The 137,913-nt window shown below is 47.5% G+C and overlaps 4 protein-coding genes and 1 non-coding gene across 19 annotated transcripts; 2 read left to right on the forward strand and 3 right to left on the reverse strand.

The window, feature by feature from the left end:
- Window positions 1-10,313: 10,313 nt before the first annotated feature.
- Window positions 10,314-30,779, reverse strand: Rhcg (Rh family C glycoprotein). 3 transcript variants are annotated; one of them, XM_004852763.3, is made up of 11 exons: window positions 30,584-30,779; window positions 22,210-22,402; window positions 18,598-18,748; window positions 17,294-17,441; window positions 16,314-16,480; window positions 15,494-15,631; window positions 15,225-15,361; window positions 14,884-14,984; window positions 14,688-14,761; window positions 11,313-11,435; window positions 10,314-10,720 (listed from the first exon to the last, which is right to left on the reverse strand). In XM_004852763.3, exons 1-10 carry the CDS (start codon window positions 30,768-30,770, stop codon window positions 11,325-11,327), a joined length of 1,407 nt encoding a protein of 468 aa, XP_004852820.1. In that variant the 5' UTR covers window positions 30,771-30,779; the 3' UTR covers window positions 10,314-10,720; window positions 11,313-11,324. The 3 variants fall into 3 exon arrangements, with proteins under 3 accessions (XP_004852820.1, XP_021120473.1, XP_021120474.1); XM_021264814.2 differs by lacking the exon at window positions 17,294-17,441 and having other exon boundaries at window positions 16,314-16,505; window positions 30,584-30,775; XM_021264815.2 differs by lacking the exon at window positions 15,494-15,631 and having other exon boundaries at window positions 30,584-30,775.
- A 25,719-nt stretch (window positions 30,780-56,498) lies between these two features.
- On the forward strand, window positions 56,499-103,195 carry Ticrr (TOPBP1 interacting checkpoint and replication regulator). Its single transcript, XM_004852766.3, has 22 exons — window positions 56,499-57,736; window positions 60,955-61,234; window positions 62,591-62,829; window positions 63,820-64,054; window positions 68,355-68,484; window positions 73,766-73,905; window positions 74,754-74,972; window positions 77,977-78,128; window positions 79,072-79,172; window positions 79,459-79,552; window positions 79,647-79,726; window positions 79,886-80,125; window positions 80,907-81,003; window positions 87,242-87,299; window positions 89,754-89,915; window positions 93,800-93,890; window positions 95,443-95,501; window positions 96,878-97,012; window positions 97,581-97,738; window positions 99,439-101,545; window positions 101,681-101,806; window positions 102,445-103,195. The coding sequence occupies exons 1-22, from the start codon at window positions 57,074-57,076 to the stop codon at window positions 102,555-102,557; spliced, it is 5,679 nt and encodes a 1,892-aa protein (XP_004852823.1). The 5' UTR covers window positions 56,499-57,073; the 3' UTR covers window positions 102,558-103,195.
- Window positions 73,222-73,406, forward strand: LOC147824882 (small nucleolar RNA SNORA23). Its single transcript, XR_015441866.1, has one exon. It is a non-coding gene; the product is annotated as a small nucleolar RNA SNORA23 (small nucleolar RNA).
- Window positions 95,153-119,557, reverse strand: Kif7 (kinesin family member 7). Of its 4 annotated transcripts, none has more exons than XM_004852765.3 (20): window positions 119,402-119,553; window positions 118,301-118,338; window positions 117,240-117,591; window positions 116,614-116,814; window positions 115,868-116,261; window positions 114,964-115,471; window positions 114,430-114,546; window positions 113,753-113,980; window positions 113,411-113,538; window positions 113,000-113,115; window positions 112,727-112,879; window positions 111,320-111,522; window positions 110,416-110,613; window positions 109,905-110,030; window positions 109,586-109,762; window positions 108,195-108,410; window positions 107,470-107,676; window positions 106,624-106,822; window positions 106,395-106,541; window positions 105,340-106,208 (listed from the first exon to the last, which is right to left on the reverse strand). In XM_004852765.3, exons 3-20 carry the CDS (start codon window positions 117,565-117,567, stop codon window positions 105,838-105,840), a joined length of 4,017 nt encoding a protein of 1,338 aa, XP_004852822.1. In that variant the 5' UTR covers window positions 117,568-117,591; window positions 118,301-118,338; window positions 119,402-119,553; the 3' UTR covers window positions 105,340-105,837. The 4 variants fall into 4 exon arrangements, with proteins under 4 accessions (XP_087044507.1, XP_004852822.1, XP_021120476.1 ...); XM_021264817.2 differs by lacking the exon at window positions 119,402-119,553 and adding an exon at window positions 119,050-119,383; XM_087188380.1 differs by lacking the exon at window positions 119,402-119,553 and having other exon boundaries at window positions 118,301-118,682.
- A 4,860-nt stretch (window positions 119,558-124,417) lies between these two features.
- On the reverse strand, window positions 124,418-136,227 carry Plin1 (perilipin 1). Of its 10 annotated transcripts, none has more exons than XM_087188385.1 (9): window positions 136,053-136,227; window positions 135,338-135,396; window positions 132,047-132,251; window positions 130,752-130,834; window positions 129,339-129,588; window positions 128,880-129,052; window positions 127,428-127,619; window positions 126,912-127,157; window positions 124,418-126,018 (listed from the first exon to the last, which is right to left on the reverse strand). In XM_087188385.1, exons 2-9 carry the CDS (start codon window positions 135,380-135,382, stop codon window positions 125,677-125,679), a joined length of 1,536 nt encoding a protein of 511 aa, XP_087044511.1. In that variant the 5' UTR covers window positions 135,383-135,396; window positions 136,053-136,227; the 3' UTR covers window positions 124,418-125,676. The 10 variants fall into 10 exon arrangements, with proteins under 10 accessions (XP_087044511.1, XP_004852828.3, XP_087044515.1 ...); XM_004852771.4 differs by having other exon boundaries at window positions 129,324-129,588; XM_087188389.1 differs by having other exon boundaries at window positions 136,045-136,226.
- Between the last annotated feature and the right edge of the window lie 1,686 nt (window positions 136,228-137,913).

A 137,913-nucleotide genomic window follows, 5' to 3' on the forward strand; every position in this document is an offset into this window, starting at 1 on the left:
AAAGGCACAATGTCTTGGAGGAGCCCAGGAGGAAGAAGGAGATTCTCCTTTCTCCAATCCCCCTGGCATAAAGAAAACTTCTCTCAAAGAAATAAAAGGAATAAAGATAGGAAAGGAAGAAGTGAAACTGTCATTATTTGCTGACGATATGATACTCTACATAGAAGACCCAAAAAACTCTGCCGAAAGACTTCTAGACCTAATTGACAGATTCAGTAGAGTAGCTGGATACAAGGTCAACACTCAAAAAACAATAGCCTTCTTATACACAAATAACAGGCTCACTGAGAGAGAAATTAGGGAAACAATTCCTTTCACAATAGCATCCAAAAAAATGAAATATCTAGGAATCAATCTAACAAAGGAAGCAAAAGACCTCTACACTGAAAACTACAGCACTTTGAAAAAGGAGATCGAGGAAGATATAAGAAAATGGAAAGAAATCCTTTGTTCCTGGGTAGGAAGACTCAATATAGTGAAAATGGCCATACTTCCAAAACTACTATATCGATTCGATTCAATGCCGATTGAAATTCCAACAATATACTTCACAGAACTAGAGAAAACAATCCAAAAATTCATTTGGAACCAGAAGAGACCTAGAATAGCAAAAGCAATTCTAGGCAACAGAGACATGGCTGGGGGTATCACAATCCCCAACTTGAAACTATACTACAAAGCTACTGTGATAAAAACAGATGATACTGGCAAAGAAACAGACCTGAGGATCCGTGGAATTGATTAGAAGATGCAGAAACAAATCAGGACATACTCAGCCACCTCATCTTTGACAAAGGAGCCAACCACCCTCATTGGAGGAAAGATAGCCTATTTAATAAATGGTGTTGGAAAAACTGGATTTCAACCTGCCAAAGATTAAAACTAGACCCATACCTATCACCATGCACTAAACTAAGATCAAAGTGGATTAAAGATATAAATATTAAGACAGAAACACTAAACTTGCTGGAAGATAAGTTAGGTAGAACTCTTGAAGACATTGGCATAGGAAAAGACTTTATGAACAAAACCTCAGTAGCACAAGAACTAGCACAAAGAATCAACAACTGGGATCTCATCTTATTAAAAAGCTTCTGCACTGCAAGAGAAACCACCAACAGAGCTAAGGAGGCAATCCACAATGTGGGAAAAATTTTTTAGCAGCTATACCTCAGACAAAGGACTACTATTTAGAATATATAAAGAATTGAAAAAAAATCAGACCCCTCAAATTCAAATACCCAACTCAAAAATGGGCATCTGAAATGAACAGACATTTCTCAGACAAAGAAGTAAAAGCAGCAAATAAATATATGAAAAAATGTTCAACATCACTGGTTATTCAAGAGATGCAGATGAAAACAACACTGAGATTCCAGCTCACCCCAGAAAGAATGGCTGCTATCAAGAAATCAACCAATAACAAATGCTGGTGGGGGTGTGGAGAGAAAGGAATCCTTCTCCATTATTGGTGGGAGTGCAGACTGGTGCAACCACTGTGGAAATCAGTATGGAGACACTTCAAAGAACTAGGGCTAGGGGAAAGGAAAGAAGGGAAAGGAAAAGTTATGAGAAATGGAAAAAACGGAAACAAAGTCTTTGTAAATAGGGAAGGGTGGAGGGGGTGAAGGGAGGGCAGGGAATGGGGAAAAAATAAGAACCAAGATACATCATGTAAAGGTACAAGTTCCCAATGATAAAGGTAAATGTATTGTATACCTAAAATGTACCTATAAAAGAATTTAAGGGGGGAAAAAAAAAGAACTAGGGCTAGAGGTCCCATTTGACCCAGATATTTCCCTGCTGGGTACCTTCCCCAAATAATTAAAAGAATCATACCACATCAATATGTGTGCACCCATGTTTATAGTGGCAAGTTGTGATAGCTAAAACTTGGAAACAGCCCAAGTACCCATCAGCTGGAAACTGGATAAAGATGTGGGTTTTTTAATAAAATGGAGTACTACTCAGCCATTAAGAATGAGAAACTAGGGGCTGGGGATTTAGCTCAATGGTTTCACCGCCTGCTGCGCAAGCGCAAGGACACAAGTTCGATCCCCGGTACCAAAAAAAAAAAAAAGGAATGAGAAACTAGAGACATTTATAGCTAAATGGATGCATATTGAGGCCATACTCTTCAGTGAAATAAATAGGACACACATGTGTAAATACCGAATAGTTTCTCTAGTGTGAGAAACTGAAAGTGTAAATAAGGATTAAAATTATTAAAATGAATAACTGATAATTTGAAATAGTAAAAGGTCCAAAGGTGTAGGGGTGGTGAGAGGGGAAGGGGAAAGGAAAGAAGGGAAAGGAAAAATTACCAGAAAAGAAAAAGAATGGAAACAAAATCTATGTAAATAAGGAAGAGTGGAGGGGGTGAAGGGTGCACAGGTAATGGGGGAAAAAATAAGAACCAAGATTCATCATGTACAGGAACAAGCACCCAATGATAAATGTAAACGTATTGTACACTTAAAATGTATCAATAAAAGAATTAAAAAAAAAAAAGAAAACTTCTCTCAGGCTAGGCGAGAAGGAAGAGACAGGACTACTTGCTAGTGTTTCTCATGCACCTGAATTTGTGGACCAAGATTCACAAATGCTCACAACTTTGAGGTGTGATTCCAATTACAACCCCCTTCTCTGAGCCTTTCCTATGCCTCCCACCAGGGATTGATATATTTTTCAGGATATCAGTTTGATTGTTGTATCAAAAGGACCCAAAGAATAGGGCTTAAACAATTAAAAGCTTATTTTTCTTACACAGAAATTTGGGTAAATTGCCTAGTGGGGAATGGTGGCCCCACCACCCCATAATTATCAGGGACCTACACTCTGTCTTGTTGCTCTGCCATTGTTAACATGCAGCTTTATTTTCATTTGCACCTGGTAGGAAGAAGAAAGGGGTTTCCTTTCTGAAGCCTGTCTTAGAAGTTATGCATACCGCTCCCACTCATTGGCTAGGACTTGGTGATGTGATCATAAGCTAGGTGCAAGGGAGTCTGAGAAATGTAGTTTTATAATAGGAGGCCACATGCCTTTTTGGTGGGACAATTAACCATCTCTGCCACTTGGCCATGGCAACAATGCATTTCCTATGTGGTCCATCTCTGTGGTCTTAGTTCTGTATCACTGTTTAGGAGATTTTGAGGGTCTCTGCTACATCCAGATCTAAAAGTGTTGCTTCAAAAGGAAGCAACACTTCTGTTGGCACCTTCAGAAAACAGGTAAGAATTGTACGGGGCCAAAAATCCCTGCCCATGTGCATGAGCAAATGAGGCAAGGAGGTCACCACAGGAGGTCCCATCAGCTGTTCTGCACTCAAAGCAAATCCTAAGGGTTACAGCATTGTCCACCCTTATCTATGGTCTGTCTCCTTGACTGGTGGTGCTGTCCCCATATCCCTCATTCTGGTTATTTCCTCCCCCAGTGTGAGGTACAACTTTCAATTCTTTCAAGATGGCAAGGGTTTATAAGTGGAAGAAAATATTCTTCCAGGTTGCATCCAGGGCTTCAACTCTTTTTTAGTCCATGCTCAAATCAAGGAGAAAGGCTGTGGGTGGTGGGCTCAAGCCCCATAGGTCCTGCCTCAGAAACCCCAAGCTACTCACTGTGTCCATGGACAGCATTCACCTGTGTCACTGACCTGGGTTGGTCCTGGCAGAGGACTCACATGCATTCACATTTGGTTTCTCTGCTTGCTATACTCTCCCTCATTCTCTCAAGGTAGCCAAAATTCATTCATTCATTCAAAAAGTATTGAGCAAGTTCTTCAATATGCCAAGTAGACAAGATCTCTGTCCTCACAGAATTCATGTCTACTGGGGAGACTAGCAATTAGCTAACCACACAAATACACCAGCACAGAGTTGATAAATGGTATGAAAGAAAAGTACAGAGTACAGCAAAGGCATGAATAAGAATAAACAAGGTCAGTGGATCAGGACAGGGTATGTGGAACACTCTAGGCAAATGGTATAGCATTTGCAAAGGCCTGGAGGCAGAATTGAATGTGCCTAATTCCTAGAAGAGAAAGAATTCCCGAGGCTGGCATCCCCAACAGAAGGGGGAGAGGAGAACACTGTTTCTCATCATGTCTCCCCTGCTGTTTAAAACTCTTCAATGACTTAGTTCCACTGGCCTTAGTATAAAATCCAGAGTTATCCTTGGTTAAGACCCTGTCTTCCCTCTGATCTCATGCTTCACTGCTCCTGAGCTAGATTTTGTGTCATCTCTCAGAAGCTGATCCCCTCACTCCTAATCCTTCACTGAATAATTCCTGCTAGCCCTCCAGGACTCATCTTATACATCATTCTCCATCTGGAGAATGAGGCTGGATGGTCTCTTGTTTGCTCCTTCAAATTTATGGACTCTGTTATGGTTTACATCAAGAATGTCCTGCAGGGCCGGGGATTTAGCTCAGTGGTTCCGCCACTTGCCTCACAAGTGCAAGGTCCCGAGTTTGATCCCAGTACAAAAATAAAGAAAGAAATAAAGAATGTCCTGCAAAGGTCTCATGTGGTTATAGATGAGGTTTTTGGAAGGTGACTGGATCATGTGGTTGATATAGCTGACTTGTTGGGAGGTGGGCTCTGGTCAGAGCTATGAGTCACTAGGTATGTGACCTGGAAGGGTGTATTTACCTCTCTGACTCCTGGCTGCCTTGACTTAAGTAGCTTTCCTCCACCCAGGCCCTTCCACTATGCTGTTCTGCCTTGGAATCAGCTGACCATGGACTGTAACCCTGAGCCAAAATAAATCTTTCCTCTTTTAAATTATGAGTGTCAGGTATTTGTCTCAGTACAAAAATAAGACATATTTTGGTACCAAGGAAGTAGAGCTGTTGCTGTGCCTGGTGGCCAGAAAGGAAGCTCTTGTAAAGTTAGAATCTGTAAAGTTTTGGCCAAGGAGAGCTTGGTTGCTGAAAAGATTAGCATTAAAAAGAGGCCAAGTGGGCCCAGGGATTTAGCTCACTGGTTTTGCCACCTGCTGCAGAAGCACAAGAACCCACGTTTGATCCCTAGTACCAAAAAAAAAAAAAAAAAAAAAAAGAAGTCAAGTACAGAACAATATATCAGAACAATAGGAAGGATGCTTTGAGAGCATCCCAGGAATCACTAAGATCCCACTCTTTAAAGGCTCAAGGCTCCAGAAGTAAAAGACTTTTCTTTGAGAAGAGAGCCCCAAAGAACCTAGGTCATTCAGGGCTCATCCATCCAGACACTCAGAGGCCTCTGCAGCAATGATCTAAGGGAGCCTAGCTACTGCTTGAGCTGGTAGCAGATCTTGGTGTCATCCATGTGGTGCTGGTGGGGTTTTTTTGGGGTTTTTTTGGTACCAGGGATTGAACTCAGGACCTTGTGTTTGTGAGGCAGGTGACAGAACCACTAAGCTAAATCCCTGGCTCTTGCTGTTTTTATAGGTATACAAAATTCAAGGGTTGTAGGGTCAGGGAAGCTTCCAGCCAGATTTCAAAAGATAGCCTGGGAGGCCAAGCAGTGTGCCCCTGAATGTGAAGCTGTGACAGTGAAACTGAAAGTGGAGAGGAGATTCCATGAAGGTGGAGAATAAAAGAATGTGGAACTCCTGTGGAAGGCCAAAGACAGTAAGCAAAGCCACCCCAAGAGAGAGGCTCTGAGGACTGCAACTGGCAACATTGTAGGGGTTGAGTCACCTAAGCCCTTTGCAGTTCACATCTCATCTGTTGCCACAACTTGCCCTTGGTGCTGGACACAGAACTAAGGATTTAAATGTTTGCCTGCTGGATTTTTTTTTTTTTTTTTTTTTTTTTTTTTTTTGTACCAGGGATGGAACTCAGGACCCTGTGCTTGCAAGACAGGTGCAGTGCTGCTGAGCTAAATCCCTGGCCCCTGGCCCTGTTGGATTTTGAACTTGGTTTGGTCTCATTCCTTTCTGCCCCCCACTTCTCTTTTGGAATGGAAATGTTCACTCTGTGGCATTATACATCAGCAGTGTTTAACTTTCTTCTAGATTTTTACAGGGGTTCACACCTAAGAGTTTGCCTTGAGTCTCAGAGGAGACTTTGGGTTTGAATTTTCAGACATTTGGGAACTGTTAAGACTTTGGCAACTCTTAGAGATAAACTAAGTGTATTTTGCATAAAGAGATTCAAGTGAGTCTTTTAGAGTCCAGGGGCAGAATGTTGTGTTTAGGTTGAGAATACTCCTTAAAGGATTTGAGGATTTTGACAGGAGGGAGGGATGTGACATCAGGAGTCTGCTATTCAGCTTTGTGGCCTTGGTCAAGTGACACAACCTCTCTGTGCTCCCAGTTTCTTCATGAAGTAAAATAGGGATAGTGACTGCACCCATCTCACCCCACAGGGTTTCATGATTATCACAATGATGTATGCAAAGTGCCTAAAACTGTGCCTGCCTCATAGTTGGCACTTTGTATTTGGTGTGATTAGTCATTAATCCTCTCTTGTCCAGACTGGTTTCTGGGTCCTCTGTTTTAGTTTTACCCTTCTCCCATGGGGCTGAGGAGACTGGTGGCCAGAATCCCTGGCTCAAGAGAGGACCTATGGCAACTGCCTCATGAATTGGATCTACTCTAAGAAGGAAGACCTTCTGGCCACCATCTCAACTAGTAATGGACATAGACTCTGGGTTAAGAGTACTAGACTATGGCTGCCAACCCTCCCAAGATCCCTGTCCCCACCCAAACCCCCATCCTGCACTCCAGCCTCCCACCAGTGATGAGGGGCTGGCCAGGGAGTAAAGGGCCGATACCTGAGAAACTGAGGGCTGAAGGTGCTACATCTGGGGCAGAAAGGAAGGGTTCTCATGCCCAAGGGAACCTAGGGAACTGAAGACTTCCTGGGTAGCCAGGTAGGGGGAGCAGCTGGGCAGGTTCTCTCTCTGCACTAATGACAACCACTCATCCCTGAGTGTCAGGGGGCCCACAGCTGTACATGAGAGTGACCACAGCCCACGCCCATGCCTGCTCAGGGTCAGCTTAGTCCTCACATCCTCCATACCTCCACAGGACTAGGGAGACAGGAGTCAATTCTTGTTTGATGGAAGAAACAACTCAAGGGTGGGAAGAGAAGAAGGAGCCAGAAAAAGCAGGGTTCAAATCTCTGCTGCTTCCTCCAAGCTATGTAGCCTTGGGGAAGGCACTGATCTTCTTTGAGCCTCCACTTGCTTGCTAGTGAAATGGGTTGCCCAGAGCATGCCTTTTTGGGGTAATGTTGGGTGCAGAGAGCGACTGCATTCAAAGGGTGGCATGGTGGCACCTACCCAAAGCCTCAAGAACCTGGGAAGAGCTTTCTCCAAGTCTCTCACAGACTCCATCTCTCTGGCACCTCCCAAACTACTCAAGCCTCAGCTTATCCCACCAGGGGTAGGACTAGACAGAGCACCCCCAGCCTCACCGGAGGGGTCCAGCCCCCACCCCCTAGGGCTCTTGCCTCCCTCCCTCATCTCTTCCTTCCTTTCCACCCAACTACTATAGGGAAGATTCTGGAATGCATAGAATACAGGCCACAACCAGTGAGAGGGACCCTGGGCCTGGCACCCCACACCTGCAGGGCCGCCTGCTGGGAAGAAGTGTCCCAGTACCTCCTGTTTCCCAGCCCGATCTGAGCCTGCTGCTGGTCCCCGAATTACCACATGAATGGGCACAAGCCCATCCACTCGAGCCAACCATTTGGCCAGCAAATTGACATAATTAGGAGGGAGCAGAGAGAGAAGAAAGTGCCCCCAACCCCACAGCCCCCCAGCAGGCGGCTCCCGCAGAGTCCCACTGGGGCTTTGTGGGCCGGTGCTCAGGGCTGATTAAAACCTTGGGCCCTTTCAAGAGCCCTAAGTGACTGGTCCCCTTAATCTGATTACGATGTGCAGAACCCCTCCAGCCGCCTCTGAAGGACAGCCTCAAGTACCCTGCTCACTGCAATACACACACACACACACACACACACACACACACACAGAGACATGTGCACGCATGCACACATGCACGGCACCCACTTGGGTCTGCCCAGTGGGGGCAGGGAGAGGATATCTGCCACCTCTCCTTTAGTCAGGGACCTCATCCAGTCATCTGGTCATCTGGTCGTCTTAAAGCCCAATCCCAGACCCCAAACTTCAGACACTTGAGGGGCTGCCCCTGCCCCAACTCTGGGCATCTTCCACAGGCCCAGTACCCAGGCCAGGGGCATCTGTGCCTGGGCACTCTTATGGGCACACCTGCCCAACACTCAGCCTTCTCAGGTGGCCGCTTGGGTGGCCAGGAGCAGGCTGCCCAACCCCATCCAGGGCGGCCCTCTCTTCACAGCAGCTGTGCTTCTAGGGTTCCCGGGGGATTAGGCCCAGCAGGCAGCCTGGACACAGGCTCCGTGCCCTGCCTGGGAACCAGCTCAGCCCTCACGTCCAATTTGGACCTCTTAATCCCCACTGCCCGGCCACAATGGCTCCTTCCCCCTCCTTGCTCCTGGCTCTCAGCACCCCAGCATGGCCCCCACCCCAGTGGAGCTGCCCCCAGGCAGCAGCTCAGGGTGGGCGGAGCAGCTGAGGACAGGCAGGAGGGGACAGAGAGGGGGCTCTGTCCCAGTAGCTAAGCATCTCCTCCCCAGAGCATGCGTAAGGGAGTGGGGGACTTGTGTGGAGCCCTAGAGAGTGACCCCCAGCCTGCGGTGCCCCTCACCTGGGCGGTACCCCAGCCTGGGGCCATGGAGAGGAAAAGCCCACCCTCATCCCCGGCCACCCCAGAGAGCTCCCTCTCCAGCCTGAGGCTGGGGCCAGGGCCCGGGGAGCAGAGAACAGAGAGCCAGGTCCAGTGCCCTGGGCCCAGTTCTCACCCCTGTTCCACCTTCCATGGCAGCCGAGACCTTGGATAGGGGGTTAGCTTCTTTGGGCCTCAGTTTCCCCACCTTACAACTAAGATGCTACATCCTCTTTCTGTCACTCAGAGTTGCCAGAAGGTTCAATGACAGAGGTCAAGCGAGGCCCCCAACACACAGCCAGGGCTCAGGACCAAGCTGTCACCAGTCCCGTGTCAGGGCAAGGAGGAGCCTGGTGCATAGTCAGATACACAGATGGCTCAGGCTCTGGGACGACTGCCTATGCTCACAGGCCTGGTGGGGAGACACCCTCCCAATGTGCAGGTTCCCAGTGAGGGGCTCCAGGACAAGCCCCCTGATGCCAGCTCTGAGGCCTCTTGCCTGCCCACATGACTGGGACTGGGCTGGGGGGGCATGGGCCTCTTTCCAGGACCCTGATCCTCAGTGCCCTCCAGAGCACCTGCCCCAACCCAGGAGGGCCACCCCTGGGGCCCTCAGAGCCTGTCCTCAGTGGGGTCCTTGCGCCCTCCCTGGTCACAGGAGGTGCTAGGGGCGGCGCCTGCATCAGCTGGCATCAAAGCACTGCACCTTCCCGGCCACACCACCCCCCACTGTGTCACATACACCTCCCCCTTTGTCACAATGTTTTTCACTCCCATAAAGCAAACTGTCCAATTAGAGTTGGGGCCTCGGGCTTCCATCTTCGGGCCTTAATTACCATGCTCCCCTTGGCAGCTGCTGACAAGTCCCAGAAACAGGGAGGAGAGGGGTTTTGTCTTTCCCCAGCATGGAAAACGAGGGGTGGGACAGTGCGGGGACATGAATAGGTTGCATTTCACCCCCTCCTTCTGCCTTCCCTCCACTGGCTCTGGGGAGAGGAATGAGCCTGGCATGTGTGTGTGTGAATTGCAAGGGGGCGGGGAGGGCGGAGATGCAGGCAGGAGAGGAGAGACCTCCCCTCCCTCTCCCCTGTCCCTGCTTCCCAGGAGCCTTTGCTCGGAAGATCTGGATTCTCCTGTTTCTTCTCCAGCCACACATGGCAGAGTTCAGGGTGGAACTGTGTGTCGGGTCCATCCCCCTCTAGAAGTTCGTCCCTGAGGGCAGGAACTGGCTGTGACTCGGCCCAGGCTGCTTCTGGGTCCAGGGATTCCAGACTCCTGAAAGCGTCCCTTGCTATGCAGGGACAGCAGGGGTGGCTTGGTGGAGGAAAAGCAGCGAAAGGGCCCTCTCTCGCTCCAGACTACCCTGCAGGAGTGCCCAGAGCAGCCCTGCTGGACAGGGTGGCAGGGTGGCAACTGGCTCAAGGGCATTTTTGGAATAGCTGCTGTGCTGAAGAAGGGTCCTCGAGGGAATACCCCAGCCTGAAGCTGAGTGCTCTGGTGCCCTTTAGTATGGGACAAATCCCCAGTGTGGTAGCCCCTTGGTTGAGGGTCAGGGCTGGGGCAGGAGGCTGGGTCTCTTGGGTTCATTTCTCCCTCAAACTGGCCCTGTGGAGTATCCACACCCATTCTACAAAGAACAAGAATGTTTATTCAGGGAGGCTACCTACCTGGTGGCACAGAGAAGTCTTGGGGACCCAGGAGCTCTGAGGGGCTGATTTTGATGGGGGGGGGCGCTGCCCAGCGGGTGGCAGCTGGCTGCTGAGTTGCCTCCTGGAAGGGTCAGGCCCAGCCCAGGTCCAAACTGCTTCCCTAGCCTGCTTGGCACCAATGTGGCCACCAAGACCCAAGATGGGAGCAGACTTTCTGCAGCAGGACCCCCACTTTGAGGGGACTCCCCCTCCTCTGTCCTCAGGGCTGAAGAGGGATGGGGTGGGAGAGGCCCCCTGGGTCTGGGCCAGCAATCAGCAATCGGGTACTGCTAGTTTGCTCCTGAGTCCCCAGGTCCTTCCAGAACCCCAACAGTCTGTGGAGCCTGCAGGGAGAGAGCCAAGAATGGGGTCCCTGCCAGGCCTGCATGGCCCTTTGTGTACCTTCTTGTTTTGTGGATGGGGCAGCCACTAGATGCAGTGGGTTACAGGCTCCCTTTTGTCATTCCAGCTTTGGGGGTCTTATTTGTTTGTTTTTTGCTTTTGTTTCTAAGGAAGGGTCTGGCCACGCTGCCCAAGCTGGTCTCAAACTCTTGGGCTCAAGAGACCCTCCTGCCTCAGCCTCCTCAGTGGTGGAACTACAAGCATGTGCCACTGTGCATAGCTGCAAGCTTTCCCGTTCCTAGAGCCCCAGCATCCTCTCTTGTCATGTCACTTAGCTGTTGGTCCCCACCCAGCTCTCTCCACGCCCTGTCCTCCAAGGAGCAAAGACCACAGAGCCAAGTGCACCCGAGGCCCCTTTGGCACATTCAGCCCGCCCAGCCTGCCCCCCCCATCCCACACAGGACGTGGAAGTGCACATCCTCATCTCTTCCTGCTTGCTTTCTGTCTTTTGCACTGATTCAGAGGGCAGAGTCCTCACTGGGAGGACCGGCTATTGTCCTGAGGGACAAGCCAGGCCCAGGCTGAGCTTCTCACCTGCCGGGGGGATTAGGGTACCAAGACTGCTGAGAGGGCAGGTGCTCCCGAGGGTATCAGGAGGGCCGGGGGCTTGAGGGTGGGGTCCTCAGTGACGTGGCCAGCGCTGTTCTCTTCAGGCACCTGTGGAAAGAGGGGGCAATTCCAAGGACCCGGTCCTGGGCTGTATTCCAGGCCCCGCAATGTCTCTGGTAGAGCCAGAACCACCCGACCAAGCCCGGAGCCACAAATGGTGGGAAGCGAGCGCCACCTTGTGGTCTACATGCAGATCGCAGCCACGAGCAGCACTGCTCTGATTCCTGCCCCTACTTCCCCAGGGGCAAAGCAAGGACCAGACAGAGTCCTTGCCCAACAAGGTCAGGGGCGAGACGTTCAAGCGAAACAATGACTTGTGATTGCACACGCCTTATCAGCAAGCCTGAAGGATTCTGGAAGGTTGTGCTGAACCCATTTTTGAAAGATAAGTAGGGCAGGTGAGAAGCAGTTGCCGGGCAGCTACAGACAGATCCTAAAGTAGGGTGAGGGTGGGGCTGGAGCTGGGGTGCAGAGGTGCCTGGAAGTGGACTGGGAGGTGGAGTGAGGTGCGGTAGATTCGCCCTGCCACGGCCTCCTCACAGACCACCTCTTTCTTGCCCTGGGGATCCCCTGGCTCACTCCATCTTCTGGGGAGCCACCTCAGCCTCCAGGTATGACAGCCTCAGGGACTGTCCAGTGGCTTTCTCTTCTACCGATGCAGAATTTCTGTATTCCCTGCCAAGTACTGCTGAAGGTGTGCAGCTGAGAGAAGGTGTGAACTTGGAACAAATTAGCGAGATCAAAACAAACAGGAGGGAACGTCTACATAGACACTGGTAACATCTCTGGTTCATTTCATGAGCATCAAACCCATGTGGTTTCTAATTGTGGTGTCTCAAACAGTTTACCGTCTGACGTTAAAGATAGGATGGAAAGAATTTGTGCTGAGGAAAAAAAGCAAGTTTATTAAGAATGTAATAACAGAGCTGGGGGTTTAGCCCAGTGGTTCTGGTGCCTACCTCACAAGCGCCAGATCCCGAAAGTTCGATCCCTGGTACCCCTCCCCGCCAAAAAAAGAATTGGGGCTGGGGATTTAGCTCAGTGGTTACGCCACTTGCTGTGCAAGCTCAAGGACCCGAGTTCGATCCCCAGCACACACACACAAAAAAGAATGTAATAACAGAACAGTTCTTACACTAGAGAGATAAAGAAAGAAAGAGCAGGATACTAAATTGGGCAGATAATATGATCTCAACTGTGTAAGAAAAATCTATGCAGAGGTTAAAAAAAAAAACAATGACAGGAAATATACCAAAAAAAAAAAAAAAAAAGATTAACAGTGCTTAAATTAGGGTAATGGGGGCCAGGGATTTAGCTCAGTGGTTCCAGCACCTGTGTCGCAAGTGCAAGGTCCCAAGTTCCATCTCTGGTACAAGAAAAACAAACCAAGATACTCATGTAATGGTACAAGATCCCAATGGTGAATGTAACTGTATTTTATACTGAAAATGTACCAATAAACTTAATGGGAAAAAAAAGAATTAATAGCAAAAAAAAAATTAGGGTAATGGGTTTTTTTCAGTGCTTGGGACTGAACCCAAGACTTCACACTTTGTGCTCTACCACTGAGCCCCCAGCCCCTAGTGATGGGATTTCTTTATATTTTTCTCTAGATCCAGATTTTCTATAATAAGCTTCTTGTCATTTTTAATTAAAAAAACAGAAACTAGGGGGGTGTAGCTTAGTAGTAGGGTGGTTGCCTACCATTCAGGAGGGACGGAGCTCCATCCCCAGCATGGCCAAAACAAAACAAAACAACAACAGAGCAGCAACAAAAAAACCCCAAAACAAAAACCCCAAAAACAAATTTGAAGTTAATGTAAGACTTAGCATATACATGAAATTATATGAATTATATAAGCTATATTTAAGTTAGGTGTGAATTATAGTGGATATTAGTTTGAAGGACCCTGAAAACTTTTGATATGCTTGTGAAAATACAGAGGCAGGGGGCCAGGGATTTAGCTCAGTGGTTCCAGCACCTGCCTTGAAAGCAAGTGCAAGGTCCCAAGTTCTATCCCTAGTACCAAAAAAAGAAAAAGAAAGAAAGAAAGAAAAATACAGATGCAGAGCCAAGTGTGGTGGCACATGCATGTAATCCCAGCACTTGGGAGGCTGAGGCAGGAGGATTGCTGTGAGTTCAAAGCCAGCCTGGGCCACATAGTGAATTCAAAACCATCCTGAACTACAGTGAGACTCTGTCTCAAAAAACTAAACAACAAACAAACAAAAACAGGCAAATGCAGTGATGTCCTTCCTTCTGGGGGCCACAGAGACAGGCTGGTCCTCATCCCCATCTTGAGGGACCAGGGAGGAGGCAGGGGGCTCCACCTCACCCCTCCTGCCCCCAGTACAGCCGGGCCGAGCATCCACAGGAGTGGCTTCTGGAAGAGATGCCTGCCTGTGGCCACAAACACCTGAGGGAGGTGCACTTTTAAAGAAACTAAGTCAAAAATAGTCCACCATTTTCAGTTTCTAGGTGCTTTAGCAGTGGAATGTTGAAGAATTCAGTTTCTTACCCAAATCACCATGGAGTGCATTCACACGCAAAATCCCAGGCCCTACAGAGTTCAGTAGATTTCTGGGGCTGGTGCCCGGGAGGTGGCATTTCTGCAGGTCTCCAGGGGGCCCTTAGGGGGACTGAGGTCAAGCACTGAACTGTGCACACCCTGAACATCAGTATCGCCTAGCAAGCTTTTAAAAAGTCCCAAAGTCTGGGCCCCAACCAGACCAGTTCAAGCCAAGTCTCTGAGGCTTTGGAAGCTGCCAGGCAGGTATGATGTGCACATGAGGGCTGAGACCCCTGCTCTGGTGTGGATCTTCTTGGGTTTCCCACTGGTCACCCGTTCTGGGCTGGGACATGAGTATTTGCATTTCTAACAAGTTCTGGGTGCTACATAGATTTCAGGGGATACTCCAGTCACAGCCCTGACCGTAGGCTTCTTCTGGGACCCTGAAGGGTGTGTAGAAAGAGAGGTCCTCCTGGGTGTGAGGGTGCACCCCATAATCCCAGCATTCTGGGAGGGCTAAGGCAGGAGGATTGCCAAGTTCAAGGCCAGCCCAGGAAACCTGATGACTTAGAGAAACCCATTCTCAAAATAAAAATTTCCAAAAATAGAGAAAAAGAAAAGAAAAGAAAAGAAAAGCACACGCAAACCCCTCCAATCCTGAGGTGGGAAGGGAGAGAGAAGGGAATCTTCAACCTGCAGGAGCCGCTGCCCCCCCCCCCCGCCGAGGAATAGGGTGACAGGCAGATTCAGCCTCGGGGTGCAGCTGCTCTTGGGGGTCCATAAAACTCACCTCCCAGTAGACCTCATCCTCAAAGCAGTTCTCATCAGCTGCCTGTCCCCAGAATGGTAGTCTCAAAATGAGCCCTGAAGAGAGTTGGAAGCCCCAGGAGCTCAGGAGATGCCTCCTCTCCATCTGCTCCAGCCCTTTCCCTCAGCTGGGACCCACCAGGCTCCCCTTGGACAGCTCAGGGTGCCCCCTCGCTCACCCACGATGATGCCGCCCATCAGGGCCATGGCCAAGCTCAGGAGGAGGCCAAACACCTGGAACTTGCCCTGAGTTCTCGAGGTCTGGACATCCTTTGAAAACCTGGGGTAGAGGCAGGACAGGGCCCCACAGAGAGGATGAGTCACCCCTGCCTGCCACCCTGCAAATGCTCATGGGCACGTTGGCCTGGGGAAGACTGGGGCACTTGACAGCTGGTGTCCACGTCTTGCGGAGGGAATGAGATTGGGAGAGAGACAGCATGAGATCCCAGCAGGCCAGCAAGAAGGAGGGATGGGGAAAGAAGGAGGACACCCCACCTCCCTGCACCTCCACTGCACTTACCCTGGCTGTGCATATATATCAGGGCTGGCGAAGGCCACTGTCACAGCACCCACAATGCCGCCCAGGACGCCAGGGATGCCGTGCAGGTTGTGAATGCCACATGTGTCCTGGATACGCAGCCGGGACTCCAGGAATGGCTGAGGGGGAGGGGCTGCTCAGGCTGGGGCTGCAGCAGGGACCCAGGATCCCCCCATCCCTTAGCATCTCCCGGGGTTACCATGCTCCTGCCAGTCCCTCTCCAGCCCCAGCCCATTGCCTGAGGCCCTCACCGTCAGGAACACGAAACCCAGGGTGGAGATGGAGCCGCAGAAGAAGCCCACAATGAGGGCACCATAGGGCATGAGCATCATTTCGGCTGCAGTGCCCACGCCCACCCCTCCGGCCAGCGTGGCATTCTGGATGTGCACCTGGGTGTGGGCAGAGGGGGTATGCTCGGTCCTCTCCCTAGAGCACCAGCCTATGCCCACATGGTGGCTCAGAGTCTACACCTGCATGTTCCCTTTCTGTATGCCATGGGTACCCGTGTGCCCCACCTGTGCGTCTGGACACACTTGTTCACACCAGGTGCTGGTGAAACCAGAGCTCCTGTCCCAGTTCTGCTCTGCGGGGGGCTGTGGGTGCACAGCCTGTTCCCTCTGGTGCCCAAGTGCCATCTCTGTGTCCAGTGGCAAAAACAGCTGTGCCAAGAGTGTGATGCCAGGACACTATGCAACAATATGCCCCCAATATCACCAGGGAGACAGAAAAGCACAGTGTGTGGACGGGTGAGCAGCCTGAAGGCTGGTAACTGGAGGGGCACTGCAGAGGGGACATGGCCCCAGCGACCCTGTGGGTAGTGGGGAAGAGGAGCATGCGGAACAGGAAGAGAGGGCAGAACAGCCAGCCCATCCTGAGGATCTGGTCTGGGTTCTGCCAGCATCCAGCTATGTGTTCTGCACAAATCATTGTTTCCTGAGCCTCAGTTTCCTCATCTTCAAGATGGGTGCACTACCCAGATGCTGCTGCCTCACAGAGGCTCTGGCAGGCCAAGGCAAAAAGGACCCACCCAGCACAGGTGGCCCAGGGTGCCTCCCCCTGGGCCCCACTTACCATGTCCAGCTTGCCCTTCTTGTGCAGGGCACTGGACAGTGCCACCGAGGTGAGAACGCTGGCTGCCAAGGAGCAGTAGGTATTAATGGCAGCTCGGTGCTGGGCGTCCCCGTGGTAGGACACAGCTGAGTTGAAGCTGGGCCAGTACATCCACAGGAAGAGAGTGCCTGGGTCAGACATACAGGCCAGTGGCTGAAGAGGAAGCATTAGACAACCCCTCCTGGACTCTTCCTGGAAGGCACCTCTGCCTCACCAGCTCCAGGAAGTCTGCCCTGCTCCCATAACGGGGTGAACACCCCTAATATGTCCTACAGCACCATGCCAAGAACCCCTTCCCCACTGCAGGGAGTTATGAGGGTGCAGCCTCCTCCCATGCTGCACTAGGAGGAGACAGCCACAGGGGTGTGGGCAGCAGTGTCTCCGCAGTGAGTGGACCCCCAGAAGTGGGAATGCACGCCAGCCCCAGCCAGGGTGCAGGACAGTTCCTGGTTACCATGGTGTCTGCCTTGAGGAATTCTAGGGAAAATACAGGTGACCAGCTTCTTTCATCCCCATGGAAAAGAGGCAGACAGCTAGGATTCTAGCAGTTTTGGGCCGGGGATTTAGCTCAGTGGTTCCGCCACCTGCCTCGTAAGCAAAAGGTCCTGAGTTTGATCCCCGGTACCAAAAAAAACAAAAATTTAGATCTAGAAGTGTTTACAGACAATATGCCTCTGCCCTGCCCCAACAAAGAACTGGCAGCTGTGTGGGGGCAACTGTGTGGGGATCAGACATGGAGATCATGGCCACCCTCACCCATCACAGTGGTCCCCACTCACCATGGGAGTCCCCATTCACCATGGCAACCCAACCATCATGGTGACCCTCACCCATCATGGTGGCCCTCACTCATCATGGCACCCCTCATCCACGATGGCCCCCATCCATCATGGCGGCCCCCACCCATCACGGCAGCCTTCAGTCATTACGGTGGCCCTCACCAATCATGGCGAAGAGGTCCGAGTGGTACACAGAACTCTGCCTCTGCTTGCTCTGCTCTAGGTTGTGTCGGTAGAGGATATAGGTTACTGTGAGCCCAAAGTAGGCGCCAAATGTGTGGATGGTCATGGAGCCCCCTGCATCCTTCACCTGCAGGGCAAGGAGCCTGTTGGGGTCTGGTGCCTTCTCTCCTCCCTCCTCACCCACACAGCACACAGACTCCTCAGGCTGCAGGGTGGAGCTCAGCCAACTGGGAGGGGCAAGGTGGGGGTCCTAGAAGCCAGGCTGTAAACTGCTGGCAAAATGCCCAGGCACCTCATCCAGCAATTGGAATGTTCCAGATGGGGAAGTCAGGCTCGGAGGGGACCAGCTCAGCCACAGGCTGAGAGAATTAGAACCCAAGGCAGCCCCATCTCGTGCCATCCATTCACTTCCTTTCACACAACTAACCCAAGGCCGCCCTGCCCAGACGGGCAATGCCCACGCAGCCCCCGTCTCCTACTCTCTAGTCTCCCGGGTAACCTGCTGTACCCCCTCCCCATCCCCACTGCCACCTAGGATTTACCCTATGTGAAATTAAAAACCACGGCTGGGTTGTAATCAGGGGAATGGTCCACTCTGGCTGCTGGCAGAGATTGGCCTGATGGGCAAGCGGACAGAGCCAGGGGACAAGTCAGGGAGAAGAGAAATGGTGGCTGGGACTCATCTGGTGGCTGAAAAAGTGGCAAAATGAATGACTGAATTTAGAGTGGCCTGACTCTCCCTATTAGGTGGGCACTGTTCCAGACAGAGCCCCAATATAGAAGAGGAGAGGGCTAAAAACTGCAGGGAGTCCCTCAGTGGCACCTCTTACCTAGAATTCAGAATTGGCCAGCCCCAGAGGGCAGCGTCTCTGCCACAGTCCTTGTGAATGGCGTCTCTGAGGTTGTGTAACGGCATGCCCTGTGCAGCTGTCCCTGGCTATCCCTGGGATCCTTCCTTACAGATTTGCCCCCTCAATACACTAGGTCCTTTGCTTGGCAGAACAATCTTGGGATATGGTGTGCATGCAAGAGTAAGTATAGGAATGTCCCCTCCTTCCATGTGACATGCAAGAAAGAGAAAGGAGAGGGAAAAGCAGCAGTCCAGGGTTGCCTGCTATGTCCAGGCCCGGGGCTGAGGTGCTGTGGCAGCTGCCTAGGAGACATCATGACTCCCACTTAGAGACAAGGAAGCCGAGGGTCAGGAGGATAAGGGACTTGGCAGGCTGGTGTGTCCTCCCCCCCACCGTGTCCCCTCGGCCACCTGCATCCCGAGCCCTGCTCACCTCTAGTATGTTGAGGAGAATGTACTCATTCACTGTGAACAGCGTCACTTGGAACAAGGTCATGATGAGCAGCTGGATTGGGCTGACTTTGCCCAGCACAGCTCCAAAGGCCACACAGACAGAGGCCACGCAAAAGTCAGCATTGATGAGGCTATGGAAGGACAGACAGGCTGGGCAAGGGGCTGGGACAACAGCAGCAAGTGACATGCCAACCCTGGGCTTGAGTCTGGATTTTGGCCGTCTGTGGGGTTTGGGCTTGTGGCTTAACATCTCGGATCCTCAGTTTCACCATCTGGGACAATGGACCCACAGCAGTTAGGGCCACATGGGTGAAGTGCCAGGCACGAGAAGCCACCTCAGAGACAGTTTGTGCTCAGGCTGCAGGGACCGGTTGCTCTATCGTGTGCCTGTCATGGGGCCCCACCCTTCCAGCAGCTCCACTTGCTGCCTTCTCTTCCAGGAAGTCTCCGTTTCCTCCAGCCAGGAGTGCTCTCTGCTCCAGGTGCTCAGCACCGGCCCCATGCACACCTCCCACTGGCTCCAGGGCCTTGCTAGAGTTCAAGCCATGGGGACCGTCCCTTGCCCTTACCCATGACAGAGGATCGGTGTCTAGGGAACAGGAAGAGATGCTTTCCTGCAGGAAGGTGGGATGAGGGGTGGCATAGGTGGAAGGAGGGAACAGGCACACAGGCCTCCCTCCATAGGGACCCCGCAAGCCCAGCCAGCCCAGCAGAGAGCTGGTGGGAGGCAGATGGAAAGATGGGCAGTCAGGCAGACTTTTGGTGGCCAAAGTACACCTTGGTTCCATCCATGTGTCTACTTTCCCCTGTGCAGGCCCCCTCGTCCCCTGCCAGGGGCAAAGCTGTCCTTCTTGATTCCAAAAAACAGACCCTACATGACACCATAAGGGTTGTTCATAGGACAGCTGTTGGGACAGAAGGGGCTGCTTCAGAGAGGTAGCTGCATCTGAGGACACCCCCACCTCGTGCTGGGGTGTGAGGCAGGGACAACAGACTGAGGGGCCAGCTCACTCTAAGGCCAGTGTGGAAGGGGGCAGCAACCCTCCTGGGCCAGAGGACACTCACTGGGACATCTACTCCACCACCTGCCTGTGTCCCCAAGGCCTGGCCAAATGATCAAGCACAGGAGGCACATTAGCCACATCACCTGGATGGAAAGGGGAGGCTCACAGAGGCCGACACAGTGGCCTTGAGTCCCCTGAATGCAGCCATCTGATGTAAGTGACCATTAGGAAGGAGCAAGAGATGAGCAAAAGCCAAGCCTGACACCCTCTGCAGCTTCAAGGTGAAAATGGGGATGCCACACCTCAGGGGCCTCTAGAGTGACACTGGGTCCTGGACCATGCAGCTGGGTCAGACCACTATCCCAGAAGGAGGCCCACATCTCAGGTCCACAGGTCAGCCATGGGGACGGCTTGCTTGCGCCAGCCACAGGCACCAGAGAAGGGTTCCAGGTCAGTGTGGAAAATTGGGTCCACACAAGACATTTTGCCAAAACTCAATTTCTCAAATGACCTGCTTGCTGAATAACTGGTTCTCCAAAAACCTGTTAACTCAAAGTTTGTAGTAATTCCCTTTGAAGGGTTTTAAAAAATTGTATACTTTCCCCCATGTTCTCCCTAATACGTGCAATCTGAAAAGGATAGCATGAAAGTGAAGGGAGACAATTATTAGGCAAGAGGAAGGAAAGAGGGGGCGAGGAGTGTGAGGGAGGGTAATGGAGAAGGATATGACCCAAGTATACTCACCAAAGCCCAATATTCTGTAAGATTAATAGATGCTAATAAAAGGATGGGCAGCCAGAGCTCAAGTGGCACCATAAGGGTTGTTCATGGGATGGCTGTTGGGACAGAATGGGCTGCTTCGCAGAGGCTGTCGCACCTGAGGACACCCCCACCTCATGCTGAGGTGTGAGAGAGGGACAAGCTTGCAGCCACAGTTACGTTGCTGCACTGGCCAGTTAAATATATTAATATTAAAATTATATTTTTCACACTTTGGGTCACTGGTACTGGGAATGAGAATTCCCACTGTAGTTTGGACTTCAGAGTGATATGCATGCCAAGGATTTTTTATGTACAAAAGGACTGATTTGTTGGTTCCAATGCCTATTCTAGATTAGCCAATACTGTATGTTTCCTGTTTCTCTTAACGCATGGATTAGTTAACTGGGTTGAGTGAATCAATTTACAAATGTCTGGCAGGTGTTTTAAATTTCAGACACCCAGGCTATGATACCTATCGGTGCCCTATATATGAGAGCAGGGAATTGCCCTTTATATGGGGTTTCATACAGCTTGCCTCTCAGCCTTTCTGTGGATTTAGTCTGGAGAAGGCTAATGAGTATTGATTTTTCAAGCCAGTGATGATTTTCTCAAGTTAAAATGTTTGGGGGGAGATTGAAGCTAGGGTCTTGGTGCATACGGGGCAAGTGGTCTACCATCGAGCCACATCCTCAGCCCTTTTTATTTTATTTTGAAATAGAATCTGTCTAAGTTGCTCAGGCTGGTCTCAAACTTGTGATCCTCCTTCCTCAGCCTCCAGAGTAGCTGGGATTACAAGTGTACATCACTGCACCTGGCATGAACATTTTTTTCTTTACTCAAACTTGTGATATCTCTGCATAAAAAGGCCAGCTAAACAGAACTCAAAAAACAACCTCCAATAAACTAAATTGTGTCTAAAACTGGGGAACTCTCCTGCAGGCTCTTGACTAGGTCCCAGGCGACATAAACTGCTGTAGGTTTTGTAGTGTGCCATAGCACAGAGAGTCTGGAGAGGACTGCTTTGCCCGCTGGGTCCTGGCATGTTGGCTTGGGGTGAATTTATTTGGAACCTGTGGAGGTAGGTGCCTCAGGAGAGGCCTGGAGGAGGTCGCCTCAGAGCAAAGGAAGGGACTGAGTTACCTGAGGGCAGGGGCTGGCGGTGCTCATCAGACAGAAGAGCTGTCACAGAGGTAGGTCTCTCGGAAGGACGGAGGTGGGAAGAGATGAGGACAAGGTGGCCAACGCTTGGAGGCTGAGGCAGGGGGCTTCAGCTCTCACCCTGCACACCCATCGAGCCTACAACTCTTTCCAATGCCTGCCCCTTTTGGGGAGGGGCAATGCAGGGAGAAGCACCTGGTTTGGCTGGATTCTCCCTACAGGGACCCTCCCACAAGCAGCCTTTGGGGCCCCCGCAAGCTCCTGCCCTCAGGACAGAGGGCCTGGGCCTTTCTCCTTTGGAGAAGTCTGGCCTCAAGTCTCTGCAGACCTGGATGCCATTGGAATCCCTGCCCTGGAAAGAGCTGATGAGAAAGCAGAGTGTGCGTGTGTGTGCGCGCCCGCGCGCGTGTGCTGGTGTCTGTCACAGGTCTCCCGTGTGACCCGGAAAAAGAGCCGCCTCAGGGTCTAAACTCCGGCCCCGCCCCACTCACTGGGCCCCGCCCAATGTCCGCTCGGTCCCGCCCAACAACTGGGCCGGTCCCCACCACGGGTTAGTCCAGTGCCCCGCCCCCTATCCTGCTCCCCCAATGCACAGCCTCACTTTACCCTGGCCCCTCCCAGTTCCTCCCGCCTAGGCTCCGCCCCCACCGAGCCCCGGCCCAGCTCACTTCTCGATGCCCAGGAGGATGTAGCGGCCCTGTAAATCCAGGTGGTGGAACCAGCCCTGCATGAGCAGCGCCCACTGGATGCCGAAGGCCGCCAGCAGGAAGTTGAAGCCCAAGGCCCCAAACCCGTAGCGCTGCAGGAAGGTCATGAGGAAGCCGAAGCCCACGAAGACCATGACGTGCACGTCCTGGAAGCCTGCGGGGAGAGCGCGGCAGGGTTTCGGCGACCGGCCAGGGCCTGCTCATTGCCTTCTGTCTCCCGGCCACTGGCCCGGCCACGCGGACCCCAAGCCCATCTCCCTCTTCCTTCGTCCCGCGTCGAGGCTCAGAGCTGGCCATGGTGACCAGTGGCTCTCCTGCTGGTGGACCGGAGGACTCCGCTTGGACCTGGGCTGGCCCCCCCCCTGGATTAAGTTGGGCCAGGAGATGCCCTTGGGAGATGATGGCTTTCACTCCCACCCTGCAACCCAATGGCTCTGCTGGTGGGCAGCTGGGCATGTGAATTTAGGGACTAGAGCACAGACTATGGGCAAACACCCTATCTGTCCCACCATCCCTCACCTTTGCGGTGGAGAATCAGTCCTCACCTGGCCAGCCGCTCACACCTGTCACCACCACCTACCCTTCCCCCCATCACAAGACTGGAGTTTGGACTCAGCTTCTCCGTCTCCCCAGGGAAGACTTTGGGGACGTTCCCAAACTGGGTGCCGTCTGTTTTGCTGACTTCATGGGTGTTTCGGGGATTCAATGCAGGTGTGTGTGCAAGTCGCCTCACACAGTGTCTACCCATAACGGGATCAAAAGGGGCAGGTGTCATTATTTATTGTCACTCAAGCAGGCCTGGCTCAGAGTTCCGATCCAACTCTTCTGTCAGCTCATGATGTGGCCTGGGCCAGTTACTTCCCCTCAGAGCCGCAGTTCCTCAACAATAAAACTAAAGAGCTAGCTTAGAACGGCCTTAACTGTCCTCCCAGTGCTTGAACTGCACAGCACTAGACACCAAGGAAATGAAAGCAGTCAAAGAGCTTTGTGAAGCGATGAGTCATAGAAGTTTAAAACTCTAAATGGCCTTGCAGGTGTGGTAGGACCCTGGTCAGATTGAAGGGCTCCTACCAGGGATTTAGCTCAGTGGTTCCGCCACCTGCCTTGCAAGTGTAAGGATCCAAGTTCGATCCCTGGTATCAAAAAAACCCCCACAAAAAACAAAAACCTAGTTTGAAGGGCTCCTGCTGGCCACATCTGGTACAAACAGAGCACCAAAACAATTACGTGCTGGGCCGGGGATTTAGCTCAGTGGTTTCACTGCCTGCTGTGCAAGTGCAAGGACCTGAGTTTGATCCTCGGTACAAAAAAAAACCCAACAAAAACACAATCATGTGCTATATTGTATTAAAACCACTTTAAAATTGGAATTCATGAGTCCATACTGATAATAAATGGGTAAGTGAATAGCAGGAGGACTCCTGCTTACAGTAGACTACTGAAATGGAGAAGCCGAGGGTGGTAGCACACACCTGTAATCCAGGAGGCTGAGGCAGGAGGGTCACAGCAAATTCAAGGACAGCCTAGGCTGCATAGTGAGTTCAAGACTAGCCTGAATTACATAGCAAGACCCTGTCTCAAAACAAAAAAACTGGACTAGGGATTTAGCTCAGTGGTTCCGCTGCCTGCCTCACAAGCGCAAGGTCCTAAGTTTGATCCCCAGTACCAAAAAAAAAAAACAAAAAAAAAAACCACACACACAATCTGAAGAAAGTGCTGGGTGTGGTGGTGCCCCCCTATAATCCCAACACTTGTGGGGGGAGGAGGATTGCAAGTTCGAGCCCAGCCTTGGCAACTTAGCAACTTAGAAACCTAGTCTCAAAACAAAATATAAAAATGGCTGGGAATGTAGCTTAGTGTAAAAGCCCTGGGTTCAATTCCCAGTACCACCAAAACAAAAACAACTAAAAACACACACACACAGAGAGAGAGAGAGAGAGAGAGAGAGAAAGAGAGAGAGAGAGGGAAAGAGAGAACACAAAGGGAGAAGAAAACTGTAGAGTTGGAAAATCTGCATGGGGAAATTTTGCTGAGGAGAAGGACACTTGCACTGTCTCAGAAGTTCTCTCAGTAGATTGCTGATTAGTTGCAAGGGAGGAAAAGGAACAATAGTAATCATACAGTGGAGAAATCAGACTGTACCTAACCTGGGTAATCAAGATTGACATGACCAATGAGGACAGGTGAACACTGTGTGCATCCAGATGTGACACCCTGAAAAGGACACTGTCACCTAATATCACCTACATGGTATTCCATCTGCAATGCATAACCCAATCTAATCCTGAGAAAACATCCAACAAACACAAAAGGAGGAACCTACTGATACAGGGGAGCTATAGTCTTGAAAAACATCCATGTCATAAAAGATAAAGGCCTCTGAGATGTTCCATATTAAAAGCTATGATGCCGGGGATGTAGCTCAGTGTCACCGTCCCTGCCTGGCAAGCTCAAGGTCCTGAGTTCAATCCCCAGTACTGGAATAAAGAAAGAAAGAAAGAAAGAAAGAAAGAAAGAAAGAAAGAAAGAAAGAAAGAAAGAAAGCCAGCCATCCCAAGTAAATGCAATGCCTGACTCTACACTGCAGCCTGTATTTAGCCAGAGGGGGTTTGGGGAGAACTATGAAGGGCATTATTCGGTCAACTGAGAACACTGGGTATCACATCATTGTCGTTTGTGAAGGTGGTTACTGTGGAAGAAAGAATCCCTATCCTTAGGAAATATGCTGGAGTATTTCAGGGCAGAGGGCTGTATGTGTAACTGACCTGCAGAGAGTTCGGGCTTGGGGAGTGTGTGCGTGTGTGTGTGTGCATGCACTTGTGTGTGTGTGTGGCTATGTGGAGTGAGGGAAAGTACAAATAGCTAAGTCTGAGTGAGAGAGTATGTCATGTACTATTTCTGTTTTAACAGCTTTTGTAAAGTTGAAATTATTTCCACATAAAGTTTATAAAGAAAAAGAAAAGGGAACTTCAGGGGCCAGCCAGGCCACCTGCTTCCTCCTCCTCATCGCATCCTCTGCCAGCCTCCCTCTGGGCCTCTGGGCCTCAGTCCCACTCTGAGGTCCTTGCCTGTGGCATTTCCTTCACCCCAGATGCTGTCCCTGCAGAATGGCCAATAAGCTCCTCTCTGAACAAGGGTCAGCAAAACGTCACCTGTACACCCAGTTTCAGGCCGTCTCTCTTGTGGCACCTTCTTTCTCTCATAGCTCGTTACAATTTGAAGTTCTATGTTTAGTTCTTTGCCCAGCCTTGTAGACTATGTAACAGCAGGAAGGCAGGGCCATGCCCACATCACTCATTGTGGTGTCCCCAGTGCCGCAGTGGAGTATGGGTGGGTGACTAATGGCTGTTACTGTTGTCCCTGCAGCACTCAGGCATGCCAGCCGGGCTTTCCAGTCAGGAGGGTCTGCAGCCCTCTTATCCAATGCCTCCCATCCACAGGGCTGACAGGCATGGGTGCCCCTGCAGCTGGGCCAGGGTAGTGGGGGTCAGTGTTCCTGCTGCAACTGCCCTGACCATGTCTGTCCTCATCTGGGTCCCCTCCAGGCCATGACCACAGGCCTCTAGGCTGGCAGCCACCTGGAGAAGGCACAGGGGGCCTGGCACACTGAAAGGTAGGAGGGCAGGCCGATGCCAGAGAGCTAGGGGCCCCTGAGATGTCGCCCCAAGCTTCCCTCAGAGTTCATGAGAGCAGGTTTCTCTGTATACACAGCTGAGTTCACGAATAATCGTGTTTCATGGTTTGTCACGTCTCCAACTGTTGTGAGCGAATGTATGTGAAGCACCATAAAAGGTATTATGGTTATTCTGGGAAAAAGTGAGGGCTGACAGACGGGAAGAGGGCTGTGAAGGAAGGGGAGGTGACACATTCACATGACAACTTTAGAAGCAGGGAGAGGAGCTGAATGGCAGGGTGGCAGGGCTGTTGACAGACACAGGACAAAAGGAGAGGAGGTGGTGTGGTGGCAGGAAGGTGCCAAGTCCCGTCCTGGCCACAGTGAGCCAGAGATGACGTAGGGAGCACCCCTAACCCCACCCAGGTGAAGGGGAGTGTGGGGTCAGAGACCTGGTGAGCCTGGAGTAGGGCTGTGCATTGGCAGCTTGGGAGGCAGAGGGGGCCCCAGGCCAGGGGCTGGCTGTGCCTTGAAGCCAGCAGATAGGCAAGGTGCTGGCAAGGGGTATGAGGAACCTGTGGGGAAAGCCAGCCTCATGGACGGCGGGACCTTTTAAGCAGAGGGCTGCCAGCTGCCTCATGGCATAGAGGAGCCACGTGGGTTGGGGCACAGCTGAAGGTCGCCAAGGGACATCCACAGTATGGGGGTTGCCTTCAGTCTCTGTAGCCGGAAGGGGCTCGGGGGTCGTCGGGGTTCTCACCTTCCTGCCCTTCTTTCCTCTCCCTGTTTCCCAGGGCACCTTGTACCGCTCTGACCCTCTCTGGCGGGGTCTCTTTTTCTCTCTCCTCCCTGGCACAGACACCAGCTTGCCACTCTTCAGCCACCTCTCTTTCTCTTTTTCCCCCAGCCTGGTCCTGATCTGGTGCTAAAACATCTGCTCATTAATCTTTCTGCATAAGATTTGGTGCTACCTAATCCCAGCACTCTGGGAGGCTGAAGTAGAAGGACTGAAGTTCAAGCCTGGGCCACTTAAGAAGACCCTGTCTCAAAATTGAAAAGGGTGGTGTTGTCTGGGGATGTAGCTCAGTGTGAAGGCCTTGCATTCAATCCCCAATGCCAGAAAAATGTTTTTAAAAAATCATTTTAGGGGCCAGGGATTTAGCTCAGTGGTTTTGCTGCCTGCTGCACAAGCACAAGGGCTCGAGTTCGATCCCCGGTACCAAAAAAAAAATCCTTTAGACAGCAATGATGGGAAAGTCCAAAGTGTATGATGTCAGCAAAGGACGCAACCTCTCTGGTCCAGTTTCTTTATTGGTAAATGATGTGGGAACAGTGCTCCACACAACTCTGCCCAGAGGTTTTGGGGCGCACATTTATTGAGAACATCCCATCTGAGCCCGGGCACCGGCCTGGCTCTTTATCAGTTGCTCAATCATGTGAGCTGTTACTTCTCTTTTTCTCTTTCAAGACTGACCAAGTGCAGGGTGCATGCCTATAATCCCAACACTCAGGAAGCTGAGGCAGGAGGATTTTGAGTTCAAGGCCAGCCTGGGGTATATAGCAAGACCTTGCCTCAAAATCAAAAAACAATAAAACAAAAGCCAATCAAATGAAAAGACTGGCCAGGTGCATTGCATTGGGCTGGTGACTTGCTACAGGTGCATGAACTACTCAAGCAGCCCTACCAGAACCCTTCCTCAAACCTGTCCCTGATGCAGTGGTTGGTGGGAAGGCAGGCGCAGGCAATGGCTTCCAGTGCTAGGAGCTGCCACCAGGGGGCACCCGTACACAGGTGTTGTCACACTCCCTCCATTCCCAGCCACTCCTACTCACCACAGGGCAAGATGCCCCTTTTCCCTCCATCCCTGAATCCTCCAGGAACTTGTCTGAGTCTCCCAAGTGAGAGGACAAAGTTTCCCACACGAATAAACCACTGCAGTACCGTCCCCTCTGCTGCCCTGACCAACCCCTGGGGCCAGCCCAGCCTCACCTGTTTGCTGAGAGGCCTCCAAGCCAATCTCCCTATTCCCCCCTCTCCAGATCCACCTCCTCCTGTCCTACACCAGCCCTGCAAAACCTCCTAGGAGCAGGGGATGCTGAGAGGACAGCAAAGTCACAGAAGATTCTGGAAAACAGTTGGCTGTGGGTATGGGGCTTGGCTTAGTCCTACCCTGGGCTACCGACTGACTGAGTGTGCTGGGTCCCTCGTGGAAAGAGTAAATGCCTGGCCAAGCAAGCAAATGGCACTTTGCAAAGGAATTTAAATGCTCTGGTAGTCAAACTATTATCTGGGAGACATTCCCAGCCACATGTCTAGGGGGGTGCTGGGTCTCCATTTAAGCCCTTCTGTCCACAGAGCACACTGGATCCACCTTTACTGTGTGCCACTTTGGGCCATGGATGAGTGCCCTGTGTCTCGAATCCTCTTGCACATCTCATAGCTCACATCACGCTTCTGTTCCACTAAGAGCCAGCGTCGTGGGGTTACCACTCACCCCATCGGGTGGTGGATTCCAAAGTCAACCACTGGGTCTCTGCTCTCTGCTCTGGGAATCAGGTGCTTTATCAGGTGGAACCGAGTCTGAGATGCAGGACCCAGAGCCCCAGGTGACCCCGGCTTCCTGGCCTCCTGAAATAGACCTTCTTTCCTTCAAGTGTTTGAGGCCAGGGCGCCTCTGCCCAGGCTCTCTCCTGAAACATGTCCCACTGTTCCCTTTGTCTTCCCAAAAAACCTCTGAGCCAGCCTCAGGTGGCTGTCCTTGGGCGAACCTCCCTGCAGCTGTAGCCCTTGGCCATTCAGCTTTCTGTTCAGAAGCCAACACACCTCCTTCAGGCCACTGCCAGGGTCCCCAGCTAGCCCTGTGCCTGCTGCCTTGGAACAGTCCTCAGCTGGAGCTGTACTCCCCTGGGAGCTGCAGATGCCCAGCAGGCTCTGAGAATCCCGTGTGACAAATGAGGGGTGTGCAAGTGAGACAGCCCAGACCCATGACCGAGGAAGGTGCCACCAGGGCCTTCCTTCCACCTGCACCCCTGGGAACTACCTATCTGCTCAGGAACCCAGGCTTGGGGACCAGCCAGGCTAGAAAGCCCCATGCCCTCTGTCTCCTAACCACAGCCATGAGGGCTGATGGGGGCGCTGGGGAGAGGGAAGGCTCAGGCTAGAGGTGGGACAGAGACCCAGGAGTGGGCTCGGACCCAGGGCAGCTACCCTGGCTCCTGGCTTCCTTGCTGAGTAGCCTTTGCAAGACTCATCTTCTCTCTAGCTTTACTTTCCTCACCTGTAAAATGGGGGTCCTAATGGTGCCTCCCTTGTGGAGGGAGCACATGCCAGTTGGAGTGGCTGCCATTACAGTATCTCCTGCCTCATCCAAGGAGCCATGAGGCCAGGGTTCCCCTCAACACTCCTCTCCTCGGTCACTTCCTGCTCCCATGGCCTATAGCTCCCCACACTCACAGGGAGGTGGCACAGGAACTCAGGACCTCTTTGATGGTGGGGCTCTCTCCACCTTTTTTGCTGCAGCACTGGGGATTGTACCTACGGCCTTCACACTGTGCTCTATCCCCAGCCATTTATTCATTTATTTGTATTCTGAGACAGAGTCTTGCTAAGTTACCCAGGCTGGGCTTGATCTTCCTGCCTCACCCTCCTGCAGTGCTAGGACTACCGGCATGCACCACTGCACCACCGCACCCAACTTCCCTCATCTAGGGCACATTGAGCATTCATGCTCCCCACCTCCCTACACCCCCCTGTTTTTTTGGTACTGGGGATCGGACTCAGGACCTTGCACTTTCGAGGAAGGAGGTGGAACCACCGAGCTAAATCCCTGACCCTCTACACCCCCTTTTGAGGCCACTCCGCTGCCCTGTGTCTCCCCTCCTCACTGTCCACTACTCCTATGAGACTGTCACAGATCTAGTCTGCCCAGAGCACTGAGCACACCGAGGCCCTGGGTGTTGGGGTGCACCTCTCTGCTCCCAACAAGTCTGGGAGTTTGTGGAGACTCACAATCCAAGATGTTCAACTGTTTGTCCTGGACAGTCACGGTGCCTGCCTGGGTGGACAATCCGCTCCCGGGAAGGGTGGAACCCAGGGTGAGGAGCCCCAGGCAGAGGGTGTGGCCTCCAGCTGACCCCCCCAGTCTCCCTGCTCAGTCCCCCACCAGGACACAAAAGGTTGGCAACATAGAGGACAACCTGGAGCCTGAACCCCAAGGCCACAGCTGTCCAGACTTCTGAAAACGCTGGCCTCAGCGGGCTGGGTCAAGGCTGGGGTCTCACCACCAGGAACACACCTTTCTTCGGTCACCTCCCTTCTGGGCGCCATGTACCTATTAATACGGCCTGTGGCCATCCTGACCTTTGGAAGCCCCTTGCTATGGCTGGCTCCCACTCAGCCGGCACCCCTACCCCAAATTCAGTCTTCATTCTGCAGGCTGCCGAAGTGAATACGGGCAGCTGTTTGGGGACCTAAGTAAAATGTCGTACCTGGGTACCTGGAGGTAGCAGATGCCCTGCTCTTGAGCGCACAGCCCTAGAGTGGACACTGGGTGGTACAGGTGGCCGCTGGAGATGAGTTTCGGGGTCCCTTCCAAAACTAACAGTCAATACCAACAGTCCAGAGCGTTATCATTTATGCTGGTAGACTAGGGGAATCAGAAAGCACAGGGCGGTGGAGAGGGTCCCCAGCCGGGAGTCAGTCCTGAGCGCGCTCGGACTTACTCGGGTAGCGGTAGTAGAACTCGTTCTCCAGGTCGCTGGAGATGTTCCTGCGCTTCTTTTCCTCCCACCAGCTGGCGTCGGCGTCGGGATCGTAGCGCACGAACACGCCGAAGAGGACCACCATGGCCACCTGCAGCAGCAGGCAGGCCAGCGGCAGCCGCCAGCGGAGGTTGGTGTTCCAGGCCATGCTATGAGTGCACCGGCAGCCCGGGCGGGCGGCGAGGCTTATATAGGAGCACGGGGCGGGGCAGCCGCTGGGGCCGCCTTCGCGCACAACCGGGCACCGGGCGCGCCGAGCAGAGGGCCCGCAGCTCCCGCAGGGATGGGGCAACGCGAGCGGGCTGGAAAGGCCAGCAGGCAGCGGGCAGCGAGCCCCAACTCCTGGGGGGTCTCAGGGACACCTGCCCCTTCCCCTTGGGTTCTGGGGAACAGAGAAAGAAAGGGGTGAGGGGTCGTCTGAGGGCATCCATGGGTTCCTGCCGAGATCTGAATAAAGAAATTCGCAGGCATGAATCATGATCACTGTTGCTTTCTTTTTCAGAGTATCAAATTCATACAGGACACAGGGATAGAAGTTGGGAGTTTAGTTCACAGTGACAACTCATGTCCTTTTCTTAGTTGGGACAATACCCTGGGTGGGTAAGATGCCAATTAAAAGGCATACTGGAAGTCTCTGTGCCAACCTTGCAATTTTTCTGTAAGTCTAAAACTATTCCAAAATAAAAAGGATACTAAGAAAAAAAATCGATAAAGGATTGTAAGGACAGTTTCAGAGTTTATCACATGTTCATTGAACTATCATTGGAAATTATCTTTAGGTTAATATGTGTTCTTCACATGAATGAACCATAAATTTAAATCTATGCCTACTTCGTATTTTGTCAAAGTTAATTTGATTTTCTTTTTTTTCTTTTTTTCTTTTTTTTTTTTGGTACTGGGGATTGAACTCAGGCCCTTATGCTTTCGAGGCAGGCAGTGGAACCACTGAGCTAAATCCCCAGCCTTTGATTTTCTAACTTTTCTAATATTATAGAGATTTTGGAAAATACAGAAATGCACAAAGAAGAAAGTAAAAACCAACTGTAACCCCAACACCCAGAAGGAGGAACACTGACATTTTGGGGTCTGTCTAGTCTTTTAGTTTGTTAGGGGCTGGGAAAACTTCAGGCGAGGGCTTTGATCTATAATACCGATTCATAGCCTGCTTCACTCAATATTTTGCAAACATCTCCCCATATTGCTTTTCTACAAAAACATTTGTAACAGCAGGATAGTACCATGCTTTATCTAGCCAATATCCTAGTGTTAGACAATGAGATGGCTTTTTATTTGTTTAACAGTCATAACATGCAGGTACAAAAGCCTTTGCCTGTGTTTCCATGAATTCCTAGAGGCAAGATGGTTTTAGGGTGCAGGGGGCTGCAGCTAGAGGAGGCAGGACCAATGGGATGGTCCTGGGCCCTTTATCCACTTTCTTCTATTTCCATATGGGTGGATTCCCCCAGAAAGGTTTTACCCTACAAAGCACACATCCATGATCAGAGGAAAGGGGCCTCTCCCAGGAACCCTCATCAGTGCTTGGCTTTAAAACATCTTTGCCAATTGAATTCCAGATTTGTAAAAGTCACTAATGCCACATATAACACCTGAGGCAGAGCACCCAGTCTGGGTGGCTCCACTGTGCTGGTATAGTGCACCATCGTGTCCTACCCCCTTGGCAGAGAAACAGCCTGTTTTAAGACAGCGTCAGATGCCACATGAGTATTACCAGCAGTAGGGGCCGTTCAAGAGGTGCTTGCTGTGGACAGACCCTGTCAATGTATTCTTTGTTTCTCAGCTAAACACAGGATGGCGATTGTAGCTACAGCCTGCAGATGAAAAAACGGACTCCTCAGCTGATCCCAGAAACTTGCTAGGTACTCAAACCCTGGGCTGTCTGATTTCAAAGGCTGTCATCTTTCCACCATACCATGCCTGTCCCCTCCAGCCAGGGCCAGAAAGAGGTTTTAATTCAAATGTGTGCCTTCTCTACTGGAGACAGACATCTAAAGTATGACAGTGGGAGTCCATGGAGGGCAGGGACACAAGGGCAGGGGAGGCTGCTGCATGTAGCTCGATGGGCCTCTGGGTCCCATGGCGTCACAGGAGAGTTATAGGGGAGGGAAGCTGCAATGGCACAGTCCCTGAGACCTGGTCTGGGAGGGGAGGCGGCCACCTTAAGGACAAGAAGCAGGGATGTCAAGCTCCTTGGAAGAACATCAGGCCAGCCCATCAGGCCACACCTCAGGGAGGCCCAAGGGAGTCCTGACGGAGTTGGGGACTGCAGCTGGGGGAGGCAGGGCTGGGGGGATGGCCCTGTGCCTTTTCTCCACATTCTCTTGCCCCAGTCTCTACATCCTCCATCCCTCTTCCTTCCCAGCACTATTGCCCTGGCCTTGCCTTCCTTGTTTATCTGCCCAGGATCTGTCTCCCTACAGCAGAATGTCAGCCCTCAAGAGCAAGAGCACCTCGAAGAGAACCTAGATTCAGGTAGTTGCTCATTAATTATTTTTCCAAATGAATGGGGTGAATGCTTTCTATTTCTCTTGCTAATTAAAGCATGCACAGCTCAGTATTAGGAGTAGGTGGCTGTACAAAGACACCCTCCCCCTGCACTGTGGATACTTCAGAAGGGAAGCCAAGGTAGTTATGCAGAACAGGCCTTTTCCTGTGGAGTTGAGGGAAGCTTGTTGAGCCCTGGGGTGATCAGGGTGGGCTTCAGGGAAGAGGTGAATTTTCATCTAGGATTTGCAGGGTGGATAAGAGATTGGCCTTTTCCCTCTCTGCCCTTGGCTTTTCTTGTCCCGTGCACCCCTGGCAGGTGATTCTAGGCCTCTTCCCATATCCCTACCCTGGCTTCCAGCTTAGTACTAGACAAATGGGAATTCTAGGTTGACCTTTGAGACCAGGGTTTAAGAAATCCACTGCTTGAGTCCATCAGGCCCACCCAGGGTTTACCTTAAGAACCAGAAACTTCCTCCTAAAATTCAGATCCCTTGATGAGCAGGAATGACTAGACAGGATGGGTCTTGCCACAGCTGGGGAGAGGCCAGGTGTAGCAGTCATGGTGGCTGTGGGAGGGAGGACATAATCAGGGTGCTTGGGTGGGGGTTCTGACTGAAGCGAGCCTCCCTGCTGCAGGTGTGGCTGTGTGTGAGAGATGCAGCATGGGTCACTACTGTCACTCTTCCCTGCCCTTCCTCGGGGCAGATCAGAGCAGCACTCATGACACTTTCCACCCAGGTCACATCAGAGCCTGAGTGTGTGGCAAGAGCGATGGGCTGGGAATCAGGAGCTCTCGGTGCTGGTCACAGTTCCATGGTTGATTGGAATGCACAACCTCACTGCGTCTTATTTGCTCTTTCTGCAGCCGGCCCCTCCATGACAGCCCTGCACAGCTTCCTGGTTTGTTGTGGCCCTCAAAGGAGGCCACACTGCTTGGTGATGAGCACCTTGATCCAGAGGTTTAATAGGGCTCTGGTGGAAGTCCCAGCCCTGTTACTTCCTGCTGGACAACCTCAGGCAAGTTGCTAAGCTCTGGAGTCTCTTTCCCCATCCATACAATAAGGGTGGCAGTAGTATATGAGATGACTCTGGTGCTTGGGTGCTTTCTTTATTTTGTCTTGTTTTGTTTTGTCCCCACACCCTACACACACACACACACACACACACACACACACACACAGAGGAATTGAACCCTTTTCCCTGAGCTATATTCCCACCCCTTTTTATTTTTTCTGTTTTGAGACAAGGTTTTGTTAAATTACTAAATTTCCCAGGCTGGGCTCAAACTTGGTGATCCTCCTGCTTCAGCCTTCCAGGGTGCTGGGATTATGAGAGTACATCTCCGCACCCAGCTGCATGGGATGCTCTTAACAGAGCCTGGCAGTATGTACCCCATGAGGCAGCCACTCTTACTTACGTGTGATGAGGAGCAGCAGGACTGGGAAGACTCTGACCATCTCTTGTCCCTTGCAGTCCCTCAAAGCCAAGTGTGCCAGCTGCCCACACCCATGGGAGTCTCCAGGGTGGGTGGCCCTGGGAGCAAGCAGAAGCTCTGCGAAGCTCTCTCCTCCAGGACAGCTGGTGGGATCCAGGGTCCCAGCGACAGGAAATTCCACTCAGTCTGTCCTGAAAGACGCAGAGTCTCTCCTGTGCTCTTCCTGCCATGCTCTGGATTGAACCATGCAGAGGGCGCAAGGTGGACCAACTTCAGTTAAAGAACCATCTCCAAAACAACCAGTCTGGATCCCTAGGAAAACAGAGGTATCTGCAGAGACATGACAAGTACATGGAATGCTTGGCTTGATTCTTTTAGGGGGGTTGTTTTTTTGAGGCAGGGTCTCCCTTTGTAGTCCTTGCAGGCCCTGAACTTACTATGTAGCCCGGGCTGCCCTCCAACTTGCAGCAATCCTCCTGCCTCAGCCTCCAGAGTGCTGGGATTACAGATGTGCACCACCATGCCCAGCTCAGCTCTTTTTTTTTTTTTTTTTGGTACTGGGGATTGAACTATTCTTTTACTATTATTTTTAAATGAAATAATAAAACTCATTATAATTAAAAATAAAAACTCTTGTTTTAATTTTTTTTTTTTTTTGGTACCAGGGATCGAACTTGGGTCCTTGAGCTTATGAGGCAGGTGCCAGAACCACTGAGCCAAATCCCCAGTTAAAAATAAAAACTCTTAAAGGAAAAAAACCTATAGGAACATATCCAAAATGTTATTAAGATTAGCATCAGGGCCGGGGATTTAGCTCAGTGGTTTCACCACCTGCTGTGCAAGCGGCAAGGACCCAAGTTCGATCCCCGGTACCAAAAAAAAAAAAAAAAATAAGATTAGCATCTGGGTATAGTGGCACATGTCTGTAATCCCAGCTACTCGGGAGGCTGAGGCAGGAGGATGGCCAGTTTAAGGACAGCCTGGGAAATTTAGTGAGAACTTGTCTCAAAATAAAATGGGCTTGGGGTGTAGCTCAGTGGTGGAACACTTGTGTAGCGTGCATGAGGCCCTGGGTTCAATTCTCAGTTGTGGGGGAAAAGATAGCATCAAGTGCAGTGAGGAGTAGGTGGGTAGATCTTCTTCACGTGACACCTGTAGAGCCCTTGAGATTCTGAGTTGGGGACAATTTTTCCCTTGTCAAAACAAAACACCAGGGTTTGGAGGAGACAAGGCTGCCAGTAGTTGAGTTTTGGATCACCAAGTCGATATTCTCCTACCGGAGCAGAGCAAGCAAGAGCACAACTAGAGGTCAAAAGTTAGGGAAGGCTGGGAAAGGTGGCATTTTGGGAGGCTGAAGTAGGCAGATTGCAAGTTCAAGCCCAGCCTGAGCAACTTAGATTCTTAGTGAGACCCTGTCTCAAAATAAAAATAAAAAGGGTTGGGGATGTAGCTCAGTACAAAGGCTTTGGGTTCAATCCTAGTCACACAACACACATACACACACACACACACACACTCACACCCATTGGGGAAAAAAGTTGAGTGTAACAACATAGTCTTGCTAGGAGAAAGACCCCAGAGTTCTGTGATCATTTTAAGGGAAATAAAGTGTCCATATTGCTTAATCCCACACATGAGTCAAATGGCAGGTGAAACATGTTGTCCATGAGGCAGAACTGAGCGGAGAGAACTCTCCTAGAACCTTCCAGTGGTCGGTGTTAAAAGGAGACTTCTGGAGCCCTCATGTGTGCCTGTCACCACCTCTAGTTCTCAAAGGGCAGTGACACCTTGCTGAGTTCCTGCAGAAGCCAGGCACCTTCACATACAGCATCCCTAATCCTGCAAGACTGGCATCATTGTCCCTTGTGACAGCTGGGAAAACAGTCACAGGTGATTAATGTATTTGGGTCAAATGTCACACAACTAGGAAGTGCAGGCTAAAGAAAGGTCCCCACAGAGCAAGGCATCAGGGGTGGAGGAGAGTTATCATCCTGCTGGCGGAGGGCCCTGAAACTGAGACTCAGGCACAGGCGGGCTGTGGCATAGAGAGGTGTGGGTGGGAGGAGAACCGACAGAATGTGGTGGTCCCTAGGGGCCATCGTGTCAAAGATGCCAGAGAAGGGGCAGTGACCTTGTCACCCTAGGCTGGGACAGAAACTGCGCTGATGACATTTACTTCACATTTACTTCCCAGCTAGAAGGGGCCATCTGATCAACTCCTTGATTCAGTCAGGAGGCCAGTGCTGCCACAGAGAAAAAGGGACACATCCAGCGCTCCCCACGTGGTGGCAGCAGGACAAGACCAGAGCTCCCGTTCCTGATGGGTGATACTCAGTGTCCCCTTCCTGTGCTCTGAGAACACACATGGGTTTTTCCCAGGGTGACCCCTCACATGTCTCATCTGAGCAGGAACAACAAGGGGCATTATTAATAATTACTCCAGGAGAGGAGGCACAAACAGGACAGCCCTGGGCTAGTGGGACATACAGTCGCCCTAGCATGACAGCTGGGTGCCACTCCCTGCCACCAGCAAAGCGTCTTTGCAGCCTTATGAGCAAAGGGACCTGAAAATTTGTCATTACCCTCTAGACTCAATAGGAGCCACTGAGCAGCCCTGAGGCTCTGTTCTTTCCAGGGTCTTCAGGGCGCCCCACAACTAGCTACCCCATAACTGGCCTCTGTACCCCCTAGAGCTGTGCATGCATAAACAGCCCCATGTTTACTGTCCCCACCTATCCCAGGGCAAGGTCCCTGCTAAGCCCAGGCAGAACTCCAGTTTCAGGTGCCTCTCGCCGGTGACACTCACTGAACCAAAGCCATCCTCATTGCAGGGATGTGAACAGGCCCTCCTGTGCACTGCAGAACAGAGAGGGACAGTCTCTCCCAGAAGCCAGGTCATGGTGGAAATGCCCAGGATGTGACAAATTCACCGAGTGGCTTGGGCTGGATGTGCTGTGCCCCCTGCACCCCTGTTGTAAGTCCAGGAGCTATGCTTTCCTACTAGGAAGCTAGGACCTCCTGTTGCACCCTATAAGTTTCTCCAAAGGAGAGGTGGAGTGCTTTGAGGACAGACAGGGCAAGGTAGATGCTGGATGGTTCCAAGGGATTGTTACATATATGTCTCTGATTGATCATGCCTTCCATATCCACACCCTTGTGACATCTTTTGCCATCATGATTCCAGGCCTGGTCGTGTAATTTTCTTGGGCTAAAGGCACATCAGCAAGATGACATAATCACAAGCTTGAAAAGCATATGTGCTTTGAGCTTGGCCTCTGGGGAACACCGTGGGCTGGTGAAGATGCCCAGGCTAGCCTGTGGGAGGCCCTGGTCCAGGCCACAGTGGACACCAACTGCCAGAGGGAGGGCCCTGTAGAGCATCCAGCTCCAACAGCACCACATGTGGACTGTAGCCACATGAATGTGTCCAGAAGAACCACCAGTCCAAACTACCACAGCACACCACGATGGGCACATAAAACAGTCATTTTTTTGTCACTGAGTTTTAGGTGGTTTGTTATACAGCAGTACCTAACTGATACACTGGTTTAATGTCTCTGTTCCAGCTGGGACTAGGTCTGCATTGTTTCATGACTTACATCCAGTGCTTTGAATTCACAAATGAGTCAAATAACCTGATTCTTTGTCTTAAAGTGTCTGAAGGCCCAAGAGTTTCTGCCCTACCGGCCTGACAAGCTGCCCATCCTGGATCAGTGGGGTCAGGGCTGGGACTGTCAGCCAGCCTAGGCTAGCCAGGGCTTCCCAGTCCATGGCGGTGGTTCAAGGAAAGGGTGGGACCTAGCTACGCCAGTCTGATACCCAGGACTTTCACTGAGAATGATAGGCAAGCAAACAGGTTGTAGCCCCCTAGGTCCTTGAAAGGTGCCCAGTGTTGCCTAACCCTCAAAGTCAGCCTAGTGGGACTCACTGAACATCCGTTCACCAGAGGTTGCTGTAAGAGAATAGACTTGTGCTGTTTCAGCCATAAAGTTTGTGGTGACTTTAAAGCAGCCCCAGGAGACCAACAGAGGCCCTGTCCCAGGCCTGTGAGCGGGAAACTCCACAAGTGGGGCCAGCACCCAGCCTTCGGGGGACCCAGGGACACTGGAAGGGTGAGAATCCTGACCCTCAGCTGACATCAGCCTCGGGGGAGTTTCCAGCTCCACTCTTGGAAATGCTGATGTAACCATCCTGGAGTGGAGCTGGGGGACCCAGTAGTGTACCATTCGGAAGACTTGGGGTTCCCTCCCTGCACCGTGCTCTTCTCCTTTTTCCCCTAGAACCTGGGTCCTTCATCTTCTTTTTCCCTCTTGTCTGAGCAGTCAGTGAGCCTGTCCCTGAGATGGCACAGAGGGGTTTGCCAATATTTCTAATTAAAGCAAAAGTTATATATTAGATATTTAAACATACTTGTAGATAAATTATATTAAATACAAAACTTTCTAATTAAAGAAAAATTATATTTACTATATAAAAGGAAAATTTGTATTTAATATATAACGTTTTCTGTGTATACGGTTTCAAACTCGGTGCAGGAAGAGATTTAGTCACACAATCCTAAAGAGAAGGATTTTAGCGACCATCTGGTCCTGCCACACCCTATCCAGGTGAGGAAACAGGCCGAAAAAGAAGCAGTGATAGTCAAAGTGATAGACGTGAAGCCCTGCGGTTCGGACCAAATCCTGGTTTTTTGCTCTAAAATCTGCTGCCCTTCCACCTGTCTGCTTGGTCGGTTCTGCTCCCCGGGGCAGAGGGGGAGGGGCGCTTCTGCAAGGACCCGGCTCTCTAACCCCACCCCCACCCCACCCGATTTTTCAAGCCAGTTGAAGGGGCCTGTGCAGTAAGCAAGGTTGGAACCCGCTGGAGGTGACCTTGAGCTGGGGCCCCAATGGCAGGAGCGATTCTGATGGCCCAAGATAAGGGGAGAGCTGCGGGAGGAGAGGCAGCCAGCCGCGGCTATCGACTCTTGCATCTCCAGAGCAGCCCGCCCGCCTCCTGCCCAGCGCTGGAGGGGTCCAGTGAGCGGACAGGAAGGGAGCCGGGAGGGAAGGGCAGGGAGCGTGGCCGGGCTGAAGGAGGAACTGCATATACAGCCCCCTCCCACTGCAAGGTCCTTGGGCCACAGAGGCGGGGACCCGTGCCCCTCCGGAGGACTTAGCCGGGCTGCAAAGAGACCAATTTGGGGACAGACACTAATATGGGGTCCTGAAAAGCACAAGCAGTGTTTGGTCTCACAGAATCTGTCACTTTCACCTGTGTGACCTGGAGCAAGCCGCTGAGCTTCGCCGGTCTATCTTCCTCTCTGGTAAAACAGGGATAATAATAACAGCTGGGTCCTGTGGGGGTTTGAGAAAGGGCTTGGAACCGGAACTGGAACCATATATGCAAGTGGGGCTCAGGAGAGGGCGGGCAGCACCCCAGCGCCTGCTACCTGCCTGCCCCACCCCGCCCCTCTTCCCCCTCCCCGGGGTACACACCCGCCAGGCAGCAGAGTGAGCAGGTGTCAGGTACTCAGGACAGGGGCCTAGCCCAAGCTATATCACCTTTACTTTGGCTGCTGATGTCCTTGCTGCTCTAATGTGCACTTGCAAGGGGCGTCTGTTGTCCCCCTTGGGGGACCCACTGTGAGGTTTTCATATCCACAGAAGAACTTATAAAACCTGAGAGGGAAAATTATTGGCCTCAAAGAATGAAGTGAAAACTGAAAATTCAAATTGATATTTTGTTAAATGTCCATAAAACACTATTATTTCAACTTTATTACCTATAATCAGAAATATTTAATATTTTATATGCTAGATTTTTCTCATTCTTCTAGAATTTAAACTGGGCAAGGTGGCACATGCCTGGAATCCCAGCGTCTCCAGAGGCTGAAGCAGGAGGATCACAAGTCCAAGCCCAGCCAGGGCAACTTAGTGGGACCCTGCCTCAAAATGAAAACTAGAAAGAACTGGGGATGTAACTCAGTGGTCAAGCATCCTAGGTTCCATCCCAGTACTAAAATATGTAATAATACTACTACTTTAGGGCTGGGGATTTAGCTCAGTGGTTTCACCACCTGCTGTGCAAGTGCAAGGACCCGAGTTCGATCCCCAGTACCAATAAATAAATAAATAAACAATACTACTATAAATGAGTGATGATGACTAAGGAATCACAATTATAATCTAAGTAATTTGTGACCAAATAATGCAAAATTATAAGCATTATTTTAGTAGATCATGGTGGGGGCTGAAAAATGCAAACATTTTAGGTCTGTTTGAGGGTTACACAGAAGTTGAAGGAATAAGCAGGAGCAATGTCCTCCATACCTGCGATGGCAGTTACCTCTGCAATGTCGGAAGAGGATGTCAGAGGTCCCCGGGATGTTTCTAAAACCATCAGTGACATTTCATTTCCTAAACTGTGTGGTGAATCCTACAGGTTTTTATTATATTATTCTTTGTGCCTTTTCTTACATTTAAAAAAAGTTGTAACAAAATTTAAATGTATGTTTTCGTTGTAAGAAGAGGAGAAATGTCCCTCAAATAATTTCAAATTTCCTATCTCATAGCAGATTAATTTTTAATGTGAAATGAGGGTATTTTAATATGTTCTATGCAATGTAAGGTAAAGCTTCCAAAAGTACAAGCCCTCAATGCCTCGACTTTATTCCTCTCCTGGTGTCTTTGTTGAAACAGAAAGCAAGAGGGTGAGGGAGAGGGGTCTGTCAGCTAAATCAGAGTCTACAACAGATTGAATTTTGTGGCTTCTAAATGTTGAAGTTCTAATCTGCAGTGCAGCTGTACTTGGAGTAAGGACATCATTAAGGCTGAGGATATTAGGGTACAGCTCTGAACTTACAGGATTAGTGTCCTTATAAGAGACACCAGAGGGCCGCTGTCTAGGGTATGATCAAAATTACGGTGAATGTTGCTGCCGAGTGCCATCCAACAGAAAGATAGGTTTGTATAAACACAACAATGAGAATGTCTATCCTCATCCTCATTCACCCTATTTTTTTTCTTTCTTTTTTTTGGTACTGGGGATTGAACTCAGGACCTTGCGCCTACAAGGCAGGTGGCAGAACCACTGAGCTAAATCCCTGGGCCATAGATTTTTCTTTTTTGGGGTACCAGGGATCAAACTCGGGACCTTTCTCTTAACAAGGCAGGCGGTGATGCCACTGAGCTAAATCCCCAGCCCCTCATTCATCCTATTAACTGCTCTGGCACTGTGCAACTTCTGGCTCTTCTCCATAGTCAAAATGATTGTGAAAGGTAAATGTTTTGGATCCATTCAGGACATGGAGGCAGCTACAGGAGCACAATTAAAGACACTCATGAAAGAGGACTCCAAGCACTGCTTCAGAAAGTGGCAAGACAGAGGCTGGGGATTTAGCTCAGTGGTTTCACCGCCTGCTGTCCAAGCCCAAGGACCAGAGTTCAATCCCAAGTACCAAAAAAAAAAAAAAAAAAGAAAGAAAGAAAGTGGCAAGATGATGGGATAAATGTGTTGGAAGTGAGGAGGAGTATTTTGAGGGGGATTAATGGCAGTGTCTTTTATTATAACAAGTTTTTAAAAATTTATTTAAGCACACCTCATATTTTTTAAATCATACTTTGTATGTGAGGCCACAGAGAAATAGCAACCATCTGCAAGCCAGGAGGATGCCTTCCATCAAGGAACTGAATTGGCTGCCACCTTGATCTTAGATCCAAGCCCTAAACCTGTAAGAGATAAATTTCTACTGTTTAACCCATCCAGTTCATGGTATTTTATTATGGCACCTGAGCAGACACAGACAGGGACTCAGGAGCTTACTGGTCAGCCAAGAATGCTGATTAAAATACATGGCTCCTTTGTTTATGGAATGTTGTCCTGACCCAATTGATCAGGACTAGAGGACACCCAGAATAATATTAATAACTATTATTATTGTTATTCACACTTGAGCCAAAGCCACTCATAATATTCACAAAATGAAAACACAACAAAGGAAGTTAAGAACAATAGAGACTTCCAGAATCTCAGCCCTCAACCCAACCTGTCTTGGGAGGAGACAGGAGGCAGCTGGACAATGGGGTATTGTCCACTGACCTGCTGCAGTACTGACAGGGCTGAGCCTGCATGCTTGTGGAATGAACAGATTAATCATCATTAGTAAATCAATCAACTAATCCCTAGCCCCTAAAGTTCTATAGCTGGGAGTCATAGGAAAACACAAGTCTGATCATCCTAATAAAAAAACCCTAAGCAATATTAAATAAAGTATCTTTTTAAAAATATCACTGGGCCAAGGGTTTAGCTCAGTTTCAACGCCTGCCTCGAAAGTGCAAGGTCCCGAGTTCCATCCCCGTACCAAAAATATAAAATAAAAAATAAAAAAATCACTGAACTAGCTGGGCATGGTGGTCCACATCTGTAATCCCAGCAGTTGGGAGGCCAAGGCAGGAGGATCACTGCAAGTTGGAGGCCAGCCTGGGCTACACAGTGAGTTCAAGGCCAGCCTGGACTGCACAATGAGACCCCATCTCAAAAAACAAAACAAAACAAAAAAACTAGGGATAAAGGAGCCCCGGATCCAGCTGGTACTCTGAGGGTTTCTGCTGGACACCAGTGACTTGAGCTTGCCCTTTGGTGGCTGAGAGGGGAGAAGATGGGTTTCAGGTCTACCCAGTGACACGGAAGAAAACAGTTCCTGCACACACATACACCTTACCAACAGAAAGGAATTGCAGCATACCATTTACAAATAATAATAAAATATACAGGGCCCAGGGATTTAGCTCGGGGGCATCTCACCTGCCTCACAAGTGCAAAGTCCTGAGTTCGATCCCCGGTACAAAAAAAAGAAAAAAATATATATGTATATATATACACACAATATTCTTTATTTTAAATTTCATACATGTAACTTATTCTCACAAAATACATGTGTTGATTGCTACCAAACTCTCATATCTGTAGCCCACCTGTAGCTTTAATTCATCATAGTTCTGACATCAGTGTGTTGACACTTTTAAGTTAAGGAGGAAGAGGAGATGAAACAATAAAGACATGTTGGAACTTCATGCATTGGGGAATAATGTATGCTACTTCCTAGCTGAGTCAGATGATAATTTTCAAGCACTGGAAGAATATTTCTTTGATTATTTTCATGGTGTTCATAATGTCAGGTTATAAATTATAGGGCCAGGGATTATAGGGCCAGGGATTCAGTGATTCCACCACCTGCCTCACAAGTGCAAGGTCTGATCCCCGGTACCAAAAAAAAAAAATTATTAACCTCCCCTTCTTTCTTTCTTTTCTTTTTTCCTTTTTTTCTTTCTTTCTTTTTTTTTTTTTTTCAGTGCTGGGGATTCACACTGCACTACATCCCCAGCCCTATTTTATTTTTTTATTTTGAGACAGGGCCTTCCTGAGTTGTTAATATACCCAGACTGGGCTTAAACTTGCAATCCTCTAGCCTCAGCTTCTCAAAGTGCCAGGATTACTGGTGTGCACCACCACAGCCAGTTTCCATTTCTCTCTTAAGTCTAGGTAATCAATAAAACAATAAACCAATCCTTAATCTGTAGCATTCACCAATTCCTATGTTGTAAATAATCCTGCCATGACTGATTCCAAGCTCCCAACATGATGTAACTGAACACAGAGCTGAGAAACAACACACATAGCCATTGTTTGGTATTCCCAACACTATACAGATCATAGATTTGAAAAAGAATAAAATCCATTTTCACAATAAAAACTAATTGAAATAAAAAGTTCAGTGAATGACCACAAGGATCCTTTAGCCCCAGCTGAGCTGGTGCCACATGAAGCAGATAGAGACCATTCTTACCAAGCTGAGCCCAAATGGAAGATGTGTGAACAAGATAAATGTTTGGTTTTCTTGAAGCTACTGAATGTTTGGGCAGTTTCTTATGAAGTAATCAGACAACTAGAACATGTCCTGAAATGCTTACTTTTTGAATCCGAGAGAGAGAAATAGATTGCAGTTAGTCTGCTGGGAACAGCAGAGAACTTCCTGCTGGATGATCCAGGCAGCAACTGGTGGTGATCAAGGGCTCTTGATGCCGGAGTTATGGATTAATAAGAATGTGATAGGGCCAGAGATTTAGCTCAGTGGTTTCACCACCTGCTGTGCAAGTGCAAGGACCCAAGTTCGATCTCCGGTACCAAAAAAGGAACGTGCTAGTTCTTTTTAAAAACTTATTCAGGAAAGAGGTCTACTTGACTCACTGTTTTGAGTTTGAGAGACTGAATTTTCAAATTGCACGGTGATGGTTCCAACAAAAGCCTCATCATCGTGGTGGATGCACAGGGAAGAGGGATCACATGACAAAACAGGAAGTCAGAAGAGAATGTGCTAATTCTTAAGGATATGTGTTGGGGAAGCACATTTCCCTTTGGATGGCATATCAAAAACACTGGTGGTGGGTTTGGTTTGAAAAATCATAAACAACATAGTATAAACATAGTATAACATTATAATGGGGGTGATGACTAATTGCCTACCAAGTATCTACTCTCCTTACAATAGAAGCCCAATTGTTTTCTTTAAGTTGACAATTCATCTGGCTTAAATCCCTTCCCAGACTCCCTTGCAACTAGGTGCAGCCATATGACAGTTCTGCCATACAAGGATTAAGCAAAAATGGACTGGAAATTTCTGGGACAGGTTTTGCTTTCCTATACAGTTGCAACCACTACCTCCATCCTTAGATTTTTTTTCTCTACTGATTAAACCCAGGGCCTTTGCACTAAACTACATGCTCAGTCTTTTTTTATTTTTAAATTTTGAGACAGGGTCTTGCTACAAGCCTAACTTCTGTCTTCTGGAGAAGGCAGACATAGACATGAGGTTGAATTAGTTGTTTTGTGACCATACAGGGAGTAAAGCCAAATGTTAGAACTTTGGAGTGAAAAGATGAGCCTACAACATCAGGACATAGTGGATATGTTGCTCCTACCCTGGACCATCTTCCACTGAACTTCTTGCCATATGAAAAAATGAACTCCAAATGGTAACAGCACTGCAGATGTTTAGTTATGTGAAGTTGGGTGTTGTCACAAATGCAGGAAGCCTAGGCAAGATTCTTGGCCAATGTCAGCATGAGCACAGAGGGGCACAAAGGTAGTGGTGATGAGTAAGGCAGGGTGATGGGGACTAGGTTGAAGCCAGGGGCAGAGATAAAGGATAGCACTGAGATAGTCCCACCAGGTCCTGCTTCCTGGTCAGGAGGCTTTGGTTTTGTACCTGAAGGAATTTATCTCCTACCAACCAATCAACCAGTCATCCAATTCTTTCTCTCTCTTTTTTACTTTTTTCTTTTCTTTTCTTCCTCCTTCCTGCCTTCCTTTCTTCCTTTCTCCTCTACTTTTTCTTTTCTTTTTTTTTTTTTATGGTACTGGGATTAAACCTAGGGCTTTTGCATCAAGCTATATTCCCAGCCTTTTTTATTTTTTGAGGATCTTGCTAAATTAGTTGCCTACACTGGGCTAGAAATTAGATCCTCCTGCTTCAGCCTTCCAGAGTGCTGAGATTTTATGCATGTGTCATCACATCACCATGCCTGATTCGTTCATTATCTCTCTCTCTCTCTCTCTCTCTCCCTCCCTCTCTGTCTCTCTCTCAATGGTATAATTTGGAATTGTTTATTAACATGTAATGTTACCCATAATATACTTTTTAAATAAAAAAATCAAATTAAGCTCATTACGGTGACTCATACCTGTAACCCCAGCATTCTGGGAGGCTGAGGAAGAACTGATTGCAAGTTTGAGCCTAGCCTGGGCAACTTAGCAATTTAATAAGATCCTGTCTCAAAATAAAAAATAAAAATGGACTGGGGATGTAGCTTAGTGTGTAGGCCCTGGTTTTGATCTCCAGTAAAACACACAAACACACACACACACACACTATAAAACAGTATACAGTAAGTCCCTGACTTATGAACATTCAAGTTGTGAACTTTCACAGATACAAACAGACCTCACATTTGGTTTTTTATGCTTTACATCATATATTTGTGTCAAAGGATGTGTAAGACTCACTTTGTTTGACTTAGGAATGGATCTGACTTATAAATGGAACTTGTTCTTAAGTCAAGGATTTTCTGTACCTACTATTATTCCATTTTTATATAAAAAAGCTATATATAGATATATATTAATATGTTAATAGCAGTGCATTTATGGATGGTATTTATTCTATTTTATTTGTAAGTACATTATATAGGGCCGGGGATTTAGCTCAGTGGTGCAGCTGCCTGCCTTGAAAGCACAGGTCCCAAGTTCGATCCCTGGTACCAAAAAAAAATCTCTAATGTAAGTATATTATCTGAATTTTTAAATTAATGGTATTTTTTATTTATTGCTTATGATTTTAAATTATTTTCATTTTGAAGACAGACATTAAAATGATTATTTTTCTGTCACAAAACTTCATATGAGCAATGAGAACTGGCATACAAAATTCAGTTAAACAGTATTAGAAACAATTTGGATTTTTGTATTCAAATAAAAACATTGGAGCTGGGCGCAGTGGCGCCCACCTGTAATGCCAGCTACTTGAGAGCCCAAGGCAGGAGGATTGAAAGTTTAAGCCCAGCCTGGGCAACTTAGCGAGACCCTGTCTCAAAAAAAAAAAAGGAAAAAGAGCTGGGGACGTAGCTCAGTGGTAGAATATTGGCCTCTGAGGCTCTGGATGTAGTTTCCAGTACCAAAAAAAAAAAAAAACCCTAAACAACAAACAAACATCAAAATTCAAATGTTGGGATATTCTCATTTTGATGCCATTTCTGGTTAGAGAGGCCTCTAACAAAATGATTATTATGATAGCTTTGTGGTTTTTTGTGTTTTTTTGGGTTTTTTTCTTTTTTGGTACTGGGTATCGAACTCGGGTCCTTGCGCTTGCGAGGCAGGCGGCAGAACCATTGAGCTAAATCCCCGGCCCTTGATAGACCTTCTTAAAGGAGTCTGTCCACACGGTGTACAAGCTGGAGATGGAGAGGGGGCTTGGAGACACAGCCAGGGCCTTGCAGGGGAATAATCAGTCCCCTAAACCCAGGAGTCTTTGTCTGGACCGGGCAGAGCCTCGAGCCTGCTGAGCCTCCCTCTCCCTAACAGCAGCTTCCTTGAATGTCCTCTGCCAGGTTTCAGGGGATCCCCAGGGGCTCAGCATCAGCAGTCCCTATTTTAGCTAGTTTCTCTCACCCTGATCCTGCACATCCTTGGTGCTATTTCTTTTCAGAAACATGTTTTGCAGATATTTTCTCCCAGTCTATAGCTTGCTTATTCATTTTCTGAACAGTGTTTGTATGAACGATTTTTAAAATGTTGACGAAGTCTAATTTAACTCTTTTTGTTACACCCAGCGAGAGAGAACCAACCAGAGACTGATATTAAATCCACACAGGAGTTTATTACTGGCCGGGACCCAAGCCCAGCATCGGACTTGAGCCTTGACTGGGGGGAGATTAACATATTTTATACACCTTTGAGGCCAATAGTTTCTAGGCCCCCCATGGGATAGAACGAGTAAAGCAACCAAAAGGTACAGAAGCGGAACGTCCTGTTGTTAGAACATTTGTAAAACAATAGTTGATTAATTGTTATTTCTAAAGAGACTTTCTAAGGGGAGGAGGTTTTTAAGCTTCCTCCTTCTGAGTTCATCTAAAGGGCAGGCAGGTGGGTCAAGCAGCAATACGGAGTCTGTCTTGCTAACTAGGGTCCTTCACTTTTCACTTAGGGTTATGGCTTCTAAGAAACCTTTTCCTATCTGGGGCCACAAAGACATCCCATCTGTTCTCCAGCTTTGTTGCGTTAGCATCTGTGTTTATGACTTGTCTTGAATGACATTTTGTGTGGTGTGAGGTAGGAGTTGAAGTTCATTTTTTCCTATTTCCAGTTATTCCAGCCTCATTAATTGAAAAGATTTTGGAGGCCGAGGGTGTGGTTCAGTGGTAAAGTTTTTGCCTTGCCAGAGAGGTCTGGGGTCCCACTGGGCCTTAGACATGGTTTTGCCCAGGAAGCTCTGCTGGGTGGGAGAAGAGGAGCACCCCAGACCTCCAGCTAGCAGGGTGTACTCCACTCCAACCTCCACAGCACCTCTAACTGCAGTCCCACCCCTTCCCCCAAAGCAGAGGGACCATTCAATCAGCAACCTCCCTAACCTTTCTGAGCTATAAAAATGGGGATTTAGCTCAGTGGTGCTGCCGCCTGCCTTGAAAGTACAAGGTCCTGAGTTCCATCCCCAGTACAAAAAAAACAGAATTCTCAGAAGAAAATTTGGAAGATTAAATATGAATGCCCCAAAGCACAGTGCCAGGCACTCAGAAAGTGTTCAGTAAGCATTATTTCCCTTTTCATGTTCTTCTCTGTAACAGCTTCAGGCCAGGACAACTGCAGGTCCCCCGAAGGAACCACTGTTGTCTTTTCAAGCCCAGAAATATTGTCCCACTGGGCAGCTTCCCCCAGAGAACCCTGGGTAATACTGGAGTACCAAGATCCTCGGTAGAATGGATGCTTGGGCAAGTAGCTGCTATATGGGGGAAAAACAATGTCCTCCGAAGACCTGTCCCTTTTTGAGACCTGCCAAAGACACATATTGTGTCTTCACCAATTAAACTTTTTAGACCTGAGGCCTCAAGATTCCCTGCCCAACTGGAGCTGAAGTTGTTTGCACATCTCAACTGTTTTTTCAAAGGAGGAGGTGCTGGGTATGGTGATGGACTCCTGTAATCCCAGCACTCAGGAGGCTGATGCAGGAAGATCATGAGTTTGAGGCTAGCCTGGGCTTCAGGGGAAGTTCCAGGCCAGCCTAGACTACAGGGTGAGACCCTATTGGAAAAAAACAAAACAAAAACAAAAATGGGGAAGGAGGAGGAGGAGGAGGAGGAGGAGGAGAAAGAAGAGGAGGAAGAGATTTTCATCCTTGTCACCCTCAGGTAGAAACCAGACTCAGCGTGAGGCAAGTATGTTCACACAGCCAGACTCCACCCTAACCCGGTTCAGAATCTTAGGGGGTGGGGTCACCTGTGGGTATTTATTCTTAAGGCCCCAGGAGCTTCTAATACATAACCAGGGTTAAGAACTACTGATTTAATTCAACCTCCTCATTGTGGAGAAAAAAACACACATGCAGACCACATGCTCAAAGGGCCCTGTGCTTGGTTGAATGTTCTGATGTTGCCACCATGAAATTCTTAATTTTTACACAAGGGGCCCTGGGGTTTTACTTTGCATAAGTCCTTGCAGGTTACACACATCACAACACTCTCAAAGGCAGAGCAGATTCTCACCCCATTAAAGAAAGGCAAGGAGGGCCAGGGATTTAGTTCAGTGGTTTTGCTGCCTGCCTGGAAAGCGCAAGGTCTTGAGTTTGATCCCTGGTACCAAAAAAAAAAAGAAAGAAAGAAAAGGGGGGAATACACTCAGAGCTCAGAAAGGTGCTGGGAGTGAGGAGGGAGAGTGAGGCACTCTCCCAGGCTGCCTGGCTGGCTATGTCCTCTGCCTGGCCTTCCACTGCCCGTGGGGCGGAGATGTCCACTCCGTGGGGTCAGAAAGGGAGGCTGTCCTCAAATCTCTTAGGGGAAGCTGCTAGGATAATGCAGAGACAGTCAGTCAGGCCTCTCCTACCTGTGAGAGGTCCTCTGAGCCTCAGTTTCCTCATCTATAAAAGGGAGGAAGTGATGCCTGCCTTGCAGAATTACTTTGAGGAGTACCAAGCATCAAGATTGTCCTGCTAGGTGCTGGAAATATGTGACTTCTCTTCCTTTTTTTTTTTTTGGCAAAGGGTGAAGTGCTTTTCTCTAAACTAATGGGATCCAGGTGCAGCCCCTCAGTCACCCAGCATCCTTTTTCTCCCTGGGGTCTCAACTTCTGCTAGTTCCCAGGCTTCCCCTTTTCTCATGCAAACTAAGGACGGGTAGTTCCCTTGGAGTGGATGGGAGCCCGTAGTGGAGCCTTGCTGCTGCTGCCCTCTGGTGGTAATCTGTGGTATCTGCATAAATTTCTAACTAAATCAAACATTTTAAATTCAATTTAAAAAGTAATTTCTTGAGTATTTTTCTAGGCAGTAAGTACACAAAGACAAATAAAGCATAGCTCCTACACTCTAAGAACTCACAGTGTAGGAGGTGGGGCAAACTTTTAAGGGGGTTGCTTGAGTATAGTCCAATGTGTTAAGTTATAACAAAAACAATAGCTCTCCTAGCTCTGGTTCCGGAAAAATAGGGTAGACTAATGTATGCCTATTCTTCCCGCTAAGTAAAGCTAAACCCCCAGGATATTACATAGATACAAACAGAAGACGACTCTTGACAGGTTGAGACACAGACTGGCCGGGACCTTGAACTCCAAAGAGTGACAGACCTGCAATGAGCTGCCAGGTTTTGTTTCCGGCTCATATTTCCTGAAATATGAGAACCTGAAAGCCTAACATATTGGTAAACACAGACCCGAAAAAAAACTCTCTCTCTCTCTCTCTCCCTCCCTCCCTCCCTCCCTCCCTCCCTCCCTCCCTCCCTCCCTCCCTCTCTCTCTCTCTCTCTCTCTCTCTCTCTCTCTCTCTCTCTCTCTCTCTCTCTCTCTCTCTCTCCAAGAGACCAGGAAAGGGGGCAGCCTAGCAATACAAAAGACTTTTAGACTATAACCATTTAATCCAGCCAAACTCCATGGGAAAAACAGTGAGAAAGCTGAGTGGAAGCTACAGCTGCCCAGCTGTAGAGGGCAGCCCCGACCCCCGCTGGTGTGGTGCAGGGAAGGCTAAGTGGAGAACAAGACCCTCATTTCCATCCAGGCATGAGGACCCCACCCTAAAATGTCACAGGGGGCCAACAGAGGAGCCTGGACACGCACACCCATCAGAAGGTAAGAAGATCCTCCGCCCTCCTCCCCCTCCCTCCCCCTTTCCCTCCCCCTCCTCGGTGGTGACAGCAAAGCCTGGGGGTTTCTCCACTCCTCATCGGAAGGATGCTCCCCCACTACCCACAGTATCAGTGGAGGCACACAGGACTGGGTGGACATGGCACAATATTCTAAGGGCTGAACGGAAAGAAGTGGCAACCCAGACAACCTTTATCCAGTGGAAATCTCCTTCAGGAAGTAAGGGAAAGCGAAGACCTTCTCAGGTGAGAGAAAACTAAAAGAATTCGCTGCCAGAGAGTCTACACTAAAAGGACAGCTGAAAGTTGTTGAAACAGAAAAATGATTTTTTTAAAAAGGAAAAGAGATGATAAAAAGGAGGAATCCTAGAACATTAGGAAAGAAGAAGCCACAATGGAGAGAGTAAAAATATGGGTAAGTTCATTCAGCTAGCCTTCTAGTGTTTTCTAAATTATGTTTGATGGTTGAAGCAAAAATTATAACATTTTCCAGTGTTTGATATTTGTAAAGGAAATACTTGAGACATGTATATTCTAAGGGGGGGGGCGCAAAGGGACTTATGGGGAGGTAAGCTTTCTATACCACATTACACTTCACAAGTAGACAGATGTTATATGTATGTAATACAAAACATAGAGAAAATACTAAATATTTCATACAGTATATTCCTCTCTTCTGCCACCTCATCTTCATTACAGAGAATTTTGAACATACACAGAAATAGGCAAATAGGCAGTGGTTAGGCCAGGGATTTAGCTCAGTGGTGCCACACCTGGCTTGCAAGCACAAGGTCCTGAGTTTGATCACTGGTACCAAAAAAAAAACAAAAAGAAAAAAAGAAAACGAAATTGGCAGTGGACCCCCATGCACATACCACCAAGGCACACCACCATCAACCCATTGCCAAACATGTCCTGTCCATACTCCCTTCCACATCTTTTTAAATCAACCTCCTTACTCTTGAAATTTGTTTTGCACTGGATTTCCAGTCATAAAATTTTCCTAATTTTCCTTTACCTTAGTCCATTTGTGCTACTATAATAAAGTATCATAAGCTGGGTAGCTTATAAACAACAGAAATATATATTCAACAGAAATATAAATATATATACATATATATGTATATATATATGTATATATGTATGTGTGTGTGTGTGTATATATATATATATATATATATATATATATATATATATATTCCAAGATCAAGGCTCCAACTCCAGCAGATTTGATGTCTGGGGAGGACCTATATATATTCCAAGATCAAGGCTCCAACTCCAGCAGATTTGATGTCTGGGGAGGACCTACTTTCTGGTCACTGTTGGCTCTTTCTAGCTAGGTCTCCACCTGGTGGATGAGCCTGTTTGTACGAGCCCTTCACCTTGCACCTATTTTATAGGGTGACTAATCCCATTCACAAGAGCTCTGTCCTCGTGGTCTAATCATTTCACTGAAGGACCCACTTCCTAAATTATCACAATGGTGATTAGGTTTCAACATAAGTTTGGGGGAGACACTAACATTCGGATCATAGTATCCTCCTATCCAAGTGGACATTTTGCTGTCCCCTCCTTCTCTTTCCAACCTCTCAATGCTGAAACACCTTGATAAGCTCACTCAGGGATTCAATGATAGCTAGCTATAGGTCATTTTCAAATTGAGGCGGGAAATTAGGGCATGGCAAGAAGGCTGGACAATAGGGTGTGTCCTGTCAATCATAGAAAACTGTCAAGTCATGGCCAGGATGGATGCACAGACCAACTTCTGAGGGGGCTCTGACCTCCAGAGAAGATATAAAAGATAGTGACCATTGACTTTGGGGCCACTGCTGTCCTCCTGCTCTTGCATCTCCCATCCTATGTGCAGGACGAATCTTCACCTTTCTTCTTCGTGTACTTTACTTCATTTCTTTATCTTCTTCTTCTACTTTAAATAAATGTTATGTTTTCAAGCTTATTAAGTGTTCCAGCCAACAATTTGGACAGGACAGCAAGAGCTTGAAACCACTGGATACCACATCATCCAGCATCAAAATGACCTTTCTGCCTCAATTTCTCCCCAAAGCTCCAGATTCATTTATCTAGCTGCATACCTGATGTGTGCACTTGGGAGTCCAACAGGCCCCTCAAACCTAACCTTGGTTAACTAGAACCTTTGATATTCTGCACCCTCTTCTTCCCCACAGCCTCCTTGCTGAGTCTTCTCTACATTTTGTTCAACTTTCAGGCCCTAAGCCTAGTGATCATTCTACCCTGAAATACATTTGCAAATTTTGTTAGCTCCACATTCAAAATATATCCAGAATTCAATCATGACTCACTATCACTACCATTTGCCACTAGTCTAAAGCCACAAGTGGTCTCCACATTTATTTGATGTTTATGAATATAGGACTGTTTTTATTTTATTTTTTAGGACTGTATTTTATATAACTCAAAATATATAGAAATTGAGCCTGTACTCCATACATACACACACACACACATATATATATATATATATATATATATGTAAAAAATGGCAAATTATATGCAGACAATTTTCTGTTAATACTTACAGGTATTATAAAACTAAAAACAAATAAAAACAGAAATTTATAAATATAACATAAAAAGGACATAAGCAATTTTGGGGGGGTGGGGTACCGGGGATCAAACTCAGGACCTTGTGCTTTCGAGGCAGGCGCCACAACCACTGAGCTAAATCCCCAGCCCTGATTTTGTTTTTTGTTTGTTTGTTTTTTGAGACAGGGTCTCATTATGTAGTCCAGGTTGGCCTTGAACTCCTGGTTATCCTCCTGCCTCAGCCTCCTGAGTGCTGGGATTACAGGCATGTGCCACCATGCTAGGCCTTGACTTTGGAAAACAGACTTGTATTCTCTGCAGGGTCTCACTGCTTCCATTTTTGCCCCATATGTTCAATTTTCCACTTAGTAGCAGGGCACTCTTCTCACAATACAAATTATATCAAATTCCTCCCTTCCTCAAAACCTTCCATTGGCTTCTTATCCTTATCAACAAACTATCCAAGCCACATTTCAGGAGGCCTCCAGGGTCCCCTCTGTGTCCCTGCCCCTCTGGCCTTTTCTCCTACCCCAGCCTGCTTACCACCACCCAGCTCCATTGCCCCACCAGCTGCCTTCTGTTTTCCTCAAACCTTCTGTGTTCCTTCCCATCTAGGTCTTTCAAAGGTGCCCCAAGCATTTTTCTTAACATGCCCTCCCTGCCACCCTCCGAACTATTAAATTCCTACTTACCCCTAAAATCTCAATTTAAATGTCCCTATTTTATAATGGCTGTTCCTTATCTCTTAATATTAAAACAAAGACCATAACCAGCTTAGCCAGTGTAACCTCTCATCAAATGCTTCAGTTTTTCCTCAAAATTCTTTTCAAAGATTATTATATTATATTAATCTGGATCATGATTTGTCTAATATCCAGGCCCCTGTCAGACTGCAAATTCCATGAGGGTAGGAATAGTGCCTGGTACATAGAAAGTATTGTTGGAAGAGTGAATGGCTAACTGGCACAAGGTATGATGGTGTCTTACTTTCTCGTTGCTGGGACACAATACCCAACACCCACAAATTAAGGAGGAAAGGTTTATTTATTCATTTTTTTGGTACTGGGGATCAAACTTGGAACCTTGCGCTTGTGAGGTAGGCAGCAGAACCACTGAGCTAAATCCCCGGCCCAGGAAAGGTTTATTTTAGCTCATAATATGTAGAGGTTTTAGTTCATAGTCAGCTGGCTCCAAGGCAGGGCAGGGGAGAGGGACATGGCAGAGGTGAAACAGTCCATGGCAGGGCAGAAAGAAAGCAGCAAGCAGCAAGCCTTCTTTTCCTTTTCCTTTCTATTCCATTCAAGCTACAAGCACATTGGTTGGTGCTACTCACACCTAAGGTGGGGCTTCCCTCTTCAGTAATTGTATCACCCACAACTATGCCAAATCAATCAGTGGACTAGAGCTGGGGATTTAGCTCAGTGTTTCCAATGCCTGCCTTCCAAGCAGGAGGTCCCGAGTTCGATCCCCGGTACCAAAAATAAATAAATACAATCAGTGGACTAATTTATTTATCACACACCCTTAATCCACATTCACACACCCTAGATCCAGCCAGCTCCAAAAAGCCCCATCTATGAGCGCATGAGGCTTTGGGCAGACATCTAGATACAAGCCGTAGTAAATAGATTCAATTCTATTGCCCTCCACATACACACAAAAAGGATATGTTGAAGTCCTATTCCCAGATACCTATAAATGTGATCTTACTTGGAAATAGTCTTATAGAAATAGTCAAGTTAAAATGAAATTATTAAGATAGGCCTTAAACTAGTGACTGGTGTCCTTATGAAAAGGGGAAATTTTGACACAGAGATAGACACAGAGGGAGGACAATGTGAAGACACAGGAAGACCACCAAGATGACCATCAAACATCAGAAGCTAGAAGAGGCACGGGAGGAGGGAGGGAGAAAGAATGCTAGTATCTTGTTTTGGACTTCAAGGCTTCAAAACTGTGAGCATAAATTTCTGTTTCTGGTCTTTTGTAATGTCAGGAAGCTCTAGAAAAACTCAAAAGGGAAAATCAATAAGCATGGGCAGTGACTGTTGAGGACTTTGATTGGAAGAGCAATATAACAGAGGTTGTAGAGAGCAAGAGGGACCCAAATTGCTCAATAGGCATCACTCAACTATGTGGAAGATTGGCTCAATTTCCCAAAACACAACTCAGGTAACCAACCCTCCTGCTTACCTCCCATCTTTTTTCCAGATACCATATTCTATTCATCCATTCATAGATTCAGAAGCACATTTTCATATCTCTGATATCAACGTGAGTCTCCGGACAGGAGAAGGGAAGTGGGTGACTTGGCTGATGTTTCCAATTTTCTCAAATTAAATACAACTTTTATTTGTATGTGCATACAAATGTGCATACATCATGCAAAGGATGTGCATACCTCTTTTATCTGGCTCTTTGGTTAGCTTTTTCAGATAAACTACAAGTTACTGCGGCAAAAGGAGTGACATTTTAATTTTTTAATAATTCTTTAAAATTTACAGAAAAATTAAAGCCTTTGCCAGTGGATTCCATTCCAGAGAAGCCCTAGGGTGTTGCTTAAAACCAGTTTGCTTCAAACTATCTCAAAATTCTCTCTCGGCACTAAATTTTCAAAATCTTAGTAAAAACATCCCGGACCCTCCGGCGGTGTACACCCGCGCCTGCGCAGAAGCGCTGAAACACCAGCCTCCAGCTCCGGAGAAACTTCTTGACACGCCCCCAAGCCCACCTCTTTAAATTTTAAAACGAAGGCGCGGACCAATGAATGTTCACTTTTCCCCCCGGAACCCAGCGTCCCGCCCACAGTAACGCTCTCCACCAATCAAGCAAGGATTTCCTCCGCCGCCCTACTAATCAGCGTCAAAAATGAAAGCGCCACGTTATTTTCGTAGGATAAGTAGCCAATGAGAGCTGACATTGGGAACTAGCTCCGCCAATAGCACCAACTCTCGGAGAGCGCGGGAGACTTTTGACCAGGGAAGAAGTCAATGGCGTTGTTTCCCTGAGGCTAGGGTCTCAGGAACTGGGGCGCGCGCCGCAGCTGCAGCCCCTAGGGGCGGCGCGGCCGACATGGCCTGCTGTCACAAAGTGATGCTGCTTCTCGACACGGCGGGTGGTGCCGTTCTCCAGAGCTCGGCCCGGCGGGCCGCCCTGCGCCTCCTCACCTACCTGGGCTGCCGGTTCGGCCTGGCTAGGGTCCACTGGGCCTTCAAGTTCTTTGACTCCCAGGGCGCGCGGGGCCGGCCCTCCCGCACGTCCGACTTCCGCGAGCTGGGGACGCTCTCCTGGGACTACTTCGAGGAGGAGCTGGAGGCCCGGCTTGGGGGTCTCGCGCCCGGAGCCCATCTGCCCGGGCCGGCCGCCCGGGCCAGCCACATGCACAGCGCCCTGATGGAGACGTTGCTAGACTACCAGTGGGACCGGCCCGAGATCACGTCGCCCACGAAGCCGATCCTGAGGAGCAGCGGCCGGAGACTCCTGGATGCCGAGAGCGAGGCCAAGGAGGCCGAGTCCGCGCTCGGGGGCCTGGTGAACGCCGTCTTCCTCCTAGCGCCCTGTCCGCACTCGCAGAGGGAGCTGGTGCAGTTCGTGTCGGGGTGCGAGGCCCAGGCCCAGCGCCTGCCGCCCACCCCCAAGCAGGTGATGGAGAAGTTGCTGCCCAGGAGAGTCCAGGAGGTCATGGTCGCCCGAAAAATCACCTTCTTCTGGGTGGACACCACCGAGTGGTCCAAGGTAAGGCGACAGGCGTCTCGGGTGTAGTGCTTGGGGCTCTCTTCAGGACTGGACACAGTCCTGTCACAGAGCAGCCAGACCCAGAACGTAACAAACGTGGATGGCCACGGGTCCCTTAGGAAAGTCCGCGATCAAAAATTCGGACAGTTTCCAAAGCACATGGGTAGGGCCTGGGTCCCCACTAAGTAAAGCGTAAGGTCCTCTCCAGTTGGGGCCCTTTCTGCCTTCCCAGAATTTATCCTCCCTAGGACGTAGGTTCCAGCATGTGGGAGCCTAGTCTAGCTGGTCACCAGGTCTTGACTGATTGTTCTGTCTTAACTTGTGCTGTTCAATCGCCTGAACCACCAGTGCTCACCCTTCTAAGCCAGTCCAAGCCTCATTCAGCCTTTAAGGGCTCTGAATTTCCAGGCTTTTTTTCTTTCACATAACAGTTCTCTTTTATATTCCAACTGTGCACATCAGTCACTTTCCATCTAGACTAAAAATGGCTCAAAGACTGCACGTTTGTATCCCTCACAGATGTGCACTGAACACTATGGATGTTCCATAAATATTTGCTGACCAAATGAATACATGCTTACAAATTTAAAAGTCTTAAATGGCTAATAGGGTTTTGTTGAGGCATTGAAGTCCCCTGCTTTTTTAAGCACTGTATTTTTAGTTTCATCATTTTCCTCATGTCTTGTTATTCAGTTAACAAATACTCATTAATGAGTCGCTACATTGAGTACGATACATTCTACCCTGTTTTAGCGGCTAGGCAGATAGTGGTGGAAATGGAGTTCAGCTTCTAATGTGGAAAATGAATTAAACAGATAAGGCTAACAGGTGAAACGAATGAGCAGGTAAGTGATGGGATTTCCAACCCTGCTTTGAACAAAAGAAAGCCGGGTGAGGGCATGGGGGTGAGGTGTGGAAGTAGGGCCAGGTGGCCATTGTACTCATAGAGGGTGGTAGTCAGATAAAGCCTTTTTGAGCAGAGAATTGAGTGGTGAAGGAAGAGGAATGTGAAGATTTGGAAAGAACATTCTCCTAGAGAAGAGTAGGTGTGAGAATGTGAGCTAGAAGTGAGCTTAGTTTGTTTCAGAAACAAAAAGGCTAGGAGTCCTGAGCCCTACTAAGCAATGGCGAGAGCAGCAGAAATCAGAAAGCACAGGAGGCCAGTTTGTCTGGCCGAGGTTGTTAAGTGTGGCTTGTGTTCTATCAATGAGAAGGCTTTGGCAGGTGGTTCAGCCAGGTGAAAGATGTGATTTCACCTATTGGAAATACACTGTTACTAAACCAGGAGTGGGTTAAATTGCAGGATTACAGGTGGGAGATCAACAGGTACTTTTAAAACAAATAATGATACAGTGTACTAAGATTTCCAGTGTGCATTCATATTCCAAGGCCAAAAAAAGGCTTGGCAAATGCAAGATAAGGCAGCAGTGCTTTGTCAAAGAAGAAAAGGGCAAAATGTTTACGGTGGTGGTAAACAACAATGGCTGAGAAAAATGGAATTGTAGAAATTAAAATTTGTTAAAGCAGCAGCATATCAAGTGTTAGACCCAGTATGCAACACGTTAGTGCTTGACTTGGAGTAGTTGGTATAAAATCAGATTAAAAATTTCATTCTGGATTTGTATCATATCAAATAGTGGCTAGAAATAAGACTTAGAAAATGGCACGCTGTGGGCTGGTTTACCCTTAGGGAGCCAAACAACTGCTTTCTTGGAGCTTATAGTCCGGTGGACATTTGCATACCCTTAAATACAAATGACAAGTGTAACCATGCTCTATGCTGTTTTAAAGTCATGGTTATATATTGCTTTTGTTTGTTTTTTTGGGTAACGGAGATCGAACGCGCTTGCGCAGCAGGAGGTGAAACCACTGAGCTAAATCCCCAGCCCTTATATATTGCTTTTTAATCAAAAGTTAATATCCTTTTAAACTCTTACTAAAGATTTACTTTTCATTTGATAAGCAGATTTTTCCCTCCTGGCTGGTCCTCTGGCTGATTCAATTTCAACAAATATTTTGTATACATTTTGCAGGAAAAAAACCCAATCAGGATCTGTGGTCTCTGAACTAATTTATCTTTCTCCTCCTTACAAGGGAGGAGCAAATACTAGTTAATCTATTATAGCATTTCTCAGATTGCTGTGCATAATTGAAAGGAAAGTTTCTCATTACATTCAATATCACTGTACGTGTGGTATTTTCTGTTGTGTTCTAATACTTTCTTTTCTGTTTATTTTTTAAAATTTTATTTATTTATTTCTAGTACTGGGATCAAATTCAGGGTCTTGTGCTCACGAGGCAGGCGCAGCGCCACTGAGCTAAATCCCCGGTCCTTTCTGTTTTTAAAAATCCTGATCATAAACTAATTAATCTGTCAATTTTGCCAGCACTGTTAAGAAGATCTTGGATTCTTGGACTGGCCTTACTGAATCTGTGCGGAAGAACTGCCCAGATGACCTTGACTACATCACATTCCTCCCATTCATAGTTCATAGTTATCAGTAGTCTAGGGTGGGTCCTTCGATTCCCCTAGTCTTGTCCTGTTAATTTGGGATGCTGGGTGGAGGAAATAGAAGATAATGTGTTGGGAACGACTTCATAGATATGCTAAAGAGTTATTTTATTATGGAAGTGGTGAAAGTTTTCTGGAAAGTAGTATGCTCAGATGTGTGATTTGGAAGAAAAGGAGAATAAAGAAGGAAGGGTTAGAGACAGGGCACAGCCTTTCTGTAGGCTAAAGAAGAATTCCAGAAGAGATGACTAGGGTTTCAGTTAAAGCAGAGAGGACTTGTTTGATCACTCAGACCTATGAGTGGACAAGGCCGAGTGATGGTCACACTAGCTGAGATGCCCCTACCTCTTTCCAGGACACCTGTTCATCCTGATGTTATATAAGACAGAATTGTTTTTATTAATTTGTAAAAGTTGTACCCCTTCTGGCTCTTAATAGTTTATACCTCATGATTTATACCCAGTTTAGTTCCTTGACAGAAAATATAAATGAAGTCCATTTCTCAAATGAGTGCTTTCTTAAAGGCATGTTATGTAGTAATCATGTCCTTTGGCTGTACAGTAATGGATGCTGGCCATGCCTGTGTTTGGTCTGACAAATATATTATGTAATTTGATCTTTTAACATTGATATCAACCTTACTTCCTTCACCTTTATTCATGAGTGCCTAATTTACACTAACCTGAGCCTCTCATTTTTATTTTAGCTGTGGGAATCCCCAGACCATGTTGGGTACTGGACAATTTGTGAACTGCTCCACGAAGGAGGAGGCACTGTCTTGCCACCTGAAACTTTTAACTGGGGTGTTAGTAAAGCTGGGAAGATGATACTTGGCGGTGAAGGAAAGATGTCAAGTGACTCTCACCTCTCTCCGTGGATTTCAACTTTGCCAACTGATGCCACTTTAAACTGTTTGCTCTATAATTCCGCTGTGTATGAATCCTCATTTCCACGGGTGGAGGGAACATTATTTCTCCCTGTTAAAGGTAAGCAAATAAGGGCTGGGGATTTAGCTCAGTGGCACCACACCTGCCTTTCAAGCATGAAGTCCTGAGTATGATGCCTAGTACCAAAACAAACAAACAAACAAAGGTAAGCAAATAATATTTTGGAGGTTTTAAAATCTTAGGCACATTTGCTTCTTCAAGGTCCATGCTTTTAACTTCTTTAGATTGTTCACAGCCTAGGCACTCAGTGCTTGTAATTGAAAGAATCTAAAAATGTGTAAGCAAAATCAGAGATACCCCAGGAAAGGACTGAGTTCTAGTACAGTACAGTTATCAGGTCATGTGTAAAAAAAGAACATGTGAATGATTTTTTAAGAGTTTCCTGGCTGTTCCCAAAGAAATGTAATATTATCAGATACCCAAGCACATCAGTGTTTAGTTGTATTTCCATTTGGAAGAGATTGATAAACTGAAAACTGTAGAGAGGCAGTGATTAACTAGAGAAGAAATAAATTACTCTACAAAATCCCAAATTGATGCTGGCAAAAGCCAGCACATTGGAATCTTCATAGATTTCCTCTTTTTTTGGTACCCAGGATCAAACTCATGTCCTTGTGCTTGCGCAGTAGGCAGCGAAACCACTGAGCTAAATCCCCGGCTCTCTTCATAGATTTCTTTCACCTTGTGATTTTCTGTATGGTGAATCCTGTTCCTAAATCTGCATAGAGGTACATTAAACTGTTGTATGCTATGTGGAATTTAGAGGAATTTTGGAGTACTTTTGTTGAAGCAAGTTCATCATTCAGTCTTCAGAATTTAACCTCCTCCTAAGACATATTTTGTGGGCTTAAGAAGTGGTGTCTAGAGCATTTGCCTGGAGGACATGAGCCTCTGGATTTGATCCCTAGCACTGAAAAAAATCGCTTAACCACATTTTTTTTTTGGTACTGGGGATCGAACTTGGGACCTCGTGCTTGCAAGGCAGGTGGTGCCACCATTGAGCTAAATCCCCGGCCCATCCCTAGCTTAACTACATATTTCTTTCTTTTTTTTTTTTGGTACTGGGGATCAAACTCAGGTCCTCGAGCTTGCGCAGCAGGTGGCGAAACCACTGAGCTAAATCCCCGGCCCTTAACTATGTATTTCTAAGTTATAATTATTGAGAAGTTCTGACATCACATCTTGCCATTATAGTTCCATTTGGATATAGTTTTTCTTATAACGCTCTAACACTTGACTGTGGTAGCTTGCTGACAGTAGCAGTAAGCACTGAAATTAGAACTAAGTGGCAATACTAATACCCAAACTGAAAATCTGATGTTTTTAATTATTAAATCTCTTTTTAGTAATGATTTCTCTTATTTTGGAATTTTTAATATTCTTTTTTTCTCACAGGCAAAGAGATTCAAGAAACATGGGCAATCACCCTAGAGCCCTTGGCCATGCATCAGAGACACTTTCAGAACCCAGTCAGAATTTTTCTAAAAGGCTCAATGGTCCAGTGGTCTCTCCCGATGAGTGACACTTTGGGCACCAATAGCTGGATGCTACAAAGTCCAGAGGAGAACAGATTAACTCAAGGGCAATTATTTCAGCAGCTGGCTAGCAGTCTGACTGCTGAAGAGTTGCATCTGGTAGGTGTCCTCCACGTGCTGTGTGATTCTTGTCTCGTAGCACCCTGCCAATTTGTGATGAGTATGTTTATAAAATGCCAAGGATTGACCCACATAATAGCCTGGGGAAATTGATGATGTTTTGGGGACTAATGCTGTCTCGATTGTAGCATCGTGATAATGATGTCATTAGTGAAGAAACCATTTATAAAATTACAGGTACCTTGGATCCAATTAAGTTCTTAGATTCACATAGAGAACGTGCTCAACCAAATGTTTGTATTAAGTGTGAAGTGATGGGTGATTTATTATTTTTTAAATGTTCTGTTATGTATTGATTATTTTTTATGAGCGTTTAAGAAAAAGCTGCTACACTGTGAAATGAGGTATAATAGTTAAAACATAGCAATGTCTTCTGAAAAGGACCATACGTGTAACTAGATTAGATTTAAAAGTGATGATTATTTATAAGCTTCCAGAAAACTCTTTCTCTTACTTTGCTTTGCCTCCATAATCTCAGGCAGCACCTATATTCTGGGTCCTGTTGTGGAACAGCCCAGAGAAAGATGGGGTGGTCACTGACAGGGTTCTTTTGTAAGAGCCAAGTCCTCTGGTGCGAAGAGCACTGGGTGGAGGAGTCAGTCAGACAGTCTGGATTGGGTAGTGTTGCCTTGTTCTTAAGTGCATGGATTTTGAAGTCAGTTGTGTCTAGCATTTCCCCATACAACAGGTGATCTTGCATAGGTTACTTCTTCCTCAGCCTTCCTCTGTCCTTCACAAAGTGAGGATAATCTTTCCACCTCAGAGTGGTTGTGAGGATTCAGTGAGCACATGAGTGGTTAGTAAATATTCCTGGCAATGTTAGGTTTTTTAAATTTGTAAATCAAAACTTTAGGATTATATGACTAGTAAATTCTCTTCTACCCCTAATAGCCAGTTATTCTTTTACTAAGCTATGTTCTTTAGGCGTACTGACAACAGTATTCCCAGCTAATTAGTCCTTCTTTGTAGGTTGCCAGTGTGGACCTGGGTGAAGGGTGGGCCCCTGTCACTGGAGTCCTTTCCCCGCTCTCTGCCAGTGCTATGATTCTCACTGTGCTCCACGCCAAGGAGGCTGAATTCCAAGGACATTTTCTCCATACAGTTGTGGCTGGAAGCCCCCAGGATACAGCGTGCCTTTTCTCAGATGTTACGGATGGTGTGCTGAATCAGATTCATCATTTATTTGAAGATGCTGCTGCTTCTGGTAAGCTTCTGAGCCAGTAACTAACAGTCTGGAGTGGTTTGCAATCTTTTTCAGTATCAAAACTTTATACTGTGCAGTCAGAACTCAAGTACATAAGATTGAAAAAGCAAGCTCAGTACTTCAGGCAGTTTAAAGCATTATTTATAGAAATCGTGAAGCACTTCTGAGGAGGCCAAAGGGTCTATGAAGCCAGTTTGAAATCAAAGTTATAAGGTGAATCCTGGCTTTTATTATATTTAATGAAGACTGTATGGAAAATTGTAGTGATTCTATTTTGAAAATTGTCAAATTATTACTAATATGATACACTCCTTAATTATACTAAGTAGATTTAAATTTCTTCCATTCACTCATTTACTGACCAGATTACTGAGTGCCTGCTTGCCGGGTAGGCGCTGTGCTGCTGAGCTACATCCCAGCCCAATCAGGCATTCTTCTAAGTACTGGGAATACATCAGAGAACAAAATGGACAAAGGCCTCTGTTCTCTTGGAGCTCACTGTCTAGCCAAGAGAGATAAGACAATAAGCTAAATAAGGAACATCATATCATCTATTTGAAAGACAAATGCTAAAATAAAAGAGCAGGCAGGAAGGAATGGAGAGTGTTGGGGCAGTCAGAGAAGACCTGTACTACAAAGGCTGGAGTGCAGGAGTTGGCGATGGAGGCAGCAGCACGTGGCAAGGCTCAGAGAGGGACATGTGTCTGGTGTGTTAGCAGGACAGCAACCACGCCTGTGGCTGAGGTGGAAGGAGCCAAGAGGGTGGTAGGAAGCCAGGGCGGAGAGCCAGCAGAAGGCCATATTGTGTAAGGCCTTACAGAAGAATTAAAAGACTTGGGCTTTTACTGGGAGTAAGAGAGGAAGCCTTTGGGGGCTTCCCACAGAGACACAATCTCTGACTTATGTCTTAATAGCATTACTCTGGCTGCTATGTTGAGAATTGGCCAAAGAGAGGCAAGGATAGCAGGAGACAATCAGAGATATCTAATAATCCAGGCAAGAGATGTTGGTAACAATGCAGATAACAGAAGTAGTTGGATCTTTTGTATATATTTTGAAGGAAAAGCCAACAGAATGTGCTCGTGGATCACGGGTGCTGTGAGATACAGGGACACTGAAAATGACTGCGGAGTTTGGGCCTACCCAGTGGAGAGCAATTAGCTTTCATGACAAGGAAGGTTGTGGGAGAGCCAGGCAGCTGGTCTGGTGAGGATTAGGAGTTTGGGACATTGTCTGAGTTGGGCATCAGAATATAGTCTGCACGAGGAGTCAGATAGGCATGTGTGGGATTCAGCAGGTCTGTCTGGACTGCAGATCATGATGAGTCAGCTATGATATGTGAAGTCATGAAGTGGGTTAATATAACCACAGAGGTAAGTGTAGTTGAAGAGTCTAAACCCTGGCATTCTGTAACAAAGCAGTCTGGAGATGAGGAAGCAGCAAAAGAGACACAAAAGGGGCAGGCGTGAGGTGAAGGAAGAGCCCAGAATGCGATGTGCTGGAAGCCAAGTGAAGAGAGGACATGCTGGGTTGGGTTATTTGCTTCCGTGATGGGTCAAGGAGGATGAAGGCTGGGAGTTCACATTTGACCGAGCGATGCAGAGGTTGCTGATGATCTGGATACCCCCGTGTTGGTGAAATTATGATGGTGGAAACATGAGTAGTGAGCAGCTTCAAGAGAGAATGAGATGAAGCAATGAAAACAGCAAGCATGACAACGTTCGGGAGTTGCTTTGCTGGGAAAGAGATTAGCACTGTGGACAGTGGCCAGAGAGAAGTGCAGTCAAGGTTTTTGGTTTTGCTTTTAGCAATAGTAGCATGCTTGCCTGCTGATGTACTAAGGCAAAAACTGTTTTGGGAGAGGAAGAGGATTGTTGGTAAGAGGTCTTGGAGAAGGTACAATTGGAGAGGTTGATCCTGGGAACATGCAGTTATGATAACTGATGGGGAGGCAAAACTATTTGGGGGGCTGCTGGGAGGTGAGTGGAAGAGATGTGAGTTTGTGGGGTTCTTTTGATTCTGTCAACTCTGTTGGTGAGCTAGGAAGCAGTCATTGGCTGGCAGTGAAGGTTTAAGGGAGGATTGGCGCTTGAGGAGGGGGAAGAGTAGGATGTGTGATCTGGACTGGAGACAGGAAATGAGCAAGGTTGCCTCCGTGGTCACAGATGTAAAATGAGGTCCCTCATGAGCAAGCTTTTTTCCCTTCAGCCACGGTCACCTGCTGTGGACAGTTACAGAGCAGGCCAAGCACTGGAGTAGCCAGGGTTGGGGTTTTGCCAAGTGAGGACAAGGCAGCTAGAGAGGGAAATGGGTTCCAAAATGGGAGTAGAAAAGGATAACAGTGGTTGTCTATGGAATCAGGCAGAATAAGGAGGAAAGTGAGAACAACAGAAGACAGAAAAGGTTGTACTAACTGGGATATTTATTTCTGTGTTTATTCTCACAGACCTTGCTGCCATTGTCTGAATTTTTTTTCTCTTTCTTTTTTTTTTTCTTTCCGTACAGGGGATCAAACTCAGGACCTTGCTCTTGCCAGGCGGGCGAGGTGCCACTGAGCTAAATCCCCACCCCTGAATTTTTTAATGTGATGTAGCAAATGGAATTACAGGAATTTATGCTATAATGTGATGGTGAGGTTTCTTTATTTAAAAAAATAATTCTACAAAGTCTTATTCTAACAGTAATAGCTTTGAGAAAACTAGGGTTGGGACAGACTTCTCAAAATCTTTGGTAGTGACAAAAACTAATAGCAATCCTAATGAATAGCCTAGTTCAATTAAAAAGAGCCACTAAATTCATAGTATGTGAACTCCATAATATATATCTTTGTCCTTTGAAAAGAAAGGTGAAGATAATGTGTGGGAGGGAGTGAGAGAAAGGGTTGAGATTTTGGTAGTATGGGGACATGGGACAGTGACAAAAATAGAGAACTACATAGTAAGCACTTTCCAGAAAGAGCAAATGGCCAAACAGGCAAGAAGAGTGCGGACTGAAGGGTATGGTACCCTGTTGCTCTGGCTTCTTGTATTTGGTTGTTAGTCTACTTCAAATTCAGCTGCTGCTACTGGGTGTTAAGTGTTAACCCTTTAGGAATGACCACATATCGACCAAAACATTGTAATACTTTGTACAGGTGACATTACTTTGATGGCCAATTGTGTCTAGGCTATTTGCATTATAGAAAATTAGTACTGTAGTAGAACAGACTATAGAGACTATAGCTTAATTATTTTTTTTGGTACCGGGGATTGAATTTGGGTCCCTGCGCTTGCACAGCAGGCGGCGAAACCACTGAGCTAAATCCCCATCCCTATAGCTTAATTATTGATAGTCTTAGAAGCAGGTCTGGAAATTGTATTTTGGAATGTGATAAAAGAAGAATCAGAGTATTTTCACCAGTACTCTGTGCTGTGGCCTGGCCGATAGTTGGAGGGTGTGAATCAGTGTTATTGTCCACTTTCCCCAGCACACTGTCCAGGTGAGCTCTAAGCATGCATCAGACCAAGCCTATGTACCGCTTTCTCCTAGCGCCCTCCCTTGTCTGCCTAGAGTGAGTTAGTGTGTGCTAACATTTGTACCTGACTTTGTGACTTCTACCCTTCTGACACTGGGAACTCCTTTCAGAGTTGACATTGTGTCTTATTTATCTGTAATCTCCCACTGAAATAGCGCCTAGAACTGGAAAGTCTCAAGTTGAATTTGAGTACATTTAAGTATTTGGATTTTTTTCTGAGAGTACATGGATATATAGAATTTCATTTGTCTGAGGTCCCATAAGGAGCTCTCAGAATTACGGAGTTTACTGAAGTTTGTTAGTGTTGTCCACCCACAGCCTCGGGCTTGCTTTAAGAAAACCTACTCTTACTTTCCACAACACAATGCCACATCATACTATTTCAAATTTACCCTCTTAATGTACCCCAGTTGTCACATTCTGTAGGTTTATGCTGCTGTTATATCACTGTATTATTTATTCTTGTCCTAAAGCCTTTAAAAAAGAGGAAAATTTTTAAGAATAGAAAAATAGCATATTTTTAAACCATGTTTTTAGAGGAACATCTTAAAAATAAGATGAAGAGATTTGATAAGAACTTCAAGAAAAAACTGTTAAATTGTGCTTGTGCATTTTTCATAGACAATGTTGGCCTGTAGTAGTAGGTGGTGGGGATGAATAAATGTTATTAAAGAAGCCACTTTTAAGTCTCTTGGGAGGCAGTCCAGAGAAGGAGCAGGTCCCCAGAGCTCTGCATTGGTTCTAATGTCTCCTCTCCTGTCCTACCCCTGCCCTGTGTTGGCGCAGCTCCCCCTGTTCCAGAGTGGGCTCAGCAGGAGCTCGACCGCACAACTCCCTGGAGCCCAGCTGTCCTGGAGAAGTGGTTTCCTTTCTCTAACATCAGTGGCGCCAGTTCAAATTTGATGGAGTCATTTTGGTAAAACTTTTTTTTATTTCTCTGCATATTAATTATTAGAATCAACTCTCAGTTTTCTGCATGTGGGCTTACACTTGTCAAATTAAAATATAAACATATCAATGAAATAGAAAGTAGCAAACTTGTATAGTACAGCTGAATTTTAGAAAGAAAAAAAGTTAAGGGCCAGGGATTTGGCTCAGTGATGCCACACCTGCCTGGCAAGTGCAAGGTCCTGAGTTTGATCCCTGGTACCAGAAAGAAAAAAAGTTAAAAATCACTAAGAATCCAACACAGGTAGTAAAGAGAGTTAAACTACATCCCCCTCCCCAAATGAAGGAAGCCATAAAAACAGTCAGAACAGAAGTAAAACAAACAACAGTAATCAACAATAGAAACTAAAGACAGCTCTTTGAAAAGTCAACCCTCCTCAAAAGAAAAGTCAAACCAAGTACACTAAAATAAGATCTAACAATTAGGGAAAAGGAGCACAATAATAGAAATGTAGAAGATAAGGTTGGACATGTTGGTGCACACCTACAATCCCAGCAATCCAGAGGGTGAGGCAGGAGGATTTTCACAAGATTGAGGCCAGCCTGAGCTACATAGTGATTTCAAGGCCAGCCTGAACTACTACGTAGCAAGCCCCCTGTGCCCCCCAAAAGGAGAAATTCTGTTATTGATGGGCATGGTGGCACAGGCTTGTAATCCCTGCACTTGGAAGCCTGAGGCAAGAGGATTGCCATGAGTTCAAGGTCAGCCTGAATTACATAGTGATTATACCATGTCTCCAAAAGCAAATAAACAAAAATCTTTTATTTTTATTTTTTGGTGCTAGGGATCCAACTTGGGACCTTGCGCTTGCAAGGCAGGTGGCAGAACCACTGAGCTAAATCCCTGGCCAAACAAAAATCTTTATGGAGAGGCAAGATTAAGGAATTTTTTTCCACAGAAATATCTAGTTGTTCCATTTTTTTTTCCTTTTTGTGGTACTGGGAATTAAATCCAGAGCCTTCGCACTGAGCTGCATCCCCAACCCTTGTTTATTTTTTAATTGTGCGACAAGATCTCACTAAGTTGCCCAGGCTGGGCTCAAACTTGCTGTTCTGCCTCAGCTTCTCAGAGTGCTGATTGCACCATACATGCCTATTTGTTAAAAGACAATCCTTTACTCATTGAATTACTTGGCACCTCTGTCAAAAATCAGTTGATTACTATTGTGAAGACCTATTTCTAGAGAGAAAAGAGCAGTGGTGATGAACCTGTGGCAGGCATGCCACAGCGAGCAGGCATAGCCCTGTCTGTCGGCACATGAGCCAAGTCATCCCAGCAGCCAAGCATTGGATAACAGTTGTTTTTTCTATGCTAAAACCTCAGTTCTCAGGTTTAATTGCAGCATTGGCACTTTGCAATAAATAAATGGGTTTTGGGTTGCAGTTGGGGCACTAAGTCTCTAAAATGTTGGCATCACTGGAAAGAGCTTAGAAACTATGTTAATACCACAATGTTTTCAATATTACATACCAGTGCCACATACTGTAACTTGTAGTAATCTTTAAATCAGGTAGAGTAAGTACTCTGTACTTTACTTTTTTTGTTTTTTCTTTTGCCTTTCAAATTGCTTTGGGTATTCTAGATCTCCTGTATTTTCATTAAAAATGTAGAATCGGCTTGACTGAGTGCATTGAATCAGGTAAATTTGGGGGAGAACTGTCCTCTTATCAATGTTGAGTTTTATGCTCCATGAACATTATATATCTCTCAATTTTTTTTAGGTCTTATGTTAATTTCCCTCAATGTTTTATAGTTTTCAGTGTACAAATTTGCCATATACTGTTTTTTCTTTTCTTTCTTATTTTTTTTTTTGAGACAGGGTCTCACTATGTAGTCCAGGCTCGCCTTGAACTCACTATGTAGCCCAGGCTGGCCTTGAACTTGAGGGAATCCTCCTGCCTCAGCATCCTGAGTGCTGGTAATATAGACAGGCACCACCATACCCAGCTGCTCTATATATTTTTTAAAATTATCTCTAGGTATTTTTCATGAGGTGTAAATAGTAATGTATTTGTTTGTTTTTTTGGTATGGGGGATTGAACTCTGGTCTTTGCGCTTGCAAGACAGGCGGTGGAACCACTGAGCTAAATCCTCCGCCATAGTAATGTATTTGAAAACAGTATGGTTATCTTCATAGAAAATCCAAACTCTTTTACAGATAAATGATTAAAGTGTTATGAGAAATCAGTAGTATTGCTGTATGTAGAAATCAATGTATAAAGCTAATATATGTTAATATAACAATTAGTTTAATTATAAAAAAGGTTATAATTTATGTCAACAAATTAATTATGGTGGGGGTGTGGCTCAGTGGTAGAGCACTTGCTTAGCATGTATAAAACCATAAGTCTGATCTCCACCACTACCAAAAATAAAGTACCTAGAAATAAACTTAACAGACAATGGATAAGAATAAAGGTCCAAGATCAAAACAAGGCGCTTCCCCCATGAGATATGCAGATTTGCCACAGAGTACAGTGTAAATAAGGTGGTACACCATTGGTGCACCAATAGATCAGTGAACAAAACTGTAGAGTCCAAACATGACCTGTGTGCATATGGAAACGTACAGTGACCAACAGCAGAGAAAATATAGGTCCAGTTCACTAAATGGTGATATGACAATTGGCTACCCATAAGAAAAAAGATAGAAATTAGATTTCTACCTCACAGAGTATACAATAATAAATTCTTAATAAACAGTGAAATGTGAAGAAAGCAAAATTTTAAAACTGTTAGAAGAAGGGCCGGGGATTTAGCGCAGTGGCACAGTGCCTGCCTTGCAAGCACAAGGTCCTGAATTGGATCCCCGGAACAACAACAAAAAATTGTTAGAAGAAAAAAAAGCCCAAGATTAAGGATGGATTATTTAAGACAGAAATTCAAACCGTAAAAGAAAAGGTTGATAGATTTGACTATAGCAAATTTTAAAATGTCATTATTAAAATATGAAGACAAGTCATAGATGTGGGTAGCTGCAATCTATTTAGGCAAATAAAGGCTTACTCTCCAAATTAGTACAGAACTCCTAAAAATCTGTAATAGAAACAATCCAACTAAAAATTTGGCAAAGAATGCCAGCAAGCAAATTTCACTAGAAGAAATCCAACAGCCAATCACTTGAAGGTACTCAGCTCTGGCAGACAGAAATTAAAACCATAATAAAAGAAGTTCAGGGCTGGGGATATAACTCAGTGGCACTGCATCTGCCTGGCAAGCACAAGGTCCTGAGTTCAATCCCTATACCAAAAAAAATTAATTAATTAAAAAATAAAAATTAAAAAAGTTCAGTTTTGTACCCATTAGATTATCAGAAATTAATAAAGCTGATAGTAGCACCTAGGAAAATGTGAACTTGAGGTGGTGGAAGTACAAATGCTTACAACCATTTTAAAGAACAATTTAAAAATTCCTGGTAAGCAGAAACCACATACTCTTGATAACCAGAAATTCACTTCTAGACTTCTACATTAAAGCATACTTGGGCAGATACAAGAAAACCTATTCACCACCAGTCACTAATAGTATATGTGCTGCCGAAGTGAGCACCACCAGTCACTAATAGTGAAAATGTAATAAAAACCAACTGACCTTTAGAAGGGAAATGGATAATGTGACAACATAGTCATATAGTAAAATATTATATATAGATTAGTAAAAATGAATAAATGAGCTATTTATATACGCATGAAAAACTGCAAAATATATTGACTACAAACAATTGGAAAAGGTATGATATTTATGTAGAATTTACAACATAAAGTAGCAATTTATCCTAGTTTTGTTATATATACATGTCTAAGATACACACATAATCTAGGAATTCCTGTGGGGAAGGTGGGAAGAGATGGGGTGGAGCTTTAGGCATGCCTAAAATACATTCCTAACTTCTTTGAAAAGGATCTGAAACAGCTATGAGAAACCATTACCAAGTATTTAATCCTGGTGAGAGGTATATACTTGTCTATTTGTATTCTATGCTTTTCCTAGTTGCAGGGTTCATGTTTTGAAAACTTAACAGCAAAATGAAAAACTAGCAAATGCTCCCACTGTTAAAAGACACACTGTATACTGAGAATCGATTTGTTGCAGACCAGCCACGTGCATGGAGCTGGTAGCCTTGCACATATTCTGATTAGTGATTGCTGGTCAGCCAGTGGCACTGTAACTTCCTCCCACTTTTAATCAGATTATCTCAGATAATAGGAGATATTGAGATGCAAATGATACTTTTTTTTTTTTGTGGTACTGGGATCGAACTCGGGACCTTGTGCTTTCGAGGCAGGCAGCGGACCCACTGAGCTAAATCCCCGGCCCAATAATACATTTTTGAATATTGTACCTTTTCATAATTTCCCTGGCAACTGATCTTTAGCTCTAGGTGGAAAAACATTCAATCACTAAACATCCCACCTATTCAACTTCCTCCTTTTCTCATCAATCCCACATTAGTTTTTTACAATGCAAAAGAATCATTCACCAGTGATTACAATATTCCATATAGTAGATTACATTATTTTGTACTTTAAGGTATGGAAACTGAGTTTAAAAACTGTGGAAGTCCAGGTGTGAAGTAATTGTCATAATTACATGTGTATACTACTTTGTGAAGAAATGTCAGTATTATATATATAGATAGTTTTATGGACAAAGCAGCTTTGACCCTTGAGTTTGGTCAAGTCAAAAATGAAAGAAGGAATGGCTGTTGTATTGTATGCATAGTTTCCATCTGTGTCTGGTAGCAGTGTCTGCCTTGTGTTTTGCATTCAGATCTTGCTATCCACACAAACATCATACAGCCAGAGAGTAACTTGGGATCATAGTACTGGTCTAGTGTTGTCCTTTTGGACACATCTGCCACTGGCCAGCCTCCAAATTCCCACACACAGAACTCTGGGAAGAGATTAGCTTGGGGGAGTTTATTGTAAGGTCTCTAAAGTCACTAACTATATTATTAAAAAAGGAAAAAAATGAGAGAAGGGATATTTTCCTTCCTAAGAACTATTTTTTTTCTCTTTTTTTTGTACCAGGGATTGAACTCAGGACTCAGAACGTATGCTTGCGAGGCAGGCGGCAGAACCACTGAGCTAAATCCCCGGCCCCTAAGAACTATTTTTGAAGGCACCCCGTGAGGATAGCTGTTGATTAGCTTTTAAGAGGATGACAGATTTTTTTTTTTCCTGTTTTGTTCACAAAGCATTTTGGAAAATTAGAATTTTGTTTTATTCTAGACATCTTGACTTTACAGGTCACTACAGGATGCCTCAGCTAATAAGGAACAGTCTTCCAAAACTGAGAGTGAATTAACACATTGCCTGTCTGAGTTCTACCAGAGAAAATCTCGGGAAGAATCTACTGTAGCTAACCAAGAAGACAGCAAAAAGAAACGTAAGCGCATAGAATGGCTGTTTCTTAGGGCAGTCTTTTGAAACTACATTTTAAAAGATTGACATTCCCTGAAATGAGGTTAAAACGGTAACTAAATAAATAAGGCCAAATTCTTATATTTCAGATTTGAAAATAATCATAAATCCATGGTGATTAAAATAAAAAATCACCCATAGTCCTTCCTACTAAATTACCTTCATTTTTAATTGTAGTAGAAATTTAAATACAACTTCATATTCTACTTATAAATATTTGTTCATCTGCTTCTTTGCCTTTTTTCCTACTTCATTGTTTAACAAAATTTATAAATTCTTATGTGGAACATTTAGATTGTTTTTAGTTTTTCTCATTATAAATAATACTACAATATACATCACACAGGGGCTGGGGATTTAGCTCAGTGGTTCTGCCACCTGGCTCACAAGCAGAAAGTCCCTAGTTCAATCCCTGGTTACCCCCCCCCAAATATATATATATATATACACATCACACATATAATTTGCTGTTTGAGTGCTTCCCTTAGCAGAAGTTTCTAAGAACAGTTTACTGTGATAAAGAATATGAAAACTGGCTCTTGATGCAGACTGCTAAATTGTCTTTTAGAAAAGTTTCATCATAACCTTGTTGCCTTCATCTAATCACCTGTAATTGTTCAGTTTCTTAATATCAATTATAAGGACTCTTTCTAACCTGTGTTTTGGGTAGAAAAAGATGCAAGAACTACCTAATCCCGATCATTTTGAAGGGGTACACTTCATTGTTCTTTCATGGTAACTGAATTAAAGTAGTTCTTGATTCCACAGAAGGGAGAGTTAGTTGACATTTCTTCCCTGCTGTCATTTTGGCAGGAGGCATCCCTCGCACTCCAGTGAGGCAGAAGATGAATACCATGTGCCGTTCCCTAAAGATGTTGAATGTTGCAAGGCTGAATGTAAAGGCTCAGAAGTTACACCCAGATGGCAGCCCTGATGTGGCTGGGGAGAAAGTGATCCAAAAGACAGTCAGTGGAAGAACAACAGATAAACTGGAAGACAGAGGAAGATCATTAAGAAGCTCTAAACCAAAAGGTAGTCCTCCATTCCAAAGCATTTTGGTTTGTTTGTTTATTTAAAACTTTGTGGGTAGTTGGTACATGTACATGACACATCTTAATTCTTTTTACATCTCTTTCCCCTTCTCCCCTCTCCCTTCCCTTTTGCAAAAGGTCTATCTCCCTATTTCCTATTACCTATCTTTTATTTTGCTCTTTGATTTTACTTATACTACTTTGGGTTTCTCATATAAGAGAAACCATATGATATTTAGGCTTGTGTGTCTGATTTATTTCACTTAACATTATGGACTCACAGTGCATCCATTTTCCTACAAATGACTCAAATTTATCCTTTAAAGCAGAGTAGTATTCCATTGTGTATAAGTGTCACATTTTCTTTATCCATTCATCCGTTGATGGACATATAGGTTGCTTCCAAGATTTAACTGGTATGAATTGTGCTTCTGTAAACATGAGTATGCATGTATCATTGTAATATGATAACTTTAATTCATTCAGGAAGATAATAGGGGAATAGGTAGGTCGAATCAATTTGTTTTAAGTTTTTGGAGGAATCTTCATAGTGATTTCTGTAGTGGTTGTACTAGTTTACATTCCCACAAACAGTGTAGAAGGGGTCTTTCCCCAACCCCAGAGCCTCATCAGCATTTGTTATTATTCCATTTCTTGATGACACCCATGGAATTTGAGTATTGTTTTACTCTGGATTACTCTAATGACCAGCAGTGTTGAACAGTTTTTCATGTATCTATTGGCCATTTGCACTTCTAAGAAGTTTCTATTCATTTCAGTTGCCCATTTTTTGATTGGGTCTTTTATTGGGGGGGGGGGTCCTAATATTTTTGAGTTCTTTATATATTGTAGGTATTTATCCTCTGTCTAAGATGCAGCTGGCAAAATTTTTTTGCCATTCTATACGTTGTCTCCTTACTCTGTTGCTTGCTTCCTTTGCTGTGCAGAAACCTTTTAATTTGATATGTTCCCATTTGTTGATTCTTGATGTTATTCTTTTGTGCATATGGGGTTCTGTTCAGAAAGTACTTGCCTATGCCTCATCTCCCAGCAGGTTAAGGGTTTCTTCTGTTTTAATATTTAAATCTTGGAACCATTTTGATTTTAATTTAGTACATGGTGAGAGATATGGGTCTAGCTTCAATCTTCTACATGTAGGTAGCCAGTTTTCCCAGCACTATTTGTTAGAGAGGCTAACTTTCCTCCAGTGTATGTTTTTTGGTCCCTTTGTCAAATAATCAGGTGGCTGAATTGTCCGGGGTTGTTTCTGTGTTGTTTTTCTATTCTGTTCCATTGGTTCACGTGTTGGTGAACCCACCGAGAAAGAAATTTTTAAAAATACCATTCACAATAATATCAACAAAAATTAAATACTTAGGAATTAACCTAACCAAGGAAATGAAAGGCATCTACAATGAAAACTACAGTACTCTGAAAAAGGAGATCAAAGAGGAAAAACGGAAAGGCATTTCCTGTTCCTGGATAGGCAGGACCAACACTGACAGAATGGCCAGATTCCCAAAACTGACATGTAGGTTTAATGCAATCCCAATCAGAATACCAACATGGGCCGGGGATTTAGCTCAGTGGTTTCACCGCCTGCTGCCCAAGTACAAGGACCCGAGTTCGATCCCCGGTACCAAAAAAAAAAGAATACCAACAACATTACTTGCAGAGATTTCTTTAAACTGGTCACTTTTGAAAATATGGAATGGGGATAGGAAAAAAAAGAAATGGTAAATATTCAATAAAATAAAGGAACTTGTACCCTGAGAAGCTACTTAAAGAAACTATAGACTGATTGTTATATTCACATTTACTAAAAAGATTTTCTTTGTAATCCCTGCACTCTGGGAAGTTGAAGTAGGAGGGTCACAAGTTCCAGCCCAGCCTGAGCAACTTAGTGAGAGCCTGTCACAAAATTAAATAAATAAATAAATAAATTGGGCTGGATTTGGCATGGTGGTGCGTACTTGTAATTCCAGCACTTGGGAGGCTGAGGCAGGAGAATTGCCACAAGTTCAAGGCCACCCTGGGCTACATAATGAGTTCAAGGACAGCCTGAATATGAAGCAAGACCCTGTCTAAAAAAAAATATATATATATATATCTACACATATACATGTATATTACCAATAATCATAACAATTATAAACTTATTTCAGGGCCAGGGATTTAGCTCAGTGGCACGGCACCTGCCTTGTAAGCACAATGTCCTAAATTTGATCCCCGGTACCAAAAAAAAAACAAAACAAAAAACTTATTTAGAAGAAATATCTGATTGAATTTTTAAAGCTGGTATATCTATTAATACTAAGCAACATAAATTTCACGGTACAAAGTCATTAGGAATAAATAAATTTATTGCTCATTGACAAAAGACAGTCACAAGATAAGCAATTATGAACTCATATCAATAACAAAAAAGGCTCAAAAATATATGATGCAACTGTACCTGCCTTGAAAGTGCAAGATTCTGAATTCAATCCCTGGTACCCCCCCCCCCAAAATGCAAAAATTGGCAGAACCACAAAGGAATTTTTTTTTTTTTGTACTGGGGATCAAACTCGGGACCTTGCACTTGTGAGGCAGACGGCAGAACCACTGAGCTAAATCCCTGGCCCTACAAAGGAATTTTGACAACTCTAAATGATAGAAGGTTAATGCAGTCATCTCAGTTACAGACGGGTCTATTGTAGCAGAACAGAATTACTAAGGATGTTGAATATTCAAAATGTGTAGAAATAGGAAATTCGTAGAAATAAATCATTTGTGATCCAATTATTCATTCTTGCCTTCTCCCTAATCCCTGGAAACCACTTTTTACCATCTCCTTAGTTTTTCCTTTTCCACAGTATGATACAGTTGGAATCATAAACAGCAGTAACTTGCCACAACAAAACCTAGTCAGATATCCCCTCGGAGGCAAGATCTTCCCCCAGTTGACAACCATTGGCTTACATAACTTGAATGTGGTAATTAATTTTAGGGGTTTTTTTTCACAGATTTTAAAACTGAGGAGGAGCTACTGTCCTACATACATGAAAATTACCAAAAGGCTGTGGCCACAGGGGAAGTCACTTTATATTCATGTGCTCAGAACATGATCTCAACTATTAAAGTGTTCCTAAAATTGAAAGGCGCCAAGGAAGTAGAAGTAAGAAAGTCTGAGTGTTATTAATAGATGCAGTGGTTGCTTGGTTGGTGGTGGGTTTGTTCACATGTCTTGGAAAGTGTCTGTTGTGCTGTCCATGAGCCAAATATGGATAGATGAGCACGGGAGGAGTGCAATTCCAGCTCTTAGAAGATGGGCAAGAAATGGGTGAGTGGGGATAATTACATGTATCTCACCTAGTGAAAGACCTGTCCTCTGTCCTCATCTGAACTGCATGGTAGCTGCACAAATCAAGCCATTAGTTTTTTGTTTTTTGTCTTGTACCAGGGATCGATCTTAGGTCCTTGCACTTGCAAGGCAGGCAGCGGAACCACTGAGCTAAATCCCCAGCCCAAGCTATTGGTTTTTAACCCTCATTGCTTTTTTTTTCTTTTTTTTAACAGCTTGAGTTGGGACTTGGTCATCTATAATTTTTAAAACTCCCTAGATGCTATGCCTGGCAGTGCTGTAAACCACTATTGTAGACCAAGATTTCATTATTTTTGTTCATGTTTATTGGCAAAAGCAGGGGTCCTTCTAAAGTAAACAGGAGTTGTTTATAATACTTACACTTCTCTATCTCCATTTTGTGAAACATTCCTTTTAGGACAGTTCAGCTTGCAGGTTGCCATGTCCATGTCCACATGCTCACAAATCCTTTTTGACCATGTTCTTTTTAGCGATATTAAAAAATGATATTCATTTCACTACTCTTTTTTTTTGGTACCGGGGATTGAACTTGGGTCCTTGCACCTGCGCAGCAGGCCGCGAAAGCACTGAGCTAAATCCCTGGCCCTCATTTCACTATTTTTCATTCAAATGAAGGAAAAGGGAAATTTGTAAGGGGGTATATGTTCTTTCTTAGGGCATTAGTCAGCTGTGAAAGAAATTAGAAATAATGATAAGTAACTTAGTATCCTGCTATATAATAATTGTGTATTTTTAGGTGAACTGCCTGAATCACATAAAAAGTAACCTCTTAAAAGCTAGCAAAAATCTTCGACAGAATCTAGGAAAAAAACTGGATAAGGAAGACAAAGTCAGAGAGTAAGTAACTTTCTTCTACTTAATTTTAAAATTTTACTCTAAAACAAAGCTGTAACATTTGTTGGAATCTATTTAAGATTGCCAGTTGCTTGGAGATCCTTCTGTAGCTGATGGTTTAAGATGTCCTAATATGTCACTTGTTACCTAACAAGACATCAGTGTTTGCAGAAAGCGATGACTCTTCTTCCTGATCTTTTATTTCTTATATAAAATATCTGTGCTGAAAGAAGGGTTTCAGTTAGTGGGCAGTCAACATAGACATGACCGAGTCTGTTTGTCTCTCAAGTTGCCAGCTTCAGGTGTTTCTTCGTCTGGAGATGTGTCTACAGTGCCCTTCCATACTAGAAAACCCAGAGGAGATGGAGCAAGTAGTGGAAGAGGCAAGTATATGTACTCAGTGCCATTGGGAATGGACCCCTGTGCTTTCAGTGGCCTTGCAGAGGGCACATGGTAGTTTTCTAAAATCTCTTTCAGGTGACAGCTTTGCTTCGCATAGTGTGTCTAACTGAGGATTCAGCATACCTAGCAAATTTTCTGGAAGAGATTTTGAAATTGTAAGTCTGGTGGCTACTCACACTAAAGTTGTCTTACCAAGAAGTACACATGATGTTATCTGAAGTTATGGGACTGTGAGAACCATTTCTCATGCTGGTTGAAGAGGAACAGAGATATGAGTTGGTGACTGTTCCATACCTAACCAATCTTCTCCACAGGTACATTGACTCCATCCCAGAGACACTTGGGAAGCTTTACAACAGCCTTGGGTTTGAGATTCCTCAGAAGCTGGCTGGCATCCTTCCCACAGACTTTTTTAGTGATGACTCCATGACTCAAGAGAGTAAATCCCCACTTCTTTCCGTGCCTCTTCCATCAAGTGCTCACAGATCAGTTTCAGGCAGCACTGAAGCTGACCAGCTGGAGGAGCTCCGGACCAGATCAGCCAAGAAGAGGAGGTGAGCACACAGGGCATGGAAGATATCATTTGCACTGTTAGTCATACGGTTCAAAGGGCGAGTTTAAACATAGTCTACTGTCTTCATCCATGTAACTGAATTAAGTCACCCTTAAGTCTGAATCACAGAAACCAACTATCCAAGTTCCTGCCGAGCAGCATCTGCCACTATTACCGTGGGAATATAGTGCTTATTTTGTAGTTCACAAAGCCCTTCTTTACAGTCCACATGGGGTCTCTAGGAACTAGGAGGCTTTTATGAAATAAGCCTTGTGTTTTGGCTCACTTTTCCAATTTTCCTTGATGCTTTTCATTGCTTTTAACTAGTTGAATTTATAGTAGTTATTTTTGAAAATTCTAGTGTTAACTCATTTTGATATAAATCCAGGCCAGTACCTAGACAACTGATTTTTTTTTTTTTTTTTTTTGAGGCAGGGTCTCTCCCTTTGTAGTTCAGGCTGGCCCTGAACTCACTTTGTAGCCCAGGCTGGCCTCAAACTCACAGTGAGCCTCCTGCCTCAGCCTCCTGAGTGCTGGGATTATAGGCATGTGCCACCACGCCCGGCAAGACAATTGACTTTTATTTAAATAAGGTTTTATGGGCCGGGGATTTAGCTCAATGGTGCCACTGCCTGCCTTGCAAGCACAGGGTCCTGAGTTCAATCTCTGGTATACATAAATTTAAAAAATAAGGTTTTATTTTAGACCCTGGTTCCATTCAAATTTAACTACATGTACTTCTATCTGGTATGTCTTGACTAGTTTCTTTCTATTTTTAAAAGGAAAAATGCACTAATAAGACATAAAAGCCTTGCAGAAGTTTCACAGAATCTTCGACAAATTGAAATTCCCAAAGTATCCAAGAGAGCTACAAAAAATGTAAGTATTCTCAAATAGGAAATGGCACCAACCTAAGTTAGTCCTTCCAGCTTGAGTTGATGCTATTAATAAGAATGAAAAGCTGTCTCTCACTTTTAGAAAATGGACATTGAAATGGATATGGAATTGGATACAGAAATAGTACAGGTTGAGGAAGCTCCCCCGCCTCCATCCCAGGCTCCTAGGGCAGTGAAGCTCAGCCAGTCCCAGCACCCAGAAGGAAGCTCCCTGCCTGTATCCCAGGCTCCTAGGGCCAAGAAGCTGAGCCGGTCCCAGCACCCGGAAGGAAGCTCCCCCGCTGCCATCCCAAGCTCCTAGGGCAGAGAAGGTGAGCCTCGTGGGTGCCAGAAGCACCCTACCCCCACCCCTGTGGAAATAAGACACATAAACAAGCCTCAAAAACAGACTTCGAGATCACCTACAGCAACCCCAAAGGGAAATGAGATGGAACACTCTGATACTCAACCACCTGGACTCTCTGAACTGGCAACAAAAGAGGATCTGGGAAAAATGAAATCAGAAATAATTACTCAGATAACAGCAAAGATTTTGCTCATGGTGCAAGACATGATTAATAAATCTAGAGAGGACACAGATAAAAACATAGAGGATCTGAGGAACATGATGGAATCCCAACATAGGAAACAAATGAAATCCATAAAACACATACAAACAGATTTCCAAGAGATTAAAAACTCCATCAAAAGTCTGCGCAGCAGAATGAACCAATGTGAGGATAGAATTTCACATATAGAAGATAAGATTGCAATTAGGAGGAAAAGAAAAATTGCTTTAAAATTGTAAGGGAACATGAGAAATCAATCCAGCAGCTGCTAGACAATGCAAAGAAGAATAACATAAGACTGACTGGAGTCAATGAAGAAAGAGGAGAGAGTGCAGGTGACATAAAAAAACTGTTCACAGAAGTGATGGCAGAAAACTTCCCAAGAAGGGGAAAAGAACTTGACATACAGATAAGTGAGGCATATAGGACTCCAGCTAGCCTTGATCAAAAAAAATCTACACATAGGCATATAATAGTTAGGATTCCAGAAATCCAACAGAAGAACAAAAGTCTACAAGCAGTGAGAGAAAAGAAACAAATCACATACAAAGGAAAGCCCATCAGAATCACAGCAGACTTCTCAGTGCAAACCCTTAAGGCAAGAAGAGCTTGGAGTGATGTATTCCAAGCCCTAAAGGAAAACAGCCTCCAACCCAGATTGATGTACCCTGCAAAACTATCTTTCAAAATTGATGGAGAAATAAGATATTTTCATGATAAAGAACACCTCAGGAACTTCATGAATACCAAACCGGCACTCCAAAAAATTTTAGACAATACCCTAGGAAAAGACAGTGAGGATCACAACCCCAGGAAACCCAGCAGAATGAATCCACTGGGCGTGACAAATTAAATGCAAAGGGGGAGAATCCAACAGAAAGAAAAAGTCATGACAAGGCTTTTAAAACTTTTGACTTCATCTCCCTAATGAGTGTATAATTCAATGTTATTATTGTACTGATTAGTATTTTTCTGATTCTAGAGTTGCACACCATTCCTTGTGCTATACTGGCTATTTATCATCTTATGTCTACTTTTTAATTGGGTTGTCTATTAATGAGCTCTAAGAATTCTTTATATATTCTGCTCATAGGTTGTATGCATTGTAAATATGGTCTGTTTAAGGTCTACTTTTCATTTTAATGATGTCATTTAAAGTTCTAAATTTTGATGGAATCTCATTTATCAATTTTTTTCTTTTATGCGTCTTGTTTTTTGTATCCTAGGTAGTTCTTGCCTACCCTGAATTCATAAATATTTTCCCTTATAATTTCTTCTTAAAGTTTTCTACTTTTAGGCTTTCTTATTTAGGTTCACAGATCCCTTCAAGTTATTTTCATGTATGGAAAAAAAGGGTTGAGGTTAATTTTTTTTTTTTTTTTTTTTTTTTTTTTGGTACCGGGGATTGAACTCGGGTCCTTGAGCTTGGGAGGCAGGCGCTGGAACCACTGAGCTAAATCCCCAGCCCTGAGGTTAATTTTTTATATACAGATACCAGGTGTTCTAGTGCCGTTTGCTGAAGACACTATCTCTTCCTCGGCTCTTGAATCGAGTTTATATTCTATAAAATGCTAATGTTAAATAATCTTTCAAAACTCAGTGGGCCATATATGTGTGGTTGTATTTCTAGATTCTGTGTTTTATTCAAATGATCTATATGTCTTTCCTTACACCAACACTGCCTTGATTACTGTAGCTTTAGAAGAAGTCTTAAAATTGGGTGCTAAACGTCTTCTAACACTGTTTTTGTTTTTGTTTTTGGCTTTTCTAGGTCCTTTGTACTCCTACAAAACTTTTAAATTTCAATATCCAGTTCTTCATTTATAGCAAGTATACCCAGACCTGAATTTTTATATATACCTTGTGTTTTCTAATCCTGCTAAATTCAAGTACAAGTTCTAGGGGCTCCTAGAGATTTCTCAGTATTTTCTCTGTAGATGATCATTTCATATACATGCAAAGATTTTGCTTCTGCCGTTCCAATCCTATCCTAGTTGTGTCATTTTATTGCCAGACTATTTTGGTTTAGACCTATGTTTCAAAGTCTAATGGACAGATGAAGAGTAGGCATATATACCCTTGTTCCCCACTTTAGGGGAGAAAGCATTGTATCATCTCCATTCATAGAAGGAGTTTTGTTGGAAGTATGGAGTACATGTCTTTGATCTGTTGAGAAGGTTCTGTTCTACTTCTAGTCTCCTGATAGCTTTTACCATGAACAGCTGTAGAATTTAGTCCAATACTCTTTCTCCAACTAGTGACAGGATCATATGGCTTTCTCCTTTCCTCTGTTAAAATGATGACTTTTGGGGGTGGATCTTCCAATGCTGAACCAACACTGCCATCCCTATAATAAAACCACTTTCTACATACTGCCAGATCTGACTTCTAAGAGTTTGTTTTGTGAAACAAATTTCTATCTATGTTCATACTTTTTTCTTCTATTATCTTTATCCAGTTTTAGGATTAGCACAATGTTGATTTCCCAAAATGAGGGGAGAAGTGTTCCTTCTTTTTTCTGCTTTAAATGTTTGATATAATTTAATTTATCAGTTAAAATGTTTATGAGCCTGCTGTTGTCATATATGTAGGTTTTCAAGCTAGGAATATACTTTCTTTAATAGGTGCTATTCAAATTTTATATTTCCTCCAGAGTTAGTTTCATTAATTTGTCTTCTAAGTTACTTCTTAGAAGTTGTCAAATTTATTTCAAAACAGATTTTTGTAATATGCTTTCTATATCCTTTTAAATTCTGTAAAATCTGTGGTAATGTCTCCTAGATCTTAATATTGTAATTTAAAAAATGTATAACTGATATTGTGTAACAGGAAGAAAAGGTCTAAAAGAGCAGGGGAATTGGGAGGGGTAGGGGAAGGGGGGAAAAAAGGGAAAGGAAAAAATATGAGAAGAGGAAAAAAATGGAAACAAGTTCTTTGCAAATAGGGAAGGGTGGAGGGGGTGAAGGGAGGGCAAGGGAACGGGGAAAAAAATAAGAACCAAGAGACTCATGTAATGGTACAAGATCCCAATGATGAATGTAACTATTTTATACCTAAAATGTACCAATAAAGTTAATGGGGAAAAAAAAAAGAAATAGTGCAGGCTGAACATCCCTTATCTGAAATTTCTGAGACCAGATATCTCAGATTTCAGAGTTTTTTTTGGATTTTGGACTATTTTCATAGAGTGTTGACAAAAATATTTGGATTTTAGCCAGGTTTGACTTCAGAATTTGGATTAGAAATGCTCAGCTGATGTTAAATATTTTTATGAATGTGTATATAAATTTTTTTGGTGTGTATATAAATTTGTTAAAAGATCAACCATTGTACCTAAGAATCTGACACTTACAGGCCGGGGATGTAGCTCAATGGTACCGCTGCCTGCCTTGCAAGCACAAGGTCTCTAGTTCAATCCCTGGCACCACAAAAAAAAAAAAAAAAAAAGCACTTAGAGGTAAAAGTAAGTTAGAAGTGAAAAAATTAGTTAAAAATCTTTAGTGGTCGGGGATGTCACTCAGTGGTTCCACCACCTGCCTCACAAGCGCAACGTCCTGAGTTTGATCCCTGGTACCAAAAAAAAAACAACTTTAGTGTAGGGCCAGGAATGTAGCTCAGTGGTGCTGTACCTGCCTGGCAAGCGCAAGGCCCTGAGTTCAATTCCCAGTACTGGAAAAAAAAAACGTTTAGATAATAAAAATTAATATAGTAGCCATCTGCCATGCCAATAGGACTTGGATTGCCTCCCAGAAAAGTACTTTTCAGTATGTATTTAAAAGGGAAAAAAAGGACAATGGTCAGGAAACCAGCTGGTAACTGGCTTCTCCGTGGCACTAGACATAAGAGTTGAAGTTCTATGTGGGGATGTAGCTCAGTGATATAAAGCTTGCCTCACATGAATAAGACCTTGCATTGGATCCCCAGCACTAGAAGTGAAGGGAAGGGAACTTGAAGTCTTTAAGACCAGATATGCCAAGATTAGGATTTGCTTTTGGTTAATAAAGAATGTTTTTTACTGGGTATGGTGGCTCACTGCGGTAATTAGCACCCAGGATTCTGAGGCAGTTTGATTGACAGTTCAAGGCCAGGCTGGGTTAGGTAGAGAGTTTGAAGCTAGCCTGAGCTAAAATGCTGTCTCAAAAAGAAACAAACCAACAAAAAAAGTTTTTTCATGTCAAGGTCAGTACCATAGATAATGACACTAAAAGAACCAGTTGTTAAGTTTCTGTCAAAAAATCTGAGTCTTCTAAAAGATCAGGAAGCAGTGAGCCTATAGCATAAGTGTAGATACATAATATTTGTCTGTTTAAGTACATTGACGTATATTAATTCCTTTGCATGTATTAATTTCCAAAGAGCACAATGATTTTAACAAGGTTTTACCCCACCCTTGTACCTCCTGGATATACTTCCCTTTCAGTTTAAGACCCAATAGTACTATAAATATTTAAGCCTCTGCAGGCCACTCAGTTCTGTCATACTGATTCAGTCCTGTTGTAGCCAGAAAGCAGCCATAGACACTATGTAAAGAAAGGAGAAGCTGGGGATTTAGCTCATTGGTAAAACACTGTCTAGCAAGCATGAGGCCCTGGGTTAAGTCCTAAGCACCAAAACATTAAAAAAGAAATAGGCACAGCCATGTTTCAGCATTATTTTCAAAATGAGAGGTGACCCAGATTTGATCTGTATACCATAATTTGAAGTTTCTGCTCATGTGTGGTTCTTCATTCTTTTTTTTTTTTTTTTTGGTACCAGGGATTGAACTCAGGTCCCTGCACTTGCGCAGCAGGCAGCGAAACTGCTGAGCTAAATCCCCAGCCCTGGTTCTTCATTCTTCCAATTATAATAACAGTATAATTGAACAAACAAAATCTTGAAAAAACTATCTCCTTGTGCAGAGCACCTGGAGTTTACACTTTTGAATGCTCTACTAAAATAGCAAATTTAGTATGAGTAGCAATTTGATACAGAGATGCTCCTAAAAGTATAGCCACCCTTGAATTCATTTATATGGCTTTTCTCTTATTTTTTAGATATAAAAGATGTACATAATCGTTATTTAAACGTTGAAATCATAAAGTTAATAGAATATTCCTTCACTGTCCATTCTTCAGAAGTAATCACCAATTATTTATTGTACGTAGCCCCAGGCCCTGTTCTGTACATACCAAAAACAATCATCAAAGGTTTATATTTATCAATAATATACCCACATACACAGAAAGAGTAAAAATGATTTAACCTCCCATACTTATCTGGTTTGGTTTTTTTTGTTTTGCTTTGTTTTGTTTTTTGTACCGGGGATCAAACTTGCAAGGCCTTCCACTTACAAGGCAGGTGGCGGAATATCTGGTGTTTTTTTTTAACTGCCCCTTCATCACAGATTTCTTTCTCTGTTAGTATACATAAGTCTTCTTTCTTTATCCTTTTAATGTCTGCATTGGATGAGTGTATAATTAATTGCTTCACTATTTATGGGTATTTATGGTGTTTGCTCTTTTGTATTATTATAGTGCAGTAGGAGTGCCTTTAGAACATCTGCCTATGTGCATTTTACTGTGTGTACTATGGATCTCTAAGTGAAAAGCAAGGACCAAAGGGTTTCATGTGGAAGTTTTTTCTTTTAAATGAATGCATATATAAATTTTCTTATAAGATTTTCTTATTTTTTAGGAGAGCTCTCACCCTGCCCCTCAGCAGCCTGCAGTCCCAGCGAAAGGCACAGCACAAGGTATGCTTTGTTTCCCCAGGGTTTATGCTGATTCACTGGAAGGACAAATTTATTTTGATTGCTTATATTTAAAAAGTGCATTCAATTATAAATTATGGCTCCATATAATTGTTAGTTAACAAAATGTGCCCAAATTCCATGCTTCAGGAGAGTTAGATACTCAAATGGTCTCAAAAATATTGCATTCTACAAAATTGCTGGCCTGAAATCTTTAAAAATGACATTTTCATGAAAACCAAGAGAGAAAAAGAAGAGAAGCAGTAGAGCTGCTTTGGATGAAAAGAGTTGAAGCAAGACCCTAAATGTACTCTATGATCCCTGCTTGGATCTTAAATTTAGGAAGGAAAAAAACTATATTATTGAGACAGAAATTAGAGGAAGGACTGCATGCTGGGAATACTTTGAGAGTGTAATAATGGCATCATGGTTATGTAGGAGAATGTCCTCATTCTTAGGAGATCATGCAGACAAGTAGGCAAAGGGCTGTAAAGGCCACCACTTACTCTCCAGGGTCTGGGGGAAACTACATTGGAGAGAATTAGAGGTAAGAAACAAATATTGGGCTGGGGATTTAGCTCAGTGGTTTCACCACCTGCTGCGCAAGCGCAAGGACCTGAGTTCGATTCCCGGTACCAAAAAAAAAAAAAGAAACAAATGTTGACAGTGAATTTTAGTGATATGTATATGGTTATTTTATTCTTACAAATTTTCTGTAGATAGTAAATTTTTCAAAACAGATAATAATATCAAATTAGGCTTTCGGGTCATAAATTAGTTTCATGGACAGCATAAGTCAGGTAACAAAGACTTTTACAATGGGATAGAGAAACATCTTTTCAAACTTTGGTTTGTGTTATTGGTGTCCTTAACATTAATGTTGATGTTATTGATGGGTAAACACAAAGCATATTCCCATTTTCAGAATCCTCAATTATTTGAGTTTATTTAAATGGATTGCTCTTAGAAGATTTCACCCCTGGTGAATTTTAAAGTTATCTCCACCACGCTATTTTGCTTATAGTTAAGGTGCCATCTTGCTAGCTGTACTAAGAATTGATCCACTTTGTAGTGGTTTTTCCCTCACTTTGAGTCTAAATGCTCAAAATTCATGCTCTGGAGTCAAGAAAAGAATTTAAAATTACCCAGATTAGTAAAGGAGTCAGAAGAAGAATAAAATCTGTGGAATTGAAAAGAATAGTTTCTCACCTAGGAATAGTGGCACATACCTATAATTTTAGCATTCTGGGAGACTGAGGCAGGAGGATTGCAAATTCAAGTCCAGTATGGGAAACTGAACGAAGTGAGATTCTGCCTCAAAGTAAAACATGAGAAAAGGGATAGGGATGTAGCTCAGTCCAAAGGCCCTGGGTTCAATCCCCAGTACCTCAAAAAGAAAAGTTTCTCAAAGCTGAGCTGAATATAATACAGTAGAAAATGAGAAAAATAATAATATTGGAATATATTAATAGGACCATGACATATTAGCTATCCACTTACTTAAGAATTATGTCCCATTTTACAATGAGTAAAGCTTCTAGTTTAACAAAAGATGCCAGGCCTGCCTTGTGCTCCTGAATATTGGATTGAAAATGAATTTGTATCGAATAAACAATTATGAACAAGTATATATCAATAAATTAGCTAGCTAGATTAAATGGACAAATTCCTAGAAGAACACAAACAATTAACAGATTTCAGAAGAAATAGAATAGCTCTATAATAGGTACAAGGATTTAATCAGTTGTCAAAAAATTTCTCCTAAAGAAATGCCCAGGACTAGATAGCATCACTGCCGGGTTCTACTTAAGAATTAACACTCTAGGGCTGGGGATTTAGCTCAGTGGTGCCGCCGCCCACCTTGCAAGGGCAAGGTCCTGAGTTCGGTCCCAGGTACCCCCCAAAAAAAAGTAAGTAAAAAAGAATTGACATCTAGCATTTATTATGGTCAACTGATTATTCAAGCAGGAATCCAAGACAGTTTACTGGGGAATGAGCAGTCTTGATGAAGTAATACTGCACCAGCTGTAAAGAATGAATTGGACCCCTACCTTGTGCACAGTTTTACACAAAAACTTTCTGAAGCTGCTGTAAGAGTAGTTTTAAGGCACCATAGCAGTATACTATCTAAGGATTTTTAAATTTTTTTTTTATTTTTTGAGATACTAGAGGTTGAGCCCAAGGCCTTCACAATGAGCTATTTATTAATTTATTTTTATTTTTTATTAATTTATTATTTATTAATTTATTTTGTGACAGAGTCTCACTAAGTTGCCCAGGCTGGTACTTAAGCCTTCCAGAGTACAGGGCTTAGAAGAAATCTTTAGTAAATGTGAATGTACCAATCAGCTGTAGTTTCTTTAAGCAGCTTCTCTGGTTGGATAAGAGTTCCTCTGTTTTACTGAATATAATAGTTCACTTTTTCTTTTTGTCCCTACCCCCATGCCATGTTTTCAGAAGTGACCAAAGTTCGAAGAAATCTCTTCAACCAGGAAATGATTTCTCCTTCAAAGAGATCACTAAAGCGGGGCCTGCCTAGAAGTCATTCTGTGTCTGCCTTGGAAGGTCTGGACCATAAACGTGACAACTTCAAGAAGGCCAAAAGTACTACATGTCAGGGTAACCAAGAAAGGAGCCGTTTTGTTGGTGACAGACTTCCCGGTGGCGGTGTCCCCTCTTTGATTCCTGATTTAGTCTTCCCTTTTTCTCTTGGTCGGTGTAGCTAATAGGTTTGTCATTTTTATTTATCTTTTTAAGGAATTAGAACTTTTCTCTACTGCTTTTCTAATCTCACTTTCATTTATTTCCTTCCCTCTCAAATTATTTTGGTTACGGTGACAAGTTAGTGATTTGAAAGCTCTCTTTTTCTTTAATACAAGTGTTTACAGCTATAAGTTCCGCTAAGCACTGCTGTAGCTGTAGCCTGTAAGTTTGGGTATGATGTGTTTTCATGGTAATCATCTCAAAATATTTTCTAATCCCTTATGATTTCTTCTTTGACCCATTGGTTATGTATCAGTCTGTTAATGTCTGTATATTCATGAGTTTCCCAAATTCCTTCTATTGATTTTTAGTTTCGCTTCATTGGTGTTGAAGAGTACAGTATGACTGAATTCAGTCTTTTTATTGTTATTTTTATTTATTTATTTATTTTATTTGGTACCGGGGATCGAACTCAGGACCTTACATTTGCAAGGCAGGCAGCAGCACCACTGAGCTAAATCCCTGGTGCAAGTCTGCCAGTTTTTTCTTTTATGTATTTTGGAATTCCATTGTTGGGTGGGTGTATATGTTTACAATTGTTATTTCCTGATGAATTGAACTTTTTGTTAATATGTGACCTTTTTGTCTTTTATAATCTTTTTGGCTTAAAGTCTGTTTTGTCTCACAATAATATACCCATCCAGCTTTTGCATAGCATACCTTTTGCTACCTTTTTACTTTTAACCTCTGCGTTCTTAAATCTAGATTGAGTCTCCAGTAGATAGCATGTATGTGGATCATGTTTTCATAATCCTTTGACCAATTTTTGCTTTCTTATTGTAGTGGTTAAGCCATTTGCAATTTAATGTAATTACTGCTAAGGAATCACTTCTGCCATTTTTGTATTTGTTTTCTGTATATTTTATGGCTTTTTGTTCTTCAGTTACTCTACTACCACCCTTTTTGTTGTTATCTGATTTTTTTGGTAGGGTACCATTTTGATTCCCCTCTATGTGTGTTTTGTAATAATTGTTTTAGTGGTTGGAGACACAGTCGACATCTTAAACTTAAAAAATCTAGTTTGTATAAAACCAAATGAGTTTCAGTAGTACTCAAACATTTTGTTATTATATATTTCTTTCCTCCTTTTTAACATTGTTATGTCATAGAATACATCCTTATACATTTTGTGGCCCTAATGTAGATTTATAATTATTGCTTTTTGCATTTGCCTTTTAAAACATAAAGGAAAAAAGAGGAGTTGCAATCAAAAGTACCATACTACTACTAGCTTTTATATTAACCTATGAATTACTTTGCCAGTATCCTTTCTTTTCTTTATGGCTGGCTAATGTCCTTTCATTTGAGCCTGAAGCACTCCAGATTTCCTTGGAGTGCAGGTCTGCTGGTAGTAAACTCCTTCAGCTTTTCTTGGTGTGGGAATATCTTAATTTCTATTTTATTCTCTTTTTTTGGTACCGTGGATTGAACTCGGGTCCTTGCACTTACGGGGCAGGCTGTGGAACCACTGAGCTAAATCCCTGGCCCATTTCTATTTTATTCTTGAAAGATATATAATTCTTGGTGACTACCTTTTTCCTTTCCTTGAAGGATGTCATCCACTGCCTTCTGTTGCTTCCAAGATTCTCTCTTCATCTTTGGGTTTTGATAATTTGACTATAATGAGCCCCTGTGGACCCCTTTAAGTTTAAACTGCCTGGAACTCATTTAACATCTTTGATGTGTAGAGTAATGTCTTTCATTAAATTTAGGAGGTTTCCAACCATTTCTTCAAAGTTTTTCTGCCACTTTGTGTCTCCTTCTGGGACTCCCATGTTGTGTGCAGCTGTATGCTTGATGGTGTCCACCGGTCCCTGAGGCCTTGTTCCTTTTTCTTTCTGCTCATATTGCATAATTACTGATTGCCTTATTTTCGAGTTCAGTGATTCTTCGGCCTGTTCAAATTTGAGATTGAACTCTGCTCGTGAAGTTTTGTTTCACTTATCGTATGGTACTTTGGGGGCTCAGTGACGCTTAGTGGAAGAGTGTGTGTTTAGCATGTGGAAGGACCTGGGTTCGATCCTCAGTCCCTGAAGATAAAACAGTCATTATACTTTTTAGCCCCAGAATTTGTTTGGTTCCTTTTACCATTCTTTTTCTTTTTTTTTTTTTTTTTGGTACCAGGGATCGAACTCAGGTCCTTGAGCTTGCACAGCACGCGGCGAAACCACTGAGCTAAATCCCCAGCCCTTATAATTCTTTTTGAGACAGGGTCTCACTATCTAGTTGAGACTGTCCTTGAACTCACTATGTAACCCAGGCTGACCTCGAACTCACAGAGATCCTCCTGCCTCAGCCTCCTAAGTGCTGAGATTACAGGTGTGTGCCATTGTGCCCAGCCTTTTTATAATTCTAATGTGTTGCTGATATTCTCATTTTGTTCATATGTTATTTTCCTGGTTTTTAAAAAGTTCTTTTTCCATGGTTTCATGAGTTCATGAAACATTTAGAAAAGCCAGTTTAACATTTTTGACTAGTAATTCCAATGTCTGGTTTTTGTTTGTTTTTTTTTAATCTGAGGGCAAAAAAGAGTTGTATGTAAAAATATTTCTATACAATCTTTTATACTTACTTATGTAGTTGCTTTACTAGTGCTCTTTAATTCTCCATGTTGTTCAGGAAAACAACATGTTGATTGTGTCAGTCTGAAGGACTCCTTTACTTTTCTCTTGCAGGTCTGCTAATGACAAATTCTGTTCTGTTTTGTTTTAAACTGGGAATGTGTAACTTCCTTCTTCATTTCTGAATGGTTATTAGGTATAAAAATTCTTTCCCAGATGTTACCACCACTTCAGGCAGCTTTGGTGTTTCCAATTCTAGTAAATTGCAGGAGTTCCAGGCCACTCTGTCCCATCCTGAGGCTGCTGGGCTGCTAGTTTTCAAAGTGACCACTGGGCTGGGGAGGGCGTGGGCCTGGGGTGGGTTACAATTCCACAGAGCTCATTGTGCTTGCTTACTAAGTTCCAGCTACTTTTCTTGAGTAAGTACTTCCTAGATTGTTGGAAACCTGTAACTAATCTCCAGAGCCCTAAAAAGACTGATTTTCCATTTTTGCTGGTGTTCTTATTCCTTTTATGGAGGTCGTTCCTGTTTTCTGAGGTCTTCATTCCACCATCCCTACTGATGTCATTCCTTTCCTTTCCTTTTTTTTGTACCGGGCATCAAACTTGGGACCTTTCATTTGCAAGGCAGGTGGTGGAACCACTGAGCTAAATCCCCAGCCCATGGCATTCCTCTTTCTGATCATATAACTCACTCTGAAGCATCCTCCCATGAGTAGCTCAACTACCTAATTGGAAATACTGTGCCAGGTAAATTTATCTTAATAACACTTGCATGGCTTGTGATCATTTTTATATATTTTATTTCATTTAATCTTCAGCACCAGAACCTACTAACAAATATTTTTCATTTTTCAGGGTGCTTATTAGAGAAATGTGTAATATTTCCCATTGGCTTATGTCATCATTTAATCTCTAATAGTGCTAATAAACTGTTCTCTCTTGTTAAGTCCTATGAGCACAGTACTTGGCTCAAAGATTAAGATACTTACAACTAGCCAGGGATTTAGCTCAGTGGTTTCGACACCTGCTACACAAGCGCAAGGACCCGAGTTCGATCCCCGGTACCAAAAAAAAAAAAAAAAAAGGAATGTAAGATACTTACAACTAGGTAATAATGCTGCTGTTTGAGAAGGTTAAGTGAAATGTATAGTTGAAGCTGCTTTTCTGAAATTTTAGGTTATCACAAGCTGCTGACTAAGAGTGTGGCTGAGACTCCAGTCCATAAGCAAATCTCGAGGAGGCTCCTTCACAGACAAATCAAGGGCAGGTGAGTGACGTTCTCATACTGGACACAGCACTTGATCTTGAAGGTCACTGTTTGCCTTCTGTTGACCTTCATTACTTAAATCTTAACCATGGTGCTTATAAGCAGAGAGCATTTCGTAAACTCTGGAGGCAGACTGTGTTATTATCTGGCCTCTTTCACTTGGCATAATTATTTTAAGATTTATGCATGTTGCTTGTATCAGCAGTTTCACCCTTTTTATTGCTGAGGAGTATTCAACTGAATGGATTTCCCAGTTTTAAGCTCCTGTGCCTGTTGACGTGGGGAAGGGTGTGTCCTCAGACCCACCAGGCAAGGCTGGAAATCCCAGCTGGGCCTTTGCTGGGCGGTGGGGGGGCTGTGGGTTTTTTCCTTGGATGCTAGTTGGAGCAGGGAGTTACTGTCTCCAAATGTTTGGTCATGATTGCCTGCCCCTTTCCTGGTTCTTCAGCCTGAGAGAGCTGGCTTTCCTGGGATTGTTTTTAGTCTGTACCTGTGGCACATTTATGTTGTTAACTCTGCCAGCATAAAGTCAGGGATACTCAGCAGCAGAAAGAAAATGCAGAGAGGGCCACTACCCTTCTCTCCTCAGGTCTCAGGTCTGTGCCAGGCTGCCACCTCTCCACCTGTCAGAATTGTCTTCTGCTTGTTTTTCACAGAGCATGGAGGGGTTTTTAGCTGCCCTTTCAAGGGGACAGGGAGAAGTGTATCTGCATCTTGCTGCAACTCCCTCTGGGCATCATTTGTATATAAATTTTACACATTTATGAAAGTTTATAGGATAAATTGTGAGAAGTGAAGTTGATGGGTCAGAAGTCCTTGCCAAACTGCCAGAAATTAAAGGTCTTAAAAACTTAAGCTGGGGATTTAGCTCAGTGGTACCACACCTGCCTTGCAAGCACAAGGTTGTGAGTTTGATCCCCAATACCAGAAAAAAAACTTGAGTATTTAGAGCCAGGCATGGTTGCACACGCCTGTAATCCCTAGTTCAAGGCCAGCCTGGGCTACATAGTGAGTACAGGGTCAGCCTGAACTACAAAGGGAGACCCTGCCTCAAAACACCAAAAAAAAAATTTTTTTTGAGTGTTTAATTTTTAATACATTATGGAATTAAAAGTATCAATGTATAATAAAGTTATTTGTGATGTTGTAAAATTGTTTTCTGACAAAAGCATTTTAACCATCTTACCCTTAATAGTTATCATATATGGAGCTGCACAAGGCCCTGGGTTCAAGCCTCAGCACCAAAATATAAATAAACAATAATAAGCTGTGCCGCACACCTGTGATTCCACCACTTGGGAAGCTAAGGCAGGAGGATTGCTGAGTTTGAATCCAGCCTGAGCTACCTACTGAGTTCAAGGCCATTCTGAACTATGTGGTGAAATGCTATCCCAAAAATAATTCATTAATAAAAATAATGTATGAAAATGCTTACCAGTGCTAGTATTATCAGACTCTGGTCTTTGCTGCCTTGTTAGATGAGACGCTATCTCTGGCTTAAAGTATGTTAGTTTTAAGTGATACTGAATCCTTTTCCTGGTTGTTTCTGAAGGTCCTCTGATCCTGGTCCTGACATCGATGTTGTTGATGAGTCCCCTGAAAAAGGAGATGGTGAATATTACCTACTGTGTTTTTTTGTCTTCTACTTGACTTTTACAAGAATCATTCTGCACTTGTACTGTCACTCTGCATATGCTCAGATAGTTCACAGAAATTCTGATGACTCCAGGTCCATAGTGAAGCTCAGTAACTATATGCAAATGTTCTTTTACGTAGAATTTATGAAGAGAATTATTGGGGAAGAAATATTCTTACATAATAGAGATGTAGTTCCGTATGAGGATTAAACTACCATGTTATACAAAATACTGTGGCTTATTTAAAAAATCCATGACAGAGTCAGGCATGGTGTCACATGCCTGTAATCCCAGCACTTGGGAGACTGAGGCAGGAGGATCACAAGTTCAGGGGCATCCTGGGCTATATAGTGAGTTTGAGGCCAGGAAGACCCCTGTCTCAAAAAACAAAATTTTTTAAAAAGTACACGACGGAGTAAGGGTTTTCAAAAACTACCTTTTTTTTTTTTGATACTGGGGATTGAACTCGGGTCCTTGCGCTTGCGAGGCAGGTGACAGAACCACTGAGCTAAATCCCCAGCCCCATACCTTCTTTTTTTAATTGCTCAAATAATTCATGTTTGTTGAAGAAAAATTACAAAATATAGAGAAGACAAAATTTTTTAAATTATCTGATAATTCCACTACTCAGAAATACTCTGTTAACACATTAGCATATAATCTTAGCAGTACTATTTCTATATAAATATATGTAATATGCACATATGAAACCTGGATAGACTGTGATCTTCAGGAGCCTAACAATCTGCCACCTTTATGGGTGTCATAGGAGATACCTTTTTTCACCCTATGTCATGCATAAAGGTGGCAGATTATGAGACTCCTAAAGGTCACAGTCTTAATAGTTCAGTGGGTTTTTTAATAGCCTGTTGGGACCATGTGTCAAACCCCTCTTAGCTTTGCCCTTTTTTTTTTTCCATTACTAGAGATTGAACCCAGGGCTACATCCCTGGTTTGCACTTAGCTACATCCCTACGCCTTTTTTATTTTGAGACAGGATCTCACCAAATTGCCCAGGCTGGGCTCAGACTTGGGATCCTTCTGCCTCAATTCCCAGAGTGCTGTACCACCACGCCCAGTTCCTTCTTAGGTTTTTGTTTTTTGTTTTTTTTTTTTTTGCGGTACCAGGGATCGAACTCGGGACCTTTCTCTTGCAAGGTAGGTGTGGGGCCACTGAGCTAAATCCCTGGCCCTGCCTCTCTTAGCTTTTTAAGAGACACTTTAGAAATCTCAAAGCTGATGTCAACTTTCCATCTTAAATATGGTATTACATAAGTTTTGCCTATTTTGACAACATGAGGTGTCAGGTTTATAGTTCTCCCTGGTTACTAACTGGTTCTCATTTTGCAGAAATAAGTTTGAGGCGAAGTCCTCGAATCAAGCAATTACCATTTAGCCGAAGAAATTCTGGTTCCTTCTATTCTGTGTCTCAGCCAGCGTTGAGAAGTATGCAAAGAGTCCGTTCATTCCAGCAAAACAAGTCAGGTAACAGGGCCCTTCTTTCTTCACAAGTCCACGCTGACTTGGTGGGAAGTGTTTTTGCATGCAATCTGACATTTTCCTTTTTGAATGGAGGACAATGTGTGTATACAGTGGAGGTCAAGGCAATGACGAGATGAACAATCCTTGGCCACTGTAATCAGTCATCTCTTTGATTCCTACAACTGGCTGTCCGCACCACTATTATAAGTAGTTCATTCTTTCAACAGGAAATTACCCACAATGCCCACCATATAGGCAGAACCTCCACATAGACAGAATAAAAGGTCACACCTGTTTTTATGTTCTTTATTCTTTTATCCATGATTAGCTTGGCTAACAGATGTGTTTTTATGTTTATACTTATAAATTACTTTTCTAACATAGGACCTGGGGTTAATTTGTAGTCTCAGCAACCATTGCGGTAGCTGACATAATTAGGAATATCCCCCCCACCTAATAATTTTCCCTCTAAAAGTACTTTTATTTCTTACACAGACTGGCTATTTTTCATACGTGTTGAGAGGACTGGGCTTGATAAATAATTAAATGTGTTGCTATCTTTGATTTGCAGACCAAAGAGAAAATTCTCCGATCCAAAGTATTCAGTCTCCCAAGAGGCTTCTTTTTGGGGCAGTGTCTGAGATGGTCAGCCCCTCAGGGAAGGGTTCGGCCCGAATTAAAAGACTGTCAAGAAGCAAGCTGAGTTCTGAGATCCCTCCAGTTTACCAGGTATATAGTTTCTATAATGATTAGCAGGTATAGTCTCGGGGAACAGAGGTGGCCAAGAAACCCATAGAGAAAGCAGGTGGCTGTAGATAATAATAGCGACTTGGGGTGGTTGGGTGATAGGCATGCTCTCATCCACCATCTTGGCTTTATCTGTATTGTATGCTCCATGTGTGTCTTTCTGCAGTGTGCGCCACACAGTCCTGCATTTCCATTTGATTGCCCCCCTATCTAGCACCCCTGTTAGAAACCTGGGGGTCACCCTTGACTTCTCTCTGTCCTGGGACTTGGTTCTTCACCCCAGTACTGCCTGCATTTTTACAAACTAGCTGTGGTACCCACCCCTCTCTTCCATCCCTGCAATTCCTCCCCTCATTTAGCTCCACCTGGAACATTTCAACAGGCTTTTCCCTCTTAAATCCACCCACCACCCAGAGGACAGAATAATCTTCCTGAAACATTCATCTGATTTTGCTTTGCCTAAGGCTTTGTAGATTCCTTATCTGCTAAAGCCAAGTTTCTAAAGTTTCATAAAATGGAACTCTTGTGTTCAAAAATAGTCATTTTGTTTGGAAACCCATTTAAACTGTGTCCTGGTTAGGGAGCACAGAGAGCTCTGGGGAAAGGTTTGGAGACCACAGATTACATGATGAGGGTCAATCTTGTACCCTGGGCAGGGTCCTCCATGATTTGGTCCCTACCTGCCTGGCTGGCCTCCGCTCTCCCTGCCTGACACTCCTGCCCAGCAAAGCAGGCTGTGTACCACCCCGCATACAGCTGCCATCTACCACATCCGTGCCTCTGCTCATACTGTGTTCTGTGCCTAATGTCCACTCTGCCCCACTCTCCGGCCTCTGCCCTTCCCTGCTAATAGCCATGCTTGAACACCTGACTCACTAGCACTTCTTCCCCAGCCCCCAGCGAGTTACACAGCTCAGCCCTTGCCTGCCCTGCCACTGTGCTGGCAGGTCTTACCTGTCCGTACCCCACTGAACATAAGATGCCAGCCAGACTGTGATTCCCTTGGGACAATCCAGTAAGACTAAAAAAGATGGTTGTTTGGTCTCACCTGTGGAGATGTTTACCTAGGTTGTTTTTGAGAAGAAAAGGCTATTTTGGTGTGCAGTGTCATTGTGGTTGTGTCCGCCCCACAGTGCCTACACATAGTAGGTGTGTAGTACACATGGGCTGGTGGAGCTGAGATGGGCTAAGTGGCTTCCGGGGGCTGCTTTCGGCAAAGGTCAGCAGTAGCTATTTTGTTTTTCTTTTTTCTTTTTTTTTTTTGGTATCAGGGATCGAACTCAGGACCTTGTGCTTGCAAGGCAGGCGCCGGAACCACTGAGCTAAATCCTGGGCCCAGCAGTAGCTATTTTGTTTGAGAGGAGGGGAGAGCCGGTGGGTAACCATGAGTGCTGGAGTGATACAGTTAGGGGCAAGGCATGGTTAGCTATAGTGTGCTAATAAAAGTGTTCTTGGAACAAAGTTTGAATACATTGCTTGGCCCTATAAAAAGTGGACAAGTAGAAATCTGAGTTGAGATCTGCAGAGGACAACAGGCCGATATATAGAATTCCCAACTTAAGATCCTGCTGCTGATTTTAATGTTCTGTTTCCTTTTCCAGTCCTCTTAGAGGTCACTAAGACACTTTAGAGAATATGAGTTATAATGTTTCGAGTGCTAAAATAATCATTTTTCTTTACAGACTCCTAAGAAGAGTTACCGAAAATCTCCAAGCTTTCCTAAGACAACGCCAAGAAGGTTCCCACTGCAGACTGCACCATGCACTCTGGAGAGGCCACTGTGCCCCACTACAGAAGTGACTCCCACAGAGTCTGCCATGGCTGAGAAGGCCCCACAGAACCCCTCCTCATCCAGCCACTGCTCACAGTTGGCGTCAAGAGCTACACTTCAGGAAGGACCGTCCCGGGCAGAAGGGGGCTCTCCTCTTGACATAGATACCCCAAGAACACCCACCAGGCCAGGTGCTCAGCCACCCGGGTTCTTGCTGAACCATGCATGGCCACGTCTGATGAATTCCAGTCCAGAAAGCCCCAGCTGTCCGACATCCCCGATTCCCTCCATTCCCCAGCCCCAGAGTGAGTGTGTGACCTCCACGAAGCACTGCCTCAGGACACCCCCGAAGGCAGCAGCCCTCCTGGGCCCACCTCAGGGTCAAAAGTGCCAGCAGCCCCTTCTCCCCAGACTTTCTCAGGCAGAGGTACCAGCACAGACACTAAAGGATAAAGCTGTCCGGACCTCCAAGAGACCCAGGAACACAACTGTGACTTCTTCCCCACCTGGTGCTCCAGAGAAGTGGGATGTTCCCAAGAGCCCACTTAGGAGCCCATCCACAGCACCCCCTGGCCCTGGAGGACTGGATCAGAAAGAGCACCAGGCGTCACCCAGCAGGGCCACATCTCCCTCCTGTGCTGGTCCCTCAACTCCCCCCACAGTCCCACAGAGAGTCGCGTCTGTCACTGTCCCCCCTCCACCACCGTCAAAACTTGAGAGACAGTATAGAAAGACCTCAAACCCTGAACAAGGCTCTCTGGAATGCCAACCTGGGCCGCCCTCTGTTGTGCTTGGAGTTGCTACTGCTACCAGCCCAGCTGCCACCACAGGTTCTAAAAAGGACCGAAAGGAAGGGAGCCTCTCTCCACAGTCCTCTCCTGAAAGACAGAGGCACCTGGGTGCTGGTGTCAGCAGTGACTGTCATGGATCCTCCCCTCTGCTCGTTGCAAGTGACACAGACTACCTAACTCTTCTTGAAGCCAAACACTGGGGTGATGGGAGCCATGCAGTGAGAGGTGGCATCTCACCAGGGGATGAAGACACAGGGCTAAGGACAGCAGATCATGCCTGGGAGCCACCCTCCATACTTGATGCCAGAACTTCGCCCCCTGCTTCTTGCTCTGGGCCTGGCTCTCCCATGACAGTGTCCTACACCCTGTGCTGTCCTCCAGATGGATGGCAGCACCAGGCTGTGACACAGCTGGAGAGCCCGAGAGCTCTGGTGAGGCCTCCGCAGGTCCCCAGCAGTCCGCACACCTATGAGGTGGAGCTGGAGATGCAGGCCTCTGGCCTGCCCAAGCTTCGGATTAAGAAGGTAGACTCCAGTGCACTGGCTGAAGCTGAGGGTCTGGGTGAGGAGGGCTCCCTCCCTGGACTCAGCATGCCCAGGATCAGCAGAGCCACCAGCAAGCCCGAGGCTACTTACATGTCACCTCCTTGCCTCCGCCCCTCGCATAGCACCCCTGGCAAGGGGCAGACCTACATCTGCCAGTCCTGCACCCCAACCCACTGTCCATCCAGTACCCCCTCTCCATTTCAGACAGATGTTGGGATTCCCTGGACACCATCCCCTAAGCACAGTGGGAAGACCACTCCCGACACCATTAAAGACTGGCCCCGGAGGAAGAGGGCAGTGGACTGTAGCAATGGGCTCTCCTCGGGGAGAAGCGAGGCGGGCACAGACCCTGAGCCCCAGGCCAAGGAGCAAGGCCTTGAACTCAGCCTCCACAAGACTGCCATCTTGGAGGACTTTGAGCTTGAGGGGGTGTGTCAGCTCCCAGACCAGTCGCCTCCTGGGGACAGTGTCCCCAAGGCCGAGGAAGCCTTCTCATGGGGACAGTTTGGGTTGGGTTCCAGAAAGAGACATTTGTTTGCCAAGGAAGAAGGTGAGTGTGGAGCCAAAAGAGTGTATGAAGCCCCAAGGGAAGACGCAAACATGAGGAACCAGGAAAAGGGGTGTCCAAGGTGGACCATGCCACAGCTGCCCTCCACAGGGGATGACGAAGTGTTCGCTTCTGGTGAGTTTGTGCTTGAAACCCTCGCACCCTGTGGTTTCATTTGGCAGCATCAGCAAGGAGGCATTTGAAGCTTGGGGCCTGGGGCTTAACCTGCTGGGGCCCCATAGGGTACACTGACCGCCTGCCTTTCCCTAGGCTGCACCCCGCCTCATGGCTGTGCTGTATGGAGCTGCCTCTCAGCCAGTGGGCTGCAGGCTCTCACCCAGTCTCCACTACTGCTCCCCAGGAAGGCAGCGTCCTCGCAGTGCTTGGACCCCACAGGTAAGCACTGGAGAGGTCTGCAAAGGTCTCTAGAGCAAGGCACCTCATCTTTGGGAGACACCAAGGATGGAGTGGGCAATTTGTGATTAGTGTCAGTCCTTCCCAAACCTTTTGCACCCAAAAGAAACTTCCCTGCAATCCTCCTGCAGCACTTGATTCTTCTTGGGTGATGACAGGTGATGGATGGCCCCTTGGGACACACTGCCTAGAGTCTGAACAGGAAAGCTCTGGTAGCCCGACAGGTGTGCTCAGAACCAGCCACTCCTGCCAGCGGGTTTATGCCTGTGCTTCCCATATACTCGGTGTGTTAAAGCACTGATGGTCAGAATCAGTCTACCAGAGGAGGCTTCTTCCTTGGGATCATCTTGAGACAGGGATGTAAGTCATGTAAAATAGCATAAAGCCCTCAGATCTGAGACAGCAGGTACTTGAATTTCCATAGTGGCTTCTTGCTTTCAGCCCTGTGCATAACCATGAAAGGGGGCCTTGTAAGAAAGGGAGTTTATGTTTCTGCAGGATGAAAAGGTCCATCCTCCCTGCAGTCCAGTGGTCTTAAGCCTGACTTCATGTGCAATCTCCTGCAGCTCAAACCAGTTTCCTTCTATTCAGTCTTCAGTCACTTCTCTGCCTTTTTCTAGATGAGAATGTGGATGTCTTTCCCACCACTGCAGAAGCATCCCCTCTCAGCCAAGCCTTCTCCCGGAGGCGCCCCTTCAGCAGGACTTACACCCGGAAGAAGCTCATTAGCTAATTAGGCCAGCGCCTGCAGGAGGACTGACAGCAACCAGCACTGCTAGGCCTGGGCAGAGGTGCCTGCCATGAGGGTGGCAGCTGTTCCCCACTGGTACCACCTAGGCTTCCCAGCAGGGGGCTCAGGACAGAGGAAACTGCTGCTAAAGGGGCCCAGGACCCTCCAGAAAGAGAAGCTGAAATCAGCCAGGTCCCCATAGACTTAAAGGAATTAAGAGACCTGATCCCAAGCCTTTTTTTACCGTGGTCAGCTTGCAGATTCCCGAGTCTTCTGGTTCCTCTCAGGGACTCCCCCACTGCCCAGCTGCACCTTGTTTGGTAACCCACCCCAGGCCCTGCCCTGCCTGGCTGGGGAGGTCAGGTGGGTATCAGTGTAGCTGCTGAGACTCAGGTGGCCCAGGAGTCGGGAAACTGGGCAAGGATCTCTACTAAGACGGGGTCCCGTTCCAGCAACACCCAAACACAAGTCAGGAGGCCACTGCCTCACTTGTGAAAATGGAGACAGGAGCCCCTCACGGGGTCCCTTGAGAAGCTGCTGTAAGGCTAGGATGCTTCGACACAAGGAGTAATTTGTAACTGTGAAGCCTGTGCACAAAACTGCTGTGGCAGGCAATGGAATAAATGTTTGCATTCCCTGTTTGATAGTGAAATCATTTCTGGCTGCTTAGCCTTCTTCAGTGCTTTTCTGTTTAATGTTCCCACCTAAGGTTACCTGCAACTGCTCCAGCTCTAGCAGTTTCCAGAGCAGCCACATTTCAAGGTCTGGCCTGAGAGCCAATTTATGCCACAGGCTGCGCTGTTCCAGGGGAGACTGTCACCTAGCACCACCAGGTGGCTTCCCCCTGACCACCCCATGGCACAGCCAGACCTCATGGTCTCTAAGAGGACTCAAGCCTGTTGTCCCTGATGGGATTCTTCCTACTGGCTTATAATCCAATTCCAAGTGAAAACTCCCATCTCCCTGCAGAAGTGTGTGAGCTCCCCACTGCCGTGACAGGTACCTGAGATCACTTATAAGGGCAAAAGGCGTGACTTGTGCTCACAGCTTTGGAGGCTTCAGCCCATGGTCAGTGGCTGCAGTGTTTTGGGGTCTGTGCAGTTGAGCGCCTCATGGTACCCAGGGGGCACCAGGATCCCAATGTCCCTTAAAGGGCACAACCCCAGTGACCTAAAGTTTCCACAGACCACACCACCTTCCTACAGAACCTTAACTGGGGACCAAGCCTCAACACCTGAGCAGCCATTCACGATCCACCCCTGACCCCCAAGGCCCATGTCCACGTCAGTGCAAAATCATTCAGTCCATCTGTAGCACTGCTCAAGAGTCCAGTCCCAAGAGTTCTCTGCGACTTAAGGTAAACTCAGCTATACTGCAGGCCCCTGTAAGAATTAACGGATTATTCAAGGCTGAGGCAGGAGGATCGCTTCAAATTCAAGGTCCCCTGAGTGCTGGGGTCACAGACCACCTGCCTACTTGGGGTTGTTTTTGGTTTTTTTAGGCAGGCAGCAGAACCACTGAGCTAAATTCCCGGCCCTGGTTTCTTTTTAATAGCACTGATTTCTAGCAACCATGCACTCCTTGGGTGCAACTTAAACCATGCTCTTTTTCTGACCACAAATTTTTCAAATCTTTCCACTCTGCTTTTTGCTCCTGCCTCTCAGTGTCAGTCTAGCTGAAAGCAGTCAGCAGTGTACTGCCTGAAGCTGTGCTGCCCTGACATCTCCACTAGGGTAACTGGCCCATCACCCTTCATCTCAACCTTCCAAAAAATCTCAGGCCCTGGACAGAAGGTAAACAAGTTCTTTAATGGAGAGTTTCATCGTGGCTTCTAGTCCATTCCCAATAGTGTCCTCATTTCCACCAGAAGCCTCACCAGCACAGCCTTTCCTGTGCATACTCCTGCTCCACTGGTCTGAGCTCTGACCAGACCTGCCCATTAACTTCTGCTCACAGTGTTCGAGGCTTTCTCTAGCCTGGCTTGCCAAACTTTTCTAAATTGCAAACCAATCCCAAAGGCTGCTGAATCACACTATCAGGTACAGTGATAGCACCTGTCACCAGACCGAATCCCAGAATTTCTGATACCTCATAACCCCGCACTCCTAGCTGCCATCCAGAAGTTGCACATCCTCCCAATCACCGCAGGGGGGGCTCCAGGCTGACCACCTGGTCTGGACACCACTGACACTCCAGCCCACCTTGAGCTCATAATGACTAACCCACCAGCACTAGGACAGACCCAACCATCCCCTAATTAGGGAATAGAAGGGTGGCACCCTGCTTCCTGGAAGTCTCCCCTTGCTGTGAAAAGCTCTGCGACAACATGCACATCACACACCCACTATAAACCAGGCCTAGTAAAAGTCCAGACTCCACACCTGCTTGGGGAGAAGGTGCCTTGGAGTGGGGACTCCCCTTCTCCACTTATTGGCCATCCAGTTAAATGTGCTGCCTGCTCCTAGAACTAGTTATTTGCAGTTATCAAGTAAGAAGAACCTGAAGATTTGGTAACAACTGCACTTCTACCAGTTTTCTGTGGTAGCTTTCTGTCCTGTGACAAATACCTAAAATAACTTAGAAGAAAGAAAAGGTCTATTTTAGCTCAGTTTCAATCCATGGTGAGTTATCTCTGTTTTGGGGCCTGGGAGCAAAAGGACAACGAGAAGGGGCCAGGGTCCCAGTCTCCCTTTCAGTGGCACAACCCTAATGGCCACTTCCTAAAGGTCCCCAGCAGTGCCATCAGCAGAAGACCAAGCCTTCAACAAACGCATGACATGTAAGATCCAAACTATAACAGTTTTCCTGTTTATTATGAAATGACAAAAAATTCTAAAAATATGCTAATAAATTCCCTAGCTCCCCCATCTACATGAGACCAATTAAACCACAATCCCGTTGCTGCTGACCACCTTAAGGAAACTTCAAGCACATGAAGTTTGAAATCAGAATTGCCCTGAAACTTGAGCAAGCCAATAGCTGGCAATCAGTTCCTGCAGCTTAAAGGAAGTGGGTGGTAGGAACTTGCATATTTTTTTAAATTGAGGGCTGGAGTATAGCCCAGGGGTAGAGTGCATGCTTAGCACGCACAACACCCTGGTTTTATTCCCCAGCATCGCAGAGAAAAATAAGTCCCTGGGGCTATGACCCAAATTTGTTGATGCCAGTGGGTGTAAAGGACCTTTGGGTGTGAGGCAAGGACTATGCTTCACACACGAAACCAGGCACTCCACCTTTCAGCAGGAGGAGAATCGTCCTCCAAGGTGGGGCCTGCCCCACTGGCCTACAGAGGGTTTTTCCGGACATCAATCATCCCTGGACTGGCCCTTCGTGGCTCCCACCGTGGCTTGGGCAGGGGTACAAAGTTCCAGGACAGGCCAGCTTCACCCACGGGCACCACCCGCCCCACCAGGGGCTCAGCTGCCTCCCTCGGCCTCGGATCCTCCAGGGAGCCCTGGTCCTCGAAGCACAGGCTGGAGCGCTTCCACGTCAGCGGTAACGGGGCATGGACCAACTCACGAATCTCCTCCCGGGGTCGGAGGCAGTTGTCGGGGAGCGGGGGCTGCCAGAGAAGCTCTGGCCCCGTGGGCTGCAGCCCCTCATCATATCCAGGGCCCTGTCTGTTCTCCAGGCCAAGGCTCCTCCTCTCCCCACCTGTTACCAAGAACAGCATGTCCTTGTCAGAAGTGGAGGTGGAAGTACTATGCCAGTCTAGCTTCCCAATGCCAATAAGCAGCTTGGAAAACAAGCAAGCCAGGGTGGTTTTTAAGTGGCCCCCCAACCCTGGCAACCCCCCCCCCCCAGCAGCAGAGCAGGCCCGGATGCTGAGGGTGGTGTTACCCCTGCTCTGGCCTGTGGCACTCCCCACACTCAGCTTCTGCTTGAGCTCCTGGTTCAGCCATAAGTGGTGGCCCAGTTCCTTCTCCAGAGCCTGGATCCGGGCCTCATATTGCCGCCTGCTGTCTGTGAACCCCTCACCCATGTGGTCTGGCGTGGAGAGGGAGGAGAGTGGTGAGCAGCTTCGGGCAGATGGGCAGCAGCCACCCAGCCCAGCCTGCCTAGCACTCACCCCGGCCCTGCTGGAGGAGCAGCTGCATGCTCTGCTCGTGTTCCTTTTGCTGCCGCGTCAGCTGGCGGTCCATCTCCAGGCGCTGGCGCTCGAGGGCCACCTCCAGCCAGTACACCAGCCTCTGCTGCTCCTCCAGCTGCATCTCCAGCTCCGAGAAGGCAATCTGCTGTTGGTGCTGCTCCTCCCGGAGCGTCACCACCTGTGCCGAGGCCAGCAGGCTCAACCTGCCATCCCACACTTCCACACAGACTCGGCCGGGGAAGCAAATGTGGGGCAAGCTGGCCCCGCAAGAAATCACTGGGGCCTTTCCTGCCGCGGACACCTTCTTGGCAGTGTTCTAGCCAATGGGTTCCAAATGACCAGAGCTGGCCTTCAAGATGGGATCTTTGTCATCCCTGCTGCAAACTCTCCCCAGACACACACTACTGTGCTGCCAGGCCGAGCCTCAGGCTGGAGCACTGGGCCTCAGCCAGTTCTCAACCTTGGCATGACCAGGATTTGGGGTCAGGTGGTTCTTGATTACGGTGCCTGTCCTGTGCTAAAGGATGTTTAATGGCATCCCTGGCCTCTACCCCAACCACAGTGGTAACCAGAAGTAGCTCTACACATGCCCCTGGGGGCAAAACCCTCCCCAAGATCCACTGCTGTGGGCAAGGACCACCTTGAAGATGGCAGGCCAGAACTGCAGGAGACTGGGTCTTACATACCATCACTAAATAAGATGGCTTCGGAAAGGTTAGGTGCACAGGACAGACTGTGGTGGCCTAAAATGCCCTCCCTGGGAGGAAAACACTCCTGCCTCAGTGGAGCCTCAGAAGGCAGAGGCAGGGGTATCTGCTTACCCACCTTGTCAAAATACTTGCAGAGCAGGGCTCTGGTCTCTGAAGACGAGAGGTAGCTGAGCTTGGCCATGAGGTTCATCTCGCACTGGGACAGCAGGGAGGCTGAGGCCCGCAGCACCCGCTGGCGGCACGTGATGGCCTCATTCTTATATTCAATGGCAGCATCCAGTGCCTCAATGGCCTCATCCAACTGGAACAGTGTCCGCTCCTCCTGCAGGAACAGAGGCACACATGGAAGAGCAGCATTGACTTCCTGATACACAAAGTCCTGGGCAGACATGTGACAGTCAACAGCAGCCACAGCAGCCTTCAGCATCCCTTCATCCTGAGCATTAAGAGAAAATACCCCTGCTCACTACGGTAGCAAAAGGGACACTTCAAGGGAAGTGTGCATGTGTGGCCTGCAGGGATGCTAAGCATGCTCCCAACACTCAGTCCCACACACAGAGTTGAGACACCTCTAACACAGCACAGGATACAAGAGGAGTCCAGGTTCCAGCCAGAAGGAAGGCTAGAGTTGGCCAAAGCCAGGCTGTGTCCCAGTCGAGGAGATAGAGGCAGGGGCAGATGGGCCAGGCCAGCCCCACCACAGGCCTCCTGCACAGAGGAAAGCTGTGTCTACAAGCGGCAAGGCCAGCACCCCAGGGAACCAGGGTGGGGACTGAGAGCAGATGGATGGACGGATGACAGGAACAGACGGGTGACCTGGGCGACTGTCATGGGACGTACCTCAGGTGACAGCAGGTTGCCCTGCCTCAGCTTGTTGTCAATCTCCAGGCGCTGCTTCAGCAGCAAATCCTTCTCCTGACGAAGGGTGTCGATTTCCCCTCGGATCTGCTGCTGGTTCTGTGCGCTGCCCTGCCGCAGCTGCCCACTCTTCTCTGACAGCTCCTTTTCCAGGTGCTCCAGCCGGCTGGACACTCGAACGATGTCCTCATTCAGGGCCTGGGGCAGCACTGCCAGGGATTAGGGAAGGAGCAGGCACCATTCCCAAAGCGGGGAGAAAGGGCCCAGGGTTCTCACTGTATGCGGAGGAGGATGGGGGTCCCTCTCTGGAGGCCTGGCACAGTTCACAGCTCAGGGATCAGAGGACACAGGGACCAGAGCATCTGGGATAGGCTCTCAGAGAAGGCCCGGAGGAGGGTACAGACAAGCAGAGGAAGAGGCCCCGATGGCGAGAAGGGACAACAAGGCAAGGGCAGAGCCGGGAGGAGGACAGCGTCGCTGAGATGACTCAACTTGACAGTGTGTGATGGGACCACCGGAAATCCATGGCCAAACCCTGAAGGCCCTTCCAAGAGCTGACACAGGAGAAAGAGAAGTGCTAATGGCCAAGGGAAGTTCTGGAAGTCCCAGCAGCACCCCGCTCCTCTTGGACTTCAGCACACTGAGGTGAGGTGTCCTGGTCCCTGTGCACTTGCAACCCTGCAAGAACCTGGCTGAGGCACCTGGACTGGACCAGGCTTGGTTCTGGGTTGGACATATTCCTTCTAGTCCTTCTAGTCCTCATAGCAACATCGGATCCCAAGAGACAGCAGAGGAAATGGGGTCAGAGGCTGACCCTCCTATTTAAGAGGGCGTAACAACACCAGGGAGAGCCAGGCCTACCTGCCCAGGCCTGCCCGCCCACCTCCAAAGCTGCCAAACTCTCTTGCTAGCTGCCCATAACACTTCCTGAACCTGCTCCTCCTCATGCTGCCTGTGCAGGCCCTGCATAGGTGGCTCATGGTGTAAAATAAGTTGTAAGATGTCCCATGCCTCACTACTTGTTCATAAGCCACCCCAAGCCCCAGAATTCTTGAGGATCTATGGGATATGGTCTAGCACTACAGAGCTTCACCTGTTTGGAACTAACCTGGCAAGGACATCACCCAGAGCAGTGATGGCGAACCTTTTAGAGCTTTCAATGATATGAACAGCCCGCTGCAGCACATGTGCCGTAGGTTCACCACTACTGACCTACCAGCTCCTCATCTGTCTAGACTTCACCTGGCCAGAGCCATCACCTAAAAGAACTTCACCTGTGTAGATGGCAAGGCCATCTCTGGTAGAAGCTCACCTGGCAGGGTTACCACCTGGAGGGACCTCGCCTGGCAGGACTTCACCTGGCAGGGCCTCACCTGGCTGGACCGCAGGCGCTTGCTCTCCAGCCCCGTCTTCTCCTGCCTCAGGGCCTCCTTCTTGGCCAGGATGACCTCCCGTTTATGCAGCTCTTCCCCCAGCTCCTCCAGTGCCCGCCGCTGTTGTAGCACCTTCTCCATCTCCTGGTCCAGCCACTTCTTCTGCTCCTCGATCTTCTGAGGGGCAGCAGGGAGACAAGGAGAGGCCTCAGTTCCCCCTCTGGCTGGAGGGCTGCCACCAAGGTTCCATGGGGAGTCCCTGAGGTCCCTGGCCACTAGCCAGTCCTTGAGTGCAGGGACACAGGCGCGGCCAACCCACCTGCTGCTGCTCCAGGCTGACCACAGTGCCATTGCTGCCACTGCGCCGCTTCCTCTGGAAGGCCGCGATCTCCTCTGTCTTGATCTTCAGGATCTTCTGCTGCCGCTCATGCTTCAGCTCCAGCTCCTGGTAGGGAAGTCGAGGTGTGGACAAGGCCCTGTGACAGAGCTGTTCAGCATGCCACACCCTTCTAGAGCCTGCCCAGGGTGATGCCATGACTGCCCTGTGAGTGTCCCTGGCCTCTCTGGGACCAGCAAACACTGTTTGGACTCCATTATGTGGTCTCCCTCGTACCCATCTCACTGAGTCTCCCCCAACCCTGAGCTGCCCGTCTGCTCCCCATTTCACAGGGAAAAGCACTCAGCTATGCAAGCCACTTCCTAAGGTCCCTGGCTGTGCATGGCAGGAGTGGGGCAGTGTCCCCAGGTCCCTAGCCAACCTGGGCTCAGCCTCATGGACGGGCAGGCAGTGGTGACTCCAGTTGGAGTCTGACCTTGACCCAGAGCCTGACCTTGACCTGGTGATGCCGTTTGTGCATCTCTATCTCCAGCCGCCGCTTCTGCTCTGTCTCCTCACGAAGCCGCCTCTGCAGCTGGCCCTGCTGCTGCCGCATGAGCTGCACGTTCTTCTCCAGCTCCTGGAGCCGCTTCTCACTCTGGGCCGACAGCGATACCAGCCGCTCCGTGGCCTGCTTCTTCTCCTTCAGTGCCTGGGACCCACACAGTTTCTGCTGGCCATGCATGGGGCTGTGAACCCAAAACAGTGCCCAGCACTCCCAAGCAGGAGTGAGACCAATGGATGGATGGAGAGTGACACGTGGAACAGGGAAAGGACGAGTAGGTGATAGGTTAATACTAATAACAAGCCAGGCATGATGGCACACACCTGTAATCCCAGCACTCTGGAGGCTGAGGCAGGAGGATTGCCCTGAGTTCAAGGCCAGCCTGGGCTACACAGTGAGATCAAGACCAGCCTGAGCTACATAATGAGACTCTGTCTTAAAACAGAGAACAACAACTAGTTGTTGGTTTTTTTTTTTGGTACCGGGGATCAAACTCGGGACCTTGCGTTTTCGAGGCAGGCACTGGAACCACTGAGCTAAATCCCCGGCCCTAACAAGTAGTAATACTACGTAACAAATGCTAATACTATGTCATCTCCGGTGCCCCATGTATATTAAAGCATTCTAACAAGACTATGAAAAAGTGTCATTATCCTAGTTTGCAGATTAAGAAACTGAGGCACAGAGGGGATAAGGAACTTGATCAAGTTGGGAGGTTAGGAGGGAGCTGGCACCATCCACCAGGGGCTAAGGCACAGTGGGCCTGGAGCCTGAGACCACCTGTCCTGGTCCCAGGGATCCCGACTGGAAGGTCACAGCCACCTGTCCCCGCCCCTGAGGCTCCCACACTGACCTGCACCTGGCTCTGGGCTGCAGCCACCCTCTTGCGGAACTCCTGCAGCTGGGACCGCTCGCCTGCGTCCTGGGGCTCCCTGCCCTCGAGCTCCCGAAGCTGCTTCTGGCCCTCACTTAGCTCGGCCCGCACCCGCTCCGCCTCCTGCTCCAGCTCCCGGATGCGCTGGCTGTGCTGGCGGTTCAGGGCCTGGGCTGCCTTCCCTGGAAGACACACGGGCTACTTGGGCACAGGTGGCCCCTCTCCCCAGGGGGCTCCTGGTCCTCCCCTTGGGAGGTTCCCCCAAAGTCCTGTTGACCATGAACACCTGGGTTTCACCAGCCTCTCCACCAACAGCAATGTGATCAGTTAACCTGATACATGCCAAATAAACATATAATTGAACCTGGATGTAATTAAGCATCTAGAACTAACTTCTGCTTTCGAGGAATAATGTGGAACAAAAGAATGAGTTACATGACACCCGGAGGAAGCAGAGACAAATGCAAGATATGTGGGGTCTGGCGCCACCTGCAGGGGAACTGAGGAGGTGAGAGGAGGGGACTGCAGAGCCCTAATGAGTAATTCACCGGGCGAGCGGGCCAGCAAACCAGCTCCAAGACAGTGTCCAGGAGCTGAGAGTCTACACTTATGCTCTAGGCAGGAAGGGGACCTAAGCATTCAGTGGTGAGCGCTTGCCTAGCATGTGTGAGGCCCTAGGTCCCACATCCCCAGCGTGACAAAAAAAGGAAAATGTTCTGTTAGGTGTGCTGAGGGCAATGTTCACAGTTTTAGAGAAGCAGCCATGAAGGGATTTGATATCTGGGATTTGCTTCAAATATATTACCAAAGAACAAAGGGAGAAAGGTAACAAGTGTGGGAAATCCCAGTAACTGAAGCCTGGATGGGGGCCCATCGTGTGAGGCCCTCTTCTTATCCATTTGATATGGATAAAAAGAATTTGCAAACCAAATTTTATTACAAATAAATTCACAACTATTAAAATAAAGAGGCTCAAAAGGTCACCACCTAAAATTGTCCCTAAGATCTTTTGTTCATATTACCAGTAGCAGAAGTGGCATGATTTGGGGCTACTGGATCTTTAGTCATATGCACTGTGCAAATTCAGGGCCCAGCAAGCTGCGAAAAGCATGGCTGGCACTTGATAAATAGCATATGCTGCTTCCTAAGAGCTACTCTTAATTCACCTGTTTCACTCTCACAAATACCCTATGAAGTAGGCGCCTCACTATCCCCGTTTTAGAGAACACTGAAGCTCAGAGGGGTTGTGCTATGTGCTCAAGGTCACACAGCTAGAAGAGGGTGACCTGGCTCTCCAACCCAGGCTATCTATCCCTGCTCCTAACCAGCGCAGCGTGGACCCCTCTCTAAATAGCGCAGAAGTGGGTGGTGGGGAAGCACCATCACCTGTGCGGACCAGCTCGCTGATCAGCTCCTCCTTCATGCGGATGTTGATGGCCAGCTCCCGGATCTTCTGCTGGGCCTGGGCCAGCCGCCATTCAGAAGCCATGGCAGCGGGGGCCTGGCGGATCTGTGCCAGGGCCCTGTTCCCACCAACCGCTGTAACAGGCAGACTGTCAAGGTCATGCAAGAGTGGGGCGCAAGGGCCAGGGGCCACCAGCCCAGGACTATGGAGGAGCAAGTGGAAGGGCCCCCTCTGCACCCTGCCTCTGGGCTTACCTCTGGGCACCGTAAGGGCAGAGTCCAGCTCTTCCAGATGGAGTTCTGGGCCCTTCCTCTCTGGGGGGCTCCCTGGGCACACCCCTGCCTTTGGGGTGCAGTTGCTGATCCCATTTCTATGGGGCAGAAACAGGAGTGTACTGCTGCCCGCTCCATGCCAGCCTGGCCACTTCTCAGACCCCCAGGGGCAATGTGACCCCAGGATATAAGTCTGGCAGAACAGAGGTCAGGACGAGTTGGGGGGACCACACCCTGAGTTTGAAGCCCACACACAGCCTCTGTCCTGCTCTCCCCCAAGGCTGGGGAGGGCCACATAAGTGAGAACATCTGAGACCTGAGGCCTCCCCCACCACTGTCCCCATCCTGCCCAGCTTGGGTCAGTCCTGGTCAGCTCAAGCAGGGCCCCCTCACCTGCACAGGTGCAAGGTCTGCCTGGGCGCCTCCTCCTCCTCTTCCTCCTCAGACGCAGACAAAGAGCCACTTTCCAGCCTGTCCACCTCAGCCAGCACCTCAGCTCCAGCCTCCCTGCCATCTATCACCTGGTAGGGGAGCGTCAGGGTCTCAGGATAGGACTATCCACAGGCACCTCCACAAGCCCCTTTCCACTCCAAGTCTGTCCTGTGGTGGTTCCTGCCCTATACACCCTTCCTCACCTCCACCTCTCCTGCCTGGGAGACACAGGTGAGAGGCTCCTGTCCCGAGCCTGACCAGACCAACAGTGCCCTGCAGCCACCCGGCCTCACCCCCACTCACCGTGCCCTGCTGCTTGGAGCCAACTTCATCTCCAGGGAGGCAGGCAGGGGGCACCATGCCCAGCCCATGAGCACAAGCACCACCCAGGGGTGCTGTGTGAGGCCTTGGCACAAAAGGCCCAGAAGGCAGGCCCTGCAGGAGCCCTGGAGCCCCCCAGCCGGGCCACACCAGCTCCAGCCGCAGTCGCAACTCCACCATCTCCTCCTGCTGCTCCCTTAGCCGGTCACTCTGCAAGACATAGGCAAGGTATGATGGGGTGGGGATGCCAGGGACGCTGACCGGCAGGGGGAGTGCAGAAAACCAAGCCTGGGTCTGAAACCTGAGGACAGCCCAGCACCCCAGACCCACACACTACACTAGTCCAAGCTCAGCTCTGCCCCACTGGTACGTCCAGATCACCCTCCCACAGCGCCAGGCACATGCTGATCCAAGTAGCCTGGCTCCAAAGTGGCATCCTGCCCACTGCTCAGGTCGCATCTCCCATCCAAGCTCGCCACCATCCAGCAAGGTCATGGACACAGCCACGCACACCACCTGTTCCTTGCACCTGGGGTGCACCCATCCCTCTACTGCCCTCCACGTGGCTCCCCCAGCTCCTCACTCTAGCGACCCCCTCCTTCTAGGTCAGTAGCCAGAGCTCCCCTCTGTTCTCCTGCATTGCGGCAGCCCGGCCCCACCTGCAGCTTGTACTGCTCCATGGCGTCCTCCAGCGCAGCCAGGAAGTCCCGGTTCTCCTCCTCCAGCCGGGCCACCTGGCTCTTCAGGGCCAGGAGCTGCTGTGCACCACCATCTTCCTAGGGAGCGTAGAGACAGACAGCAAGGCGCTGGTTCACCCTGGTCCTGTCTCTGCCCTGCTTCTCTGTTCCACACACTCCTGAAATGGGGGTTTCAGACCCACCCGACCCCACTGGCTTGAGTCTCTCTGCAAGCCACGTGGGCCACTCTTGTTACTCTTAACATCTTTTCATTAATATTACTATCAAGCTAGGCACTTGTTATCCCTCCAGGCCTGACAACCCCAGGACGCAGTACTAAGCTGATCCCTACTTTACAGACTAGATCCAGAGGCTCCGAGAAGCTTTGAAAGAGACCGCGGCAATCAGAAGTAATAGCGAATCCCCAGTGTGCTCTGCTAAGGAACAGGAGGCAGAGGCACGAGTGGCTGGCTGAAGATCCTCTCCCCTGGCCCACCTACACCCGGCTTCGGCTACCTTTTGCCCGCCAGGCCCCTGCACCGCCTGGTCCTCTGCTGAGGCGCTCTCGATGCCGCTGTCTGGCCCAGAGGCAGAGCTCAGGGCGCTGCGCTCGCCCTCCACTGCGCACAGCCAGTCGTGCACTTTGCGCGCAGCGGCGTCGGGCAGCCCCGGCTCTGCCTGCAGCTCGCGCAGGAGGCTGTAGGCTGCGTTGGTGCGCGCCCGGTAGCGCGCGCACTCGGTGCCAACTCGCGCGCCGGAGCAGGTGGCAGCGGGGCCCGGGGCACGCCGTGCGCGGTGGATGATGCGCGTCTCTGAGCGGTGCCGTGGTGGTCCCCGAGCCCCGGCCGTCTCAGGAGCGCGCTCGGCCTCGGGGCGCCAGTTGACCGTGGCGCGGTTTCGGATGTTCTGCGCGCGGCTGGCATAGTTGAGGGTGTTGAGGGTCTCGTCGAAGTCGGAGGAGGAGGGGCTGACGCAGGCGATCATCACGGTCTTGGCGTTCCCACCCAGCGAGTCCTTGAGGATCCTGAGGGCGTGAGGGCAGGGTGTCAGGGTCCCAAGCACCAGGCCTGGGCCAAGGGCCAGACCTAAAAGGGTCCTGGCTGGATGTGGTGGCCCACATCAATAATCCCAGCACTCTGGGAAGCTGAGGTAGAAGGACTGCAAATTCAAGCCCACTCTGGGCAACTTCTGAGAGCATGACTGTTTCAAAACAAAAAATAAAGGGCTGAGGATGTAGCTCAGTGGGAAAGCCCCAGGTTCAATCACCCTGTGGCAGGGTGGGGGAGATCCTGGACATGGGTCCCTGTGCACACAGACATGGGACAGCACAGGCCAGTGCACCCTAGAAGTCAGGAGAAACCCACCCCTACTGGCAGGCTCAACAGCCACCGCCCCCAGGCCAGAAAGGTGGGCCAGCCACCTGGTGATCTTGGAGTCCCGGTAGGGGATGTGGCTGCCTCGGCGCTGGGGGTCCCCCAGGGCGCTGATGACATTGCTGAGTGCCAGCAGGCTGCTGTTGATCTGGATGCTCTCCTTGAGCCGCTCTCCAGTGCTGCCTGTCTTGAGGATCCTCTCCGAGCCCGCCAGGTCCACAAAATGGAACTTCGAGACCAGCAGCTGGCCCACTGTGGTTCGGGGCAGGTGGCTGGGGGCCCGACCCCGCTGCTCCAGGGTCACCGTGAAGACCGTGTGGGAGCGGCTGGAGAGGCGGTTGAGGTGCGTGGCGCCCGTGTGCCGTGCTGCATTGCCCATCTCCAAAAGGCTCAGCACCTCGTCCAGGCCTTCCACATCCACCTCCTTCACCCCACACAGCACTGTGGGCACAGAGGGCAGGGGCAGTCTGGCATGACCAGCCAGGAAGGCTGGCCCAGCAGGATTGGCCCTGCCTGCTCTTCTCCCCCTTCCCATGCCCAGGAGGTCCTGCCCATCCTGCTTTGGGCTTGAGGGCTCTAGTTTCCCCCATGCCCATTTTTATCCCTCTCCCTCTGCACACAGAAATACACACCTAGCACATTGCAGGCAGGGAAAACAAGCTGACCACCCGGGGCTTGGTTTCCCAGGGGAGGTGCTGCTCCCACACAAAAGAGCCACCCTCTGCAAGCAGATGAGGCCCCCTCAAGTCAGATGCCCCACCCACTCCAGGTACTGGGACCCCAGGTTCCTCACCAACATTCCCGCGATCATCCTCTCGCAGCTGGATGTCCCGGCTGGCAGTGCCCACCTCAAGCAGGTCCCGAAACTCCTCCTTGTACACTTCCAGGTAGGACACGTGCACGAGGCAGTCCAGCAGGTCATTCTCATCAATGAGCTTGAAGGCCTCGGCCATGGCCCTTGGAATGACGCCCTGCTCATCCTCGAGCAGGGAGGCTGAGGAGACACCACAAGACTCCTGTCACCATGCCTTCAGCTGAATGTGGCCCAAGGCCCCTAGGCTCCTGCTAGCAGCTGGGGGTGGGGCTCCCACATGGAGAGGACAGTGGCAGAGGCCAGGATGGGAGGGACAGCCTGAGCTGGCCATGCTCCAGGGCAGGCAGGGAAATTATAGAATGCAAGAGTTGGAAGCCACCTCTCCTAGTTTAACCATCTCCTTTCATGATGTGGGCATTCCCACTCCTCTATCCCCAAGACCCGAGAGATTAGTGCCTTTGGCTTGATTTCTCCCCAGGATGGAGAATTTCATCTGTCCATGAAATCTGCACTCCTCACCTTCAGCAGGGAGAGCAGGAGCAAAAAGCTAGGAAGACACTGAGGACCCTAAAAGTGGGCACAGGACCACACTCCAGGTCACTCACCCACGCTAGCCTCCCCCATGGTGTACGTCTTCCCGGAGCCGGTCTGACCATAGGCAAAGACAGTGGCATTAAAGCCCTCAAAGAAAGCCTCCAGGAGGGGCTGCACACAGGCCTGGTACACAGCCTCCTGCCCCGAGTCCTCTGCCAGCACGACATGGAAGCCAAAGTGGCGGTCCCGCCCCAGGGTGACTTGACCCTGCTCAGGGTCCACCTGCAGGCAGCTCTGATGGCCGTGCAGCAGCTCCTTGGGCAGCAGTGGGCGGACACGAAGGGCCACCCTCACAGGAGCCTCCTCGGCCCCTGGCAGCCTCTGGGCCTCCAGCCCCATGCTGAAGGAGGATGGCTCCAGGACCTGCGGAGAGAAGGGACGGCTCTACCATAGGCACTGGTCCCCCAGGGGGCAGACTCACCCTGCAGGTGACCTGGAGCCAGATCACTCAGCTCCTGACCTTGGAGGGGAAGTCAACACCCAGAATACCCTCTGTGCCCAAGCTGGTGCCTCAAGGCTGTAAAAACCATGATGTCTCGCAAGGACTTGAGTTCAATCTCCGGTACCAAAAAACCCAAAAAAACAAAAACCAAAAAACCAAAAAACCATGATGTCTTACACCACCACAGCTCATGGCCCCCATTGCTGCAAAATAAGGCCCTAACTGTTCTGCTTGGTACCTGGGGGCTTCTGTGTTCCTATTGCACCTTCCCCTGTGACCTCACCTCCTAGAACAACACACACACACATCACCACAGCATACCAAGAACACCTATTGAGTTTCTCAGTCTGTCTTGTCTCTGTCACATCACCACCCATCTGGCTCCCCCTCACCTTCTAAAAGGTAAACAAACAGATCCTTCGAGACCAAACACCACCAAACCCTGCCCATTCCATCTTCTAAATCTCTCCCAAGTGCACCTGCTACTCTCCATCCTGTTGCCCAAATCCTGGTTTTGCCACTGACATCTTGAGGGGAAGACTATGGCCAGCTGGGTCTCGTCTCCCCACTCCCTCTAACACAGCTGCCGGGGCAGCTTTTAAAAATGCAAATGCAAACTCCCCTGCTTACCTGCAAAAGGTCTCCTCACTGCCCTTGGGATTCAAAACCTTAACAGGAAAAGGGGGAAGCAAATCTTAAAACAGGCACTGCCACCTCCTTTGCACCTCCTGGACCCCTGGCCTTTCCTCCCTTCTCTGCCCTCTAATGCTGGATGTTACCCAAATGTCCTCATCCATCCTCGTTCCTCAGCAGTTAGGCTGGGGAAGCTCCTCTGCACTGTTCCCACCACCAGGACACACGGCTTTTTGGGCTGCCACATCGACAGTGACCACGAGGATGTGATTCCCCGGTTACCCAATGGCCCCTCCGCCTTCCAGACTGGTAGCTGGAAGGCAGCCTCTCTTTGTCCTCTCTCACCAGCACAAGACTGCCCAACAGTGAAGAATAATTCTTCAGCCAAGGAACTATACCCACCCGCCCTCCTCTTACAGCATTTCCCAGCCCCCAGTCCCCCAGCACTTTTCCCCTCCTGGTATGGGGATTGCCAGGGCGTTTGCGCTGAGCAACATTCCTACCCCACCTACACCCCTTTTTCTTCAGTCAGAGTCTCACTAAATCGCGAGGCCGCTCAGGCTGGGCTCAAACTTGCCATCCTCCTGCCTCAGCCTTCCAGAGTGCTGGGATTCCAGGCATGCGCCACCACGCCCCGCAAGCATTGTATTATTTACAATCAAGACTATTGGCACGTGTCACTGCTTGCTCTTTCAGTCCCTGTTGGTTGCTGGCCCCAGGCTCACAGCGGTAACTCTGCCTCGCACCTCTGGGATCCTCTGCCCACCAAGGGCGCTGACTACGCCGCCGCGAGATCGTGAGCCCTGGGCTGGAGCTCCCGGGGTAGAGGCGGCAGGATCTGGACGGGTGCACCCGGCCGCTCCAAGAGGCGGCCACAGGGGGGCCCCGGCGCCAGCTCCGGACCAGGCCCGCGAGGCCCGGCGCAGCGCGCACATACAGGGAAGGGGGCACCGCTTCCCGGAGCGCGAGCAGGGCTGGGGTGATCTCGCGCCGGGACAGGACTCCGGCCCCAGAGCCACGCTCCAAGGTCCAGCCCGGGGAGCGAGCGCCCCCACTCCGACGGGTCCTCGCCCCCCACCCGCCGAAGTCCACACCCACCTGCCTAGGGCGAGCGCGGGGCCGGGGGGGGGGGGTCGTGCAGTCAGGCTCCGCGCCCTAGCGCAGCGCGCTCCGATGCCGTCACCGGGACCCCAGCCCCCCCAAACATCCCTCCCGCCGCCTTCAACTCCGCCCGCCCAGCGCTGAAGGCGGAGGGAGGGGGAGCCGGGTGGCGCCGCGAGTCAGCCGCTGACGGGGCGGGGCCTTGGCAGGGACGGGGCCTTCCCGGGGCGGGGCTGGAGAAAGAGCCTGACGGCGTCTCCTGCTTTGCTAAGTCAGGTCTCCAACCCTGAAGCCTGTCTGATCCACGGCTCAGAATCCCTTCTTCAACCAGCTCTGCTTTCTGTTCTGCGTGCTTACCTGTCCTCCCTGGGAGAGAAAAACAAGCCAGCAGAAACGTCCATCTCCCTAAGTTCAAAGACTAATTTCCTCTCATTCTAGCATTTCTCAAAGTAAATTGTGTCTTACAGTCATGGTCAAGGGAAACTTGTCACCAGGAGATGTGAGAGAGTGCTACAGAGGTGTCCACGTGCAGCTTAGGAGATGGTGTCCTCTCCTCTGTGACAGCGGTGGGATTGTGTGTGTGTGTGAGGGGAGTACCGCGTGTGATTGATTTTTAGTTAAATCTGAAAACAGCTGGAGCTGCAACTCAGTGGTGAGCACTTGCCTAGCACTCCAAAAGCCCTGCGTTCATCCCTGGCCCTGAAAAAGAAAAAAGAAAACAAAAACAAACACTCTGGAAACGTATTTGTCACTTAAATATCATTAGAGAAATTGAGCTCTAATGCAATAGTGAAATTTAGCATGCACATACAGTAGGAGAAGATCACAGGTCACAGGCAGCACAATTAAAGGCAGGTGGAGTCAGGGCCTCATTACCAAGAACCTGGCTCCCCTAGCGCTCCTTCCTGCCAGACACAAAACATCCAGAGGAGGAAGAGCAGTGCGCAGTGTCTGTGGATCAAGGGATCTTTCCCTGCAGGCTGCTTTACTTCACACATCACATACCACACGGCTTAAGCCTGTTTGGCCCTGAGATAATCGCCAGCAAGGGGTTGGCATCTCTGAGATTGGTTTGCTGTCCCCAAGCAAGACAACATGGAGCCTGGGATGCCATCCACAATCACATTCAAGAATCTTGTCTTGGAAGAAGCTGGCCAACTAATTCAGGGATTGCAAAGACTGTCATTCAGGTACCAGACATCTGTGTGAGTGGCTGCAGAAGCAGTGGCACTTCCTACAATGAACAAGACCTCACTTAAGGGGAAACTAAGAATGCAAGTACTTGGGAAGTGTAGATGCAACTGCATTGCTCACCTACATGCTGGAGAATTACACTGTTGGTACCAATACTCTCAGGCTGAACAAGAAGAACACAGAGCCCCCTGCCACCATGAGGACCAAAGGGATACATTCCTTTAGACTCTGAGTGTAATAAAACTGAAGGCTAAACTTGGTCTTTTTTTTTTTTTTTTGAGACAGGGTCTCACTATGTAGTTCATGCTGGCCTTGAACTCAGTATGTATCCCAGGCTGGACTCAAATTCATGGCAATCCTCCTGACTCAGTCTTCTGAGTGTTAGAATTACAGGTGTGAACCACCACACCTGGCAAAACTTGGATCTTTACGGACATAAATGTAATAAAATGTGATAGTGATAGATGAAACACCACATTTCAGAGGAGTTATGATTAAAATTATAATTATTGGAAAAAAATTATAATTATTGGGCCAGGGATTTAGCTCGGTGGTGCCGCACCTGCCTTGTAAGTGCAAGGTTATGAGTTTGATTCCTGGTACAAAAAAATTGTAATTATGATTGTTGCTAAGGAAATATCTAAACAACCCTTCTAGCTTCATTTGCTCTTTTTTTCCCTGCAACATTGGGAATCAAACCCAGGGCCTCTTCCATGCTGGGTAAACACTATAACTGAGCGATACCATTGGCCTTTTGTGTTACTTTATTTTGTGGCAGTGTCTCCCTGACTTACTCAAGCTGGTCTCCAGTTTACAATCCTCCTACCTGAGCCTGCTGAGTAGCTAGGATTATAGGTGTGTGCCCCATGCCCAGGCTTTACTTGTTCTTGATTGACTTAAAAAATCACAAGTTTTGGCTTAGTGTTCTGACATGTGTCACCACACCTGTAATCCCAACACTTGGGAGGCTGAGCCAGGAGGATCACCATGAGCTCCAGGCCAGCATGGGCTACACGGTGAGTTCAAAACCATCCTGAACTACAATTTGAAACTCTGTCTCAAAAAAAAAAAAAAAAACAGAAACACCAGACATGAAAGGAGGAAAAAGAGGAGCGCCGGAAAGGAAGATCTCAGCCTATTCCAAGAAAAGGCATGAATATTCCTCCTCTTTATTGGCCCCGCTCCCTCCCTCATTATTCCCACCCTATAGTGGTAACCCCTGAACTCCCTGGAATCAAGAAGCTGCCTGTGAGCAAACCTCCCTCCTCTCCATTCTTCGGCCATGAAGAATAGTCTTTCTTCTACCCCAATACTTACCTGTCAGACATGGTTTTCCTGTGGGCTCAACCTCCAGACCTGGGTTTCTGACACAATTATAGTAATTAAGCTGTACACAAAATAAAACCTTTTATGTCACAGTAAACTTTTCAAAAAATTTTGTGGAGTTCAAGTCCATTGGAACTATCACTATGAATTCATGGCTCTAGAAGCACCCTTTCCTAGCTCTTGCCATGGGTATGCAATGTGTTTATGTCCCTCACCAATACCCATCTGGGACAATCTGGCATGCATACTCCCATGTCCAAATTCTGATCTTTATCTCTATTCCCCATTCAAAATAGCTGGTTCTACATACTGGGTCAAGAGCTGGATTTTGTTTAGAGAGGGTCAGAAAAATTAGATGCTTTTTTTTTTTCCTGGTACTAGAGATTGAACTCAGGGCCTTTGCACTGAGCTATATCTTCAGTTCCTTTTTGTTTATTTTTTCCTCCTTTTTATTCTTATTTTTAGGTACCGGGGATTGAACTCTGGACTTTGTGTTTGTGAGACAGATGATGGAACCACTGAGCTAAATCCCCGACCCTCCTCTTCATTTTGAAACAGAATCTCATTAAGTTGCTGTTGCCCAGCATAGGCTTGAATTTGCAATCCTCCTCCCAAATAGCTGAGATTACAGGAGTGTGCCCTGTGCCCAGAAAATTGCTTTTAAAATGTGTGTTATAGGCCTGGAAATACAAAGGTCTCAAGCAGCCAACTTGTTAATATTAAAAGAGTAAAGACTAATCATAAATAATTGAAATAAGTTGAATTTGTAGAAATCCCTTCTGTGGAATTTGGCAAGCTGATTTTATTACCTATATGAAAAAGCAGATCCCTAGAAGTAGCAAAGATTTCCTGCAGAGGGGGGAGGGCCATTGCCCAAACAGATAAGAAAACATATTTGAAATTATAGTGTTAACACCACAGGAACAGATAGGATCTACGCCCAGAAGCTAGATTTATGACAGAGCTGGAGTGCAGATTAGTGTCAGACAGTCAGACTGTACAATACATCAGGAAGAATATTTGCATCTAGCTAGATGCAAAACAACATTATCGAGGCATCAGAAAACAAAATTTAGAAGCTACCAGTGGACTTCTAAGAGAATTCCTAACACTTTCTGCATATTCAGCTAGAAATTAAAAGTTCAAGCAATTATAAAGTATATAGGACAATCAGTTTTCCACAAGGGTGAAAAAAATTATATTCCCTACTTAAATCATATCAAAAACCCCAACTAAGTATAGAAAACAAAACTATAAAAGTATTAGAAGAAAATATAAAGGAATATCATGATAACTTCATGATTAGGAAAAAAAAACTCAAAATTACAAAACATAAAGGAAAAAAGAAATGATAATTTGACTAAATTAAAGCTAAGAACTTCTGTTTATTGAAAAAAATTGTGAAGGAAAAGATAAACTACAAGCTGGGAAAAGATATATGTGACATGAATAGCACATAAAAATTATTATCCTTTATCAAATATAAGGAAAATACAAAGAACTTTTCTCACAAAGTCACTAAGTTACCCAGGTTGAGCTTGAACTTGCCTCAGCCTCCCAAGTGCTAAGATTTCAGCTGTGCACCACCACGCTCGGCACAAGTGATCATAAACATATGGAAATGACTCAAATGTACACTGACAGATTAGTGTGGCAGAAGTTGCAAGTTGCCCCTTCCCCTGGGGTCTACTTCCCCTCCCTTTAGGACCTCTGATTTTTAACTGGATGGATAACCATTTCAAATGAAAACTGTATTTCCCAAACCTCTTTGTATCTAGGTGAGACCACATGTTATGGTTTGGGTCTGGATGTCCCCCCAAAGCCTCACACAGTCATAGGTGGCTTTTTCAGAGATGGCTGAATACAGAGTATGTGATTGCTTCTTTCTGTCTTTGCAGCCCTGTCATAACAGCTTCTGGGGAACTCTCCTTGCTAGACCTCAGAGGGCTGCTGGGCATGGTGAGTATGGTGGGGGTGTGCATGTCCTCATATATACATTCAGCAGCCACCCACGTCCCCATTCTTGGCATCCTCAGACTCTAAAACCATGCATTAAGGCCTGTAACTCATTACTCCAAAGATCTGCCAAGGCCCCAGAGTCCGTTTCAGGGAGCTGGGATCTCAGGTATGCAACAGAGGAGCAGCCACGAGGGAACTGGTGGGTGTAAGGGGGAATCTAGAAGGGACAGGTGTACATGTGGATGTGTAAAAGGGATGACAGATGTGTTGTAACTATCTGTGCAGATGAAAACAACTAGAAAAACAGGGTTTGGTTTGCAAGGCTACTTGGTATTCTCACCCAATATTTAAGAAGCACACATTCTCACCCAGCATGTCATGATGCCATGGTTACAAATTACAGTCTACCATTGATATAGCCACTCATGTACATGAGACTTTTTACTTTGTGGTGCTGAGGGTGGAACTTGGGTTTTGCACATGCTAAGCACACTCACTATCATTGAGCTACACCCCCCAGCCCTTCATGAGACATTTTTGATAAAGACATTTATTATAGCACTGTAGCAAAATGATTGGGAACAACCTAAAAATCCACCATCAGGGGGCTGGTTAAATCAAATATGGTACAACTGTGTTATGAACTTACCATTAAAAAGAGCAAGTGGGGTTTGTGATGCTGGTACAAAGAGATCTCTAAGACTGTGTGTGTGCCTGTTTGTGTGTGTGCGTGTGTGCGCGCACATGGAAAACGAACCCAGGGCCTTCACACTGAGCTACATCCTCGGCCTTTTTTACTTTTTTGAGACAGGGACTCACTAGATTGCCCAGGCCGACCTGAACTTGTGATCCTCCTGCCTTAGCTTCCCGGTGTTGAGGTTACAGGCCTGTACCACTCTGCCTGGCTCTAGGGTGTATTGTTAAGTGAGAAAGGCAGGTGAGCGCACCATCCCACAGCCTTTGTACACAAACATGAGTATATGCGCAAGCACTTGCATGCACACAGCCTGTAACCAGAAGTATACACAAGAGACTGACCATAACACTGTTGTTCTTACAAAGATGAACTGGGGAATTTAGGGAGGAAAACACTCTTCTGCAATGTATGAATTTTTAAATTATATTTATGCATCTCCTAGATTTACCAAGTATTAACATTTCCAAAAAGAGGACTTGGAATGAACAGCAGCTATGGAGTCTGTATATATGATCTAGAGAATATAGACTATTGGGAGAGAGGTTACCATTGTTGCCTCCCAGAATCTGGGGGCGCCAGCTTTCAGAAGAGTGACCATGCAGGAGGCAGGGACCGTGTAAGTGGAAATGTGGCTGCCAACCAGAAGGTGGCACCACATAGTAAAGGCCTGAGGCTCAGCCTGCGCAGCACAGCGGATACCCCAAGAGTGACACTAACATTTTGCAAAAAGCACAAGATCTTTTGCAGCTGGTGTTCCCTTCAATCGGTATGATGAGAGCCTAGGTCACCAGAGATCTCTCAGCTCAAGGCTAAAACTGTCATCTGGCCACAATTTGGTTAAAAAAGTGAGAGATCAAGTTAAGCAACTACTCTTACGGTTAAAAAAAAATTAAAAAGTTTAAATTTAAAAAGCCATAACCTCAGATGAAACTGCTGAGCAAGCCAGGTCCCCAAAGAGATGCTTCAGAAATGACGTGTGCATGGGCAGCAGGGTGGCCATGAGGCTTGGGCTCCTGAGGGACCCTCTAGAGGAATCGGCTTGGAAGTGTGAGTTCTGGCTTAGGGAGCCCGGCCCTGGCGCGGGGTGGCACGCAGCTCAGCTCTTCTTGCGCAGCTGGCTGTACTGCGCGCGGCCTAGGATGGGCTCCATGACACTGGGCCGGAAGAAGCTGTCGCTGACCCTGCGCGCGGGCTTCTCGCGGGGCGTGGCCAGGAAGCCCGAGCGCGGCGCGGGGGGCATCTCCCCGGGGTCTCCTTGGTCGAGGCTGCGTGCTCCACGCATGCTTCCGCGGTGCTGCACAGGGTGTGGTGCCGACTCCGGGCTGGCGGGCTTCGGCCCCGAACCCTTGCGCTCCGCCTCCCGGCGTTCAGCCTCGGCCGGCGGGTGCTCGATGTCCCGGAATTCGCTCTCGGGCTCCATCAACGACAGCCTGGGGAGCTGGGGGGCCGGGCAGGCGCGTTAAGGTCCCTGCTTGGCCCTCGTCACCACGCCTGGGACCCAGGACCCTTTCTGGACCCTTGCCTCCATCCCCCAAGAGCTGCCATCTCAGGACACAGGCTGGAGTGTAGGACAGCAGGATGGAAGCACGAGGGGAACCCCTGAGGTCTGATAACTCTGATCATCTGCAGGGAGATCCCTGGGGCAGGGCAAGACCTTTCCCTGAGGGAGTCAGGAGTCACTGACTCTCCTAATCCTTTCTTGGGCTATAGCTGTAGGCTGAGCAAGGTCACATATTGACCATGCCAGGGTCAGGTACCCCTCCCTGGGCATGGTTTGGGCCCAAGCTGGCTGCCAAGGTCCCTGGGCTTGGCTCTTGGGTGAGAATAATGGAGTAGCCCACCCCTGGCCAGCTCTGGGGTGCCCTATGCTCTGACTCACCCTCCTTGAGCCTGATCAACCTGAAACTTGCTCTGGGAAGGGGCCTAGGAACCTTAAAGGGGTGGCACTGGTGTCCCTTGGTTTCTCCTCTTGGTGACAAGGTATAGAATTGGGACTCAGCCAGCTGCTCTCTTGGGAACCCCCCCCCAAAAAAAAACAACACACACACACATGCCTGCCCAGGCAAGGGCACAATGTGCCAGGTCCTTCAGAAGAGGATGAGGGGTGAGGGCTGAGCCACTGGGGTCCCCAGAGTCCCCCAGTAGGAGGGGCCCTGCCTCTGTACTCTTGGGGCTAAGGAGATCCCAGTATGTCAAAGTGTTTCTGGGCACTGAAATTGGAAGAAGGTCTTCAGGAACTGGAGAGATGTGGTGGGCTGCAGCCCCTTTAGTCTGCTTTATCCATCCTGTCCAGGCCCCGGGGAAGATGGAGGGCTCCTGGGTGGGACTCACCGGCACGTAGTGCACCACTGTGTCCACCACGTTGTCAGTGACACCCTTCAGAGCATCCGACAGGGACATGGCTCGCCCCTTGATTGGGGTGACACCCGGGGCTGCTGTGAGGTGCAGCATCCTCCCTGCCGTGCCCAGCACAGCCTTGGGTGCCCATGTCACAGCTGAGATGGTACCCTGGAGCGTCTTCTGTAGGGCATACGCCACAGTGCCCAGGAGGCCTTTCGGGCCTGGCAGGTCCGCCACCTGAGGGCCAGAGCAAGGTCAGTACCCTGCAGCACTCTCTGACCCTGGCTTCCTCCCCCCAGGCCCAGAGCTACAGGGGAGGGCACGTGGATGTCAAACTGACAACTTCAGCCCTGGCTCTGCCGCTAGCTGTGTGGCCTTGGGCAAGTCACATTTCCCCTCTGAGCTGCTACAGAGAGTGACACAGAAATACTTTGGGCTGGGGACAGAGACCTTCATTTGCCTCTGCTTGTCACTCACCAAGCCTGGAGCTCCCCCACATCCCCTCACCTCACTGAGCATATTCTCCTCGGTCTCGGATTCCTCCTCCTCCGACTCCTCAGCCTCTGTGTCTGTCTGGTCATCATGTTCCTCACCCTGTATAGCAGCGAGGTTGTGCAGCCAGGACACTCGCACCTCGCTCTGTCGCCGCCGGGACACTACCTGCATGGTGGCTGATGCACCCCACTGGGCCAGGCTGCTCTGAGGGAGGGACAGAGCGGCTGACACTTAGCACCCACTGCTGAAGGCAGGGACTCCAGCAGCTGCACCCCCTAGTCCTCAGGGTCAGGGCAGGGCTGGCTCCAGCAAACTTTTCTTAAAACTCTGTTGAGTAACAGTTTAGGACATGGGAGGGTGAACAGTTCTATGAATTTTTACAAGCACACTCTGTGTAATAGATCAAGAACACACCAGAAGACCCCTGGAGGCCCCACTCAGTCCCGGCTCCCCCAAGAGTGACCACAGTTCAGGCCTCTAGGACCACACATTCATTTGTTTTTGTGTTTTGTTTTGTTTTGTTTCAGTGCTGAGAAAGAACCCCCAGCTTTGCTATCACCAAGCTGAGCTCTCCATCCCTGAGCTCACCCCAGCCCCTAGCTATTGTGGAGCTTCCTATAAATGGGTCACACACGTTTATTTGTTCATGAATGGCTTCTTTCATTCAGCAGTACACCTGACAGGCTCCCTTACTGTTGTACATGGAAGTGCTTCCTGCTTTCACCCATTGACAATCCTGTGTGCATCCACCACCCTCCACCCCTTCTACAGAGGACCAACATCTGCGCTGTCACCAGTTCTTGGCTGGTTATGAACATTTGGTTATGGACATGAACATTTTTCATACGTCTTTTGGGAGACACAGGGGTCATAATGAGGGAGGAAGGGAAGGAAGAAGGAAGGAAGAAAGGATAAAGAAAAGACCAAAAAAAAAAAAAAAAGCTGGGATTAGCCAGGTCTAGTGGTGCACAGCAGTCCCAGCTCTCAGGAGACTGAGGCAAGAGGATCGTGAATTTGAGGCCAACCTGGGTTGCATAGTGAGTGCAAGGCCAGCCTGAACTACATAGCCAGACCCTATTTCCAAATAACAGTACCCTAAAAAACAAAAAACTGGGGGCAGTGAGGGATAAGGGCCAGCTGGGCTTTCTCCCAACAGAGGGTTTAGTGCTTTGCTTATTTAAGGATGACACTTCCTGGGGCCTGGATAGCAGTTGTCCTCACTGCTGGGATACATGGCAAGAGGCCCACTTAGGGGGAATGAGGTGGTAGGGAGGGGGTCAGAGGAGGAATAGGGAGACGGAAATGGGCAGAGGGACAGGACCACTCCAGCACCCCAAAGCTCTAGCCCTTCACTCCTCTTAAGGCCCTTTGTTTTTAGAGCTAGAGTCCCAGCCCAGGTTAGAATACTCCCAGGATGCAAGGGACCAGGGGAGCAAGCGGCTCAGGCAGAGCCCAGACACTCACTAGGGGTGCCACCCCCGGGATCCACATGGCCAGGGAGTGGCCCTGCTTCAGCGCCCAGGATGTGGTCTGCATGGCGTGTTGGGAGAGGGTGTTGGCCAGGGTCCCAACCCTACGCGTGAGGCTCGGCTTGGCCTTGGGAGGTTTCTGAGTCTGCTGGCGTCCAGGAACAGGGGCTGGATGGGGATTGGGGGGAAAGACGGAAAAACAGATCAGAGTGGAGCTGGGTAAACAGTAGGCCTGGTTTCACCACAAAGCACGGGGACAGGTGCTGCTCACTTTCCCTCTTACAAGATGGGGAAGGGAGGAGATAATGATGGGTCCCTCTGGAAACCCCTCTGGGCTGTCCCTACTCCAGTGGCTGAAGGATCCCTTGCCCAGCATGGGGTAGATGCATGGGGGCCCCTGGGTCCATGGGGTAGGTGTGCCAGCCTTGGTGTCAGGTACCTGACTCCTCCTTGCCTGGAGGGAGGAGGAGCTCCACCACCTTCTCAATGCCGCTCAGGGCCAGATCAGCCCCTCCAGAAGCCAGCCGGCCAGCTCGGGTGTTGGCAGCATACTCTGCAGACTCCTTGGCCACCCCCCAGGCCAGCTCGCAGCTGGCCAGTGTGGCCCCCAGGACCTTGTCTGATGTGCTTGCAATGGGCACACTGATGCTGTTCCGGGCACTGCGAAGGCGGCTGGAAATGGTGTCCTTTAGCTCTGAGGCGATCTGGGGGATGGGGAGCAGGGGTCAGCTGCTGGGGTCTCCTTGCAGGACTTGGGAGGCCGAAGGCCTCACTGAAAAGGCCCAAGGGACTGGCACTGGTATGTGGGCACCTGGGTTAAACCGGGCTTCAAAGGGAAAGGACTCTACCAATCCCCATGCCAACCTCCTGGATCTCCTGGCTTCTTTGCCTCTGCCAAGACACTGCCTCGTGAGGGAGGACAGCCCCAAAGTCACCCCCGGGGCACACTGGTCCTTCTCCCCTGGTGCCACTTCCCTAGATTCCTGTCCTGTGTCCTCTTGTCCTCTCAGAACGAGGGTCAGGCTGCATTTATCTGCATTTATACTGATGTACAGGTGTCGTTGTTCTTCCCACCAGGTCTGCACTGAAATAATTAGCCTTCCTCCTCAATAGCCAGCAGTTCCTTTGTAACAAAGACATTGTTGCCCTTTGACCAGAAAACCAGGCAGCTTTTGGCTTTGAAGCCAAAACCCTCATTTGAGCCCATATAGACCTGATGCCTTGGGGTCTCCACTTCAGGCTGTGTGACTGGGAGAAGTCACTAGCTTTCTCCTCTGTACAATGGGGTACCAAGCCCTCCCGCAGGGTGTTGGAAGAGAATTAAGTGGGAGGGCGCTAGGAAGCTCATGTCACAGCCTCCAGGGGCTCAGGGAAGGCTGAATGGGCCAGTAGCTGGTCAATAAAATGGGGAAGGCCAGAGACTCAAGACTGAAGTCTAGTCCCCAAAAGCACCTAACTGGGGCTTGTACCTTAGTAAATAACCCAGTAAAGATGTGGCCAGCTGAAGTGACTTGTTCGATCTCCTGGTCCATAGGCACTGGATCTCCAGGACATGGGATGCAGTCCTGAGACCCCAGTGAGTGTGCACCATGATCTTAGGCACCTTGGATCTACTGCAGGCCCACAGAGCCCCAGGTCCTAGGGACTGGTTTTAGGTGGCTGTGGGACCTGCCCCAGGGTCCTGATGAGTTTGCCCTGGGCTGGTGCCTGCTGTCCTGGAAACCCTGCCTCCCTTAGGGCCCAGCAGGCTCCCCGAGCTGGGACAGTGTTTTTGTGCAGTGCCACACCAACACTAGCAGCTCCTGCCCTCTCCCAGGAAGTGGTGACCACAGGGTACAGGGGCATCAGAGAAAGGGAAGGGGCTCACCTTTTCAGGAGGGTATTGGAGGGCTGGGATCTTTTCCTCCAGGTGGTCCAGACCCCGGCAGGCCAGCTCATTGGCAGCTGTGACTGGAGAGAAGGGTCGTATTGGGGTGAGCCCTGCCCCCACTGCAAGGACCGAGCAGTGGCCTCCATGCCCAGGAAAGCACCGTGCAGCCCTCAGATGCCTGGCCCTACTCCCAAGCATCCTCAGCCCAAGGCCCTTTGCCATCTTTAGCCCTCATCCACTTGTGACTCCCTGAGACCAGACTTCCTGCACCACACAGTGTGTGGCGTCAGGCAGGTCACATCCCAGTGCTTTATTTTTGAGATAGGTTCTCACTAAGTCACTTTAGTTGCCCAGACTAGGCTGAAATTCACATCCTCCTGCCTCAGCCTCCCAGAGTGCTGAGGTGTACCACCATGTGTGGTACCACAGGTGTGCAGCACCATGCCCAGGGGACCTTGCTTTTAACCAATCAGTGTTGAGATAAGGTTGACAGTACCAAGAGTGTCACAGACAGAGAAAAGATTTGCCGCCCCCCAGAAGATGCAAATGCTTCAGGGGATGCTGCTGGGAGCTGCAGAGGACAGAAGCTCTGAGGTCACAGTCCCGTCTTCAGGTGGGGCAAGCAGAGACCAGGGGAAGTAGGTAAGGAGCCTGCAGGCAGGAGCTCGAGCTGGGCCTATCTATCCTCCCCGTCTGCTGCTGCTTGGAGCCCTCGAGTACCACGGTTCGCTCCTTAGGGGTGGGAGGTACAGGACTTCTCAGCGCTCCTGAGATGTCTCAAAGCCCTGTTAAGAGCCAGCCTTGGGATCCTGTCTCCAGATGGGACAGGACAATTTGCACAGGCATGTTTGGCAAGCCTCACAAGGCCATCAGTCTCCCACTTCCAGGCCCCTGGCTGGTGGCTCTCTGCTGCCCTCACCTGTCAGGAGCTGGTACCATCAGCCTCTGGACTTGGTCAGCCGCTCTTTCTGCCCTCCAGCACTTGGGCCAGCTCTAGTGCCTGCTGCCCCCACTTCTGGTCCACCACAGTTCCCACCCACTCCCATCACCCCCCACATAGCCCCACCCAGACCTCCCCTGCAACTTCTTTGGTTTGTCATTGCCATCCTAGGAAACTGCCCCTGGGCTCCAGCTGAGGCTGCACAGGTGCAAAGAGATCTGTATCTAATATTGATGGATAAGAAGACCAGGTGATGGGATGCAGGCAGCGAGGTGGACGGACAAGCAAGTTACCAGGGGATCAGACAGACAGAGCAGGCAGAGAGCAGCAGGCAGACATGAGCAGGACTCACACTGGGTGGACAGCCTGCGGACCACTGGCTCCATGCCCCAGGCGGCCAGGCTGCTGGCACCCTGAACGCCCTTCTCATAGGCATTGCACACAGAGGCCACCAGGGGGTGGGCTTCCTTGGTGCTGGTGTAGGTCTTCTGGAAGCACTCACACGTGCCGCTCACCACCGGCAGCTGCAGGACTCGCTGCAGCACGTTCTCCTGCTCCTGGCAGGGAAGGAGCACATTCCAGTCAGCCCCTCCCCAGCCTCCCAGGAAGGGAGCTCACCCTGGTCCCAGAGGCCAGCCAAGTCCAAGGGGCCTGGAGGAACCTGGGCCAAAGATGTCTCTGGATGTTTGAGTCATAGGAGTGGCCTGCCATGCCTCACTGGGCACAACCAGGCTCTGCTGCTAGGGCCTCTGTTATCCAGGGGCCAGGCCAGACCCCAGCCTCCTCCTCTAGAGCTATCCACCCAAGATTTACTGGGAGACAACAAGGATTGTGAACACACCTTTCTGGAACTTTAATGGTGACTCTCCCACCCTTTCTAAGCCACAGCCTCCTGCCTGGGGATGCTGGTCCATAGCCAAGCACGCACACCTTCCCTCCCCATTGCTTCCTTTGTGAAGCTTCCGGCCTCTCCTCCCTCACATCAAAAGCTGTTTCATCCTCTCCTGGGCCATCTCTCATCCGTCTTTCTCTCCCAGGAGACTGTCGTCTCTGTACCCCTAGCACCTTGCCAGGCCCAGGAAAATTAGTTGGAGAAATAAATGACAGTCGGGGCTGCCTTGGAGAACGTGGAAGTTTAGATCTGCCCACATGTACAGAATCACAGCATCATGGCCTGCAGGGGGCTCTGTGGCAAGAATCCTTTCCAGAATTTCCCTGCTAGACTGGAGTTCTCCTCAGCTGGAGCTGGCCTCTCCCAGAGTGGCCTGTGGCCCTGTTGGACAGCTTTGCAGAGCTCAAGGCCGCCTCCACCCCCTGACCTACCCTCCATGTACAGGAGTAACCATGGGCAACTCTATTTCATCACTCAAGGGTTGGCCCTTCACATATTTCAAATCAAACATGTCTCCCTTTGGAAGACCCTTTTCCATAGCGAATAGCTCTAGGTCCTAATTTAGTTTATGAATAGTTCACACCATGGTCTGGTGATCCCCTCCTCTGGGTACACTGCAGTTCAACATTGTCTTTCTTTAAAACACAGCACTCAGGTTTGAAGACAGTGCTCCAAGTACAGTCTGAGCATGTGAGGTATAGTGGGACCATCGTTTCTTCTTTTGGCAGTGCTGTGCTCTTATTAAAGCATCTACCTGTGGCAGCTGTCACATAATTAAACCTCAGATATCTTAGGATCCTTAGTGGGAAAAGACTGGTCTTTGAGGGAAAGAACAGATTCTGAGCATGCAGAAGGTACCATTATGGGTGCTTTGGTGACTTCATTTAATTCCAACAGTGAGCCTGAGTCAACATTGTCACCAACACCCTGCCAATGTGGAGACAGAGATTCAGAGATGTGAAGTGACATATCTAGGATCACATGGCTAGTAACTGGCACAGCAGGATTTGAAGTCAGGTTTGAAATGGCATATCTGGGGGCCGGGGATTTAGCTCAGTGGTTCTGCCGCTTGCCTCACAAGTACAAGGTCCCGAGTTTGATCCCCAGTACCAAAAAAAACATAACAAACAAACAAACAAAAAAACCAAAATGGCATATCTGGGATTGGCTTCAAAATAACACCAGGCTGCAACTGATGGGGTGATGGAGCCCTGAAGTCATGTTGCTGGCAATGGGAAGGGCACATGGGACCTGAACAATTCTCCACCTGAAAATTAAACTGAGAAAACTCCCCACTCTGACCCAAATGCTCAAGCTCTGGGTAGTTTTGGATGTGCCACTGTGGCAGGGTTCTGTTCCAGAGGTGAGGACCTGTCCTGGTCTGAGTAAGAAGAGCCAATGAGGAGACCCACAAGGACAGAGCAGGCTATGAGATCTTAGCTTTTCATTCTGCAGGTGAGGTGGAAATTTGAGCTGGAGAAAGACCAGAAAACCTTTTTATGAGCTGGGGATTTAGCTCAGTGGTTTCGCTGCCTGCTGTGCAAGCGCAAGGACCCGAGTTCGATCCTCAGTACCAAAAAAAAAAAAAAGAAGAAAACCTTTTTCTTTTTTGTGGTACTGGGGATTGAACCCAAGCCTTCACAGGAAGCTACATCCCCAGCTCCCCTCTTCTTTAAAATTTTGAGCCAGAGGGCCAGAGATTTAGCTCAGTGGCACCACACCTGCCTTGCAAATGCAAGGTCCTGAGTTTGATCCCTGATAACCGGGAAAAATAAATAAAATAAAATAAAATTTTGAGCCAGGGTCTTGCCAAATCACTAAGTTGCCAATGCTGGGCTTGAATTTGTGATCCTCCTGAACCACCACACCTGGCTAAAAATCCCTTTAACATTTGGGACAGAGCTTTCAGGGTTTTGGACAAACCCAAAGGGGGAAAGAAATGTGCAAAAGAAGAACCCACCATCCATTAGAAAGGCTTAACAATGCACATGACTGTTCTATGCTTATTTATATTCTATGATTCAATATAAAATTTACCCTGCTGATCTACTGCAAAGGTTAAAGCCTTATTTCTAATAAAATGGGAGCCCAGTGCATTCATAACTTCTAGGTTTCACTATCTGAACTTTACCCAAATTCAAGAAGTGTCAAGTATATCTAAAAGTATCAAAATCACTCCAATGCAGTGAAAACCAGATGAAAGATAAACACTGGGTAGGGCCAGGTATTTACCTCAGTGGTACTGCACCTGCCTCACAAGCACAAGGTCCTGAGTTTGATCCTCAGTACCAAAAAAAAAAAAAGATAAACACTGGGTGTACTAAATGTCTACCTCATTCCCACGCACAGTGGTACAGGATGAGCCCTGGGAGGTGCCATTCACAGCCTCAATGATACCAGGGTCACGGAATGTTCCAGAACCCAGCTGTGCCCTGAACATATGTCCAGCTGGGTGGTGGACAGAGCATAGGGCTCAGGACATAGCATTTCCTTTCTTTCTGGTTGCCACCTGTCCCCTAGCCAGTATTTCTATCCTTTTTCTCCAAAATGGTTCATTTTTAATAGGCTTATCTTTTCTCCAGACCCTCTCACAGCCCTCTGCAAAAGGTGGTAAAACCAGGAATAACTGAGACACAGTCAGCAAACTGGGACTGCAATCTAGACGCATTTTGCTCAAAGTCCTTGAATCTCCCTCCCTGCCCCACCTATTCCAGCCACAGTCCATCCCAAGTCTCATGGCCCAGTACTCACAGGAAGGTCTCCATCCAGCAGCATCGGGCCCTTGTTCACTGCCATCGTAGCTCTTCCCACTGCAAACCAGAGAGTGTCACGCTGTGAGAAGCCCACAGGTTGCAGTCCAGAGGGTCAGGGACCCACTGCTTTTGGCCACCCACCAGGCCCAGGCTGCCAGCCAGCTTAGTGACCCTAGGAGAAGTCATTAGGTTGGAGAGTGGATGTCACACACAGGTGGCGACTCCTTAGGGTCCCACAGCCATGAGTAACTCCAGAGCCCACTGGCTAAGACAGATGTTTCTTATGAGGGCCCAAGATAACAAATAAAGACTGCAGGTAGCAATAAGGGATAGAAGATTTTAGACAAAATCTCAGGGCTCTTGAGTGTCCAAAAGAGACTAGAAGAATGAGCTTCAGGTTTAGTTGTTTTTTGTTTTTGTTTTCTGAAAAAGCTCTGAGTTAATTCTTCTATTTCTAAGCAAGTACCTCACCCCTCTATGGTCAGCCAGATGAGTACACAGTTACTGGTAAAACTCTCTATTTCAGCTGCATTCCGGCAAAACCAGCAGCCCCCAAAACGCTGCTCTGTCCTCCTGGTCCTTCACCTTGAGGCTTCCCCTGGGTGGTTTCCCTGCCCATCTCTCCAACCCCCAGAAAAATCCCCGAGAGCCCCTCCCTCAACTCTCTCCCTTTAGCACCCACAAACAAGCTGGGTACAGCCATGCCTTAGGACCTGCACTCACTGCCCTGGACTGCCTCACGGTCAGTGGTGGTGGAGCCAGGCAGCAGAGCGTCTCGGAGCAGAACTCTTCCAGCCACTCCAGGGAGTCTTGGACAATGCTCCTCAGGCCTCCAGCTAGAGGAGGACAGAGAGCAAGAGGAAGTTGGGCCAGCCAGTTGCCATAGTTATCTGACCCACGGTCCCCTGGGCTCACCCTAACTGCTACAAGGACATTTAGCCAATGGGGAGGTAGATTGCAGGGCTGATGGTGGTCCAGGCTCAGAGGTTTGATTATTCGAGTACCATGAAGCATCAGCTTGTAATATTTCTGGCCCTCAACTGGTAAAAAATTGCTTTCCATAAAGAAGCTATGGGGATATATACCATTAAACTCAAGCTCTAAAGTTCCCCGATTCTGTGATGTGGTCCTTTTCCCCAGAAGGTCCTGTGGGACAGTTTTCAACTTCTCCCATCCTTTCCTATTTCTAGCAAGGGGATGATTGAAACCTGCATGGGGACAGGGTCCACCTAAATGTACTAGTATTTGACTATGGAGATAAATTGATCTCAAAGATAAAAAGATGGTGCTTGTGTGTGTGTGTTGGGGGGTCAAGTCCTTGGAGCAATGTCAACCTCTGTAAATTCCGAGTTGAAGAAAATGTATTAAACTTTGCCTGGCCTAAGATGCCACTGAAGGACAGTGGGACAGTCAACCGGGTTTTGTTCTCATAAGTCTGGAGGAGGGACAGTATTGACAAGATTCTATAATGGACCAACAGCAGCCAGACGTCATTTCGTCCTCAGCAGGGACTCAAGCATGAGCCCAAGTTCTAGTTCCTGTCTTCAAAGATGATGGAGGTCAGTGGTGTTCAGATTGCTGAGGATCTCTTCATTAGAATGGGGAACAGAAGGGCCAGGGATTTAGCTCAGTGGTTCTGCCACCTGCCTCACAAGCGGAAGGTCCAGAGTTCAACCCCCCGTACCAAAAAAAAAAAAAAAAGAGAGAATGGGGAACAGAAGCACAACAACTGTTTCCCTTCCTGCTGGCAGAAGCCATGTATTGTACCGGTCACTCTCTGGTAATGTCAGGTGTGGGCAACAGGAGAGAGGCCTGGAGTGGGGAGAGACAACGAAGATGACCCTTGGTTATAGTCTGGATCTGTGATATAGTAAAGCAGGGCATGGGGGAGAGTTGAGCAGGGAGCTTTCAAAAGGAATACTATACATGTGACACAGTGGTTCCTAGAGATGCAACCTGGGCTTTTCAGACAGCAGCATTAGCAACAGAGGGGACAGGCAGTGTTTAATGAGGTGGCCTCTGCTCTCACTTCAAAGTCCAGAATTCTCTGGGTAGTTGTATCTGGATTGCACACTGGGCCAAAGGGCAGTTTGCAGCCTCAGGAGCAGCAGCTGTGGGCCAGAAGGAGCAGAGGGCTCTGTGCTTGAGAGCTCTGCTGACAAAGCTGGTCCTTTGGCCATTGCAGCCAGATTCTGGAATATGGGTGAGAGGTGAGAGGTGGTAAAGGGCACAGGGAGATCCCGAGGGAAGTGCTATTTTGCCAGCAGCTATTGCAAGGCATGGGGTTCTACCTTCCTTCTCTACCACGTGAGAGCAGGGGCCTCTGTCACAGGTAGATCCCCAAACTGAGCATGACACTCAAACACTCGTTGTGGAATAAACTCCCAGGCAACAGTGTAGAGTCCAAGTGTGTGGCCCATACCTCTAGCAGGGACTTGTGTTTGGTTTGGGGAGTCCTCGTGCATGTGGAGGTTCAGGGAGGGTTAGCTGGGGAGAAAGCTGCACAGGGACAGGCACCAGGTGGGGGGGTACCACTAAGGTTTATGCAAACTCAAGATGTGCCATTTCCAAACT

Source organism: Heterocephalus glaber, unplaced genomic scaffold, assembly GCF_053883595.1.
Source record: "Heterocephalus glaber isolate CG9 unplaced genomic scaffold, H.glaber_assembly_v1.0 deba00001531, whole genome shotgun sequence".
NCBI lineage: Eukaryota > Metazoa > Chordata > Mammalia > Rodentia > Bathyergidae > Heterocephalus > Heterocephalus glaber.

Coding starts and splice junctions, on each gene's coding strand:
- Rhcg (XM_004852763.3), bottom strand. CDS start 30,770: ATGGCCTGGAACACCAACCTCCGCTGGCGGCTGCCGCTGGCCTGCCTG. Junction 15,632..16,313: donor AGAAGGGCAAGCTGGACATG/GTAAGTGGGGCC, acceptor GCCCACACCCAG/GTGCACATCCAGAATGCCAC. Junction 14,762..14,883: donor GATGGGCGGCATCATCGTGG/GTGAGCGAGGGG, acceptor AACTCTCTTCAG/GGCTCATTTTGAGACTACCA.
- Ticrr (XM_004852766.3), top strand. CDS start 57,074: ATGGCCTGCTGTCACAAAGTGATGCTGCTTCTCGACACGGCGGGTGGT. Junction 73,906..74,753: donor AGAAGACAGCAAAAAGAAAC/GTAAGCGCATAG, acceptor TCATTTTGGCAG/GAGGCATCCCTCGCACTCCA. Junction 95,502..96,877: donor GTCCCCTGAAAAAGGAGATG/GTGAATATTACC, acceptor CTCATTTTGCAG/AAATAAGTTTGAGGCGAAGT.
- Kif7 (XM_004852765.3), bottom strand. CDS start 117,567: ATGGGGCTGGAGGCCCAGAGGCTGCCAGGGGCCGAGGAGGCTCCTGTG. Junction 113,116..113,410: donor CAGACCTTGCACCTGTGCAG/GTGAGGGGGCCC, acceptor TCTGCCCCATAG/AAATGGGATCAGCAACTGCA. Junction 112,880..112,999: donor TGCCCTTACGGTGCCCAGAG/GTAAGCCCAGAG, acceptor TGCCTGTTACAG/CGGTTGGTGGGAACAGGGCC.
- Plin1 (XM_004852770.4), bottom strand. Junction 132,252..135,337: donor TGCTGGATGGAGACCTTCCT/GTGAGTACTGGG, acceptor CTTCCCTGCCAG/GAGCAGGAGAACGTGCTGCA. Junction 129,589..130,751: donor TCCAATACCCTCCTGAAAAG/GTGAGCCCCTTC, acceptor CCCATCCCCCAG/ATCGCCTCAGAGCTAAAGGA.